At 41.2% G+C, this 121,896-nt stretch overlaps 10 protein-coding genes across 15 annotated transcripts; 6 read left to right on the forward strand and 4 right to left on the reverse strand.

Annotated features, from left to right (window-relative positions):
* Positions 1–12,705: 12,705 nt before the first annotated feature.
* Positions 12,706–20,404, reverse strand: LOC126377348 (juvenile hormone esterase-like). Its single transcript, XM_050025065.1, has 11 exons — positions 20,251–20,404; positions 18,162–18,298; positions 17,941–18,083; positions 17,396–17,532; positions 17,071–17,256; positions 16,404–16,594; positions 16,028–16,196; positions 14,939–15,185; positions 14,199–14,308; positions 13,509–13,641; positions 12,706–13,088 (listed from the first exon to the last, which is right to left on the reverse strand). Exons 1-11 carry the CDS (start codon positions 20,321–20,323, stop codon positions 12,920–12,922), a joined length of 1,695 nt encoding a protein of 564 aa, XP_049881022.1. The 5' UTR covers positions 20,324–20,404; the 3' UTR covers positions 12,706–12,919.
* Positions 20,405–23,733: 3,329 nt separating this feature from the next.
* LOC126377345 (juvenile hormone esterase-like) lies at positions 23,734–29,612 on the reverse strand. Its single transcript, XM_050025061.1, has 11 exons — positions 29,488–29,612; positions 27,195–27,331; positions 26,974–27,116; positions 26,702–26,838; positions 26,394–26,579; positions 25,909–26,102; positions 25,654–25,822; positions 25,165–25,411; positions 24,975–25,084; positions 24,472–24,604; positions 23,734–24,211 (listed from the first exon to the last, which is right to left on the reverse strand). Exons 1-11 carry the CDS (start codon positions 29,558–29,560, stop codon positions 24,034–24,036), a joined length of 1,707 nt encoding a protein of 568 aa, XP_049881018.1. The 5' UTR covers positions 29,561–29,612; the 3' UTR covers positions 23,734–24,033.
* A 4,312-nt stretch (positions 29,613–33,924) lies between these two features.
* Positions 33,925–50,123, reverse strand: LOC126377377 (beta-1,3-galactosyltransferase 5-like). Its single transcript, XM_050025103.1, has 6 exons — positions 49,897–50,123; positions 40,738–40,911; positions 40,056–40,258; positions 39,411–39,615; positions 38,249–38,484; positions 33,925–37,549 (listed from the first exon to the last, which is right to left on the reverse strand). The coding sequence occupies exons 2-6, from the start codon at positions 40,880–40,882 to the stop codon at positions 37,181–37,183; spliced, it is 1,158 nt and encodes a 385-aa protein (XP_049881060.1). The 5' UTR covers positions 40,883–40,911; positions 49,897–50,123; the 3' UTR covers positions 33,925–37,180.
* A 10,218-nt stretch (positions 50,124–60,341) lies between these two features.
* LOC126377448 (synaptic vesicular amine transporter-like) lies at positions 60,342–64,380 on the forward strand. Its single transcript, XM_050025183.1, has 10 exons — positions 60,342–60,432; positions 60,850–60,972; positions 61,411–61,569; positions 61,639–61,806; positions 61,915–62,024; positions 62,578–62,751; positions 62,830–62,937; positions 63,235–63,408; positions 63,726–63,875; positions 64,309–64,380. The coding sequence occupies exons 1-10, from the start codon at positions 60,342–60,344 to the stop codon at positions 64,378–64,380; spliced, it is 1,329 nt and encodes a 442-aa protein (XP_049881140.1).
* A 1,015-nt stretch (positions 64,381–65,395) lies between these two features.
* Positions 65,396–69,597, forward strand: LOC126377406 (outer dense fiber protein 3-like). Its single transcript, XM_050025141.1, has 6 exons — positions 65,396–65,414; positions 66,490–66,723; positions 67,051–67,148; positions 67,944–68,092; positions 68,525–68,627; positions 68,987–69,597. The coding sequence occupies exons 1-6, from the start codon at positions 65,396–65,398 to the stop codon at positions 69,071–69,073; spliced, it is 690 nt and encodes a 229-aa protein (XP_049881098.1). The 3' UTR covers positions 69,074–69,597.
* Positions 69,598–69,886: 289 nt separating this feature from the next.
* Positions 69,887–83,412, reverse strand: LOC126377420 (39S ribosomal protein L54, mitochondrial). Of its 2 annotated transcripts, none has more exons than XM_050025161.1 (3): positions 83,273–83,412; positions 70,780–70,925; positions 69,887–70,219 (listed from the first exon to the last, which is right to left on the reverse strand). In XM_050025161.1, the coding sequence occupies exons 2-3, from the start codon at positions 70,918–70,920 to the stop codon at positions 70,061–70,063; spliced, it is 300 nt and encodes a 99-aa protein (XP_049881118.1). In that variant the 5' UTR covers positions 70,921–70,925; positions 83,273–83,412; the 3' UTR covers positions 69,887–70,060. The 2 variants fall into 2 exon arrangements, with proteins under 2 accessions (XP_049881118.1, XP_049881117.1); XM_050025160.1 differs by lacking the exon at positions 83,273–83,412 and adding an exon at positions 71,246–71,467.
* On the forward strand, positions 71,816–76,264 carry LOC126377423 (uncharacterized). The gene is made up of 4 exons (XM_050025166.1): positions 71,816–72,145; positions 72,503–72,646; positions 73,645–73,827; positions 74,361–76,264. Exons 2-4 carry the CDS (start codon positions 72,526–72,528, stop codon positions 74,420–74,422), a joined length of 366 nt encoding a protein of 121 aa, XP_049881123.1. The 5' UTR covers positions 71,816–72,145; positions 72,503–72,525; the 3' UTR covers positions 74,423–76,264.
* On the forward strand, positions 83,302–92,249 carry LOC126377413 (nematocyst expressed protein 4-like). 2 transcript variants are annotated; one of them, XM_050025149.1, is made up of 5 exons: positions 83,302–83,436; positions 83,881–84,031; positions 85,908–85,994; positions 87,054–87,218; positions 91,013–92,249. In XM_050025149.1, exons 1-5 carry the CDS (start codon positions 83,383–83,385, stop codon positions 91,114–91,116), a joined length of 561 nt encoding a protein of 186 aa, XP_049881106.1. In that variant the 5' UTR covers positions 83,302–83,382; the 3' UTR covers positions 91,117–92,249. The 2 variants fall into 2 exon arrangements, with proteins under 2 accessions (XP_049881106.1, XP_049881107.1); XM_050025150.1 differs by lacking the exon at positions 83,302–83,436 and adding an exon at positions 83,511–83,712.
* Positions 92,250–96,707: 4,458 nt separating this feature from the next.
* LOC126377421 (uncharacterized) lies at positions 96,708–98,259 on the forward strand. 2 transcript variants are annotated; one of them, XM_050025163.1, is made up of 4 exons: positions 96,708–96,943; positions 97,024–97,176; positions 97,385–97,564; positions 98,145–98,259. In XM_050025163.1, exons 2-4 carry the CDS (start codon positions 97,041–97,043, stop codon positions 98,216–98,218), a joined length of 390 nt encoding a protein of 129 aa, XP_049881120.1. In that variant the 5' UTR covers positions 96,708–96,943; positions 97,024–97,040; the 3' UTR covers positions 98,219–98,259. The 2 variants fall into 2 exon arrangements, with proteins under 2 accessions (XP_049881120.1, XP_049881119.1); XM_050025162.1 differs by having other exon boundaries at positions 96,710–96,892.
* Positions 98,260–101,502: 3,243 nt separating this feature from the next.
* On the forward strand, positions 101,503–109,594 carry LOC126377412 (nematocyst expressed protein 4-like). Of its 3 annotated transcripts, XM_050025148.1 has the most exons (4): positions 101,503–101,660; positions 107,482–107,644; positions 108,457–108,516; positions 109,410–109,594. In XM_050025148.1, exons 2-4 carry the CDS (start codon positions 107,536–107,538, stop codon positions 109,484–109,486), a joined length of 246 nt encoding a protein of 81 aa, XP_049881105.1. In that variant the 5' UTR covers positions 101,503–101,660; positions 107,482–107,535; the 3' UTR covers positions 109,487–109,594. The 3 variants fall into 3 exon arrangements, 2 of the variants coding, with proteins under 2 accessions (XP_049881105.1, XP_049881103.1); XR_007567849.1 differs by lacking the exons at positions 107,482–107,644; positions 108,457–108,516; positions 109,410–109,594 and adding exons at positions 102,456–102,872; positions 104,166–104,508 and having other exon boundaries at positions 101,507–101,734; XM_050025146.1 differs by lacking the exons at positions 107,482–107,644; positions 108,457–108,516; positions 109,410–109,594 and adding exons at positions 102,456–102,872; positions 104,166–104,506 and having other exon boundaries at positions 101,510–101,660.
* Positions 109,595–121,896: the final 12,302 nt, after the last annotated feature.

The raw sequence follows: 121,896 nt of genomic DNA on the forward strand, positions 1-121,896 counted from the left end.
TCCTGCTGGCCGGCCCTCACAGAAACACGAAAGGACAAATGTTCAATGCTCCCCTGAGTCCCCGTACCGAGCACATCGCTCCTACCTGACTGACTTGAGCCACTCCCGCTCGTGCTGCAACTTGAACTTCTCGTCCAGCAACGTAATCTTCTCGCTGATGAAGTTCTCGTGACTCGATTGGAAGTATTTCTGGATTCTCAAAGCTTCCGCGTAATCGCACAGTGCGTCGTCCGGGGCGTATAGTTTAATGAACATTATATTTTGATTTTCTGGAAGCTGAAGAAATAAAGAAAATTAAGATGCGGGCAGCAGAGGATCGGTCATTGTGGTGAGCCTTGGGGGAGGCCTATGTCCAACAGTGCAGTATTTCTGGCTGATGATGACGATGATATTTCTTACATCTATAGATATCGCCCTGCGAATAACGCGACTCATATATCGTGTAAAGCTACCTTATCAAATGGTTAACAAGGCGTGGCTAAACAAGGTATGCACTATTAGAAGCCGTTTAAAAATAAATATTGTAACGTTGTCGTACCAGGCCAACTTCGGCCTCGAGCGTGATGCCCATCTCGACGAGCCCGCCCAGCAGCTGCAGCTTGGTGTTCTCCCTGGCGTCGCTGTCGGTGGCGGTCATCACCAGCACCAGGTCGACGCGACGCGCGCCGCCCTGCAGCAGCCCGGTGTACACGTCCTCGTCGCCGGCGCCCACCGGCAGCGGCTTCATCATTTTGTCTTTGAAAGCCTTGGAAGTATTTTTCTTTTTCTTCACTTTATGCAGAAAATTGTTTCCTTTTCCTTTAAACATGTTTTCTTGTAATTTTCTATTATACAGTTTTTTTTTAGTTTTTCGGGTAGTTGACGGATCTCTCAGATCATCATCCGGGGTATTTTTTTTTTCTTGTTCTAGTGTTCCTAGTTGTTGTTGATGCTCCTGTGTGTCCCGCTTTACTTCTATTGTGTCGATTAATTTTTGTGTTTCCGGTTCCGGAAAGTTCTGTGCGTTCCCTTTATCTACTGATTTTAGTTTTTTAAATTTCCACAACTTTCCTAAATACACCTGTGCCTCCGTTTTTCCTGGAACGTGGTGTATTTTCCGCTGCAGCTGAACATTATGTATACTCGCTGTCTGCTCCTGGTATACCAGAGTCTCCTTGTTTTTAGGTTCCGGAGTTTTAGAAGTTTGTGATCCTGCGACATCCTGCGCGTCTCGCTGTTCTTGAACTTCAAGTGTTTTAAGTTTTCCCTGTAATTCCTGTTTTTCTTGTATTTCTGATTGTACCAAAGGATTGTCTACATTTGCTCTCTGTGCCGTTGTTGTTGTGTGTGCTGGAGGTACCTCGCAAGTCACCTTTTTTTTAACCTTAGGAGCTTTTTGTTGATTCTCATCAACATCTGGAGTTTTTCCAATGTTTTCGATTTGCTCGTGTGGTGTCTCTTGCACCTGCTGTTGGGGCGAGTGTTGCTGCTCATCCTGCAGCGGTTGCTCCTGCTTGTCAGACGGGTGCTGCACGTTCTCTTTGAGCTCTTTATCATTGAATTGTTTTGAATCTTTCTCTTTTTCTTGTGATATCTGCTCTTCTCTCTGTTTTTCGCAAATTTCCCACTTTTCTTGTTCTGTCATTTGCTGCATTTGCTCGCGATATTCCTGTGGAACAGAGCTCTACATTTTCATAATTCGTATTTATAATACTAGAAATAGTTTGGGAGTAATATATGTCGTTTTGTGATTAAAATATATTATGATGGTAGGTAACAAAGAGGTGTATCTGGAATCATACAAATTAATATCCCTGAACCACGGCTTTAGACAGACAATCGACATGACAGGACAACAACAGAGATATTATTTTCATGTGGCAGTGGGACAATAAACATCCTGTACCTCATCCGAGGACGAGTCCGTGCGTGTCTCAGTCTGTGTTTCGGCCTCAGGGCCGCGCGTGGGCCCGGGGTCTCCGCGGGTGTGCAGCAGGAAATCACCCTGTAATGTTATAGTTTATTTTGATACAAAATTATTAATTTAACGTAACGACGTAACTCCGGCAAGGTTTGTCATATCATGCCCACAACACGTTACAACATTAACGTTTTATTGTATTGTGACGTACAACGAAAATTTATCTTGTAATGTAGTACTTAAATATATTAGTGGACAAAAAATCGACTAAGTATTGTTGTCGGACTTGTCGGACGTTTCGGAAAATAACTCAGTCTACAATATTATTATATTTTAGAAAGGAAGGTCAGGTAACTAGAGTAAGAAATCACAAATCATTATTTGTATAAACTACCAGTGAAGTATAATTGAAAAGTATCTTATAGGCTTCGCGCACGTCACCGTACAAGCAGTCCCTTCTCGCGCACTCACCACCGCATCCCACACATACACCCACGACGCCACATCACCACAGTGCCCCCACTAGCAACAGGGTGCAACCTTACGAATCTCTCATGCTCTACCATCGTTGATGTTAGCTTACAGGTTTGTCAGAGCGGGTTGCTCTATAAAAGTTGACTTCTCTCTGTTGATTTAATGAATCTTCATCGTGTATTCCCTTCGGTCGGTCGCCGGTCGTTTCTGTCTCATGCTGCACAGCATCTCTCTTTCTGTATTTCTTGTACACATGTTTTGTTTTTTTAATAATTTTCCCCAACATGTACGTTGGCATTGCTTCAAAAGTTTTAGGATTGTCAAAATGTTGACTGTCCTGAAACGACACAAAATAATGTAACAGTTATCGTAACGCAGTAAGCGGCTCCAGTGCTCCACCTGGGCGTCACCCAACCTGCCGCGTCCAGTGACCGCTGCCGGTGCGTGGGAGCGCTCCTTCAAATTTCAAGTTCTTCATAATATCTTCTTCCATTCCAACATCTGGTTCTTCATACATCCCAAATACTTCTCGTATTGTTTTTTCTTTATGTTTCTCTACAACAAACATAACCTTTTTGACGATTCAACATACTTTCTGATGACTTAGTTTACTTTTGTCTAATGACTGTTACATAACATAGTATCACGCCTGTATCCCGAAAGGGCAGGCAGAAGAACATATAAACCTTAAATCCCATGTAATAGGGGGCGAGTATATTTCCATGACTGTCAGCCCCCAACAAAGAGAAGTATAACTTTGCAAGTCCAAGCATCAGGCACCTTTGTGCGTGTCGTGTGATGACTGTTTGTGTGAGCTACACGCGCCACGCGCCGGCAACCGACATCTAGTGGTCACGTGATCGTATACTCACCAAGCTCGCTACTCGGGACCATTACACATTCTTCTTCGTCTTGTTCTTCATACCTCGTCTTCAAGTCGTACTTCCTGTATCTGTCCCAGTACAGTGACTCCACTGCCTCGTGACTCTGTGTCCAGATAATGTACCAGACATTACTACCTACTATAGACATGCGCAGACATGAATGGACATTTTATAACATCTTTATCTCATGTAGCCTATTTGATCCCACTGATGGGGAAAACTCATCCTTCCATTACTCTCCCTGATTCTACGAACGTGCATCGTATGTGAAAAGGACATCCAGATTTTAGTGTAGGTATCATTATTGTTCAGTGCAGTAGATACTTACTTGACGTCGCACTAAATAAAAAGTAATGATAATTGTTATAAAGTACATGTTCCAAGGAGACTCACGTACCAACTACGTAATTTTGTTCCTTACCGTAATAACTTGACCCTTATTCACCAAGCGGACATTCATATTTACTCGTTGTTCTTCAAACGTTTTTTGGCCTGTGACGTCATCACAGCCAGTGATCCAGTTCACTTGTTCCTTGTTTGTCTTCATGTGGCTCATCACATAGTTGGCGACGGTCACAGTGCGCGTACGCCGGGCGGACGCACTTTGCTTCTTTGCCGGAGCTTCCGGTGTCTGAATATTAAAAAAATCAAAAGTAAATTAAAAATATATCGTTAGTTTTTATTATACATCGCCCTAGCATTAAAACTGTAATGTCCTGGGTAACGCCAGCTAGTCCTTTGGGGGCAGACAGGGAACAGCAATGAAACGCGCCTAGTTCGTTCAACGATTTATTCCGAACTGCCACTATAAACTATTACCCTCTTTGTTCACAACTTATTATAATACATAATTCTACCTACATTACACTCCTCCACACTAAATCATTACTAACTATTAATACCTACTAAAATTATGATAACACACTTAATTAACCGCTTAAACTAAAGATAACAATTGACAACTTAATCTAACACTATTACAATTTAAAACTTATATCTAGGAGGTTTATTTAAACGACACTGTCTCTGAGGTCGTGTCCGAGGTGATACAGGGACAGGGGTGGTAGGCGAGGCAGGTTGTTCTACAGCAGTAAACTGCTTTTCTGGAGTATGAAAACGTTCATCATCTCCCGCCTCCGCTTCGGCCTCTGTGCCCACCGGTGTCACCGCCGCTGACGCCGTGGGCGCCGCCTCCGTTGACTGCTGCGACCCGTCCTCTCTGTCCACCGAGGAAATGTCATCCGAACCGTTATTAATTCGTCTGACGTCTCCTGTACCTGATGGATAAACTAATGAATTCCTAGACCTACGCCTTAGCTGGTCGACATGTCTATGTAACACATTTCCACTACAGTCGGTAACATTATAGTCAGTACCACCTAACCTGTGCGCAACTTTACCGGATTGCCATTTCTCCCTTTTTAAGTATTGTCGATACCATACGTCCTCTCCTACTTCAAAATGCCTATTGGATCCTCCCGCTGCGTCTACCTGACGACGTTGATTTTGTTGTACTTTAGATTCTCGATCAGGTTTTAATAAATCTAACCGTGTACGTAGACGCCTTCCCGTTAACATCACAGCTGGACTTTCCCCTGTCGAGCAATGTTCCGTGTTACGATAGTGCATTAAAAATGTATTTAATGACTCCTGTACTCCTACACCTTCTAAAACAGCTTTTTTTATAACTGTTTTTAGAGTTTTAACAGCGTTTTCAGCTGCCCCATTTGATGATGGATGATAAGGCGCCGTAAAAATATGCTCAATTCCATCCGCTTTTAAAAAGTCTTCGAATTCGCTACTCGAAAATGGTGGACCATTATCGCTGACTACCTGTTTAGGTATACCCCATCGGGCCCACAACTCCCTCAGCTTCCCAACCGTGGTACCAGCGGCCGTGCTAGGAACGTGAAAAACTTCCATCCACTTAGACATAGCATCAATAACTACTAAGTAAAGTTTACCATAGATGGGCCCCATGAAGTCCAAATGTAGCCTAGTCCATGGGCGGGCCGGCCACGGCCAGGGCCGCGGCGCGTGCTGCGGCGGCGCGGCCGCGTGCGCGGCGCACACGGCGCACGCGCGGCACACGCCCTCCACCGCCTCGTCTATGCCTGCCCACCACACGTAACTACGTGCTAATGCCTTGGACTTCACAATGCCCATATGAGGCTCATGTAATATATCTAAGACTTTACCTCGACAACCCTCGGGAATGACCACCCTATGGCCCCACATAAGACAACCCAATTCCTCGTACAACTCTGTTTTCCTGTTAAAATACGGTTTTAAACCATCAATGTCGCACTGCTCGGGCCAGCCATCTCGTACGTAATTAAGTACCCGACTTAATATGTTGTCCCTACGAGTCTGCTTTTTAATTTCATTATAGTCTAATAACATCGCCTGTTGCGCAAAATGTAAATAAGTCTGTTCCGGAACTTTCCCGTAACTATTTTCAACCGACTTTAAAGGTAATCTCGATAAACTATCTGCACAGTTGCTCTTAGTATTGACATATTCAATATCATAACGGTAAGCGGACATGATGATCGCCCAGCGCTGCATCCTACTGGCCGTCATAGTAGGTATGCCTGTATTCGGACCAAAAATCGACACGAGCGGTTTGTGATCCGTACGTAGTATGAAATGCCTCCCGTACAAGTACTGATGGAATTTCTTTATGCAATAAATAATAGCAAGCGCTTCTCGGTGTATTTGTGAATAATTCTGTTCGGCGCTAGTCAATGTTCGAGATGCGAAGGCGACCGGGCGCTCCCCGCGCGGCCCGTCCGGCTGCGTCAGCACGGCCCCCACCCCGCGCGCGCTCGCGTCACATGTTGCTATCAATGGCTTACTAGGGTCGTAATGAGCGAGAATTTTTACGCTAACAAGTAATTGTTTTACCTCCGAGTAGCTGCGCGCACAATCCGCATTCCAATTCCACTCCACACCTTTTCGTAACAATTGATATAAGGGACACAATGTTGAACTAAGATTCCTAACAAACCTTCCGAAGAAATTAACCATGCCGAGAAAAGATCTTAACTCGGATACGTTACTTGGTTGTTCCATTTTCACAATAGCTTCGATTTTTGACCTGTCCGGCTTTATGCCGTCTCTAGAAACCACATAACCGAGATAAGTTACCTCTTCGGCCAGAAATACACATTTACTTTTCTTTAATTTCATTCCATTATCCAATAAACGTTGAAAAACCGTTTGTAAGGCCTGTAAATGTTCCATTCGGGATTTACCGCCAATTATTACGTCATCTAAAAATACTTGCACATTAGGTATACCGCTCAGTACATTAGTCATGATACGTTGGAATATGCCTACACTTGAAGCTAATCCATACACTAATCTATTATATTGGAATAAACCTTTATGCGTGTTTATCACCGTGTACTTTTTAGATTCATCCAATTCTATCTGATTGTACGCTTGTGAGAGGTCAATCTTGCTGAAAAACATATTTCCGTTTAAATTTACCAATACATCTTCAATTTTTGGCAATGGATAACGGTCGACCAGCAAAGACGGGTTTAACGTGGCTTTATAATCCGCGCAAATCCTAAGGGATCCATCAGGCTTATTAATAGGTACCAGAGGCGAGGCCCAGTCGGAGCAGTCAACGGGCTCGATGACGCCGGCGCGCAGCATGGCGTCCAGCTCGGCGTCCACTCTCTCGTGCAGCGCGTACGGCAGCGGCCGCGCGCGGTGGAACACCGGCGTCGCCCCCTCCCGCACACGCAAGCTCGCCTTACCGCCCCTGTATCGCCCCAGACCTCCCTCAAATAACTCCTTAAACCTGTCAATCAAATAATGAATGTCTTCATCCCCTTGTTTACTATTTTTACCTAGCACAAAATTACATGAAAATTGTGGTATGTCAATTTTAAGTTCGGCCAACCACTGCCTACCCAACAGGGATGTTGTGCCGCCTTTTATAATAAATAACTCTAAATCTTTCTGTTGACCATTATAACTGACAGTTGGTTTTATAATTCCTAACGGCTTAACTTGTGAGCCATCATAAAACTTTAAGATAGTATTATCACTCTCAATAGTAATGTTTGAAAAATATTTGTCATAAGTTTGTTTACTAACGCAGGATATGGCCGTTCCTGTATCAACTTCCATTTTAATAACGGTATTATTTATACATACAGGTAAACTTACAGATTTATAATCATTCAGACTCAAGTGATGCAATTCCTCCTCAATGTCCCCGCCGACCTCCTCGCTTGTTTCGCGATCGGCGTCTGCGAAATGCAGTCCGCCTCGCGCAGCTCCGCGACGAGGCGGTCCCCGCAGCGAAGTCGGTGCGCCCCACTCCGGGCATACCCGCCGCAAATGTCCTGTGCGCTGGCACTTGCTGCACACATAATCTCTAAAGCGACACGTCTCAAAGTTGTGATTTTGAGCCCCACAAGCACCGCAACCGTTGCCATGTCGCTTGTCTCCGCCATAAAAGCGTCGCGCTGGCGTTTTTGTACCACCGCCAACCGCCACCGGGCATGCTGCGCCCGCAGCGGTCCCGCCCGCACGCCGAGCCGCCGGCGCCGTACCGCGTGTTGGCGATGACGCAATCGCATGAACTGCGCCCGCTTCACTACCTGTCGCTCGATTCTCCTCCACTACCGCTGAATCCCTTTCTGCTGCTTCCAATGACGTCGCTAGTTTGACCGCTTGGTTAAAAGTCACCGTGTCGTCCTCAGCAAAAAGCCGTTGACGTATGACGTCACTTCGTAAGCCGCACACGAACTGGTCCCTCAGATTTTCACCCAGATTTGCCTCGAACTTACAGTGTTTAGACAATCTTTTTAACTCCGCCACATAAACAGCTATGTTTTCTCCGGCATTCTGTCTCCTTTGTCTATACCGATACCGTTCCGCTAGTGCCGAGGGGGTAGGTTGCAGATGTTGTCTCATTAATTCATCTACCTTCTCAAATGTTAAATCGGCTGGTTTCGTCGGGCTTGACAAGTTTTCCAACAATTCGTATGCTTCGTCACCCATGGAAGCAATTAATATCGGCAGCTTCATATCGTCCTTCACTGTGTTCACTTTGTAGTACATTTTTAACCGCTCGACGTACGACGACCATGAGCCGACCTTGACATTGTACTCGCTCAATTTACCGATCGACATTTTATCCGCACAGATATACCGTAACCGCACAACACACACGTAGGTAAACACACTCGTCGCCAAATGTAATGTCCTGGGTAACGCCAGCTAGTCCTTTGGGGGCAGACAGGGAACAGCAATGAAACGCGCCTAGTTCGTTCAACGATTTATTCCGAACTGCCACTATAAACTATTACCCTCTTTGTTCACAACTTATTATAATACATAATTCTACCTACATTACACTTCATTACAGGTTAGGTCACCTTGCCTCCGAAATACATAAATGGTAAGTAAGTATTGACCGATCGACAGGACCCAATCCACAACATTCAGTCACGTTCGAGAATGACGGACTGGCTACAGAGATACATAACAAACGATCATTTGTAGGATACACCCATCAACCATGGTGTCAGAATTACTACTGAACCGCCAAAGGCTCCCAGATGGTTCAAATAACGACTACATACCTACTTAATTAAATAGCAGCTGGAACCAACAGTTTAACATGGCCCCCGCAGCACGGATTATCTTATTTTCGGACAATCAGGTGATCGACCTGCGAAGTCCTAACCCAACTACGAATTACAAAGTGATTTTTATGATATGTCTCCAGCGGGTTTTGATTCCGGAAACTCCAGATCGAGATACCAACACTCGAACCACTAGACCACGGAGGCCGTGGACTGCAGGCTGATAACAAGCACTCACAGTGACAGCCGGCGCCACTTCATCAGTTTGTGTATCGGCGTGAGGGCTGCGGCGGGAGGGGCCGCGTCCTGCGCGGGGCTGAAGCAGGAAGTCGCCCTGCAATATCAATACTTCAGTAATGTTTGACGTAACTTTTTGAAGATTTGCCTCAATACTATTCGTTCGTTCGACGAATGGTGCGGACCAGAGTCAAATAATCGTTTGAAAGCTAATAGTTTCTGTCATTACGCAATAATAGAGATAGATCTCGGACGACTTGGGTCAAAGTGAGGTTTTCGTTGCGAAGACACCACGGGGCTGCAGACCTGCAGCGTATCGCATGAAGGTGTACAATTTATTGATTAATTTTCTTTCGTAATTTATTTGTGTAATACATGTATATAGTGGGTATAATTGAATAGTCCGTCACATCGTCCCATTACCACGGTGCCGCTACGATCAGCAGGGAGCTACCTCCCGCTCTCACGAATATATCTCTCTCTAACGAAAATGAAATGTTTCATCAGCTTACGGGTTTGTCATAACAAGTTGCTTTATAAAAGCTCATATTTTTCCTTTTCGGTTTCAAAGAATCATTATCGTGTGTGTCCATCGGCCGGCCGCTGGTTGTGGCTCCCTCATGCTCTCTCTTTATACAACTCTTGTAGACATGTTTCGATTTTCTAATATTCTGTCTGACTTCATATGTTGGTATTGCTTCTGATTTTCTAAGTTTGTTAAAAAATTTATTTGGCTGAAACAAAACTTTATCTTTACAAAATGTCTGCGTGTACGCGTGTGTTACAATATTTAAATCTACGTGATTGCATTAAAGTTATTTTAGGCGCTATGTAAATTGTTTGTAAAACCTATAAAACTTAAAACTCATTTATAATATTATGGTGTACTTTTATGGCTATTATAATGTTCTAAAATAATATCAGCATAAGTGAGACAAACCATTACTTGCCACAATAATTATTTAAATAGGTATGTTTTGGAAAGACGAGTCGGTGACGTATCGAGAGGTGGGGTAGGGGTAGGCTAAAAAAAAAGGGCAGGCTTTGCTATGGAATCATTATTGCTCGAGACGCCGTGGGGTGACCAGCTCTGCTCTGCCTCCCGACTGCTATTATTAAAGATAAGTATCCCTGTCTGTTTGTACTTATAGAGAATCTAATTTCCGTACAAAACTATGTTCTAATTTCCAAGGTAACTTGTTATTTTAGTAAATATAATATGGTAAATGTAGAATTATTAATTATAATACTATTACATAAACAAATAAATAAATAAACAAATAATAGTTTTTCTAGTATTCTAGTGATTATTATTTGCTCAGCCATGCTGTTAAAATGCTTATGTTCAATAAAATGACTACTTCGACTGTGTACTTGTTTTCTTTGTTCAACTAATACCGATACGACAGTAAAATGAGATAAATTTAAAAAGTAGCTTAAATGCAAATCGTTTAAGTATAGTTCAAATTAGATTTATTGCTCTTATTTCTGCTTTTCATATTCATTAATTATCACGTGCCTGTCGTTCTGCTACTACGCTCGCGCTCCAGCAACCGCTGCTGCTAGGAACGTCTCCGTCAAATTCTAATTTCAATCTGCAGACTGCGCGGGCGCATCTGTTGCTTACCATTATTTTTTTACTCTGCTTCATCAATCCACTGTCTGTATTGACTTGCTGTTCTTTCAACGGTTCCCTGTCAATGTGTACACATCCAGTAGGGCAGCTCATTTGCTGTGTCTTCATTTGTCGCATCACGTACGTCGCAACAGTCACTGTACGTTTCGTCTCCGATTTCTTCTCTGACGAAGCTGGAGACTTCGTCTATATGTTGGAAATAAATTGTTCATCAGATCATTATTATGATTTTCCTGAGCTATTGTCAAAGATATAGTCATAATAATCATAATCATTTAATGCAAGTCACAGTTTTACATATTTTATATAGTCAATAATTATGTGATAATTAGCTATTACTTGTAAAGAGGACTCCTCTACCAAGTCTCATAACACATACATAAACATAACATACATAAACTCACGCCCGTAATCCCTAATGGGGTGGGCAAAGCCACAAGAATTCCATCTTTGGAATTCGTATCAACAGTGGCTGCAAGTTGTCTTTGATTACTTGTGGCTCTCATAACACAAATAATTTAATTAAGTTACTATTAAGAGGTGATGCTCAATAAACTTCAGATTCGTAACTAAACTGGTGACCTCCAGTCAGGCCGCGCGCGACGAGTGTGTTAACCACTGTTGTGGTTAATACACTTCTGTAAATCAGCTCGGCTAAATAAAACTTGCGGAAACCTTCGTCATGTGAGCAGATCCGTCATTGTCCTTGCGAGATGTGGAGGCCGTGGCTAGCCTCTGTATGGCTGTCATCAGCTTGTGGCCTCCTCTCTTGGCTGTAATCTCCGTCCTTTCTCCAAATACTTCTGCGAAATAATATTTTATTGTAGAAGTAGGTATCTATACAGGACGGACAAAACGTTGAGGTTTAGGACGAAAAACTAGACAAAGGTGTTCATTGGCTACCAGAAACTCCTTCGTATTTACAGTTAAGGATATGACTTTGTTTTACTTTCAATTCAAGGTTTTGGGTACTAAACTTTACTTTTAAAATTATTATGTTTCCGCTATTTACGTATAAGTAGTTAGTTGTTGAATTTTTCTTCATAATGACTAAAGAAAGTTGATTCTTATAGTCAATGGGTATAGTACTTCCTTGTGAACCTCAATCACTGGAACGCCTACTGCCTCGTCATCATCGCTTACCAATGTTATTCATTCCCGGATGTTTGTCTCCTGTGGTCGGCTGTATGTCTGCGGCGAGGCGCTCGCGGTGTCCTCTTGTTTGCGTCAGTGCTGCGCCGATGACGAATGTCGTACCATGTTTTTGTTGCTCGGCCTTGTTGCCTACTTCTGCTTCTTCTTTCACTAGTTGTTCTTGTTGACTGTTTCCAGGGCCACTCCCAGTATGTCTTGGTTTATTCCGCTCTGGTGCTACTTCAGCGCTATCAACGTGTATTTCAGCTTGAACTGTCTTAATTAAATGCACTGCCTTTGATTTCTTCATTTTCAATATCGGCGTGGTTTAACTTCTGTGAGCAATTGCTAAAGATTATAGTAAGTGGTAGAGGCGTAGGGGCAAAGCGTGCTGCGATCTAAGGTCGCGGGGGCCAGTGTCGCGGGGGGGAGGAGGGGTGTGTAACAGACGTATTAACAGCCAGCATTGCAGCCACTTTCGATACGAAGTCATAAGATAAATATTATGAACAGCATGGTGGCAAGGGAAATGAATCACAGACTTACCTTCTCTCCATCTATAGAATTGTAAAAATAATAATACTAAATCACAATGTAGTTACAGCTTGATAATAATACCTATAATAAATTGTATTCATTCAAATCTAAATCTAAAGTCTTTCGCAATAACGTAATGTTTCCAAATCAAACTGACATAAGTCACGGTTTTTTTTTAATAAATTCGTTTCAAAACAGCACTACACGACAGCCAGTCCAACTCCCACCCAGTATATACTACTGCCCTCTATTGATACAACTCAGTAACACCACACAAAATAAAACACAAAATAAATCAAATCCCAGACCCATAGATACTTTATTGCACTGAAATTGAAAACTTATAATTATTTACATTAAATAACAAAATAAGTAAAACGGGTGGCCTTATTGCTCTGTAGATACATCTTTCAAAGAAATAACTTATACCCGGTAGATTTGCCCCGTACTTGGCGGGTTACATACAATACAACTAAATACTCTTATACAAGTGTATGTGATACGGCTAGTCGTACTGTATGGGATAAAGGTCGTCCCACACTTGGTACCGCTCCCGGAACATGTGTTGGTGCAGCGAGCAGTCGCGCGCCACGCGCAGGTAGCGCGGCCGGCGCGGCGTCATGGCCGGCCACACCGCGCATGCGCCGTCGGCCGTGCTGCCGCTGACTGGATCCCTGGCACACGAACATACATCATTAGCAAATGTATAAATTAAATATAAATTAACAAAAAAATATGGACCTTAGAATAGAATAAAAGTTACTTAGTGACGTGTGAGCTCTGTTCACCGCATAAGGACAAATCAGGCTCATAAGTGGGTCCATTATGCGTGATTGCCAACTTAGCTCCTCCTCCTGAGGCGTTCACGGAGCGACCTTGTTTGCTGGAATCCTCCAGCAAACAAGGTCGCTTAAACATATAAAGCATATAAAGGTTGCATAGATCCTTATGCAACTGTAGCGTTGTTGAGCGCAAGCCACAGACAATATCAAAGAGAACAGAATATGATTGGTACTAATACGCGCGCCACTTATCGAACAGATACCGGCGAATGATGCCCCCCTATCATGTTCAGTAATGTATACAATAGTTACCCGTGTGTGATGAAGTTGTACCAGAAGGTGGTCATGCGCTGCACTATGACGTCATCCGGCGTGCCCAGCTCGATGCGCGGGAACACGGCGGGCAAAGTGAACAGGTAGATGAGGTCGTCGTGGTGCGCCGTGCCTGCGCAGTATTATACAATTAACAATAAATAAAATACTGTAAATATAAGGGACAATCTCCGCCCCGCACTCATCCGAGCTACCCCATCCCACCCCCGATATGTGTTACCACTTGCATAACCTAAACGTCATTGATACATGATGACACACGTAAGAATATGGTTTGAGTCCCCAGGGCATTGATGTAACAGTTTGAACGCAAGAGTGGGGTTTTTGAGGGGCGGGGACGACGAGGACAAACTATAGCATAGAGAATCGTCAAAATAAAAAAATACAATTAAAGCGTGTCTGGGTAGCGTAGGAATCAGAGTCAAAGATGATAATATTAATATTATTCTCTGTGGCTTCTTTCATCCATCAGTCATTCTCATAAACGTAGTTATTTATAATATAAAGAGAGCAGAAAGAAGGAAGAAGAAGAAAAGAAAGAAAGAGAAGACAGTGGAAGAAGTTTTATATTAATTTAGAATTTTAATTATGATTTGAATTAAGAGTTAGCCCTAAAACGTAATAATAAAAGAATAAAGGTTGTCAACCAAATAACCTGGGGGTACTTACCTGTAGGTTTCCCTGTGGTGGGGTCCTGGTAGTGGCTGTGGTTGCCGACGTACGCGAACTGGTAGTAGAACACGGGCTGGGGCGAGTGACGACACATCAGGTTGGCCATCCTGCACGACACAATGAGAACTAACATGGTATGCCATGCTAAAGAGCTATTACGTTGTAGACGAATGTTTAAATGCTAAGGTTTAATTTTCACAGTTCCTCTCTTCCCTTCAACGTTGCAGTGCCCTACAGGGTCCATGTTTTAGTTCCTATGCCTATGTAACACCTCATTGTACTACATGGAATGCAATAAATAATTAAGTACCTATTGAATATGTTCTTTTAACGGCCTCCGTGGTCCAGTGGCTGCTGAGCGTTAGGCTCACCATCCGGAGGTCCCAGGTCCGAATTCCGGTGGGGAAATATCACAAAAATTGCTTGTGAACCCTAGTTTGGTTAGGACATTACAGGCTGATCACCTGATTGTCCGAAAGTAGAATGATCCGTGCTTCGGAAGGCCGTTGGTCCCTGTTACTACTCACTGATGTAAGTAAGTAGTCGTTACATGAGTCAAATCAGGAGCCTTTGGCGGCTCAATAGTAACCCTGACACACTTCACAACCCACACGAGAGAAGAAGTAAGTTGATCACAACAATAACACAAAACATAAATCATCAGTCAAAAGCAGCTGGACAAATGTCCGACTAGTGTAGCATATATCCTTCTCTTTCTTTCATTCTAAAGGACGTGCCTGTGTACACCGAAGCCGATGATGCCGTCAGAGTATAGCTTGCCGAGCGCGTCCGCCGTGCTGGAGTCGTTGGCGAAGGGCGCGTCGAAGTATGCGTCGCGCAGGCGCTGCGCCGCAGTTGTCGCCGGCACGGGCCCCCCCGCCCCTTGCTCGTCCTGCCCCCCCTCCGGCAACATGAACGAAATCGGCGCCACCCGCTCCCACTCCGTGCTCATCTCCGAATACAGTGTCTCGTTGTTCAACACATCTGTAAACGACATACACTTGTGTTTGAGTTTACATACAGCTTTACTATATAACCTACTAAAAAAATATAAATCTAAAAACTAAAATCTCTAAACGCTCTAAAAAGTATGAAACAAAAACATAGGTACCTATCTGTCCTAAGAGTTTGCTTACCACGGCATACGACCACGGCTATCTTCTCAGCATCACACTGTTCGGAAGAATTTCAGAGAAATATTATAGGTACTTACCTACCTACTCTCTTCTTTCACACTTTTTAGAGCGTGATTTTTTCATTGTCGGGTTTCAGTGTTTAAATTTACTTATATTTTGATTATATTATTTTGGGGTCTTATTTATTAATGTAACGTGCTTTCGATACTGTTTTATGCAAGATTTGGCGATAAAACCTATCCGGAACAGGTCAGAACATTTATGTTAGCAATTCAACGTAATTAACGAGTCAATACGAGAGCAACTGCTAATCTCTCTATTTAAGAGCTGCGCTCTTGTCGGTCTTGTTGAACTGCTAATAATATGTACATATTTGAAATGTGCAAATTAAGCCCTTTCATGTGATACTCCTCTATTTATCTCCTCTAGATAAACATTGAATTTAGCGTGACGTCACATAGCCTATAACCACCGGACAATCAAGACGCTTCTAGTGACATAACGGTCAAATACATAACCCTCCTTTTTGCTTCGCCGCAGTCGGTTAAAAAGGTACCACCCTGGTGATATCCCTGCATAAAGACAAATAAGACGGGCTCCATCAACAAATATAATGGTAGTAGGGTGTGATGCAGAGAAGGCGTTAGCTAAGCGGACACCGCAAAAAACGGGAAAGGAAGTAGCACTAACTGAATGCCTTCCAGAAGAACTCATCAGTAGTCTGACTGACGACGTAGGGCACTGCGTACAGTCGGCCGGCCCGCAGCGCGTCCAGCGGCGGCTCCGTCAGGAACCGCTCCTGGCCGTAGTCAGGCTCCACCACCACGTTCCACATCAACACCGGGTCATACCCGAACTCCTGCAATCACCAAGTCATATGTAGTCATCTTGCTGCGAAGCAGTACAGTATCATCCAACCTAAAAAGCGAACCTCAACTCATTGCGTGTGACAGTTTTAGTTGCTTATCATTACGGACATGTGCTTTGTGGGGAAGGGATCTTGCTATCTCCATCGTGAGAACTGAATTCACACTTTGATGAGAGGAGCGGTCCATCATTTACTCACAAACATAGAGTCCAGGGAATCGCCGAACTCTTTCCAGGGTTTGGTCTTGAGGCAGGAGACCATATCGCGGGTGGTGTTGGTGGGGCAGCCCAGCAACCGCGCCTGTCTCTCCCCCAGGTAGCGCTGCTCGCTGCCCACCACCACCTGCGAGATGGGCGACGCGCTCATGGCGATGGCTCCGTGGAACAAACCTGCACAGATTCGTTGTAAGACAGACAACTTTCAGCCACGAGCACTTAATTAAAAGTGTGCACTGGAGGATATAATGGCATGCCTGTGTTGGAAAGCGTAAGGTAGTGGATCTACTTGAGCAGACTCAGAGGTCAGCATTGAGGTGACATAATGCCGATCTAGTGATCGCAGTTCTATCAAATAGACATCCCTCCTCTTTGATTTCTCTCGCATAGTTTTACGCAGGATTAGCAGATAGTTACTTATCCCCGAGAAACATGTTTTCGGAGGTTTGAAGCTCAAGTTAGGTATTTCTTAAGCAAAACACCGGACCTGTCAAATCTTTAAGTTAAAAGTAAGTAGACCTTGTGAAAAACCGAAATGACGATAGGATGCTGGTGGTTTCTTGCATGTTGAGAATACCAGTTTCAGGATTGCCTCGATTGAGATCCAAGTGAAGGCTGAATAAACTTTACCATCTTAGAATATGGGTTACCTTTCGCCATTGGCGAGAGCATGAGCAGTCCGATGCTGAGCGAGCCGGCGCTGTAGCCGGCGACGGTGACGCGGCCGGGGTCGCCCCCCAGCGCCGCGATATTGCGCCGCACCCAGCGCAGCGCCGCCACCTGGTCCTTGAACCCATTGTTGCCCGGAGAAAACTCGTCGCCTGTCGCTAAAAAGCCTGGGAGATGGAAGACGGTTTCTATTGAGTGATAAATTAATGTAAAATTTAAAATAAACTGCTTTCCTGGACAGCAGCAGTACTGAGCGTGGTGAGGCGGAATGGTTTTGAAGAAGTAGGTTGTGGTGTTGGCACCGACCGAGAGTGGCGAGCCGGTAGTTGATGGCGACGAGCACGAGGTCCCTCTCGAGCAGGTAGTGCGGGCCGGCGAGGTCGCTGCGACCCGACCCGGAGTAGAACCCGCCCGCGTGGAGATACACCACCACTGGCAACGACCTGGTATACAATCAAATATATTTCTTAATATTGCATGACGTCACCATTGCTATTTGTCACATAATTCTGAATAATGAAATTGAAAAATTTGATTGTTATTTGATCAGAATAGGCGATTTTCACACGACGCTGCGCACTGACACCGATGGTTTTCCATCAGTTCCTCCATACACAGTGATCCACGTGGCCATACTGTCTTCGTACCTATGCCAAGTACCTACCGTCGGAGGCGGCACGAACACTAGTCTTCCTTGCGAAAAGGCGGAGTTCGTATGTTAGACATCAACGGTTAACATATTACATACAAGTCCATGCGACCACGCAAGCGCTCCACGGCCACCCGCGTCGGTGCGCGCGCAGCATCGCGTATAAGAACCACCCATTGTCTCGTGTTCACAACTGACTGACCCATTCGTCCGCGGCGTGTAGACGTTGAGTCGCAAGCAGTCCTCGTCGACTACGAACCCCTCCGTGGCCACCGGCTGCGGGCAGGCGGGGCCCTCCTCGCTCGCGTCTACCGCCCCGTCGTACTGCAGGATAGGCTTGGGCGGCTGCAATGTGGTACAAACAATATTAATATAATGCTGGAGCCACGTTATAGTGACATAAAATGGTGCTCTATAACTGACCTGGAAGCGTAGTTCCCCGGTGGGCGGGTGAGCGTAGCGCACGCCGCGGTACGCCTGGAAGCGGCGCCCGCGCCGCGTGCTCATCCACGAGCCGCGGATGGTACCTGCCGGAGTCACTGTCACCGGGTCCGAACTATCTGTAATCACGAACATAAAATTCAATGGACCTGAAGTACTTACCAAAGTAAAGTAAATATCTATAGTTGGTATTCTTTAGGGTATAAATGACGAGTGGCTATGAGGAAAATTGATATACTTAAGTAAGTAAATGAATGTTAGTGATTTCCTTATTCACAATTCAAGTCCATACCTACTCGAATTGATGCCGAGACACTGTGCACACACACCTTTTGATAAAACGAGATATACTTACCTACCTATTTTAACACAATGGTACTAAGTTTTTGTTAAAAAGCCGAAAATTTCACAATGATTTCTGTGACAATTATTGTAATACTAATACAACTAAAACACCTGTTTTGAAGATCCATAACAGACTTGCCATATCGTCAATTTACATAATGATTAGATCATTATAAAGTATAATATGACGTCGTATACCATTACATAATTATGAAAATAACTAGAAAAAGCCATAATTTGAATATAAGCGAAGTGAACACAGAACACGGTGGCACCCCGCCATGGCGCCACTCTTGATGTAGGTTAGTACGGCATATTATGGCATCGCTTTGCTTTATATGGCCGACTGGGTTAGGTTGCTTGTGACTTGTGAAATTGTGACCATCGATCGAGGCCCGGGGGCCGAGAGGCCGCTCAGCAAACTTGCTTCTATGCAAATTAAAAATTAGATGAATTCTATTGTTAGTGATAATGAAATTGTTGCCACCAATCCGCACTGGGCGACGTGATGGTTTAAGGCCCGATCTCCCTATCCATCCATAGGGAAGGTCCGTGCTTCAGCAGTGGGGACGTTAATGGGCTGATGATGATGATGATGAATGAAATTGTTATTGTTATATTGTTAGTGTTGTAATAAATCATTAATGACAAATATAGGAGAACCATTTTAAAGGTGTATATTAATTTTATCTATTTATTATTTTAATCTTTCTGTGTATGTAAACTGTAAAGTCTAAATATTAAAGATAGGTATAATTTTTAGGGTTCCTTAGCCAAATGGCAAAAACGGAACCCTTATGGATTCGTCATGTCTGTGTGTCTGTCCGTCCGTATGTCACAGTCACTTTTTTGCGCGGCTATTAAGAGCTATAGTTGAAACTTGGTAAGTAAATTTATTCTATGAATATGAATATTTTCACACAAAAGTAGAAAAAAAAACAAATTTTGGGATTTGCTTATACTTAAAACTGAAAAAAAAATTTTTTCATCAAACCAAAACCCTTACGTGAGGCGTATTTATGGATAAGTCTTCAAAAATTATATTGAAGTTTCTAATATTTTTTTTTCTAAATTGAATTCTTCCAAAGTGGTAAAATGTGTGTCAACTTATCTGTCTACCTACAGGGTGTAAAAATAATGAGCGATAATACTGACGGACGTGGTTCAAGTAAAAACAGAACAACTTTTTCCAAGTAAGTAACATGGGTCGTATTACTATAAAAAAATTTTGGTCTCCCATACTAATTGCGCGATCAGTCAGCTGATACGGTTTGAATGGGAAGATGGTTTTTTTTATATATTATATCGGCTCGCATATAGTTAGACCTAAATTCCATCATTTAGGTACATAATTATCTTATTAATAAATTATTATTATTATTGGCCCACTCCACAATACCCGATCCAGCCTGAGATAAATCTAGTCAATAACTTAAAAACACAATATTAAAACATCGATCAATCGATCAGTTACAATGAACTACAAGAACTTTTATATTATGTTATTTGTTGCAACGGAACCCTTCAAAAGCGAGTCCGACTCGCACTTGGCCGCTCTCTATTCAATTTATATAATTTAATATTATATATTTCAATGCTTATGGATAATCAATTTCGGTATTTTCAATTGTGGATTGTAATAGAGACCCGACTTTCTTTCTAAATAGCCTTGAAAGTGGCTGAGGTCTAACCTAACCTAACCTAACCCCAGCACCTAACAACTCACCGTCTCCATTGTCACTTCCGTCATGCGCGAGAGTTGCCGCGAGCAGCGCGTACACGCACAGCGCGCGCAGCATACTGATAGTGTAATGTGATGTTGACAGCGGTGAAGACTCACGCGCACTGAGGCGAGCGCGCGACACCAAGCGTTAATATTGGATCTACTCGCCGAGATAATTATAAGGATACAGATGTGTCGGGAGTCGGGACCTGTCACCGCTGCTGCGTAGGTAGCGTCGCATGATAATACGAATTTTCATAAATAATTGACTACTTAGTCAACTACTTATACCGAAAAACATTTGAAAGACTTTTGTTGAGTCAGGTGTGAAAAAACCTTGTGGCGACTTCCTCAACCAGCTACTCGTAGCTGACAAACACCAGGTGACGTCAGAGGTGGCTGCCAATCGCGTCCGGGCGATTTGTGGGCGGTGTTCCCTCGCGTGGGTTAGGACGCGAGTTGCCGGGGAGATGTTAATTTCAGCAAATGATGACTAAGAGCATGTTTATGAAACCCGAGCGATGCCTATCACCGGCCTGCGCCGTATTGTAACCGCATACAGAACTGATAACAGTGTAGGTAAACAAGTTATCGACAATAACAAACAGGTTATTGTCGATAACATCTTATATGAAATGCCTGCAGAAAAATACGTAAACTGCATAACACGTCCCATTGCTGGGCATAGGCTCCTTTCAATCAACTGGACGGGAAAATGGAGCTTTCCATTCTTTTCCATCTCTTACGCGGTCCGCCGCGACTTCTGTACCGGCCTTGAGGCCCTCAGACACCCAGTGAGTAATGACTCGTGTCCATCATCGCTCAAAACGCAATATTGCTATTTGACATTTGTTTGCATTGCGCACTTGCGGCCTTTTCAACCCCCAGGATGCATCCGACCACGTGACCGGCTCAGTCCCATATCAATTAGGCATATTTTTCCCAACGTCAATAATACCTGGTTTGAAGCACCATTAACCGGGCACAAATTCTGGAAATTACACGGACTGGATGTCAAATATCTATGATCCAAACACGAAGCCATACGTTGTGTCGAATTCAGCGGTTTAGAACCCAGCCGGGGTTCGAACTCGGGATACTACGATGGCAGGGCTAATCGCGGGCCCTATTGTTGAATCATAAAACACAGTACCTAAGTACCTGCATGTCGGCTGAAGTAGGTCTGTATCATACCTACCTATTGTTCGTAATGGCTCCAGGTCTATTGTTTAAATTTTATTGGATGCTATTTAATTGCAATCGGCACCAATTATATGAATTAATGAGTGTTTTTATTATTACTGGACAAGTTTTCCTCTTAGAAAGATAATATAATAACATTGTCAATTTGTGAATCGGGTCGGTGGCAGAATGAGAGAAGATTTAGGCCAACATAGAGTGATCAAATTCAGAATGGTTCACAGAAAATTCGGAAATATTTACTGTAACTGGCGAATATTATGAAAAAGATTACGACAATGGCGGATGTGTCAGGGTTGTGGTTTGTTCAATTCCGTGGCGTGTGCCTACCTCAATGTGGAATGAAGGACTTTCCAATCGGCGTTTAAACTTTTAATTTCATGCACAAATGCATAACAGACATGTTTTATTATGTTTTGGGTATAAATGATGACCCTTTTTATTACCTACTTACACCAAGGCGCAATTACATCTTCCACCCATTATTATTCTGATCAAAATAAAGAGAAGCAATATAGGTAGCAACAACATAATGTGATCCAAATATCAAGCAACAATTAGTTTTATAAATATGCTTCCGTCATTGTAAAAAAACATATAGGTAGGATTTTTTGCAAAAAATAGCGATCGGCACATTTTTAATATCCGGAATAAAAATAAACTTGCTTTACAAGACAGTCGATTACATAAGATCACAAAATCTTTTAAGGGGCAATGCACGTTTTTTCAATAAGATTCCCATTGACATTCAGAATTTGTCTTTCAACTGTTTTAAGACAGTAGTTAAACAGAAACTTTACAAAAAAGGTTATTACTTATAAAGTTAGTGATTATTTAGAAGACATGAATGCATGGGATTAACTGTCTGAGAACTGATATTAGGCGGCTAAATTACTCAATTGTATAACAATATTGGTATATGTTTATTTATTTTTTAAAGAATGTCTATGGCCCTGTGCCGAGGTATTTCTAGCAGCTTCTTTTCCCCGGCTATACAGGTTGTGAGAAGCTGCAGTAGTTTTAGGCGGATGAGACGTTCGTTATGTAAAAATTGACGATTCAAAGTGTAACTATGTTACCTACTGAATAAAGATATTTTTGAATTTGAATTACATTTTTTACTAATTATGTACCCCAGCAATGAGATAATAGGTAATTATCACGTTAAAAGTGAACAACGCCACCTGTCGTGTGTTTGGGGAACGTCGATTGCAAAGTGCCTCATTAGTCCCACATTAAATATGTTTACTAAGTAATTATTATATTTTTTTCCTCCAACATGTCTGAGACGTGTTTACGCATTCTGTCCCTGCGACATTACTCATACAAGGAAAATGGAAAATAATGGTGTTGTGTGCCACCGCCACCAGAGGGGTAACATGTACTTGTACACAATAGGACACTGATGCAGATACGTATATCTACCAGAACATAGCCATAATTATTATACAGGATGTTTACAACACATAAACAGCCTATATACGTCCCACTGCTGGGCACAGGCCTCCCCTCAATCAACCGGAGAGGGTATGGAGCATACTCCACCACGCTGCTCCACTGCGGGTTGGTGGAGGTGTTTTTACGGCTAATAGCCGGGACCAACGGCTTAACGTGCCCTCCGAAGCACGGAATCATCTTACTTTTTCGTTTCGTTATCGTTTCGTTTTTTTCATCTTATGTTTACAAATAGGTACGATATTAAATTCAGCATGATTGTTATTATCATTACCATTGTTAAAATTATCTAAAACGAAGACGACAAATGACTACGCTTAACACCTAAATATCATCATCATCATCGCGTCCAAGCCGTGTCCGGCGACGGCGACTCCCAAATGTCTATCCCAGGTCGTTGTTATGATAGGCTCTAATGTGGCTAGCAAAACCGAACTTCGATTAACCTAAATATATACAGGTGTAGACAGATCTACAAGACGAATGTATCATCTGGCTCATACCTAAACAGCTCAAAAGATAATTAGCAAAATGAAAAAAACAAATAAGTACAAATAAAAACCTTCCAGTCAATTTGTATCTAAGTAGAGGGATAAAATAATATATTACTTATTTAAAAATTCTGTGACATTACACATCGTTTGTTGTGCTATTGATAAGATCAGTTTGTAATCTTAACGATAAAATTAAACTTATAAGTAGCTACTTTGTTGTCAATAAAATGATAATAATATAAATACAGATGGGATGATAATAGTTCGTCAAAAAACTAGAAATACCTCACAAGCATAGAAGGTTCAAATCACAAGCATAAATCATAGAAGAAAGGTCAAGTAAACTTTTTTATTATTATTGTTAAGTAACATTAAAAAACATTTTTGTTATTTTAATTATTTATAATGTCAAGACTATAAGTTTACACATAGATACATTTGAAATCACAAAATATAAACTTTCGATATTATGGACGATACAATTTTAATGAGAGCTCCCGATCATGTTGCACCACTCTTATTTTGTGTCCATGAGGTCCTCTACGCCGCTGCCATGCGGCCGCGCACCGTCTCCGGCGCACTTGGCGGGTTACATACAATACAACTAAATACTCTTATACAAGTGTATGTGATACGGCTAGTCGTACTGTATGGGATAAAGGTCATCCCACACTTGGTACCGCTCCCGGAACATGTGTTGGTGCAGCGAGCAGTCGCGCGCCACGCGCAGGTAGCGCGGCCGGCGCGGCGTCATGGCCGGCCACACCGCGCATGCGCCGTCGGGCGTGCTGCCGCTGGGCCCTGCAGCGGGGTCCCTGCAGGAGACAATAATACGAACAATTATTCAAACAAATACTTATCTGTTGACCGACACGACGCGGCAACGACTTCGTAGAGCTCACATGGTGGTGTAAGCGTGCTACTGGAAAGAAGAGTAGTCGTTACATGAGCCGTGTCAGAGGCCTTTGGCAGCTCAATAGTAACCCTAACACCAGGATTGATGGGGTTGGTAATCCACCTCACAACCCACACGATAGAATAAGAAGACTGGAAAGAACATCTGTGCAGTAGTTACCCATGTATGGCGAAGTTGTACCAGAAGGCGGTCATGCGCTGTATTATGGCGTCATCCGGCGAGCCCAGCTCGATGCGCGGGAACCGCGACGGCAGCGTGAACAGGTAGATCAGCTCGTCATGGTGAGCCACACCTATGAACCACATAATATGTATACTTATACAATGATCTTAACCTTTCTATTCCCCTTCCGCTCGTGAGGCGACCTCACGACCAAAACGATATAATACAGCCCGCTTATTCCAGGCTTTATACCTATATAAATGCATACTTATAAAAAAGCTGTGACTGATATACGGTGGTTGGAAAAATATATGATTAAAATAAGTTTACGTGTGTAATACAATAAGCGAATATAAATATGAAGTGACATGAGTGGAGCCAGGGGAGAGAACAACGAGATGGACTGACGCGGTGAGGAGGACACTTGGGGGAACATCAGAAACCATTCGTCGTCGCGATCCTCAGCAATGGGAGGGCCGAATCATACGTGACATAGTTACCAACGGGGTTTCCGGTAGCAGGATCCTTGTAGAAGCTGTGGTTACCCATGTACGAGAACTGGTAGTAGAACACCGATTGTGGCGAGTGACGACACATCAGGTTCGCCATCCTGCACGACACACAATGACACCTAAGTACCTACTACTCACTTTGTTAAGCATATATCATGCCGTGATAAAACACGAATACCTGTGGACAGCAAAGCCGATGATGCTGTCAGCGTATAACTTGCCGAGCGCGTCCGCCGTGCTGGAGTCGTTGGTGAAGGGCGCGCTGAAGTATGCGTCGCGCAGGCGCCGCGCCGCGACCGCCGCCGACACGGGCCCCCCCGCCCCGTGCTCTTCCTGCCCCCCCTCTGGCAACATGAACGACACCGGCGCCACCCGCTCCCACTCCGTACTCATCGCCGAATACAGTGTCTGATTGTTCAACACATCTGTAGACAACATACTCGATGCAGTAATTTTATCACGTCCGCAAGGAACACATTTGACTTAAACCCTGATAACTGGATAAGCCATTCTACAGAAGACTCAGATGTTATTCATAACGATTATGTAGAACTCCGTCCGTGCTCATTCTCTGCACACATACATAAGCGTGTTCCATCTCGCTACTATTATAGGTGCTATTTATGTAGCCAAGAGTAAATCTATTCTAATAAAATGATACACGAACTGAATGCCTTCCAGAAGAATTCGCCGGTGTTGCGCCCGACGAGGTAGGGCACGGCCTGCAGCCGGCCGGCCCGCAGCGCGGCCAGCGGCGGCTCCGTCAGGAACCGCTCCTGCCCGTAGTCTGGCTCCACCACCACGTTCCACAGTAATACTGGATCGTATCCGAACTCCTGAAAGACGCTTGTTAATAAATATCTCTTCCTCTTTCTAAATTGATGCCAGTTCTCAAATACGTTTCGTAAAACATGACACTTACATACATGGAGTTCAAAGAATCACCGAACTCTTTCCAAGGTTTGGTCTTGAGGCAGGAGACTATATCGCGGGTGGTGTTGGTGGGGCAGCCCAGCAGCCGCGCCTGTCTCTCCGCCAGGTGGCGCTGCCCGCTGCCCACCACCACAACCTGCGAGATGGGTGATGCGCTCATCGATATGGCGCGGTGGAACAAACCTGTAGCACAGATCAGAATCAGACAGCCCGCTCCTAACATAAAATTAAATGCGAACATACAACTAAATATTTACACATTTTAACCGACGTACTTACCTACTAACTATTTTACTCCACTGGCGAAGCTAGTAATTCGGATCACACCAGTGACATGTGACAGATTTTGTGACCGCAATTCTTAGGAACCAATATACATAATAATACTTATCCATCAGGATTTCTCGGATTGTTCGGAACAGCTTCCGTCCGTTCAGCTTTTGTGTGCCGATTCTGAGACCTAGTTAAGGTTACCTCTGGCCATCGGTGATAGCAGCATCAGGGCGACGCTGCGCGAGCCGGCGCTGTAGCCGGCGAGGGTGACGCGGCCGGGGTCGCCGCCCAGCGCCGCGATGTTGCGCCGCACCCAGCGCAGCGCCGCCACCTGGTCCTTGAACCCATTGTTGCCCGGAGACAACTCGTCGCCTGTCGCTAAAAATCCTGGGAAATGGTACTCCAATACAGTCAATAATGTCAATTTTATATCAGGGCAAACAGACCCGACCTTGCTTCTTATATTAAAATTCTTAAATTGTAAAGTAAGATAACTTCGATAGTGTTACCGAGTGTGCCGAGGCGGTACTCGACTGTGACGAGCACGAGGTCCCTCTCGAGCAGGTAGTGTGGCCCCACGACGTCGCTGCGGCCCGACCCGGAGTAGAACCCTCCCGGGTGGAGGAACACCACCACTGGCAACGACCTGACACAGAACATTTTACATAAACACGCACGGCCAGAGTACGTATATTGAGCTGAGCGATGTGCCCGAGCGTATCCAGTTGAAAATGGGGTTAGAGATAAGGCTGGAACATCAGGATTCTCATCAAAAACTAACCCGTTATTGCTTGGCGTGTAGACATTGAGTCGCAAGCAGTCCTCGTCGACTACGAACCCGGCTCTGTACACCGGCTGCGGGCAAGCGGGGCCCTCCTCGCTCGCGTCTACCGCCCCATCGTACTGCAGGATAGGCTTGGGCGGCTGCAATGTCGTGCAAACAATATTAATATAATGCTGGAGCCAGGTTATAGTGACATAAGATGGTGATCTATAACTGACCTGGAAGCGTAGTTCCCCGGTGGGCGGGTGAGCGTAGCGCACGCCGCGGTACGCCTGGAAGCGGCGCCCGCGCCGCGTGCTCATCCACGAGCCGCGGATGGTACCTGCCGGAGTCACTGCCACCGGGTTCGAACTATCTGTTAGGTAAGAATATATGTGAATAATAACCCGTATTTTGTGGTTATTTGTGCACCTGGCTGTTGACGAGCCAACTACTTAAATGTAGCGATAATAATTTTACCATAATACATAACCGAGGAATATCCGTCGGGGGCTGCCTTTTCTATATGAAATTTCAACAAAAATTTAATCATACTCATAAGTGTATTTTATGTCGTCGTTAAACATCTACAATTCTTCAATAATTGTATTCACGTCACTAGAAAAACTTTAGCTGGGTTAATGGCAGCCCCCGACGGATAAACCTCGGTTATGTATTATGGTAAAATTATTATCGCTACATTTAAGTATATCTTCGAGAAACAGACACGTAAGGAAAAAACTGTAAACATCCATATTCATTGTTTAGGTACTTAAGTATATCTATTACCGATGTCTCGAGATATCAACTCTTCTTTAGAAAGTATTTTTAAGTCTAATATAATATTTCGTTACATAATAATTGGGTTAAGTCGGGGGTTTTGAGTTACTTATTTTATTCTTTTTCGATGAGATTTTTACCGTCGTGGGTTTTTTTCAAAATTTTTTAAGGGATTTAGGTAGCAATGAAACAGCACCGTGTTCGACGTAATTACGTGTAATCAATGGAACCGAAAAAAAAAACGCCTGTCAAAAACAATTAACTAATAAAAACTATTGCAAATAAATCGCTATTATAAATTGAAGAGGCGTTTCGAATAATATTTATTCTAAACACTAATATTGTGGCGCCCCCTAGTGAGTTACAGACATGACACTTGTCTAATAACATGAACTCATCAAACACAAACCCGTTATTGAAAACCGCATCAAAATCGGATTATTAGTTTAAAAGATAATTAGTAACATTTCTTTGCACAAACGCACACACAAACATCTCTCACCCTAAACGCATATACCTGCTCCGTTCCGTCGTGGGTAAAAAAAGAATTATCGAAATTGATCCACAATTTGACGGAGAAGTACCTAGTAGTGACGGTGAACATTGATAGGTACGGTCAATGCCCGTACATTTAAGTAACTCAACAGTGCCCTAAAATACAATGTTAGTGCATAGCATAATTATGTATTTACATACATACAATTTAAAACATACCCGCAGTCGAAAGCAAAATAATATATCCTCCTTTTTGAAGCCGGTTAAAAATATATTAGGTATATTTTCTTTTGTTAGGTAACTTAATTAAGGTGGAGAGTTATGTCTGTATGTTATGTAGGACATACAATAAGAGCCTACCTATTCTGCTAGGCATAATCTTTATGCACGCGGGATTTTCCACTTATGAATAGGGATTAAAATGTGAAGTAGGTAAGTGGCTATAAGGAAAATTATTGTAAAGTAGTTCGCCTTTCGCGTTTGACCATCTCACGTCTGCTGCGATACGGTGTAACGTGAGTGGGATACTTACATAAAATTATGCTCGCTGTATCGCTTATCTTGTAAAAGCCTAATCATTGTACCTACCTACCTAGCGTCCAAATCAAACCTCTAGATGACGGGATGTTGGGCTCGAATAGCAGATTTCCATTCCTCCTGATCTATTGCAGCCTCTGCAGCTTGCTCCCATGACATGCCGAGGTTTTAATTCCGATTTTTAACCCTCTAGAATACCCGAGTTATTTTCAATACCAACGCACTTTATACATACAGTAAACTATTTTAAGGGATCGATACGTGTTTAAATTTTTAATAAAATTCATAAGGTATAATTTTAAATAATTAGGTGAGTACTTAAGTACCTGCCTTATTAATTTTGTTTTTCCGACGTGAAATGTCTAAATGAGTGTTTTGTTGGCCCATTTTTGGAGTTTCAAAGTTTTGGTACGTACCTACCTCAGTAGGTAGGTACTTCATATTAAAAAAAAAAATCAAATGTATTTATTGCATTGCTGCAGGTCAAAAAGGTCTTAAACAATATTACATACATCCACTGCAGCATACCAGTCTAGGAGTACAATTTTTATTAATTCTAATATATTTAAATAACAAAAACAAAATATTATTTTGTTTAATAGGTACATAATGTACACACAGAATCTCAAAAACTGGAAGTTAATAAAGAACCCGGTCAGCACCTTACCGAGCATGTCATATGTATTGTAGTATATCTTAAAGTCGATGATCTCACTGTACCTTCTCCATCCCCGCGTGCAGCCTGCGCGAGCGCACCCGCGAGCAGCGCGCACGCGCACAGCGTGCGGAACATGTCGCCAGCTTACAGCTCGCCACCGCACTGCGGTGAACACACGGTAAACGCTACTTGTTATACCTGCTGTTTGTTCCTTGCCCATGATGCGACATCATAATTATTGGATTTTTGGACTCGCGCGATCTCATTTTATTTTATTTGCTCACTGTGAGGTTGTCGTGAACCATACATAATCATGTAAGGTCACGAATTATCTGAATTCTGAATCACATTCCAAAACTGAAATGTGTCATAGTTATATGAAATACCTATGGGGCAAAATACCCACAAATGGGCAACGTGCCCATAGCTGTCTAAATATAGGGTAAAAAACCAATGATGTTAGAATATGTGATTAGAATGTTTCATAGTTATATGAATACCTATGGGGCAAAATACCCACAAATGGACAACGTGCCCATAGCCGTCTGAATATAGGGCAAAAAGCCCACGATGTTTGAATATGGGGTGAAACCCCGCGAATGGCCTCCAACCGCCCCTTACAGCCATCCCTGTCCACCTGATTGCCTTGATAAATTCATCTGATTACCTGATAAATCACTACAACGATATTACCTACTGCAATGTTTTACTGTTTGTTTTACTATCCGTTTTACTGTTTACTGTCTGTTGTTCTCTTTATCGATTTGTATCGGATAATACAAATATAGCATAACTGATATCTAAGTAATTAAGAAAATATATAAGTATTATAAGACTTAACTGAATATTCTTCCTGCACATCGACAGGAAGTCTGATAAAACTGTTGTTGATTGTTATACCTGAAAACACACTGTTTCTTCTCTAATCTGTTTCTGAATAATCTCTCTTAATGCAATTTCATTTGTTCCCTTTGTCGATTTATACCAAATAATACAAATACCTATAGCATAACTGATATCTAAGTAATTAGGAAAATATATAAGTATTATTAGACTTAACTTGGGGGAGGCCTATGCCCAGCAGTGGGCGTCGTACGGCTGATGATGATGATAAGACTTAACTGAATATTCTTCCTGCGCATCGACAGGAAGTCTGATAAAACTGTTGTTGATTGTTATATCTGAAAATACACTGTTATTTCTGCTCTGATCTGTTTCTGAATAATCTGAATGTTCACTGATTTCTGTTCTCTGTTCTAATTCACCTTCTTTTGTTCTCTGAAAATTATTTTGTTTTTTCGTAATGACAGCCCGCCAAAAGCATGAACTTTTTTCTGGCCAGTGTTATTATGACATATATAACCTACAAATCGATTACTCACTCGAGTAAAAATAAAATCGATATGATGCATTTTAATATTATTATGAATTTGATTATTTAAATTCGAGAACTGATTACAGTTCGAGACACTGCCCCGACGCAAGAATTATGAAATACACATGTGTTATGATTAAGTTCAGCATTCTAAACCCTGCTGTAGATTTTGAGTAGACTGTTCAATTTGCTGCACTATGTTCTGAACAGCTTGATAAGCAGTTTGTTGACTTAGACTCAAACTCTGTTTCATTGCTATGTCCTGTTAATTTAGCTGAAGCTGTTGTTGATTATGAGACAGCGCACTGAATCAAAATTTTGCTGATGTTTTCAATAAACATAAGCAGATACGTCTATTCTGGATAACTGAAAAGTATCAGTAATATAACAACTTAATATATCTAATATCACAACTTTCTCCAGATGATGTTAGCATGTTTGGTTTGTGCTGACAACTCAGTCGTTACTGAAAAAGGACTAAAAATTTGAGCTATTCCAATTTGTTGCTACTGGAGGTACAGCTTAATAGAGGGCAATTAGGCTCTCACCTGAATATCCTGATCTGCGACTGAAGAGGTCGAGGCTGCTGATATCATCGACAGCTCCCTCATATGCGTCAGCGTATAGTTTACCTCTTTGAACTCTTGATTAATGTTCTCCAACTCCCGAAGCTCGTCAACAAGGAAGAACTCTTAATTGTACTGAATAATAACCTGGAAGGCATCCGCTAGCTGTGGATAATGATGCCCAGATTGCTTCTGCGCCACTGATAGCACGATTGTTGATTCATGTTCTATAACTGTTGCATATGAATCGGTTAATATACGATATTTAATTGAAAACTTGGTCTTAACTTTTAGCAAATGGTTGGTATTCATTCTAATAACAATACTTACTATTTCGAATATGTTTACACTGAATTTAAGCAATATAAATTGAAGTGAAACATAGTAAAATTTGTACCCCAAAAACATAAAATCTATGAATTAGTACTTTTCGAAACTCGTAAATGAACTGACTGACAACAAACTTAACAACTCAATTCAACTGATCTGATTTATGATTTGTTGATATCTGGTATAGTCAATCTGATTTTATGTTGATAACTGGTATAGTCAATCTGATTTAATGTTGATAACTGGTATAGTCTATCTGATTTGATGTTGATAACTAACATGGTCAATCCGATTTGATGTTGATAACTGTTATGGTCAACAGTTACATGGTCTATCCGATTTGATGTCGATAACATTAACAACTGGCTTCGTCCTTCTGATTTATCAACTGATTTGGTTGATCTGATTCGCAAATAATCTGGTCAATCTGCTTTGACAACTGATTTGGTCCATCTCATTTAACTACTATTATTGGCCCATCTGATTTGAGTCAACTGATTTAACAACTATTATTGGCCCATCTGATTTGAGTCACCTGTTTTAACAACTGTTATTGGTCCATCTGATTTGAGCTAACTGATTTAACAACTGTTATTGGCCTATCTGATTTGAGCCAACTGATTTAACAACTGAATTGGTCCATCTAATTAGGTCCATCTGATTTAACAACTGAATTGGTCCATCTAATTAGGTCCATCTGATTTGATGTCAACTGTTCTGTATCTACTGATTTTGTACTGGGTATCATAACACTAAATTACATGTTCAAGATATCCCAGCATCTCCACCATGTCGTGAACCATACATAATCATGTAAGGTCACGAATTATCTGAATTCTGAATCACATTCCAAAACTGAAATGTGTCATAGTTATATGAAATACCTATGGGGCAAAATACCCACAAATGGGCAACGTGCCCATAGCTGTCTAAATATAGGGTAAAAAACCAATGATGTTAGAATATGTGATTAGAATGTTTCATAGTTATATGAATACCTATGGGGCAAAATACCCACAAATGGACAACGTGCCCATAGCCGTCTGAATATAGGGCAAAAAGCCCACGATGTTTGAATATGGGGTGAAACCCCGCGAATGGCCTCCAACCGCCCCTTACAGCCATCCCTGTCCACCTGATTGCCTTGATAAATTCATCTGATTACCTGATAAATCACTACAACGATATTACCTACTGCAATGTTTTACTGTTTGTTTTACTATCCGTTTTACTGTTTACTGTCTGTTGTTCTCTTTATCGATTTGTATCGGATAATACAAATATAGCATAACTGATATCTAAGTAATTAAGAAAATATATAAGTATTATAAGACTTAACTGAATATTCTTCCTGCACATCGACAGGAAGTCTGATAAAACTGTTGTTGATTGTTATACCTGAAAACACACTGTTTCTTCTCTAATCTGTTTCTGAATAATCTCTCTTAATGCAATTTCATTTGTTCCCTTTGTCGATTTATACCAAATAATACAAATACCTATAGCATAACTGATATCTAAGTAATTAGGAAAATATATAAGTATTATTAGACTTAACTTGGGGGAGGCCTATGCCCAGCAGTGGGCGTCGTACGGCTGATGATGATGATAAGACTTAACTGAATATTCTTCCTGCGCATCGACAGGAAGTCTGATAAAACTGTTGTTGATTGTTATATCTGAAAATACACTGTTATTTCTGCTCTGATCTGTTTCTGAATAATCTGAATGTTCACTGATTTCTGTTCTCTGTTCTAATTCACCTTCTTTTGTTCTCTGAAAATTATTTTGTTTTTTCGTAATGACAGCCCGCCAAAAGCATGAACTTTTTTCTGGCCAGTGTTATTATGACATATATAACCTACAAATCGATTACTCACTCGAGTAAAAATAAAATCGATATGATGCATTTTAATATTATTATGAATTTGATTATTTAAATTCGAGAACTGATTACAGTTCGAGACAGAGGTAGGTGTATGTGAAATGTGCTTTCCAACAGTAAAGTTTCACCTCTAGACCTCTTGAAGTCACACCGGCTTGTTAAAAAGTCGCTTCCATGCAACAAACATCTCCGTGTACTTAATTGTACGTTATTCCGGGTGGCGACAAAATCCTTCCAAAATGATGAACTTTATTTATGTTTAGCTGGTTGATGAAAGAAAGTGTTCATCGCCAAACGATCCAGCGGTTGAGAGGTGTAGGGAGGATCAAATAATACAAACCGCTGAGATATAACGTATATTAATATTTACATCTGGCACGACAATTCCGACAGTATAATCACTATACGACCACCGCTGGACTACCACACGACCACTTACCACTATAAGACCAATACATCTATCTTGTGCCTATACGAATGTCTTGCAATATTTTTGATTCATTCTTGTTACAAATGAATGTACTTAATAATAAATAAATTATGACAACCATGAAAACTATCAACAATTCCTTAAAAAACGTGCACAATTTATAATAAAATTGTATTTCATTGATAAATATACAATTAAGGAACAAGATTTTAAAAAAATACAAAAGCTCAAAATATATCCATAAAACAGTAAGTAAATAATAAATAAACCATAAAAAAATAAAATATATAATTATATTTTACGTATGTATAATTATTTAAATAGAACACCTATGTATGTCGATCGTACAGGTATCAGTCCGGTGATCACTCGTGATCGCTCGTGGTCACTAGTGGTCGCTCGTGGTCGGTCCGCGATCCCGCGACGACGCGACGTTATATAGCGACGCTAGATACGGAGATATTGACAACATATATACCAATATTAAACAATTCTACACGTCATAAATAACTAACGGGTTTCCTCAACGTTTAGTCAGTACGCCCATCACATACATAATATATTTTTTAATCTCAATATATTTAATAATTCCGCTTACTCCCAGCGTATTTTAAAATATTACACTAAATTCACAATGAATTCATACAATCAACATAAATCAGTTTTTTTTTAACTAAATTCGTACAACATCGCCTCCACCCCGTCGTTGTTCATGTACTGAGTATATTAAGAAGTAAATCACAATTAATCATTCAAAATACAAAACTATACGTCATACCGCGGCGTTGCTCGCCACAGCCTTGTACTTATTCTACATACAATTTACATTATTTGCTAGTACGAAGGTACACTGGGTCCTTGCTGTTACAGCCGTGCTGTTACTCGTATACACGGCGCCCTACTGGTGCCTTGTGCGCACAAGGCACCAGCTGTAAGAATTCTTAATAGTGTCTCCTCATGCCTGCAGTATACCACCACAGTCACAGTGATCGATAGTTATCACGTGATGTATCAACAATAATTTATCCAACTACGTAAAAACGGCCTCGGGAAGACGCGTGAACATTACGTGTGTACCTCGCAATAAAGTAAAACAGTTCCATTAGAAGGAAACTCGCAAGTAATATTTACAAAATATTAATATTTATCATATTCGGCCTGAGTACTCTTAGGGACCGCCCAAAGTTTGGGCACCTTACCCTAATATCAGCTTGACAGATTTTGACAAAACGCAAAAGGCAAAGGCACACACATCCTTCAGTCTACTTTAGGAGATGTTTTGAATGAACGACTTTTCATTTAAAAATATAAAACATACCATCAAAAATACTTATCATGCCGAGTTCCAGGGTATCACGATATTTTGCCCTAAAAGTGTCCTAATAAATCTGTATACTTGCATTAGTGCATTCACTCAAATTATTTTTTTTGTGATAAACAAAGATACGTAAGATACAAGTTCATGCGACTTCTGGAGACAGCTAAAGAAACACGCCAATAACGTTACAGGGTGCGCAGCGCAACATCGCACGTATCAGCAGCACATCACACCACAATGCCAATACAAAAATACTGCTCCAAAAACAATACACAAAAAAATACGACACAATAAAAAAAATATAATTTAAATTCTATGAAAATACTGAGAATTGTAAAAATAAATCCTAATTTGAAATAATGTATAAATAAACGTAATTCATTAATTATAATAATAATAATTCATAAAAAACTGGGTTGTTCAAAATGTCGCTTTTGAGAACCGGAACCGGATGTCGCGTCTTATTTTTCTTTCTTTATTCAGTTTGGTTTTAGAAACCCCACCGCCACCTGCCAGCCAGGCGGTGAAATACGACTCGCAAAGTTTATAAACGTATTTAAAAACATTAAGCTATTTGTACTTACTTAACTGATTTCAATATAACCGTCAAAGGCCTCATTCATTCAAGATCGTAGAGGCAAGCTGGCGACTGAGTGTTCAACATTGTTCTCAAAAGGCGAGTTTTTAAACGATCGTGCATTATAATGTCATTACATCATGTAACGTCTGAAGTCCGCTTTTTAATAAATTCTTCACGTTTAAAATGACTTAATATTAAAATAAAATGTTATAAAAAATACGTCATAAAAATATACGACAAAAGATTCGCGTGCGGTCAAAAAACGGACTTTAGTCGTCGACCTTATATTATGCTGGAGTTACAATTACAATTTAACAAGTTGTGATGTCTTCCGGTCTCTGGGGAGCACGGTACAGTGTCATTACTACTATTGGCTTGTTATAGCCAGGGATGTCTTGTCAATTTATATTTACAAACTGGCGAAAATAATTTGTCTCTTTGACTGACATATCCGTAATTACAATTTTGTTATATAACCAGGGTGTATTAAAGGCCACATTGATGGAATTCATCTAAAAAGCAATATTGCTATTCAACATTTGTTGACCATGCGCACTTACTTTTATACGCGCAAATGTTAAATTGCAATATTGCTTTAAGATGAACGTGGCCATTTCAACCCCCCAGGAGTTACCTTTGCCAAAATTCATTATAACGACATGTTATTAATAATAGCATATCATAGTACATTGAGATATATCTACGATTCGAGCCATTTTTAAAGTTATAATGAAACTCGAGACAATACAATCTAAGTCACCAAATGCAATTTGATAATATATTACAATACAGAGCCAGTAACACATCACGTCATTACACTGCACAGATTTACGTTACAAATACGTAGATTCATCGCAAATTACATTTTGTAATAAAAGAGAAAATAGAATTTCATTCGAACACAATCTCGGAAGCGCTTACAAGTATTTAATGATCCGTCGTGTTACTGCTCTGCGGGTGGGTGTAGAGACTGCGAGTCTCGAATCTTAAAGTAGCAGGTAGGACACAAAGCTACGCAAGTCTTCGATACCCGACGACTTTAAGAAGGACACCGTTTTAAGTACTTACAGGACAAAATGTTACTAAAGTCTGGACGGTATCGAACACACGCGCAGTTCCGTGTACGAAGCGGTAAAGATTAAGATTCCAAGAACCGCAACGGCCACCGGTTTCGAGCCACCGGTCTCGTAGCCACCGACATCGAGCCGAGCCACTCGCGTCGAAGCCTCCCGGCTCGAAGCCGCTCATCCGCAAGGCGGGGCGCCGGGCCGCTAGCTGCACTTGGTCTGGCCGTCGAGCAGCTTGCGCCACAGGTCGAACTGCTCGTGGTAGCGCACCATGTGGATGGCCACGCCGCGCTGCACGGCGCAGGGGTGCGGCGCCACCTTCTTGTTGTAGAACTCGGGCGCGTGCTGGCGCCGCAGCCCCAAGGCGCCCGCCAGCACGCCCGTGACGAACACGTCCTCCAGCCGCAGGTAGGCGCGCGCCGGCGCCGCGCGCAGCAGCGGGCGCACGCAGTCGGCGCTCAGCACGTAGGCGGGGCCCGTGGCGAACGTGGGCAGCGCCGCGCCCGGCCACTGCACGCGCGACAGGTAGTACTTGGACGCCGGGATGCGCTTCGGGTACGCCTTCTTCAGCACCTGCGGCGGCACGCTCCCCGTATACTTTGCCCCAGACCCGATACAATGCCAGCACGGGCTAAACTAATCATTCTCAAATTTGTTTCCAAATTCACGTTCGGATCATGGATGATTATCATGTGCTCGACGGTGAAGAAAAACATGGTGAGGAAACCCCTAATCCGAGAAATGCGTTTCGAGAGTGACCTAACCTGTATTGAGCCGGTTTTCCCTTCGCAGATTCGATATCAGAGAAAAAATGGTAAAAAAAACTGTCAAATTTTCAGAGTAGGCGAGCAGACCTTGTGAAAAACGGGATAACTGGATTCCGACGGCTCTTAGTTTGTAACAGATGATCTACTGAATTTAATAATATTAAATATTACCTTCCCCGACAGCCTCCGTGGTCTAGTGGTTAGAGCGTTAGGCTCACGATCTGGAGGTCCGGGTTCGATTCCCGATGGGGACATTGTCGAAATCACTTTGTGAGACTGTCCTTTGTTTGGTAAGGACTTTTCAGGCTTGAATCACCTAATTGTCCGAAAAAGTAAGATGATTCCGTGCTTCGGAGGGCACGTTAAGCCGTTGATCCCGGCTATTAGCCGTAAAAACACCTCCACCAACCCGCAGTGGAGCAGCGTGGTGGAGTATGCTCCATACCCCCTCCGGTTGATTGAGGGGACGCCTGTGCCCAGCAATGCGTATATAAGCAGTTTATACCTTCCCCCATATGGTTTTAGTGGCGTTGGCCCGCTGCGGGTCGGCGAGGAACTTGAGCAGGCGCGGGATGTTGATGAACATGTCGTCGTCCGTCTTGAGCACCCGCGGCGCCCGCGGGCAGTACGTATCGGCCCACTCCAGCATCGAGAGCGTCTTCAGCGTCAGGTTGGAGTACGAGTCCACCCAGTTGCCCTGGATCACGTCGCCGTACAGCGCGTCCTCGCGGGCCAGCGCCTCTGCAACGCACACCCCGCCGGTACAACGACACGTATAATACAAACAATATAAGACGTTACACTTCATATTTCGCAAGAGCAAGTGTGATTTTGATGTTTTTAAAGTGCACTTTATATTATTTGAAACCAGAAACATTCTGAGTGGCCACATATAACACACTTTACAGCTTCACTGACTCGACTAGTACTAATAAAATGCAATATAACTTATTTTTTCTACTCCTCTACTTTAATCTGGCATTTAAATAACCAAAAAGTCTAATATAAGTACATACATAATTAAACTCTTTGAAAAAGTGTACGCTCTATGGCCTATAAAAGCATTGTTTACAAAGTGTAACTGTACTATAATGTCGCCAAAAAAGCATTGTTGTTGTTTTTTTTTTTTTGACCTGGAAACTGGCACCTTTACTTTGTTTGGTGCCATAGATATACTATAAAAAAAAAGTATACATTTGCCGCCATTTTCCCGCGCGTTGGAAAATAAATTGGAAAATTTTTGTTTCATTTAAAATTACGTCGTCGTAGAAAAAGTATTGTATGCAACGTTGTATAACTAGGTCAAAAAATGCTCGTGGCGTCTCTTATTGCGATGTTCGCCAAGGCTCACATCGCAACTCACGCCACTCGCATTTTTTGACCCTTCTTATACAACTGTTGCATAAAATACTATTATTGCATTCGACAGTTATCGAGGTTCAGTAGGTTATATAGAACAGACTCTGTTCAAAACATATAAAAAATTATTACAATTAAAAGATGAAACAAATAACTCTTACGAATGAATTAGACACTTCCCTGTCGCGCGCGACGTGAATTATATCGGGAGTTTCGACCAATAGACACAACGAATGTTATCTACGGGCGTACGTGTCGCACGGCTACTGGTCGAAGCTGTCGATACAACGCAGGGCGTGCGGCCTTACCGCGGTACTGCGGCGGCGCCTCCCCGATGACGAACCCGATGGCGACGTCGCTGCGCGCCGCGAAGCTGCCCCACGTGAGGCGCACGGCGTCCCGCGCAGCCGCGTGCGCCGGCGCCGACGTCACCAGCACCAGCAGCGCCAGCCCCGCGCCCAGCCGCGGGCACAGCTCCGGGTGCGCCACGCGGTGCCCCGACACGTACAGCTCCTGCACCACGGGCGTCACTGTTACGTACACTACCGACGACCTATCGCCCCCGGCGACGGTCCGCCATCCACCGCCACCCTCTCCCGGCCGATGCCGAAGACGACCGACTGGAATGTCCTGCCAGTCTTTGCATGTCTTCGTTATAAAAGGTAGACAAACGCTGAATGCATCCCGACCTTAATTTGTACTTATATCGCTGGGTGTGAGAGGCAGCGTTGTCAACGCTCTATGGCTCATTTGCGGATCGCATCTTTAACTGAAATCACGCTTTGTTGGTAAAGTTTAGACCAAATATAGATTTCAACTGTCAACAGAAAATAGCGACCCGAAGAAGTACCTACTGGAAACTGGACGCGGAATGCGGAGATTTGATCGTCCTAGTGCCAGACCAAGACCATCCCGTCCTGTGTCACAGCAGTCATACCAGCATCTCAGCTTACCTTAGTAAGTATGACATGCGGCTTGCCGGGGGGCGGAGTCTTCTTGCCGGCGGCAGGATTCTTCTTGCCGGCGGGCGGTTTATTTTTACCAGCGGGCGGAGCCTTCTTGCCGGCCGGCGGAGTCTTCTTGCTAGCGGGCACGGGCTGGGGCGGCGCGGCGGAGGGCGGCAGGGAGCTGGGCTCCGCCACCAGCAGCTCCACGGCTGGAAACATCAGGCATCTCTTTGAAAAAAATGGCGTAACTTATTTTACTCAACGTGAGTTACTTCCAGATGGATGACAGGCCCTCGGTAAGAACGCGGGTTCGATTCGGGCTCTAAATCAGTAAATTGAATTAATTGAAATTTTAATTAATTGAATTAATTATTTATAACAGTATCATGGTGAAGGAAAGTATCCTTAGGCACCCTCATGTCCAGCCAGATTTCGGGAGTGAACGTATAATCTAACCTGCATTAGACCGATTTCATTTTCGGATTGGTAGGTCAGATCGGCCGTCGCTTTTGTCTTCTTCTTCTTCTGAATCTGTCACATCTTCAGGTAAGGTAAGTGGGCCGTGTGAATACGGGTTAACTCTTAATGGATTATTGAGCACAGTTGTAGTATATTGTCCAGCTCAGCCGCAGAGGCAGGCTGCTGGTGTGGCGAGCTGTGCGCTACGCGGGCCGCGGGCGGTACTCACTTTCCAGCTCGTCGGTGGAGTACAGCTGGTGCAGATGCAAGGGCCGCGGCGGCGGCGGCGGCAGGCGCGCCAGCAGCAGCAGCAGCAGCAGCGCCGCGCCGCCCGCCGCCAACGCCAGCTGCATGCGACCGCGTCCGCCGCCCATGCCGCAGTGGACGGTCAAGCCGGCGACGCCTGCGCAGCACACATACACACACGTTTTTAAAAGACCCATAAATATAAACAAACTGCAGTGTAGATACGTATTGGGGTAGTTTCCACCAAAGCGGAAGAGACGAGCGGAGTCGTACGGGGTCAACCGGTCATAGTGTACGCGAGAGCGAGAGGGAAAAACTTTCTCTCTCTCTCGCAGTGAATGGTAGATTATTGCGCATCTCCTCCTCTCCGCTCCGAAACATACTTATAGGATGCAGTGTCCATCAAAGTGGATTTTGAGCACTAGCCATTATGTAAATTAGACCAGAATTCGGCCTGAACCTTCTAAAAATTTGTAAAGTACACGTTAAACAAATATGATATTAAAGCAATTTAAGTTTTGATAACCTGATAAATGTCCGACCTTCGGCTGTATATTGGACTGGAGTAAATCAAATATAATAATATATTTGCGAAGACGTACACGCTCAGCTAACAATCAAACAATGCTGACGAAAGACAGTCCTCTCCCTCCGCGCCACCAGATATTGGTCAATGATGTGCCACACGCTGGCTGTGCCGATTGTGGCATTCACAAACTTAATTCATATTTTTACGTAAGGTACCTCGTCACTTAAAATCAATCCCTATTGAAATGCGCCGAGTTATCAGAGTCCCCTGCCACTCCCGATGTCCGTCCCAAGATGGCTATGATAAACCTGTCAAGGCTATGACATGTGTGCCTCGTCACCATTGTGTACCCACACCACTCACTATTCGCACGCGGCTACGCTCACGACACGACGTTACCTGGGTAGAGAACCCTAATAATAAAAAAATAAATTAAAAGTTTTGAAAAACCCACAACGGTTAAAACGTAATTGAAAAAGGGATAGAATAATTTATAAACCCCCGACTTCAATAATTTATACAACGACAAAAGAGAAAACAAGAATATTCGCCGCGGCTGCTATAACTATTTTCAATTTCAACATAACTGTAAATAAGTGTAGCAATAAAATATCTCCCATTATTGACGTTTCTATAAAACTGCAAGACTAGTTCATTTAATGGCTGCCCCCGGCGGGTTCTCTTGTTTTACTTTTTGTCCGGTACATAAATTAGGTATTTAAATCGAGGCTTTATAAATTATTCTATTCTTTTTCAATTAAGTACGTTTTTAACGTATGTACACTGTACTACGTACTTGTATATTGATATAGTTTATTTAATAAAACAACATACTGAATTTATTGAAAATTGCATCAAAATCGGTAGTAGCTTTGGATTTGCTTGTGCGCCCCTTGGTGAGTTATCATCGTAACACCTTAGAACTTGTACCAGTAAAGCCCAAACCCATCTCTCGAAACCTCATCAAAATCGCACTAGAAGTTTTGGAGATAAATGGCAACATAGATTTGCAACACGTAAGAAAGAGGTTGAAACTCCCAACCCCTTAAATTAAATAAAAAAATAATTTAAAAAATACCCTTAATTTCTTGAAAATAATTTAGTTTTCCTGTGATAAGGGGGGATCTCCGTGCATCATAGTCGATATTTTATTTATTGCCCTGCAGGTTATAATGTACGAAACGACCTTTTAATATACCATCGCGGAGCTCCGTGCGTCGTAAAGTTTGTATTTGATTTGCTCATACTTGTATGGCGCGTGTTTCGCACTCACTTGGCCGTTCCAACGTCTCTCTTCCGTTCTTCTATTTCCTAATTTTGCAACATCCTCTCACCCCAAACGCGTATTATACCGTCTTGGTACCGTCGCGGGTAACTAACTGCACGAATAAGAAACCGCCGTGCGACCGCGGACGACCTTCGGAATGCGAAGCGCGTGTTCTTGATAGCTTTTTTCTTAACACACAATTAATTACTAACCGACACTTCAAATGCTCAGCTAGGTTCTTTCTACAGATTGCTATATCCGCATAGCAAGCGATAGTAATCGGTATTGATAATTCTTATCTATTCCCAAAATGCGTTCCGCAAACTGGGACAACAGTTAATTATCTATAGCCGTTCCCTCCTCCTATTCGTATCGCCGCCGCCGCTTAAGTCGTAATTTACATTTAAACTCCAACCCCCATTGTTTTACCACTGTGTCTGGAAATCTCTGCAGATTAGATAGGTTCGGTTTTTAACAGAAACGACTGTCTGACATACAGGTTAGGTTTCAGGTCACATCACAATAACTCCGAAAAGCATTTCTCGGTTAGGTATATGGTTTTCTTCGCGATATTTTCTTTCACCTCTGAACACGTGATAAACATTTATGATCCAAACATGAATTCAAAAATCATTGCTTTAGGCCCGTGCTGGGCTTCGAACCTGTGACCTCGCAGCGTTCTTCCAACTGAGCTACCACGGCCCTATTGAAGATAATATCCGCGACGAGATAATATTATAATACGCGACGAATGCGACACTCAAACCGCAATTCGTGTGGTTTCATCACCACTCATCACGTTTTACAATATGTTGGGCCATCACCACCACAGTTACGTCACGGTTATATCACCATCACAAAGGTCACCGGTGATGTAGACAGCCTTCCTTCTTCAACTCACGCGCCACCAATTAATATCATTACACTAATAGGTATGCCATGAAATTTATCAAATTTTCAACCCATTACATTGATCACCGCATTAATTATCCTTTGTTGAACGGCTTTAAATCGCAACGTTTTTCATACAAACGGTTTATGCACGTTTTTAGGAAAACCAATAAATAGTTATACATTAATAGCCGCAGGTGATTTGGTGTTTGTTTGTTTGCTTTAAAATACAAAGGAAATTTACATATGTTTTAACGTTACATAAAGCATAAGTGAGCTTAACCCTAATTGGGATTTCTTCCAGCTAACCTTGATTTTAACCTTGTAATATTAGGTTAAAGGAAAATAAATAAGTTTTTGATTAGGTACCTCATTTCATATACGTTCATAGCATACGTTTTAAATTACATAGTTCATTTTGCAAAGGTAATTTCTGTGGTCGCATTGGTTTTGCAATAATCCTAATACGAATATGATAAATCATAGGTAACGGTGATAAAAATGTAAAGAGCCACACTAAGTAACTTATGTGGAAATCTTGTAAAAACATAATAATGCCCGCAAATTAACTATACTACCTACCCCGGAAGGCATATGGTAGGAAGATACCCACCGATATGTACCCTACAATGATACTCGTGACGTGGACTACGGACGTACAATAGTATTAATCCATCAAATAAATTGCGGAAATTGATAGAAGGCAGCGTCGGTAAACACCTTGCCGGTGCGCGGCCGGGTCTACATGAACCACTCGCGCGTAACGGATATACAATCGCGCTACCAATGCCATGGAGGTAGGCAGGGACACCTTATAAAACTTTCGCTATAACTTAATAGCGTATCGCTCATTAATCAATATTCCAGCAACGCGGAGAGGACGCAAGTCCCCTAGTCGACTTGATAAAATCTTTATTATGTTTAAGACGTTACATTAACTCCTTAATATTCAAATTTATGCATATTTGAAATAAAAAGGGTACGAGCTCGGCGGATGTCGTATCGACCCACATGGGATGCCTCCCATTTTCAGCCAGACCTTTAAAAAATGTCATGACATGTCCGCAATAATCATAATTTAGTGAAAAAACATGTCATGAATTAATAAGACTAAATGAAAAAATAACTCGCCAATAAGTACTGGGTGAATTTACTCTCATCCAATGCGTGAGATTATGTTTGGGTGAGCAGCCGGAGAGGGCCGGCTGAGGGCCAGACGTCTCTCTCTCTATAAGTATATCATAAGTATGAAAAAGACGAAAGTGGAAAAAGCGAGAGTGATGTCAGGATCTTAATGGATAAGTGGAAATCAGTATCTGGCTACCCTAACGCGAAATAGGCGTGATATCATGCATATGTAGAGTAGTAGGAAATAAAATAATAAGAAAACATCCGCAAACCGTATGAAGTTTAAGTTATCCGATGGCAGTTTGTTTGACAAGCTCGCATGTCCGTGTTCGTAATTAGACGCCGGCGGCGCAGACGCATATGAAACAGCCGCTTATTGTAAATATTTTGACGCATGAGATGTTCTACCACAGGCTCTAGGGGATACTTGTAACTGGAGTGAGCACACGAAACACAAAACGCGTATAGCTGATTATCTTCCCGAAAATCTGTATTTAGGCTTAGTTCTATGGTTTAAATAAAATATCCCGAGAAGCTGAGCGCGTTCCATGTTTAAATTAGTTCGCTCCTAGTCGAGCATACAAGAAATTACTGCTGAGAGGCCTCCCTATAAGCAGTAGACGTATGAACACGGGACCTTGCACCCGCAGCAGACAAGTTGATGACTAGTAACCTACTAGTGTGGTAAGTAGCAATTATTTACTCATTTTAATAATGGTTAGAATTCTAGGACATAAGCAGAAGGAATTATCGTCCCAGATTACACGTATACCTATACTTGTACCTGGCGCCTGCATGAAAGTTCAAAGATGGGTATGATTCATCTTCTATCTGCGGGTTGTGAGGTGAATTCCCAACCTCATCAACCCTGGTGTCATTGAGCCGCCAAACATGACATGGCTCTTGTAACGACTACTCACAAACATCAGTAAGTGGTAACCGGGACCAACGGCTTAACGTGCCTTCCGAAGGACGAATCATCTTAATTTCGGACAATCAGGTGATCAACCTGTAAGTCCTAACCAAACTAGGGAGCAGAAAGTGATTTTTGTGATATATCCCCACTAGGATTCGAATCCGGGACCTCCGGATCGTGAGCCCATCGCTCAATCACTGGACCACAGAGGCCGTTATGATTTAAACCTCACGATGACCGGCTACTAGCTGACAGAAGTATCTTTATGTCTTGTTATAATTCTCAACCAAATCAAGTGTGGGTAAACCATTGAGATCCGAAGAATCGAAAGTGGTGTGTCAGTATATCGTAATAAGTAATCGTGGTCTCTGCGTACCCTAATCGGAAAGTGGCGTGATTTTATGTAAGTATGTATGTTTATTTCTCTTATTATATTGTATTGTTCGGAATGATCGGTACAATATTTATTGTATGTACCTAATTCGGCACGGCTTCCGCAGTGTTTTTATAAACGAAGCTATTGTACTGTCTTTATTATTAAATAATTGTGTTTAATGCTTGTATACTTCCTTATTTATGTACCTACTTCTGTTGGAGTGAGAAAAAAAAACATAGCGACAGCGAGTGAGCGCTAACCGCTGCGGACCTGCGCCGACGCAACGGGTCCTAACTGGTCCACCGGAAGTCCGTGTTGGTGTATGGTCCTACCCCAACTAGCTGCTGCGCTCCTGCGGCCCCGACGCCATCCACTGCGGTGCACTCCGTCACCCGAGTGCAGGACGTGACGTCATGAAGACCAACCACCTCTTGAAGAGGCAGCCGTTGGAGTCGCGACACAACAAACTCCATTTTGAATCTATTTCGGGGTTTGCGGGCTATTGTCTGATGCGAGTGCTTAAAGGTACTGAACGTAAAGCAATTCGCTTCGGTGTTTGCCTGGTCTATCCTAGAAGTGACTAAACTGAGGTAGTCAGAGAGTTCAAGGACCGAGTTGTGCCAACAGAGACGTACAGATAATACTAATTGCTGGATGAGCTAGAGTAGATTTATGACTCCTAATAACATTAACCACGATTTACCTTAATAATTAAAGGACACACACACGTGTAAGCAGTTAACATTACGATGAATATCACGTGTTACACCGGATGGAATATGGCGTGAAGAGGAGATAAAATTGTGATCGACGCGATTTCCTAAAAACCCTGGATAGGTATGTGCGATTCATGATGCGTGGGCGCCTGTCGACGTTATCATTACATGTGACGACTGCGTCTGCGACGACACCGCATACATTTGGTTTCATGAATCACTACTACATACACACATACGTATAAGATCACGCCTATTTCCCATTGGGGTAGACAGAGAGCACATTAATTTCTCTTACTACAATTCTGACGGTTCTTCCACTCTCATGAAAAAGTTTCAAAAGTAATCCCGACTACGAAACAACCCCGCTCTAAGAAGTGTGAAACAAGATAATGTTTCTCAGAAATTCTTCGGAAATGTTTAGCGGATAGCCGTGGTCGTGGCAAACTCTTAGGTACAACAGGTGGGCATACTACCTTTAATATTTTACAATTACAGAAAATACAAATAAAGAAACAGAAACTTAACATCCACGTGGACGAAGAAGCGAGCTAGTAGGTAGGCATACTAGGTATGTACGTTACTGTATATTTATTTGACATTACAATGGCCTGCACACATTGTGACCTCCAACCAAAGGATGTTGTTTCATGAGACTGTTTGATAAAATTAAATAAAAAAATTATCTATATGACACATAATAGCGCGTGTGATCAAAATAATCTTTAATAAATTACCTTACAACACTTGTTAGTTGTAAAATAAGATAAACATCAAATATAATATTTAGATAGTCATATCTAAATTCAATAGAAAAAACGGTTTTTCTGTATATCTACTCAATTTGTTCATATATGTTGTAGTGTAAAATAAATTTATATAAACTTGATAAGATTAAGCACGGAAATAAGGACTTATAGTGTAATAAAATGGTACAGCCGGTTGTCATACCGGGCGTGTCGTAATGACCGACAGAGGGCGTGTGTCTTGTTGGTTGTCTTAGTGATAATTTGCAGTTCTGCCCGTCTCCCAGAAGAATAACATACATACATAAACTCACGCCTATTCCCCACCGGGGTAAGCAGAGACTATAGAATTCCATTTGCTTCGATCCTGACACACTTCTCTTGCTTCCTTCACATTCATCAATCGTATCACACACGCACGCCGGTTCAGAGTAGATCGTACTAAACCAAAATCAGAACCAGAAGAATAACATAAAGTATGATTGCCAAAAATAAATTGATTTAAAAATTAACAATAGGCTAACCCCCTATTACATGAGGCTTAAACATACCTGGTGCAATACTATACACCTCTGCCTACCCCGAAGGGGTACAGGCGTGATGCTATCTTTGGAAAAACTTGACTTAAGCAATGTCTAATACTACACTGCTCTGTGCTAATATACCATTAATTATTTTTCATTTTGAATATGAAATTTTACCAAGACAATGTTCTGACTACCCAAATAAGGATATGGGCGTGAGTATATTTTATACAGTGTATGGTGAAGACAAGCAATGGCTGCAAATGATAAATTCAAGAAGTCGAAACTAATGTACTTTGTGATTGTAAGGGATTATGCGCTTAGTAGGTATTTAAAATGAATATGAGCAGCATTTGCCTGTTCAAGCATTCACCATACAGGTTGTCTCTAAAAGAATGGATCACCTTCTTTTATTACCTACTAGGTATTCCCCTTGACAATATCTTGTGATGTAAAGATAATTTACTAAATTATCTTCATTTACTTACTAAATAAACGACGAATTCATACCTACTGGTGTGTTGGCTGAGGTGTACTAACATTACATCATGTATTAATAAACTTTTCTAAGTAGACTCTGGACGTTTCTCCATCAACCTGCAGTGGAGCATCTAGGTGGTGAAATATGAGGTCTGTGCCCAGCAGTGGACCATATTATGCCTCATTGCCAGTTTGATAAATACTGATAGTAAAGCAGTTGTATGATTACCACATAATACCTAATATATCTTCTTCTTCTAATCCCATTATCTCATATTATGGGTTGGGATGTAGAGCTCAATTAACAGATTTCCACTCCTCGGGATCTTTTGCAGTCTATGTAGCTTGCTCCCATGACATGCCTATAATGTGGCATGCATAATAATAAATAATACCCTGTAGATTTCACCTACTTTACACAAATCCCAACAATACAAATACTAATTAAAATGTTATCACCAAGCATCCACTAAATGCATGAACTGTTGCATTCAACATGATAAAACCTATTAATTTGTTTGAACAATCAGGAAACCATAAAAAGTGTAACATTGTCGATAAATCAACAAATTATTATTGATATGGCTCTACTATTGTATTATGTGTTCATGTGGTAATATAACACCCATTTGTGGTGGCCAGAGAGGTCACACTAACTAACATACATTACATAAAATGGCCGTACATACCTGTATGTTGTTGACTCTACAGCCCTCTCTAACATGACAAAACAACCTACAAGGGTATTTTTTTTATTTATTTTTAACTTATACAAACTTATGTATATATTATGATCTACCCAATAACAAGTTGGATGGAAAAAGTCTTCTAGAAATTAGAGTGATAGAGTTGTAGTATAAATTGATGTAGAAATAAATTAGAGTGAGAGATTCATGTAGAATTATAGTTAAAGCTAGCTTTTTGCTATAGAAACTTTTAAATTATATTATGTGTATTTAAATATAATTAAAAAAAATACAACTGATGCTAATAAGATTTTCAAATAAGACCTAAATAAGTGTTTCTAAGTATTTATGCTACTTTTTCATCAATGGAGTACCTAACACTAAACACTCTCCTGACAGCTTTAACATCATAAATGTAAATTAAGTAAAAGCTCCCTGAGTTTGGATAAAATAAATCCATATTGTATCAACAAGTACCTATGTGTTGATTCAAACAACACCTTCAACCTTCTGTTTACATCAAGTTTCGACACTCGCGACTTTCAACACTAGCGAAAATATGCCGTTACATTCACTGAACACTTATTGACGTGAATTTATTACATGCAAATCATATTTCTTATAAGGAAACCTGATTTAATTAAGGAATTAATATGTTAATTGTATCGTGCTGCGATGACACGAGCGAAGCGCGCTCCGGTTGCAACACCGCGGAAGCTCCGGGGAGTCGAAACTGGGTGAAACTTGAGGGCAGCTCATCGGAAAATTATAACTGGAAGAGCAACACATCTCCCACACTATCAACGTATATGCCTCTTAAGTTGTGCTAACTTTAAAGAGAACATTGTGTATTGCGAGATAAAATTCCAGGGAGGACACTCACCATTCCGGAGGATAATTTGATGAGCGTAGTTGTATCACAGCGCTATTTTGCTACACTTGCCTACTTCATAACAAGTAGGTAGCACGTGTACAAGCTAGAAGCGAATTGGTTTGCACCTGGCGGAACCCAGATAGACACACAAACACATCCCGCGGTCGCTTAGACCATTGCCCCGCGACCAACCAGACCCCGACGAAACTACACACTCACTATCACCACTCCAGCCACGGAACGGAACACAGCAGACAGATCGACAAACGTCAGACGACAGCTAAGTTCAGGGTTACCATTTAATACACATATTTTTCTCATTGTTTGTTTGGTAAAGAAATGAGGGATTCAGGCTACATTCCCCAAAAAAAATAGAGAAGGTGCTATACAGATTGGCCTTCGTTTATTCTTCTAATTTCCTGGATAACAAACACAAGCGAGGTACTTTTATCTTTGTTTCTGGATATAAATGATGACCACCAGGCACAACACATCTTCCATACATTATTTTTCTGATCAAAATAAAGAGATGCAATATAGGTAGCAACATAATTCTATATGTGTTGGCAATTTCAAAAAAGGAACGTCACGTCACTTTTTAAGAGAAAAACGTTTTGGCGGGTGTTCCGTCTGCGACTTCGAGGAAAGAAAAAACAAGTGAAGACGATTATTGTCGAGAGAAGCGAAAACTGAAAGACTATTTGTTGTATTCTTTTGTATTAATATTTTTTATTATAATTTGTAGTAATAATATTTGGTTTCCGTATTAAGGAGTTTGCTAACATCAGAAGTGTTTCGGATCCATTGCCGTAATGGACGAGCGAAAGTCCAGATCGAAGCGGAGGCCTTCCCGTTCACGCTCTAAGTAGGGGGCTGAGCAGGTGAGGGACGCCGCTACCTTTGCCGCGAAGAATATCACCGGTAGCGGGGAGCACCAGGTATGGTGATGTGTTTACCATCGATTGCAGATCACGATCGAAACGAAAACGCGTTCATCTGCTAGGTATGAACTCATTAAGAAGAGGAAGTCGAAGAGCAGCCGAAAATAGAAACGTGAACCAGTGAGTACGTCTACGAGTACGGTTACTTTACATAATTGGTGATTTGGTACTTGTAATAATTTTAAATCAATCAAATGACGGCCGGAGTAAAACTTGTTGCCTACATATAAGGGCCCTTATAAGGGTATACAAGTCCTGGGCCATGACACATACTTGTGAACGTCCTGACAAACGCTACACAGGAACAGTTGTCGTGGAAAACATGACGCCCTGGTTTCGGTTAGACAACTGGAGTCAATTGTAAGCTCATGTTGGCAATTATAGGTGATTGTTTACTAATAATATTTATTTATTTTATTATTCATCTATATATTTATATGTACCTTGACGCACGCACACGCACCTCTCTCTCTCTCTCTCTCTCTCGCTATCTCACACACACAAACACACACGCGCGCACACACACACACACACACACACACACACACACACACACACATACACATGTTTGCAATCCACACTCATGTTTACCAAACTCGAGATTGGTACAGGTTTACCTAAGCCTAAAGGTAAATTGCCTAAACCAATCAATCAGTATGTTGCCTAAGTCTAAAGGAACAAGACTGATTTGGTATTGCATGAGTGGAGAATTGTAAATATCACACTCACACTTACACAAACACCAACACACTCTCATGTTTACCAAACTGGAGATTGGTACAGGGTTACCTAAGTCTAAAGGTAAATTGCCTAAACCAATCAATCGGGATGTTGCCTAAGTCTAAAGGAACAAAACTGATTTGGTAGTGCATGAGTTAACACTCACACACACACACACACACACACACACACACACACTCATGTTTACCAAACTGGAGATTGGTACAGGGTTACCTAAGTCTAAAGGTAAATTGCCTAAACCAATCAATCGGGATGTTGCCTAAGTCTAAAGGAACAAGACTGATTTGGTAGTGCATGAGTTAACATTCACACGTACACCAACATTCCACTCATGTTTACCAAACTGGAGAATGGTACAGGGTTACCTAAGTCTAAAGGTAAATTGCCTAAACCAATCAATCGGGCGGGATGTTGCCTAAGTCTAAAGGATCAAGCCTGATTTGGTAGTACATGAGTAGAGAATTGTAAATATAACACTCTCACGTATACCAACCTTCTACTCATGATTACTAAACTGAAAATTGGTACGGATATATTATACTATATATGTATAATAGATATAGATAATATAAGACACGAGAGAGTCGCCTAAGACTAAAGGGACGCAGTTACGGTTTAAGAAATTTATTTCTCCAAAAGAATACAATTCACTTAACTAGAGAAATACAATATTCCTTAAATTAAAATTATGTTAGTGAGTAACGGATGGACGCGTAAATGCCATTAGTGGTAAATAATTATTAAGTTTACAATACCTTAGAAAATCACTATGAGACCAACAAAATGTGCCAAAATAAACCCAACATTCTAGTATTTTATAATAAAGTTAACAATTTCTAATGTCGGTAGTTCCCAAACTAGCCGGTTACCATAAATTATCTACTGGCTGGGCTGCACAGCAACAGGTTGAATTAAGTATTGACTTTGACGATAGCAATCGCTATCGCCATATAAATTGTTCTATGTAAATTCAGTTAAATCACTCAAAATGTGGTGTTTTAGAAGTCTTTTAAATAAATACAAGGATTTTGTTTCTTTTATTTCATTAGGAAGTTTGTTATAAAGCTGAGATCCCTCGTACGTTAGATTTTTCAAGCCGTAATTTGTTCGTGGCAGTCCTAAAAGGATATCGTTAGCCCGCCTTGTTAGGCGTTTCTGCATTATTAATTTTTTTGTAAAAGTTATTTGCGTATGTATTCTTTTATCGAGGATTTTTCTAATAAGTAAACATGTGTTATATTTATAAAGTTGCATTGTAGTCATAAGTCGCGTTTCTTTATAAATTGTTATTGTTGGAGTTAAGTAATTGTAGTGAAAAAGTAGTTTTATTATTTTATTTTGGGCAGTTTTTATACGTTTTAAATTACTTTTTGCAGCAGTTCCCCACACTTCAATCAGATAGTCAAGATGGGATTTTACTAAAGAGTTGTATATTGTAAAACGGACTGACTTAGGGAAGCAACGAACAGTGCCACGAATAACGCCCATGAGAGATGACAATTTTGACTGAACCTTCTCAATGTGTGGCCTCCAAGTCAAATAGCTATCCAAAGTCAGACCGAGGTATTTTTCGGAATTTACTCTGGCTATAGGTTCGCCGTTGATAGTCAGAGGTTGGTAGTCCTGTACCTTTTTGTTTTTGGCTCTGAAAACTATATAATTTGTCTTAGCTACATTTATAGTCAATAGGTTATATTGAAGCCATTCCGAGAGACTGTCAAGATCGCTCTGAGCGTCCCTAACTATAGATGCGATGTCACGACCAAAGTAAAACAAACAAGTATCGTCAGCGTAGAGCGAAATGTCACCCCGTAAGCCTAGCTCATTTATATTGTTAATATAAATCAGAAATAGCAACGGCCCCAGTATAGAACCTTGCGGAACTCCACACTTAATTTTTTCCGGGGTGCTTTGGACGTCACCGATTTTTACTATCTGGTATCGGTTTGTTAAATAAGATTGGAATATTTTGTGAGCATTTCCCTTTATACCGATAGTAGTTAGTTTTTGTAAAAGTAGGCTGTGACTAATAGTGTCAAAAGCTTTCTTTAAATCGATAAAGACACCTATGGCTATTAGTTTTTCATCTATTTTTATTTTTAATTTTGTTACAAGATCTATGGCTGCAGAGAGGGTATTTGATTTGCGGCGGAATCCATATTGTGCATCAGAGAGAAAATTGATAGAATTTAAGTATTCTTGTAAACGATTATATATTATTTTTTCCATTATCTTAGATATAATTGGAAGAACTGAAATTGGGCGATAATTATTAGCATCTGATGTATTACCAGACTTGAAAATTGGACTAACCTTGGCTAGCTTTAATGAATCGGGGAAGTGACCGCTGCCAAGACATTTATTAATACATCTGGTTAGTTCGTCTAGTATTAGATCCTTTACACATTTGATTGCCTTGCAACTGATGCCGTCCAGACCAGTACTTGTGTTCGGATTGAGACTATTTATTATTTTATTGACTTCTGTAGTGGTAGTCGGGTTTAGGTTACATAATTCCATTGTTTGTGATTGATATTTTAAATTGCCATGTAATTGATTATATCTTGTGTTGTTGTGGTACATAATAGGTATTTTATTTGCAAGAATAGAACCTATATGTGCAAAGAAATTGTTAAAATATTCACATATCTCCTTTGTATCAGTGATAGTGCCCGTACTTGTTTCAAGTGTAGATGGAGCCGAACTAGATTTTATTTTATTGTTAGTTAAGTCATTAATGAGTTTCCACATTTTAAGCGGTTTTCTGGCACAATTAGTAAAGAGTTTCTTATAGTAATTGCTTTTAGTAGTCTGAATTGTTTTTCGAACTTCCTTTCTTGCAGCTAGGTATTCTTTCTCTGCTGTTTTATCGTGGGGTGATCTTATATGGTTATATCCCAACTGATTTCTGTTATCTATAGCTTTTATAATGTCCTTATTTATCCAGTCCGTTTTCGGAGGATTTAGTAATTTTGTCTTTGTTGTTTTACTCTGCTTAATAGCTTCCACCAGTAACTTTTCAAAATTTTCGTATTTGCTGTTACAGTCGTTAAGTTTGGTTTCTTCTAATGAACTATATAGTTTACCGTAGTCAATAACTTGATATTCCACTCTTTTCTTTTTCTCTGGTTTAAATTTATTAACTTCAAAGTAGATCTGCTTGTGATCAGAGGTTGTCGACTCAATTATGGCTAGATGGAACCTATTATTTTTCCTAATATTGGTGCAAACGTGATCAAGGATGCTTTTTTTGGTAGGAGTTTCGCGCGTGCAATATTGTGGGTTTATCTTGTTTAGTATCAGAAATCCATTTTCTAAAACAGTTCTTTTGTAAGATAAAATATGTTCACCTCTCTCTAGTAAATTGTAATTGAAGTCGCCAAATACAATAGCTCTCTTCCTTCTTAACAACTGCTCCGAGTATACTTCTAAGAAATTCTCATCATTTGTCCTTCCAGGCTTGTATACCGCGCCAATGTCCAAGGCAAAATTTGTCTAGGTGTATCCATAGGAAGTGGTTGTCGTCATCAGATAACTTTTCAATAAAATTATGTTTTAGGTCATTGTGTACAAGAATTGACACGCCGCCACCTCTGCCGCTTCGATAGTTATAGTGATGTGTATAGTTTGGTATGTTGAGACGTTTCGCTTCAGTTTCAGATTTAATCCAGGTTTCAGATAGGATTATAAGGTGCACTTTACACTGCATAGATTGTATTATACACCTCAGCTCGTCCAATTTTCCAGGTTTAACGACACTTCGCATATTAGCATAGAAAAACTTTAATGCTTTATTATTCTGAATAAGGTTTGAGTAAGAACTAACACGTTGGTAAGTTAGATTACTTTGAATAGTTTCTTCTATGGGTTGATCTATTCTGGGCAGTTTTTTGAGTTAGCTTCAATTATTTTAGGAACACCTCTTACAAATTTTATAGTAAGATTGCGTTCGCCAGCCTCAGTTCGGCGTTTAAGATCATCTCTTAGTTTTTGCATTATTTTCTTTTGTTGGGGTGTTTCATCAGAGTAAATATTAACACCGGCCAGTTTCTTGTTTAGCTTAGACCGATTACGCAGTACTGATTTAGCGTTCTCCGGTCTCTCAAAACAAACCTTTAGAGATCTGGACTTGTCTTCTATATACTTGCCTATACGTATAACTTTCACAGGTTCAGTACAATCGGGAACAGCCAGTTTTAATACTTTTTTAACTTCATTCATGTCATGGTTACGCCTTTCTTCGGGGTTTTTGGACTTGATTTCCGTTAGCCCACTTACAATTATGTTTTTACTCCTTTCTAGGCGCTCATTCATTTCAGTAATTATTTCTTCAGAGGCATTCACCGTAGAAATTTGGTTAGAAGAACTGATACTTTTTAGAGTCTGAACTTCCTTTTCTATCTCTGTTATCTTTTTCTCCATATTAGTGTTAGAGTTTGCAATATCAACTATTTCTTGCTTGAGTTTAGTCTGTTCTACAGCCAGTTGGTCAGTTGTACATTTTATCTGACTAATTTGATCTTTTATAAGCGACACATCATCTGATATAGCGTTGAGCTTTTTATTTTGCGTTTCAGACATATCAGTAAGTAAAGCCAAGACTTTATTTTGAAAGTCATCAAATTTCTTGTTTAAGTCATCTTCTGGATATTTTCTCTTGCTTCTCAGTGTTACTTGTTGCATGTCAGATGCAAAAAGTTGAGATTCTCTTAAGTCTGGCTGTGATCCTCCGACGATGTTACTAGTTGCCATCATTCGGTCGCTATTGACATACGTATTTGATGCTTGTGGTGGCGATCGTTGTACACTCATCATGTAGGTAACCTATCGGTTCGTAATTGTTGTTAGGTACTCACGCAGTTGCAGTTGTAATAATGGTGTATGTCACTTTTGATGTGCACGTAAAAATATTCTTTAAAAGCTTTGTTCTTAGGCCTAGTTCACTTTTAGCAACAAAAATTAAACTTTAAAATTGAAATTCACTTTAACTTGACACACGTCCGCTCCGTTCACTCGCCGGTAGTTAGATTAAAATATCATTCGAAAATGATGTCAAGATTGGCCGAACGGAATGATAATTAATTAATCTTTGAATGATTTTATGTTACAGTTATTTGAGCAGCGCCTGAGGGCATGCGCTTTGCAGAATGGCCGTGTTGGCAATTTCAAAAAAGGAACGTCACGTCACTTTTTAAGAGAAAAACGTTTTGGCGGGTGTTCCGTCTGCGACTTCGAGGAAAGAAAAAACAAGTGAAGACGATTATTGTCGAGAGAAGCGAAAACTGAAAGACTATTTGTTGTATTCTTTTGTATTAATATTTTTTATTATAATTTGTAGTAATAATATTTGGTTTCCGTATTAAGGAGTTTGCTAACATATGTAACTAAAGACAATATGAACCAATTCACATGTGCATGATTAGACCTGATTAGACTTACTGTGAAAAGATTTATAATATTCCCGGTCGGGATTTATGTAGTACGTTCCATATAATGTACACGGAAATGGAAATAATAATACATTCTAAAGTATAGTATATTCTATTTTTTGATATATCGCTATAATAAAAATATCAGCGTTCAGCGTACAACTATTTAAAAGAAAATCCCTAAAAGTAGGATAACTGTAAAAACTAGTAACATTATCGTAGAATGTCAGATGACGATTACGTTTCATTACACGCACGCAAAACTTGCGGATCAATATTTAGATAAAATTAGATACCTAATATCGTAATGTTTAATTGAATTAAAAGCAGTACTATTGTTTATAATTCGAATAATAATTAATTGTTAAGTAATAATGAATGATAAAATTGTAATTTTATTAATTCGTTTCTAAATAACGAGGAGCGGAACGTTAGACGGGGCAAAAACCTGCTCGTCCCACAAAAAATATCATGATTCATGGAAAAAAACATGGAATTTTCTAAGCCTGATTCACATATTCAATTACCAAGAGCCTTTTTTATGGGGAGTTTATTTGCATTCGGTTTATAAATAACGGTAAAATTAACAAGTACCTACCTACGTAGGTAGTAACTCTACTGAAAAAAAAGACATACTAAAAATGCATTTAACTTATTGTTATACCGGACAGAAATTGTCTATCTAAATAACTACCTAGTTACCTACCTTGACAGGGGTAGCTGGCACCCGAAGTCTATAGGATTCCCAGACCTCCGGTTCAGATAACAATGTAACCACTTGGTAACAAGATAGGGCCTCATTTCACAACCCAATTCACAGGGTCCGATGCGTCGGTATAAATTGTATGGCAGTGAAACCGTGACCCTGCCCACCGTTGAAATTGTACTATGTGGCTTGCGAAGTGGATGTCCAACCTCAACAACCATGGTGCTAGGGTTATAATTACTTATCATTGAGCCGCCGAAGGCCCCTGACATGGCTCATATAACGACTACCCCCGCCCACCCGATGTAGGCACTGAAGAAGATACCTACAGCCTGGGTACCCACATACTTATTATAACTAATGTGATTGATTTCTTCGGGATAATAAGTGAGTAGCTGGACGCATTCTGCTTTTATCTTGCGTCCCAGTTCAGCAGACATGTAAGGTAAGTTATAGTATAAGCAGCAGCGCCACATAATAAACATCTCGGTCTTACCGTGTACTATGTAACGGCCTCAGGGCGCAGGGGTTCAGTGGTTGAGCGGTCCGAAGGTCCCGGGTTCGAATCCCGGAGACGTAGTACAAAAATCACTTTGGTAAAGTAGATAGCGTCAGTGCAATTTTTACTACTTTTCACAACAGAAAGCTCGGTGAAGCGTGGGTAATAAAGTTTATTTTGCGATGGATGTATCACTGACTAGCCCAATTGGGAATATAGCCGTGAGCTTATGTTATGTAAGAGTACCTACTTACCTAGTAGTACTGCGCAAAATAAATAATAAGTATGTAGGGATAATAAAATAGCTTGTTATTTACGGCTGAGTGAGGGCCCCCACAACAGGTATATCCTGGGGGCCCACAGGCCCCAAAATGCGGCACTGAAAAGTAGGTAGGTACTTGTATCGAATACTGTAATTCGTTTCGTTTAACAAATGAGATGCATGACGCTCCGCCAGCCGCAGCTGCCTCCAGCCGCCCGCGTAATGTAATCTCCGTGCGACCGAGGGCCGTCGCTAGGCTCCTCTTTAACTACCACAAACGGTAAAATACCCGTGCTTTGGAAGGCACGTTAAGCCGTTGGTCCCGGTTACTACTTACTGATGAAGTTAATAGTCGTTACATGAGCCATGTCATCTCAGGGGTCTATGGCGGCTCAATAGTAACCCTGACACCAGGGTTGATGAGGTTGGTCATCCACCTCTCAATCCACACGATAGAATTAAAATACCTCAACAAAAACAGATAATAAACTCACGGCCGTTGTCAACAACAGGGTGGGTAGAGTGACCAAGACATCATAAGAAGCCACACCAGGTACCTAAGTACAACTTACTCTATGATATTATGATGAGCCATTAACAAATGATCTATAAACTCTACAACAGAAACCGACAACAAATGAGATTCATTTAATAGTTAGGTATTATTATGTTCTTATTTGCACCGCGGGATTCGATCTGTTGATTTTGAACACTGGATGATCGCGGCTTTTCCATCGAGGTTCGGTTCTGTTAATATAGAATAGAATAGTAAGATGTGGATACTTGATCATCTTGCGATGGATGTACCTCTGACTACCCCATTGGGATATAGTCGTGAGTTATATCGCCGTTACATATGTCAAATTGAAATTCAAAAATATTTTTATTCAGTAGGTCCGTAACATAGTCACTTACACTTTCAAGCATCAATCATGATAGCCATAAGGAATCATCATATGTCCATGATGTGATTTGTGATATAAGTAGAGTCCTTAGTAGAGTCCTAGATTTTTTTTTGACGTGACTTATTGTAGATTTGCCGCAGATGGCATTAACTACTTGGCCGGACAAATGGGGAGCGCTGAAGGCTCTTACCCAGAAGCGTCCTTAAAAATAATAAATAACCTCTTTTTCTAAACAAGCCGGCTATAAACCTCCGAGGGGGTGAACATAGTTAATGGTGTTTATCAGGGCGGGCGGAGCGGCACGAGCGCGCCGGATGATTGGTTCACGCGCAGCCGCGCACTGATTGAAAACCAATTGCCTCTCTTATCACACCACGCAGCACTCACTGTGGTCGCGGCTCTCGGGGGAGACTTACCTCCTTGTTCTCTCCTCACGAGACTTGGTCTTTCCTCCGGCCAAGTGTTAACAGCTATTCGAGGCTAATTTACAACAAGTCATAACAAAAATCTCTTCATCTGTCGAGTTGAGTGAATATCCCTGTGATTGTGACGTGAACTCTACACCTCATATTTCCCGTTGTGGTGGTCAGAGACGGATAGAAACTAAATTCTTCAGAAATATTTCGATGACGTGGAAAGGATTATATATTATGCAACATGATAACTGCTGTGGATAAGAAGACACAACGTCGTCTTGATTTCATCCACCTATTATAAAGAAAGGCTCGAATTTACCTTATATTTTAGTTACTTAAAACTTATTAATAGACTCCACTCAATCTAAACTGAATAGCAAAAAGTATGAATTAATTTCCATTACAAATTTAGGTACCAACTAGAGGTATATATGCCTGTCCAGCCATTTGACCATCCATTTTAGGTACGCGACTTCGCCCCCGTGTTTCGTCTGCTCCACTCACACTTTAGACTTCACTTTTTGTGAGTAACCCTTCACGGCGTGCCACACAGCGATGGAGGACGCGGACCCCACTGGTGGGCTGGCTGCTTTCGCCCTCATCTACTTCACCTTCTTTCTGGACAACGTTCTGCTGACTGTGTTGGGTATGTGGCGTTTTATTCGCGTTTATAAAGTTTCTAAAGGCATTTTTTGCGTAACATCGCGTATTTACAGCAAATGCACTGATATAAAACATGAAATACTCCAAAAAGAAGTATACAAGAATTTCTCGTTTATAGCTAATTATAATAATATGGCAATGAGTGCGCCCCTATCACATGGGGGCTAAACATAGCTGGCGAGGAGTGGGTGTACCTATACCGATAACCCTTTCTAGGAGACATGCGTGCATATGATATAGCTAGGTACAAATAGTGAAGCTGTTAAACACATAACCCTCGCCCATAATCCCCGTGGTTGACTGAAACACTTACTTGCTGACCGTCTCGCAAGGGTTATGTAGATATTAGTAAGGTAGGTTAGCACGTAGGTATGGTACACGTGCGTATGTTGTCCGCCAGTGCCGATCATCCCGGACTGGGTGCGCGGCGCGGACGCGCTGGCGCTGTGGAGCGAGCAAGACGCGCCGCTCGCCGCGCTGCTCAACTCCACCGTGCACCAGATCACGCACCAGACACACACAGGTACACACAGATAATCTTCTTCTTCCATCGTGTGGGTTGTGATGTGGTTAGAGTTATTATTGAGTCGCCATAGGCCCCGACATGGCTCATGTAACGACTACGTACTTACACCAGTTAGTAGTAACCGGGACCAACGGCTTAACGTGCCTTCCAAAGCACGGATCATTTTACTTTCGGACAATCGCGTGCTCAACCTGTAAATTCCTAACTCAACCAGGGGATCACAGGGTGATTTTTGTGATGTCCCCACCGGAATTCGAACACTGGACCAAGGAGGTCGTTCGCCTCATAATAGAAACTCACGCTCGCAACCGTCGACGTAGACCACCAGTAAACCGAAACATAACAGAATTTTGAATGTTGAATTTTTGTTTCCTCTGACTACCAATTGAGGTTTATAGTGGTGATCTTACGCGCCGTGTCGCGCCGTGTGTGCAGGCGGCGTGGGCCGCGCGCAGGCCACGGTGGGCGCAGTGCTGGGCGCCAAGGCGGCGGCGCAGCTGGTGGCTGCCGCGCCCGCCGCCGGCGCCGTGTGCCGCGCGGGGCCCGCGCGGGTGCTGCGCGGCGCCAACCTGCTGCTGGCCGCCGCCGCCCTCGGTAACGCCGGCCCCGTTGCGTGCCGCAGCCCGGCAGCGGCGGCCTCGTAACGTGTGGTGTTGCCCGCAGCGTTCTGGCTGTGCTCGCGGAGCGGCGGCGGCGTGGCGGCGCTGGCGGTGGGCGGCGCCCGGGCGCTGCAGGGCTGCGGGGCGGCGCTGGCCGCTGTGGCCGGCCTCACGCTGGCCGCTGGCCTGCACCACCGCGCGCTGCCCGCGCTGCTGGGGGCCGTCGCGCTCGGTACCTACCTCCCTCATGCACACATACAGCGGCTGCCACCCTCATACATACATACCTCTCATAATCCCTCCCAAATCACAACCTCATACAGTCTTGTTTCCATTGCAGGCGTGCTGGTGGGCTATCCATTCGGCGGCCTGGCCAGCGCCATGTGGCGACCCGGGACCCCCTTCCTGGTGCTGGCGGTCGCTTTTGTCACTAACTTCAGTATGTACCCTGTATGTGCCTGCCTATATAAAGCCGCTGTTGAAACAGCAGGTTTAACGCGGACTTGGATCAATAGACCTACTTACTTAGATAACCAATTATATCAAGAATACAGAATTTAGTAACCAATGATTTTAGAATTTGTATTCGAATTCGCTCGCTTCTGTAAAAAAATCGGACCCATCAAATCTTCAGGTTACGTAAGCGGACCCCGTGAAAAACGGGATGACGATAGGGAGATGATGACCTTACTTAGTTTGTTTATGTTTCAGGCTTACAATGTATGTTTCTGAATAGAAAGGAATATAATCAGGTAAGATTAAACTACTTCTAACTTAACTTTATATAAAACTAAAAACATATTTACTTATGAGTTAAATACATTTTTAATTGTAGGTGTCTATAACGATCGTAGGTGGGTACCTACGATACGGGCACGGTTTCGCGCGGTCGGGCGAGAAGGTTGCATTGTATTCGTAGTGTTGCAGATGTTACCTATCATGAAGGAGGTCTGCGCTCAGCGACGGCGACCAGGCAGTTGTTTTATGTTGTTTGTTGTGTCAGCCGGCAGAGAGCGGCGCGGCGCGCGTGGGCGTGATGGCGCTGGTCCGCGAGGCGCGGCGCGGCCCCGCGGGCGCGGCCGCCGGCTGCGTGCTGCTCACCACCAGCGTCATGGCGGCGCTCGAGCCCTGCCTGCCGCTGTGGCTCAGCGAGACCGTACACGCGCCGCGCTGGCAGGTACCACCGCCACCCCCGCCACTTGCCACGCGGGCTGTGTTCTGAACTGTACCACTCTGTATGACTGTATGTGTACAGGTGGGGCTGGCGTTCCTGCCAGACAGCGCTGGCTACCTGCTGGCGGCCAGCTTCCTCGGGAGCTGCGCGCGCACACACGGACACGAGCCCGTCGCCATCATCGGACAGGTGGGGACACACAGAACCTCTAGATCAGAGATTGCTCGAGGCATATAAACGTCCAATCAGCGGCCTTACAGTAAACAATTTAGAGGGACAGCCATGGACAGCACACCAATGACTCCACGATGCATTCTCTCCGAATTTAACCTAAGTTAGCGAGCGTTTAGTTGGCTTGAACCCTCAATACCACTCCGAGGCCAGCTCCGAGTCGCTCTCCAACATGACCTTCTCGATGATAGAACATGACGTATATTATCTATTGTGCAACAATGTCACCATGTCATAGTATGACGGTGAGTGCAGGTGGTGGTAGGGCTGTCGGCGATGAGCCTGGGCGTGGCGCGGTCGGCGTGGGCGCTGGTGCCGCCGCAGTTCCTACTGGGCGCGGGGCTGGGCGCGGCCGACGCGGCCCTCGTGCCCGCGCTGCTGGCGCATGCGCCGCATCGCCGGGCCGCCGCGCGGTCCGCGCTGCTGCAGGTGGGTAGCTGCAGTACATAGCTACTCAAGAATACACAGTTCAGTTTAGGACTCTTACTCTGAAACCCCCGGTATGTACCCCGGCACTGGACTTGCATCAATGAGTTTTGTAATTTATCAGTAACAGTTAGCTTGACCATTATAGATGGCGATATGGCTCACCACCTACTTCGGTGAGGTGTGCGTGCTTACTACTTAGCACATCTTGCGATGGGTTTACCTCTGACTACCCCAATTGGGATATAGTCGTGAGCTTATGTTATACCTATTATATAAAGGTTCGCTTTGTATATTCACGTTCATTGCTGTGGATGCAGGCGGCCAGCAGCGCCGCGTACGCGCTGGGCCCGGCGGCGGGCGGCGCGCTGGCGTGGGCGTGGGGCGTGCCGGCCGCCATGGCGGCCCTCGGGGGCGCCAACCTGCTGTACGCCGGCTGGCTGTACCGCCGGCACCCGCTGCAGAGACAGGTCAGCACCCTCCACCACTCAGAAACACACGTTTAATATATTAGAGTGGAAGAAGCGAAAGTGGTGTGACAGGATAGGCAAGCAGGAATTCCGTGGTCTCTGTCTCCAACAGGAAGTAGGCGTGATCTAATGTACCGAATCCTGGCGACACGATGACGACCCCTCCAGCCATCGAGGCGGCCAATTAGCTTACGACAGCTAGCAGTTCTGTGGCGACTCGCAGACGACGCTTTGCCCTGACCCGAAGTTCGCGGTCAACTGGACACCCTCAGGCCTGTAGTCAAGTACCGGATTAGAGATCCCCATTATTTCCGGCCCAGTAGGTAGTTATTCCCTCTTGATGCCATCCGAGGTTTACCGACAGCCATGTTTACGAATACATACCTACTTATCACGTACCTCAGCGTGCGTTCATCCATGTGTTGTGTTACAGTTGGATGATGATGACGAGGACAGCGACGACGCGGCGGAGCTCGCGCCGATGCAGTACACGCCTCTACGCTGAGCTCACCACCAGACTACCAACTACCAACGTGCGCTCAGCTGGCCGCTACACCACTACCATCGACCATCGACAACATAGTCCACCCCTGAAGAGTTTAGTATATAAGAGGTGGTACTATAATACGAATACATAATTAAATGACGCTCAAATTGTTTTATTTATTCCTGTACCTAAGAACTATACAAGATGTGTAAATAATGGAATGGAATATCTTTTTTACGAGACTATATCAAAAATGTGGTCTTCGTTGGACTGGGAGCGGATAAAAAACAGAACGCGTTCAGCCGCTTATCTACCCAGGGTCGATACCCTGGGTATTTGGGTAGAAACCGAGGGATGTGTCCCTTCTAAATCAATGGATGAATATTTATTTCATTACGCGATGTTGTATCTCTGACGACCCTAATTGGGAATATAACTATTATTATTGGCAAATTGTCTTCCGATTACTTGTGGCGCTGCCCACCTCATTACGGGCGTGGGTTTTATCTAAAATAAGAAGGAGGAAGTATTCTTCTTCTTATAACGTGTGGGTTGTGAGGTGATTTACCAACCTCATCAACCAGAGTGTCAGGGTTATTATTAAGGCCCTGACATGGCTCATGTAACGATTACTCCCTTACATCAGTAAGTATTAACAGGGACTAACGGCTTAACGTGCCTTCCGAAGCACGGATCTAAATGCCGAAACCAAATTAGGGATCACAAAGTGATTTCTGTGATATGTCCCCACCGGGATTCGAACCCGGGACCTCCGGGTCGTGAACCCAACGCTCCACCACTGGTTCACAGAGGTCGTTATAAAGTATTGTAATAATGTAATAGCACCTGCTCCGGTCGGACCTCCCTGCAGTCGCTTCGACGTTTGAAATTATTTTCATTTGTTTCGTTCACATCCACGCAGGTGACCCGAGGGCACGCGTCAAAATTACAAAATTACAACAGTGAAATACCCCGTCCGGCTTCCCAATAAATGTGATTAAATTTCAGTTTTACCGTCCGTTAGGCTCACACTATGTCTAAAAGACCACTCGGTAAGAAACTTTATTATAATAGTCACTTTAAACACCCCGTGATGACACACGACACGTATCTATCTAAGTATAGTGTTAACTTGTTAAGTATACTCTCTTACAATATATATATCCGCTGATACTTCCTCGGTAGTTTTGCAGAGTCAATTTTGTTAGAAATTGTACTACAAAACGAACCTTGTGATGACATATAAATTGAAATTGAATAACATGTCACAAAATGACAATTGGGTAAGTACCTACCGTAATTTACTACTTGTTAGATTAGGTAGGCTAGGGAAGTACCTGTATTATCAGCTATGTAACGTACAGTGACCTTAAGTGGTATCTGTTAACAGTATCAGCTGTATAATAAGCCCCACCCTATACCTAATTTGTAACAATATTTCCATGGTATTGTTCATAGCTTCTTCTTCTATCGTGTGGGTTGTGAGGTGGCTTACTAACCCCATCAACCCTGGTGTCAGGGTTTTTATTGAGCCGCCAAAGACCCCTGACATGGTTCATGTAACTACTTACTTACATCAGTAAGTAGTAACCGGGACCAAAGGCTTAACGTGCCTTCCGTAGCACGGATCATCTTACTTTTTGGACAATCAGGTGATCAGCCTGTAATGTGTAACGTCCTTTGACAAACTTTAATTATTTGCAAAATACAGTTCAGTATTAGGTAAATTTTGAAGCTGTTTTATAAACATCAATTTTTAGCTACTCGTTTTGTTAGTTCTCGAAATTTCATTCCACGGACAGAGCATATAGGTACACAATACTTAGTTCTAACGACACGCCAGGGACCAGCGCCTGTTGCCGACCATCCAGCTGCGAGGATTCTTCCAGTTCACTTATCGCGCGCATGTTATCAGAATCTCAACAGAATCAAAAGAGATTGCATATTTATTTTAAAAGGCGCTAATTTGACAATGTCGCCTGCATTAGACGTCGATTATATACAAATTTTTATGTCCAATACTACCCGAAGTCGTAATGCCATCAAAATCACCTGCACCGACACGCCTTGGGACCAGTTACTGCTACATTGTTTGAATGGTGTGCATGACGACGATTGTGCTCGCAGGCCCGGGCCCGGGCGCCTACCGGCTGCCGACGACGGTGGGCTTCCCCGGGCACGACCCGTCGCGGTACCGCAACCCGATGTACTCGTTCGGCTCCATGGGCGGCTACCGGCTCAAGTCGCTGGGCCCCGGCCCCGCGTACAAGATCGACCGCATCACGCGCGAGGGCCAGATGTTCGCGCCTGCGTGGTCCTTCGGCGCGCGGTTCGCTTACAGAAGTGCCACTAAAACGCCAGGTAACAAAGTTCCGCTACAACACTACTGATTGGATCACACGTCAGGGATCCCCAACGGGGGGACGAGACCTCCATTGATGAAGACTTAAGATGTGTATCCTATAGACGTGGACAAAAAATATCGGCTTGCTCTCAGTCAAGCAAGACACAGATACTCGTACCTATCTGTACGACTTGCCGCTGACGCCTGCAATCTCTTCGGGTTGGGCAGAACAGTCATCAGGAAGTAAACTTGCAGCCATGTATTGAAATTCCATATACATCCATATTCCATAACATTTTTCGTAAGTAGCGAGACAGTAATTAACGCATGTTGCGTGCCCGCAGGTCCGGGCGCGCATGCGCCGGAGCGCTGCCCGCCCATGAAGGAGCCGCGGGCGCCGCAGTACTCCATGGGCGCGCGGCTGGGCCGCGACCAGCGCAAGGTAGCCCACACACTACTGACACTGTAATAGGCGCACGACTGTATTCCCACACAACATAACTGGCGAGGAGGGGGTTTAGATACTATACACTTCTGCCTACCCCTTCGGGGGTGCAGGCGTTATGCTATGTATATGTTATGCTATATTTCCAAATGGGGTAGGGGAACTAGGTGGTCGTGTCTTACCGAGTTTTTATTTAGTTAGTAGGTCTGTATAGCCCACGTTTGATCACATTTGAGGTCACTTTAGGGCGTTTGACAACAATTTAATGGCAAGTGCCAAAAAAATGATGTAGAATACGGTTATCTAACAATAACGCCTATTCACTCTGGCTGAGAACTCCGAAATTACAACCCTGTGCCGAGGTTTTTCTTGCAGTTTCTTTTTCGCAGCTATACAGGTTGTGAAAAGCTGCAGTAGTTTTAGGCGGATGAGACGTTCGTTATTGAAAAAAAATGACGGTTCGAACTATGTTACCTACTGAATAAAGATATTTTTGAATTAAAATTTACTTAACTGTGTTATGGGAATTGCTCTCTCTCTCTCTCCCATACATTATTCCCACATGACGATGGGGTCTGCTTTTCTCGTCTAGAAATGGCGCGCGTGGTGCGTCTGGCTTAGTCGCGTTTGAGGTCTACGGGAAATTGCAAAATTTGTAACTCAATAGCGTAAGTCCCCGCCACTACTGACTGACTGAGAACCGAATCGGCAATCCCCAGAAGACAAGCCCATAAACCACAGGATCAAAGTGACTACCTATATTTCTAATAAATATGAATTGTGATCCGCCAGGTGGGCCCGGCGCCGAATGCGTACGCGCTGCGCATGGGCCCGGGCACGCCGGCGTGGACCATGGCCGCGAGGCTCGGGTACAACCTCAAGGCCAAGTCGCCCGGGCCCGCCGTCTACTTCCAGAAGGACCAGAACATCTACAGGACCAAGTTTGTTGCTTTTCTTTGTTGACTTTAGCCATACCTTCAGGTTAAGGCTTCTTGTAATTCACGAAGGGATTAATGAAAAGTGAAAAGGCGACCTTGAAGAGACAGGTCCATTGGCGGCGGTGACCACTTACCATCAGGTGGCCCGCCTGCCTTTTTGTCCTCCATATCACATAAAAAAAGAAGGTAGGCAGCCTTTGGTTGTGGTGAGACGTGTTCATGCACGGTGTGACTGTGTGAGTGGTTGGCAGACACCCCTCTATTCTATCGTGTGGGTTGTGAGGTGGATGCGTGAAGTCTTTTATTGAGCCGCCAAAGGTTTGTATGTACCTATGTATGGTAGTATTCTGTTTATTCCCATAGTAAAGCAGACAAGTATTCCTCTTCCCTTATGTTCCTCTTCTGCTATTTGAAATGTTCCCGTACGTGTCGCAGGATGCCGATATACTCGCTGGGCGCGCGACTAGAAGGAGCTGGTAAGGCCACCAAGTCGCCCGGGCCGGCCGCCTACCCACCCAACCTCTACAATGTTAAGAAGGTACGTTCAGTGGCTTGACGAGGCCCATATGCGTCACACTGCGGCTGGACACACACCTCCCTTTGGAGGGGGGAGGGTACTCCACTACGCTGCAGTAGAGACACAAGTCAATTTATAAAAGTTTGTCTTAATGTAACACTAGTTCGATAGGTAAGGTGTCGTTTGGCGGCTAAAATAGGAATTATGTCTTTTCTTATAAATAACACATTATTCTTATTTAGCCCGCAATATGGCGAAAGATGTTATACATTTATTGCATAATAAAACATAAAATTATGTACACTATACCTATACATATATATACCTAGTGCCTTAACTTCTCTCTCGTCAGGATCTAAATATAAAATTGCTTATTTCAGAATCCATACTCATACTCGTTCGGCGTGAAGCACGCGGAATGGGCGCCGCCGATGATAATCAAGGAGGATACCATGGACTGCTTATAGACCAGGCGCGTCGTGACGTCACTCCCTCCGAGCCCAGTCGCGACCCACGAAACGTCCAACAATAACACTTCGGTAGGAAATTGGAAGAGACGATGTCACACGCCTACAACGAATGTTGTAACTCAATCTTTTGAAGTTAGGCTTATTTTTTAGGTATATTTTTGTAATTGAAGTTTTAAGCTCGTGAATCAATACACCCGTAGATATCGGGGTTGGGGGGGGGGAGGATATTTATGCCTCATGAGCACCTAAGCCCACCCTATTATTTGTTAATGAAAATGAGTTATTTTTGTTAATCTGTAGCGAAGACTAGCATACACTTTGGGTGTACTTGTTCGACATCCCTCGTGTCTACGGGCGTGCTGAGAAGCCAGTGACGTCATAAGGTTGAAACCAGACCTAAGTTCAAATGTTGGCCACTTTGTATAGGTGCTTGTAGTGGCGTGTGTACCGCCGCGGTGTGCGGCACAACATATGTCTCTGTAACTGTACTTAACGTCAAAAACGACGAAAAATATCGCATAACAAATAAAGCGGCGTAAAAAAATGTGTGCCTTACACCGTAAGCGTTGATGGCGTGATGGTTTGGAATGTAAATTGTACTGTCCTCGGTACGTTTTGGAATGCTAAATTCGTGTACTGTGATGTAGGGTTGAAATCGTGTTCGTATATTATACACTTGCATCCTTGTTGTTGTTTGTCTTGTAGCTGAGTGTGGACCGTTGAGGTCCCATGGTGTGACTAAGGATGGGTCCATAATGTCCCTTCTGATCAAATTGGCTGATGCTCTCTATGACAATTAATATACAAAAGTTACTATTAAAATTTTACTAAATAATTAACATTATCATTAAACCTACTTAACAACTAACAATTATTGACTTTGGCGTCTTTATATCGTATGTGGTATAGCGGCGTAATGTCGCAGATCAATGCGATAGCGGACCGCGCCGGGAAAGTCGCTTATAGTGGCTCTTATAGATGGTTCTAGAACTTGCGCATGGACCGCAGCTTGTTGTTCCTCCTCATGCCGGCGGCGCGCACGCGCAGCCAGTACTGCTTGGTGTCGGGGGACAGCTGCTCCAGGGGCGGCGCCACCGTGCGCAGCTCCCACAGCCACGACGGGTACTCACTGTCCGGCCCCAACTACAAACATTACATACTTACTAATGTTTTCAAGTGAAAATAATACATCACACAGCTATGGGTAGAGTTAAGATTACACATGAATTATTACTTGATGCTGGTTCATAACATTACACCTGCCATTATGATACACTTACAGTTACTGCTGGGGTGTAAAAGCATCTAAAACACAATACCTATTGCACACATATAAAAGAAAGTGCACAATGTCAACAAATGTCAAATAGCAATATTGCCTTTCTAGGTGAATTGTTTAAATGTGGCTTTTTTCGCCTCCTGGTATTCATTCCAAGAGGGATGAGAGCAACAATTTTTTTCTCATTTTTGTGCCAAACATGTGATTGGTGGACAGACCATGTTGTAGCGAGTAGTACAGGTTCCCACATCAGTGGGATGCCTTCATTGAGGTGTTACTAGTTGTTATAAAAATATTAATTTGATTGCTTGAAATATACAAAAAAAGGAATTATTTATTATAAAAGGATTCACCAACATGTATGGGGTTGTATTAAATATCATCACTTTTTCTTATCACTACTTGACAAAGATGGAAAAAATACCTTAACATCCTCCCCGGTGACGTAGATGTTGGAGCCGCACACATAGTTAACCAGCTTGTTGGGATCTGTCTCCACCGGCAGCTCCTTCTTCTCCATGGCTCCCAGCTTACCCATCTTTTTCTTGCCCTTACCGAGGCCCATCACACCTGAACATCACCATTGTTTTATGTTATTAACGAAAAAATTGGATACACGGATGGATGGATTGTCAGAAAGGGAAAGAAAACTTTGGTGTTCCATGCTGATTGTCATCATCATCATCATATATTATAAGAAAAAATGAGCAAAGATGAGCCCGTACAATAACAGGCGCCGGGCTGTGTCAGCTACTGGCTAGTTCATGATTTATTTTTGCCATAATTGAAAGTGGCTGCAAATCTTCTGATGGTAGCTATACTAATAGGTATCACATGCGTAAGTTTTTGCACTTTTTCGTAACAAAATGTTTGTTGTATTAAGTACTAACCACCAGCTGCAGAAGTAGTTTTCTTGACCGCTGCATAGCTCGGTGCGGCTGTGTGCAGCTGTTGCAGCGGAACGTTAAAAGCGCCCTGTATCCTTAATAGTGTCCTTACTAAATTTATTTGTAACATTATTTCAGAAATCTATATTATTTGCCAGTTTTCTTTCTAGTTTTATAGGTTACACCAACGTTTAGATGTTACTTGTCACGACTTAGAAAAAAACAAGAAAAGTTTTACAAAATGCAATTTTGTTCAACATTTAATAGCCACAACAAAACGTCGTATAGGGATGCACCACGTATCGATCAATGAAGTTAATTGAATGATTTTTTTAATCGTGTCTTACATATTGAAATTAATTTATGTTATATTTATATTATTATTATTATTATATGACAGTAATTTAATAAATCACAAATTTACCTAAAGTATTCGATTTGCTATTGATTCTTCCGAAAGAAAGCGAAAGATTTGTGTTAATTTTAATTTTGAAATATTTCAATTAATTTTACTTGACATTGACAGTTCTACAAGCTTACCACATGTTATTTATTTATTGTCAGTTACTCAATACTCCAGACGTCAGAAGAATGTTTTTGTAAAAAACTACAAATTCTAATGCAGTGTAATGCAATTCGAAAACAATATTAAATTTGTTAATGTACGACGTACCGTTGAAACTTTCTAGTAGTCTAGTATTTATTATTTTGCGTATTAATCCATTATATGCAAAAAACTGAAGTTCTTTTTTATTTGTTTTCTTTTCTAAATACTTCCCAGAATTTCCGATGACGAAAGAATAGTTTTGATAGCGTCAAATATATTGTGAGACTGTGAATACGTGTATTGCACTCACCGCACCGGCCACGTTATAATTTTCCATTACTTTCTTTATAAAACAGGTGAGTTTAATTTATATTAATACTAGGTATTGTACCATAACATTTGTGCTTATTGGCATTATGGCATTCACTCTTGGCCGATATTTGGTCACTGCCAAAAGTGGATGCGACTTGATATGAATTATTATGTTGGACATGACACTCAACATACCTGTTTAAACTTCATATTCACCAACCTAATTAATAAAGGGATTCCTAATTGTAATTCAATCAACTTTTACATATTGTATGGATCCAAAAATAACATAGCATCACGCCTGTATCCCCGAACGGGTAGGCAGAGTTGTATAGAAGTGTATAGTATCTCATCCGTTTAGCTTTGATGGACTGTATCCATCTTTACTGTTGTAATTGCAGAGTGCAGCGTGGCGGGCCCCGAGATGGGCGTAGTGAGCTCGCTGATGTACGCGGCAGCATCAGTGGCGCTGCTGGCGCTCGTGCTCGAGTGCTGCTGCCGGAACCGGCTGAAGCGCCTACGAGAGTCCCCGCAAATACTCGCTTGTGAGTTGTTAATATTTCTGTTTACTTTTTTGTTGTATCTTAATCTATATAAATACTTAAAAGGGAGGGGGTCTATGCACAGCAGTGGATATATCTCTACAGCCTGTTCTGTATAGATAGATCAATCTTAGTTTATGTGCTTATTTTCAGTAAAATGTAGCTCCCTTTGGCGAGTGCTACGTTGGAAATACATTACGCTACATGTACAATATGAAACCCATTATCAAAGTAAGACTCGCTTGGATTTTTTTCCTTCCTTGTGACGCCACGCTGCCAACTTCTGGGAAAAATCCGCACACACCTGCTATATTATATTCAAAGTTCATTATACTTTCCCTATACAATTGTAATGCACATGAAGAAGGTATACAAACTCAAATAATACAATAAAAACCCGGCCTGTGATCAGCGTGAATGTTAGAAATTCTGTATAACCTCCAGGAAGTTCCGTACCTACGAAAAGCAAAACCAGAGATGAGTAAGCTATTTAGGTACCTAGAGTACCTACCTATCACTATCTAGTGCGTCATGTGGACTCATATGTGATAGAAGGGATACAAATCAATCCCTTAGCGTATAGTTAGTACCTGCTCCACTTAGTTCAGGTTCAATCAGTGCCATATCATAAGCAACTACTTTCTCTAATAGTACTCTAATATGTCTGTATAATAGTAAATATTAATGAGTTTGTAAACTCATTCTCTGCAATTAACACGGAATAGAAAAAAGATGTTGGAAAGGCCAAGTGAGCGCGAAAGGCGCGCCATACAAGTATGAGCAAATTGAATTGGCTACTACGGTTCTCATACAAAATGCGCGTTAGGGCCTTTCTATCCTATTTCTTTTAACCCAATGTGGCAATTAATTAAAGTATTAGAGTATCTACCTACCTACTAATATAACGTACTCCACGGTTGTGCTCTGTAATGTATACATTTTTGAATTTTTGGTGTATTCTTATGTACTTTCGGCCGACCTCATATTTATAAATGTTGCAGTGAACGTGGTGAACTCTAGCCAGTACCCGGTGGTGACGCCGTACCCCACGGGGCCGGTGGTAACCCCCTATCCCCCCGGGCCGCTGCGGCCTCCGCCGCCCGTAGCGTTCCCCGCGCAGGTGACGGTTGCCGTGCCCTGTCCCGCGTACTACCCTCCCGCTCCTAACATACAAAATGCTGAAAGTAAGTACATCCTAGAGGTTGTGAACATTCATTTAAAAAAGTATTCGATTATGTAGATATGCACATAACAGGAGGTAGATGCGTCATGTCAAACAATTGGCACGTAGCAATATTGTTTCTTTTTTAGATGAAATGCACAATGATAGTGGCGTTTTTATTTACTTCGGTTATTTTTAAAGATTTGTCACTATCGCTGCCTCTTTATCATTTCACATAATATTTTGAATAGCAGCTATCGTAACAGTTCAACGTAATATATAAAGTAATAATTTGATATCTAAAACACTAATTGTTGATTTATATTGCATCGTCCTGCATTTACGTCTATGATGACAGTTTCCTGTTATAAGTCGAATCACCCTTGGAAGAAAATGCTTTAGCGCAAGAAGGCTACCCTTTTGTAACCTTGTTAGTTCTGTTTTATGCAATACAGTATATTTGATTCGTAGTGGTGCTGTAATAATGATAAAACACAAGGAACATAAAGTAGATACAACACAAACAACAATAACAATAATAACTTTGGTCCGCAGCGCCGCCGCCTTCATACGAGCAGGTGATGGCAGGCCAGCACTCCGTCCCTGCGCCGCGGTAATTCACACACACATACATCATACTTCTTTTGGTGCCATGGGGGACTATGGGAGTTCTGTTTCTTCCCTTAATATTGCTCGCCGTTGAATGTTGTTGTCAATATAAATACAAACCAAAAATAAGTAAATGTATGAAATAATAAGTCGGCACCGAGAACATTGTTGAACGAAATAGAGTTTGTAATGATGCTGGCTCTGACATGGCATAAATAGATACTCCCAGTTTTCGAATGATAATAATGGTCTGTGTTAGTTTTAGTCAAAACGATGTGAAGAAGATATTAAATACTGTCTTTCGCATTTAATATATTTACTTTATTTTATTTTGGGCAACGAAACTTGTCCATCAAGTCTTGCTCTGATATGATTTAAATCTCATGAAATGATTTGCTTATCCGCGTTTATTGTTGTATTTATTTAGTGGCTCAAAACATTATCTATAATAATATAGAAGGTTAATAAAAAATATCCCCTTAAACTAAGTCCGCATTTTCAGCAACTATTGTCATATTGTTGTTTAAAAAATAATGATACAGCTTATTTACTTCACACTGTAGGTACAAGTCATCATAATATGGATTTACTGATTGTGTGTATTTCAGAGAACTTACAATTAAAGCTTTTTGTAGGATTGTATTTCATTAGTGAGGTTATCATGATACCATTCCACAATAGCTAGAATATAATAATGTTTTGCGATTTTCCATTTCTGTAATTCTGAATTTAACAACTCACATTATTGTCTCGTGATTAAGAGTACTATCAATGAAATTGATACTTGGTTTTCCGCTTACGTGTCTGTATAAAATACTAATGTGGTTGAGTCATTAAGGGCTTATACGTGGGATAGGAAAACCTATACGTTGATATGTGCCATAATTAGTGAATGTGGGGTGCTCATAAAGTAATGATTTATACGTATACCTGATACGAAGTACCACAAGGCTCGCAAATACACAGAAAACGGGTAAAATAATATTATTATACTGTGCTAAATTTAAGAAGTCGTAAGTCAATTTTATATTAATGTAGACTTACTGCAATAAAGGAGCTATTGTAAACAACATTCTGAAGAAATTCTTAAGGTTATAAAGACGTGTGTCCCTTATTTATCCCTTAAGGGGTAGAGACTAAAATTAAATATTATTTGGATATTTAAGAGTTATTTTTTTTATTGTGTTAAGCAAATATTAACTATATAAAAGAAAATGTATACTTATTTATAATAATTAAAATCTCAATGCATTATTGAAGTTCATAAAAAAATAAGTGATGTGTCAAAATGGACTTAGACTGATTTTATAATGTAGATGTGGAGATTGAACTTTTTAAATATACCGGTTATAATCAGTTTTTTGATCGATTTTTTACGAATACTTACATTAAGTGCTGCCTTGTCCATGGTGTAGTTAGCCCGTGAATTAATGGTGCGGCTACATAAAATACCCGTTATTGCAAATTTTATACTAAGTATTGTCTCCACTAAAAATGTACTGAGCAAAATTTTTGTATGGTGTCTATAATCTTTTTCGACTGCTATACAATGTTTTTCAACTTAAGGGTAGGATAGTACAGGCCTAACAATTTTGCTATTTTTAAGTTTTCATAGAGAAAAGACAAACATGATGTTATTATGTGTTGGTGAGGTGTTATATATAACTAGATAGTTATTTACATAAACTCAAACCCCGTGATCCCCAATGAGATGGGCAGATATCTCTATATTAGATCATATCAAGTAGTTATTCGTGTCTGAAAAATGATAGCTAAGCGGCTTAAGTATCAAACGTAGTAATTTACCATTAACCAAAGCTAATAAAAGAAATAAATAGCATTGTATTTTATATGATTTTTTCATTTTATTTGATCCTAGTACTCTTGATATCAAGTGTCGAAATAATGAGATATTATTATAAAAAATGAAATGCCTAAAATTGTAAGCTGTGTGTACAGCAAATATAATATTTTGGCTTTGATAACTGGCACAATCAAAAGTGCTATGCTATAATGCTATAATCCTGGCTGCAATTGTAAATAAGCGTGACAGTCCTCTCATACTGGACCTATATACAGGGTGTAACGGAACGGGGGTATCAACCCGAAGTGTGCCTACTCTGTCACTATCTACAAATCACATGCGAGAGTATTGGCCGCCTAAATTCATATTTGCATTAGTTATGAGCAATTGAATTCCAGGTCTTCATGTAATAAATTCAAATTTGCACAACACTACGTAGCAATCAGCTGTTCAAGGTATTTAACTTTTGAGTGAACAGCTACCACCTCTTTTATTTATGCCTGCCCTAGTAAAGGGTAAACGTGCCAGTGATGGCCATATTAATCAATATTTTTTAAATTGTTTTGTTTCATCCTTGTGAGGCCAAGATTTCCAGACACAATAGTTAAAAAAACAATGGGCATTGGTCCCGGTTACTGCTTACTGATGTAATAAGTAGTCGTTACATGAGCCATGTCAGGGGCATTTGGCGGCTCAATAATAACCCTCGCACCAGGATTGACGAGGTTGGTTATCCACCTCACAACCAATAGGATAGAACAAGATGTGAACATACATAAATCACGGCTTTATCCCTAATGGACCAGACAGAGCTACAAGTAATTACACATATCTAATATCACACTTACTGCGCTACTGAGATGGGCAGAGTCACTTTGTTGTACAAGTTTTGTCCAAAAATGTAGTCGATTACCTACATTAATAGTTGATAAAGAAATGTACTTTACAATGCATCTCGTCTCCTTGTGTAGTATGCTTTATTTTATGATTACGTAATATCAGGCTCCCTTAACACCGTCATCCAGGTCAAATGGGCATCACACTAGCGGCGAATGCGTTCATGGCTAGCTAGGTACGGGACAGTTTCATTAGAATACTTTCAGAGTTTTGCAGGCCCTAAACAACTACTACTACTCATACACAGTTACCACCAATCACTGACTAAGGTGTGCAAATACTAACACCTCACTTTACAATGGATCAAAGGACACAGTGATTCAAGAGGTAACGACGCGGCGGACGAGTTGGCCAGAAGGGGAACGGGAGGTAACAGCCATCGGTCCGGAACCGATATTGCCGATCTCATTCGGACAGGTCCGCTCGCTGCTACGAACGAGAGCAGCCAACAAACACACCTTTTTTTGACGTGACTTATCGAAGTTTTGCCGCAAATGACATTAACTACTTGGCCGGACAAATGGGGAGCGCTGAAGGCTCTCACCCGGTACAACGTTTAAGACAACAGGCCTGAGGGTGCCCAGTTGGGCGCGAACCTCGGCTCAGGGCGTCGTCTGAGAGGAAAAATATTTGAAAGAATTAAACGACCCTAGTAAGTCGATAGCGATAAGCGCTGATTGAGGGAAGTCGTCGACCACGCCGGCGGTGTCGGTATCGGGGTCCTGAAATGTTTGTTGTCGCGAGCTGATTGGCTGATTCTATGGCTAGAGTAATCGGGTCGTCGGGATCGTATTACATACTTCGGACGCCGATGCTATTCAGTACCGTTCCTAAGCGGGATGTATTCGGAAGCCGCAACTACCAGGGGATTTGGTTGGTGCGGAGCAGAATCAAAAAAACTAATTTGAGCCATTGGGCAATGGTTGGCAGACTTAGGTCAATGTGCAGATTTTCATTGCGATGGAACCACGAACGATTTTGTATTTCCTGTAGACGGTGGATTTGAGAGAGACTCGCGTGAGCGAAAACTACCCCTGCATAGGTCATGATCGGACGGATGCAAGTCGTGTAGATTCCAAAGGGATAATTTACTACGCTTGTTAAGGAGACAATGAACACGGCCCATTACAAACGTGGCGCGATCGCGCACACGTTTGATATGGGCCTTGAAAGTAAGACGTCTATCTAAGACTACGCCGAGATATTTGACTTGCTCCTCCCAAGGGATCGGCTTGCCAGACATCTTGATGACTTAAGTTGACAGCGTGACCGTGACGTATTATAATAGCCCTTTGAAAAGTACACCGCTGCACTTTTCTCCGGGTTTACCTTGATTCTCCATTTGCGAAACTACTTGCCCAAGGCATTGGCGCGTTGGAGAATTCCGGTCATCATAACTCGACCACGGCACGAAGAATAGATGGCTGTATCATCCGCAAATAAAGCTAGTTCGGTATTAGGGTATTTGGGAATGAACAAACACACCAGACTATGAACCACCGTAAATAAATGCAGGCAGGCTAAGTTGGCACTACCCAACATCAATAGTTGTCTCTCCAAAAGAATTCTAAATGTGAAGAGGTCTCCACTAATACAGGTAACAGCTGCAGGTAACAGGTGTAGCTGTGTGGTCACGGTGATATCAACAAACATCTGTTTACACTAGGTGTCACCGACAAGCCCCTGTGCAGAACCTGCATGGACGAGACAGCGGCCCATGTGCTACTGGAGTGTGAAGGAGCCGCCAACTACCGGGTCCGGCACCTTGGCCAGACGGGGTGCCTCCCTGAGGCGACCGGCAACGTCAGAGGCTTCTTAGAATTCCTTGGGGATTTACAACATAGTAAAAGCAAAATAAATTTCTCAAGTACCGTTGTGACTGCCTACCCCTTAGTGATACGGGCGTGATATTATGTTAGTATGTTCTGATTACTTATGGCTCTGCCCACCCCATTAGGGATACGAGCAGCTGCAAGTGATTGTGTATCTTATTAACGAGACATTAATGTTACGTTTACAACATAGTAAAGACAAAATCAATTTCTCAAGTAAAGTACCTACCTAACATAACTTTACTTTTACTATGACATGGTAAAAGTAATCTTAAAATAAGTACTTTCGTACAATACAATAATACTTTATTGCGTACAAGGAATTAAAAACACATAACAGTATTTTTTTAAATCTTTCTATCGTGTGGGTTGTGAGGTGGATTACCAACCTCATCAACCCTGGTGTCAGGGTAACTATTGAGCCGCCAGAGGCTCCTGACATGACTCATGTAATAACTACTTTCTTACATGAGTAAGTAGTCACCGGGACCAACCGTGCCTTCCGAAGCACGGAATTGTAAATTGCATTGGGACAGTTAATGGGATTTATACCCTGTACCAGGATGCCAGGGCTCGCGAATAGAAAAAGGCACGCTAGTGTTTCAAACTATCGATAGTTCAGTATCGATTATCGATCATAATCATTTTCAACTACGATTTTGATTGGTAGAAATAAAAAAATAGCTTTTCAAAAAATCTAAATCCATGGACTTTTGAGTTATTGAAATTCAGTTTAGACAATCAGCCCACTCAAAATAACCATACTATCGGAGTGTAGCAATACTACTGACTGAGGGCAAAATTATCGATAGTTTGTTATTAATCCGCAACGATACTATCGATTGTATTGCACTTAGGTAATAAAATCGAAAATGTTCCCACTTTCCGAGTTATCAATAGTCTTGCTATCGATCGACTCTCGGTCGGGATAGATTATCGATAGACATTTTTTGATCGGCAAGCCCTAGTGCACCCGAAATTCAAAATGGCGGTGCTGTTAAGGGGAAGTTATCATTAACCATGATAAAAAATATTTTTTTTTTTTGTATTTTTTTTCCTTCCTAAATTGTAGTCGTGTATTATCCAACAGTGAACAATAACATCACGCCTTTTTCCCATTGGAGTAGGCAGAGACTGCGGAATTTCACTTACCACTACACGCTCGTATCGCTACATGCCCGTACCAAACATACATACATAATATCACGCCTTTATCTCTTATGGGGCAGACAGAGCCACAAGTAATCATAACATAGGTACATAAATAATTATCATGCTCGTACCGCTAATGGGATGTTCTTGTGACTCTGCCCACCCCATTAGGGATACGGGCAGAGTGATAGTATGTCTTATTATTGACAGATTAATTTCGCCTTCTGCTATTGCGCGGGATATTTGCGAAGAAACGTGGCAATTCTGTGTTAGTGCCAGAGTGTGAGCGCGGGTGATCCTTATTAGATAAACGACTTTTTTACTTTTCTAGGTTCAAAGTAAAATACGTACCTACTTTCATAAAATACAATACATTCATTCATTCATTCAAACAATACCATAAAAATATTTTATTGCGCACAAAGAAATAACACACCCTTAAGTACCAGGATACTAGCATTCCAAAAGAGATAGAAACATGCACACGAAAGTAAACTGTCAAATTATTTGTCAGTGCTTGTTTACTATCTGTGGAGTGAAGTTCGAAATTTGGATTTGTTGTGATAACTGTGATCAGTGATAGTTCGAGGTGTCTTTGAGTAATGTAGGTTATTATGAAATGATGATGTGTGTGGGTGCCGGCGATGGCAACTTAAGTGAAGCACGGAACTTGTATCAGCGATTCATAGAAGGTAGACCAGCTGATGAAGCCAGGCAACTGCCTTCACTGCATTGCTTCAGGAAAATGGTCAATCGCCTACTGCATTTAACGGGCTCTTTCCACGCGTCATCCGAGACTGGCCGCTCGGCGACCCGTGATCCGGAGTTTGAAGAAGCCGTACTAGCCGTGCAGCCAACCCAAGGACTACCACGCGAACCTTACCACATGCAACGTACGCCCGAGCTAATTCCTGCTGATTATTTACCTCGTGTGGCATTCTGAGAATGGTACCGAGTTCAAGTGGAAAGCTCACCAGACTTTGCTTCGAAAGTGTTGTGGACAGATGAAGCGGCAGGTCTGTGCATCGAACGGGGATGACGACATTTCGAACCTTTCTTGTAAAACGTAAGTCTAATTATTAATTACCTACCTACTTACCCACACTTTCACACTTTTTTTCCTATTTACTATTAAATTAAATACCTTACCTAAACAAGTAGGTAATTTTAACTTATTTTACACGTCATAAAATAATGTGAGAATAGTTGTCAAAGCAAAATGACTCCAATTATTAGATGCTTTAGTGTCATTCTTGTTTGTTACAGTCGCCGACGTGCCGCCGACTCGGATTGTTCCAATCGGCCGCCGACTCCTTTTGACGTTGCCGCCAAAGCCGCCGCCCGCTCGAATTTCGTACCTATCGCGGCCGTGCGAGCGCCGCGAGTACCAGGCGACCAGGACGCGCTAGGAGATTTGTGTAGTGCCAATATTTGAGTGGATTAAGAACAGTGACCTCAATAGTGCTGTGCCGTGTTTTTTACATGCTGGAAATATTAAAATATTTTTTTAACTGAAATTGAAAAAAATATCAAAAGTGTTTTTTTTTAATTGAAATTTTGCAGATAAGATCTACATAAGGTATAGTTTTGTCCCCTTTCGGCTTGATACCCCCCTTCCGTTACACCCTGTATATACTGGACCATATATAAATATAAAGCGTGTCAAATCCCCTCTAGTTACAAGGTACTAACATAAGTGACTGGGCACCCTCAGGCCTGTTGTCTTAAATTTTGTACCGGGTGAGAGCTCTCAGCGCTCCCCATTTGTCCGGTTAAGTAGTTAATGCCATCTGTGGCAAATCTACAATAAGTCACGTCAAAAAACAGAAAAAAGAAATATATGTATATATATTAAGTAAATTGTACTAACAAATAAATTAATCTGCGTTGTCTTTAATAAATAAAATTATTATGATTATTATGTCACTTAGAAATAAATTTAAAGAAATTAGTATTTTAACTTTGGCATCACAATATATCTTTGAAAACTTAATATAAATATTTAAAAAATAAAAATAAATTAAAAAATTTGCAAAAATAGCGATCGCCACATTGTTAATATCCGGAATAAAAATAAACTTGCTTTACAAGTCAGTCGATTACATAAGATCACTAAATCTTTTAAGGGGTAATATACGTTTTTACAATAAGATTCCCATTGACATTCAGAATTTGCCTTTCAACTTTTTAAAAGACAGTAGTTAAACAAAAACTTTACAAAAAAGGTTATTATAAAGTTAGTGATTATTTAGAAGATATTAATGCATACGATTAACTGTCTGAGAACTGATATTAGGCAGCTAAATTACTCAATTGTATAAAAATATTTTATGTTTATTTTTTTAAAGAACATCTAGGGCCCTGTGCCGAGGTTTTTCTTGCAGCGTCTTTTTCCCCCGGCTATACAGGTTGTGAGAAGCTGCAGTAATTTTAGGCGGATGAGACGTTCGTTATGTAAAAATTGACGATTCAAAGTGTAACTACGTTACCTACTGAATAAAGATATTTTTGAATTTGAATTATAATTTTTGAATGTTGACAATCCTGCATGCGTGTAGATAGGAGGATTATTTTTAAGCGCGAAAAAAATTTAAGCCTATATTTAAACAGTAAACTGCAACTAGAATTTATTTGTACAAAATCGATTTAATTGATCGATCAATTATGTTCAAATAATTGTTGGTAACACTAGAATTTGCAATGTCAAATGGGAGCCGTTCTAAATTTTTAATAATACCAAAAAGATTTTTAGAAATAAAAATAATTTTAATAATATACATCTAGTTAAATCACGAAATGATTTTTAAAGTTACGTAAAAGTTAAATAACAATGAGTTGATAATTATATTTTAAGTTTTATTCTGGCTGTTTGTTATTAGGTAGGTTTGGGGTTAGTCATTTATTATGGTGTTTACGGACATGGATATTAGTTTATGAACGTTGTTGCCGTGCCTTGTTGAATCGATGTTTTTTTTTATGATTTTCCTTGCCCTGTGGGTTTTTCTGATTCTGAATCTTCCCTGCAGGTGATTAATTAAACATAATCAAAAGAAGTGTTTCTATAGTTGAAGAGTTTGCGGAGGATGTGTATATGATTGCGTCATTGCGCGTCACTGCATCTTTCGTAGTCTGTGTTTTGTGAACCGGTTTGCGCTGAGTGTGGGGCGTTTTACCTTATCGTCGGTAAAACCCCTGTGAGTCACGGCGACCGCTGCGATGCCAGCGGCGGCACTCGGGCGCGCCGCGGCTGACTGGCCGCGCGACTCGCTCCACTGACGGCGCTATGTTCAACCACCGGGACCACGACGATTTCGATTTTGACGATCCTTGGTTCAAGGCAAGTGATACTCGGTGACAATACGACAATACACTCGCGATTGGCTTACAATTGGGCGCTAGCGACCTCGCTCCATTGTGCCGATCTCGCGACTGATATTGCACATTAATTGCGCTGAAAACCATTTTGGGATGTTATTGATAAACAGTGTATAATATGATCGGTTATTGTGTCGTGAGTGATTCATAAGTGACGTGTGTGCAGTAGTCCTGATATAAGTGGCTCATTTTGTTATCTGTATTATTTTAATTTGTTGGGAGAGTTTCTTTGGGTGAGGTAATAATTTAGACAAGTGACAAAATAAGCCAAAAGTCTACTTTTTCATTTATATCTGATGAGTGAAATGAGAAAGCAATTATGGAATATAACTGTAGTATTCAACATGGTGTATAATCTGCCTTGTTGTCTGCATATTATGCTGATGAGGTTGTTTCATTCTTTTAGGACGCCAAGCGTGCCCAGGACGAGTGGGCTGCAAACACATTCAAGATGGGACTCTCCATAGTGGCGTATGTGATTGCCGGAGTGGTCGTGTTGGCCATCCTAATAGCTTGTTGTTGCCGAAAGAGACGTGCTGGTGGACAGATTATATCACGTGAGTCATTTTGAAACTTTAATTATCAGTAATTTTCTTTTATTAAAAATATTATGTTCATTGCTGAGATTGTGTAGGGTACCGATCGAACCAGCAGTATGGTTTTAAGGAAAATAGTTTGGATTCAACAATGAGGAAACAATTCATAGATTTATGATTAAAACACTATATCTATGATAAACCCATATAGGTCATATACATACACACATATACCTAAAATATATAGTGTTCCCCAGGGTTGTGTACTGGGATCCTATTTGGTGCTACTACTATTTCAAAATATAATAATTTATATAAATTACATATAAAACAAATGTTAACTAAGCTAATGCTAGCTATTATGCACTCTAGCACAGTGAATATGACAGCAGGACAGAAAGATGCAGTACAGCTTAGTGTGAAAGAGACAGAGCAAGATAATGTATTATTCTTACACCACTTTTAATTAGTTAGAATTAGGCATCATAATTATATCTATGATGAGTTTTCAAGCACTTGCAAACAAAGCTTTAGTAAGTTGTAATAAGGTTTATTATAATGTTTTTGTTTGAACTTAAAGAGTCAACTAGGGTGTTGTAATGATTTCCGTTGAATGAGAAAGATAACAGTTTGCAATAATAGATAAAGTCCACATATCATGTTATGTACGGAGTGTATAATGTATACTGTTTGTAGAGTGGCTACGAGTAGATGGTATGTGTCACGGATAATTATAAACAGGTATCTAGGTACTCCTGTAATGGAGTTCACCTCTACTTGACTGGGAATAAAGAATAAACAAAATGCATCTAGCTGCTATGTTAACATCATGGCGTAAGTCCACTGATGAACTACCTACATTAATATTATACACAACTGCTAGACCTTTTACTATAAAAATACATAACACACAAACCCACAAAGACACTGTGCTTTGACTATAAACGTGTGTACAGTGAGGCAATTCAATTAAATAAGATGTAGAGGTAGGTAGGTAGTGATGAAATAAACACATTTGTAACAATTTAAATAACCTTTATGTTTATAAATAAATAAGTATGTATGTATTTTATGAGTTTTCCTTCCTGGTAGTTTTAACTGGTTTCATTATGTAACGCGGAAAATATAATTATGATTATAATAGTTTGATAGTCACAGTGACTTTATTATTCCATGCTGCCCAAGTCACGGACAATAAAATAATCACACATAGTGACATGCGCGGAAGATAAATCTACTGGATTCATCCTATGTTACTCAATTCTAAAATTACTAATAGTATGTAATAATAAGTTCACTTCTGTCTACCCCTTCGGGGTTACAGGCGTGATGCTATGTGTAACTGACTGTATTCCCAACTGGGGTAGTCAAAAGAGTAAATTGGGGTGCCTATACATCAACCACATGCCAGCGAATCCCCGTCCGTAATGGGTGCCTACGCGGGGCCCGCGGCCGGTCCTCCCCGCTTGCGAAGCGGGCGGGGAGACCATAGATATTTTTTTTGTTTTGGTTTTCCCCGAAGGGTAAGGCAAAGGGAACTATGCCCATACAGCCATATCTTACGTATTTTTTTTCTTGATGATTAACGAAATGATGAAAGGTGATGATGATGAAACCTAAGCCCCCACCCTCGGAGTAGACTCCTACTCCGAACCCCAAACGAATTAACTCAAAAGTCCGCATAAACATCGAGTTATGAAGCAGCTTCTTGGCACGAAGCGAAAATAGGCAGATACACTTTGTTCATTGAATACTCCACAAAACACCACTTCGTATTAATTATTTAGATTATTCAATGAAGAAAGCAACTGTCCCGTTCCCGTTTCCCGCCAAAAAGCCGGAGACCATAGATAAGCTAGTAGCCAATGCAACACTAACATAACCCCCGCCCGCGCAGCGCCGCCCCCCGCGCCCCCCGCGCCCGGCCAGCCGGCGCCGTACCCGCAGCAGCAGTACGCGCCCTACCCCACACAACCACCGCCTGGTATGTACCGCACTATAGCTTATTATTATTTATTTTATAAAAAATATGTTGTTAAGACTTGTCCCTTTTCCTAAATGATGGACTAGCAGTTTGGTTATTGGGCTGATGACGTACAGTCATGAGCAATATCATGTACCTACTTTAGGACTCTGTCGCACTAACATATTTGACATTTAGTGATATTTACAGTTCAATTTGTCAAAAAAGTTAATGTGACATGGTACCAAAGTGTATACATATTATAATGCTCGTGACCGTATCACCGCACAGTTCATCATGGATATCTTGGAACGAATATAAAATGGAGTAGTAAGTTTTAGGCTGCAGCGCACCCCATTGAGGATTGCGGTTGTGAGTTTATGTAACATAGGTATAATTATAAACTACTTTCGTATAACAGACTTCATACTAGATATGTATAATATGTTGATTGTTCTTGTGCGTAACACTATCAGTGTTAATATTTATTTAACGGCTCCGAGATTATTTCATTGCCTTTTAATGACTACCACGAGATAATGATTATACTGATTAAACATACGTCAATACGTGCTGGTGATTCGTATAAAGTCAAGAGGTCTTTTTTCAAATAGGTACTGTGATTTAGAATATAATGAAAATAGTTTATAATAATGTCGATTTTGATTTTGATTGTAATTTCTTTTATTGTTTTTCATGTTATTTATAATCTTATTTTTCTTTTTGTTTCTTTATTTCCATTCAATGTTTATTTTTGTTGTATTAGTTTGTATATTGTTTTCTCGTCATACAGCGCATTGGGCCTTAATGTAATGTTGTATGTACCTTAATAAATAAATAAATAATAGTAATAGTTTAGTGTCGATTCCTGTTGCTTCAGCATATTTTTACCATGATTAACCGGCCCTAATATCTGGTCACCCTAGGATCGAGCCTAATCGGCTTTATTGGAAATTCGCTTGCTGCTTAGGTGTTTTAAAATATTGCTGTCTATTCATTTTTGAGTAATGATACTCGATTTCGTACTAAAACGTATCGAGAGTGCGACCTGCCTGACTGATTGTTTAATTCTCGTTCCAGTGACGGTGTACCCGGTGACGTCCGCGTACCCCGCGCCGGCCGCGCCCTACGCCGACCCCGGCCACCCCGGGTACCCGCACCCCGGCCCTGGTAATCCCGGATATCCCGCTCACCCCGGCTACCCCACTGTCACACCGTATCCGCCTGCGGCGCCGGCGCAACATGGTATGTTACCAATAAATATTTATGCTTAATCTTAATCCCAAAATTTTTATGATTGTACATAATAGCTTATTAATATTAGTGTTGGGCATTAATAGAATGAATAAATTCAATATAATAATATTGAATATAATTTTAAGTTATATCTGTATGTTTTTTACTCGTCCAAAAGGAAAGGGATGGAATGAAAGTTATTTATTTTTGAAAATGAACGAGTGAATAAAACCATAACCCGGACGTATGCAAGCCGTTTGACGTGTGCTATCAATTTAATTCAGTCGCTTTATACGCCATCGTAAAATTTTTTAAAGGGTTGTTTTAGATTTCTACCTAAATCTTTAAGAGTTAAAAAAGTTTTGGACTGTCGATTATTGGCCGTCCCTTTCTCTTTCGTCGGGTAAGAAAATGACGGGTATAACTATAAATATAATTAGGATATGTCTGAATCAGCACCAATGCATAGCACTAACGGTTACATAATAATGCTAACAGGCGCGGTTGCTGCGAAGGGCGTCAATAGGTATTATGACCACGACATAATATTGTTATTTTCGCATTTATTCTATTTGAGAAAGGCAAGGGACTGGAGTTCATACAGCCTAGTATTTAGTACAGCCTAGTTAAGTCTGACAGCTCTAAAATAGTGCCGGCCTTCACTTACACTTAGTGCGAGAAAGAATAGCACTATATCCGTCAAAAACTAAATTCGTAACGTACTAATTTAATATAATATGTATTAGTATGTGATGGTCCTAATATCTTAGTTAATTTGTTTAATATTTTTTTTTATACTTGTCTTATTTTGTATTCATAAAATTACTTATTAAACTTCACTTTGAATGTACGTAACTACCATTTATAAGTTCATTCAAAGATTTTCAACCATTGGAAATGAGATGATGATGATTATTGATGACGACATTAGGGCGCCATGTTTTTTGTTAAAGTGAGACAAGTGTAAAAAAATGTTTTGTAAATAAAAATAGCTTTTTCAGAATAACTAACACATTATAGACGGCGATACGGCTCACCACCTACCACGTTAGTTTAACAGAAAGCTCGGTGTCATGTGGGTACTTAGTTCATCTTGCGTTGGATGTAACGCTGACTATCCCAATTGGGATATAGTGGTGAACTTATGTGTTGTTATCCCTAATGGGGTGGGCAGAGCCACAAATAATCAGAAGACCAGTTTGTCACCAGTCATTCTAACGAAGCTATGTCCATTGAGGTGTATGTGTTGGTGTAATGTGTACTAACCACTAACGGGGTTGGCAGTGTTCTACGGCGTGATGCCGCCCCAGCTGCCTGCGGGCTGGGCAGTGCCAGGTGCGTGCTCACCACGTGTTATATCACCGTCTTTGTCATTTTCAACCCGAAGTAGATCTAACTTGAATTTAATGCTCATTAGATTTGAATATAAGGGTCATATAAGAGAGAGCGGTCTTGCGTTCGCTGTGTTGTGCTCCGCTGTGTCGGTGTCTATGAAACGTAATCAAATCTATAATGGACGCTATCCAAACATTGAATAAGAATAAGAATAAAATATATTTATTGCCAGTAACAATTTACATTTGCTATAAGAACTAGGTAACATTGATGTTTTTTTTTTGTATTCTTTTGTTATTATTTTGTTTCTTTTGTGCCCGGTTAATGGCAAATGGGCTTGCTTACTATTGTGGGACTTAGACACAGCTAACTAAGAGTGTGTGTAGTATACACCTCTGTCTACCCTCCCCCCGAACCCCGTTGTTTCCCAATAAAGAAAAAACATGTATCCCATACACGATGGGCGATGCTGTTTTGTTCTTTATCTGTTTCGTCAAGTCTGTATTGTGGGGTCTAACGCATAAATAAATCTTCTTTTTCTTTTTTCAAATCACTGATAAAAAATAGCTAGTGACGTAATACAACACAGCGAACACAAAACTGCTCGGCCGCGTGAGGTCCCTGTCTGATACGATGATAAAGTCCAGGGGATCGAAAAGGCCACATTGAATCAATTCATCTAAAAAGCAATGTTTTGCTAATTGAGGTCTGTTGACGTTGACTTCCACAGCCTCCGTGGTCTAGTGGTTAGAGAGTTAGGCTCACGATGTGGATGTCCAGGTCCAGGTGTGATTCTCAATGGGCACATTGTCGAAATCACTTTGTGAGACTGTCTGTGCTTTGGAGGGCACGTGAAGCTGTTGGTCCCGGCTATTAGCCGTGAAACAGCTCCACCAACCCGCAGTGGAGCAACGTGGTGGAGTATAATACAAAACGTGTATAATCTAAGTTGTGGTTATCGGTGTTGCTGTCACAATTACTTAATATTAATGTATATTAGCGTAAGTTACAATTATCTATTGTGATTTGTAATACTGTTTGATAACCCAAATAAAGAGAAAAAAAATTGCTCCATACTCCCTCCGGTTGATTGGGGGAGGCCTGTGCCCAGCAGTGGGACAGGCTGTTTATGTTATGTATGACGTTTGTTGACAATGCGCACTTAATTTATATGCGCAAATGTCAAATTGTAATATTGATTTTTAAATGAATTGCTTGTATGTGGCGTGTGTAGGCCCCAGTGGGCGCGTGAGTGTAGCGATGTGTACGGTCCGGCCCTGTGACGTCACCAGACGCTTACGTCATCGTTAACGCACAGCACGCTCGTTAGCTATATAACTGTCGCCTACTTCTCTTATATTCCTTGTAGTGTATAAGGAAACCAGGTATGCTCAAAAGTGACAGCTAGCATTTCAAGGTTTGCCTAGCTGACGTCATCCCACCCTGCGTTGCCATTTCGTAAAAAATAAATTACCCACGTCCAATGCTTTTAATTTACTTTGCAAGGAAATTTCGGACTTTTAGTAAAAGATTTACGTACAGTTTTAATGCTGTTTTGTATATGTGATAAATAATAGTAATTAAATATATTAGTCAATAATTCACTTAATTTCGAATAATAAAATTTATGTCCTTGGAACGTTGGAGATACCAATTTAATGGTAACACTTGGGCTATCAATGGCGGCTTGTCATAGGATTGATCATATCTGGTCTTCTTATACGATGCTGGTGAAGTACAAACATTTATTTGTAGTACGTACCTTTTTCGCTTTGTCTTGCGTGTAGTTATTATGTGTGTATGATTGGGTAGCATCCTACGGCAGTTACTAACTACCTAAAGACAGATCTAAAACAGAGACAATCATTTTCTATTTAACTTATTTATGAATTTTAATCAAGAAAAGCATTCGATATTTTATAACGTTTTCTATGACGTCACATTGTGATTTTTTCATATAAATTAAATAATAATTTCGTGTTTTTCTGTTGCAATAGATTAAATAACAACCTAATGTCAAAACGACACATTCCATGGAGGCCGTATGAAAGAAAATACAAAATTTGACGTCATCAATAAACGTGGTCAAACAACGAACCATTACTTCATCTCGTATTATTTGAAAATAAATCAAATAGAAACATGGGATTGCTTTTTTACCACTTTAAACCTCTATTTCTAGATTTTAAATATCTTAATCTTCGACCGAGTCATCTATTTGGCCTGTTTTTTTTATGCATGGGTGTTTCCTACTTGTCCCAATGACGTACTGTTATAATGACATTATAATAATACTTTAATTTGTTATGTCTCTAGTAGATTGTGTTTAGAAACCGTGTCATGTGTCTGTCAATATCAAAATTATATTGGTTAACGAGGAAATAATCTGTAAAATATCTACCGGTTTATTCACCCGTATTGGTGTGTGAGACGTGTGTCATGGTGGCTGACGTGTCCTATGGTTGCAGCGCTGCCGCCGTCGTACGAGCAGGTGATGGGCGCGGCGGTGCTTGCCGCGCCGCCCGAGCACGGCAAGCAGCCGCCCTACAACCCCAGCGCGCCGCCGCACTAGCCGCATTACATACATCCTTTTATAACATCTGTAAAAAATATGTATATTCATATGTTCTCCCTTTATAACAACTGTCAAAAATAACGAGTTCAAATTATGGCCGCGTGTCAAAGAATCCTTGTCGCTCTACTATGTAGTACGTATGTGGCCAAAATGCGCCAGCGCGGCCGCCCGTGCTGCCGCCACACCGCGCCATCTGGCGGACAATAAGAACGACTAACTCTGGCGATACAGATCTGGCGGTGATACCGAAAGTTGTTCAAACTGAAGCGAATATTATAATTAATTATAAATGCGCATTTACTTGACCAATGATCTAAATCGTGCTATATTCAAAGAACTACTTACTCAATTTTGCGTAGATACTACTCATGTTCTCAATTGTGATATAGTTATGTTTCTTTTTATCGAATAGTTTTTGATTTCGTGTCATGAATTACGATGTACCTAAACCAAATAGGGGTACTAAATCCCCCCGTTACATACTGCCCGCATATCGCGCGCGAGGCGATATATCAGCCAGCCCTATTAGATACGCGATAAATGGTTTATTTTATCACATTTATCGCGTTGTGCTGGCGCCGTGTTTCGGCTGCCGATTTAAATTCTACGAATTATTTACAAAATCAGAATTTCTCTTTGTGTGTTTATCTATAAGTTATTAATTATTATATTTAAGTCACAACGTCATGTGCTTTATTTAAGTAAGAGATTAGGTACTCGTTGTTCATAGTAGGTAGGTACATTTTATTGTCGCCTCGCACTGTCATTATTCTTTATAAGATCTTTTGTTGTCTTAAAATATAAGAAAAAAAGTGCTTCCAAAGTTATAAATAACATGTAATACGTAATTTTTTACCTATACGAATTATTATCCTCCGATAGAATGGAGAGTTTTCCAGTTAGTTCCGTCATTATACATCGCTTTAGGAAAACTTTGTATGGGATGATAATTATTTAACGTTCCCGCATTGAAGGAAATTAATCCGGTAATGTCGTCGTAAGACGGAATGTTCTTTCGAAATCCAAACCCCATTGCTTAACTTTTGTGTCTGGATATGTTGGTACAGTTTTAAAATAAGGTGTAAAGTATCTACCAAATTACACATGTTGTAGCGAACGATGCAAATAAATGAACTGTTTCGTTTTGTTTTCATTTATAGGCTTGAATAAATTGCGCGCTATATCTTCTTATTGAAAGAACTAAAATTACTGTACCTACTGGAAAGCTCCTCATTATTAAATGTTTATTTCCAAATATAAACGGTTTCATGTTTCTTTTCGGAGTCCACCACCACCGCGTTATCTTTAAATGAATTTGCTATAATTTACATTACAGGTACGTTTTTGATACGTTCATTGTTAAGTGATCCGGCCAAGTAGTTAATGCCATTTGCGGCAAATTTACAATAAGTCACCTCAAAAAAAAATGTTAAGTGTGTTTATATAAAATGTATAATTTAAGTAGATAGGACAAATGGAACGAATAATAAACTTTATTTCCGTGTAACAAAGTTCATCTCACTTTATTAATCATTGTTACCAACAATACTTTTGTTACTGTATACCTCTGCCTACCCCTTTGAGGATACTGGCGTGATGCTATGTATGATTTAACAGGAAATAAAAAGAACGTATAACTATCGGAGTGCAGAAATATTGTCATGTAGTTTGAGGAACTAAAATTTTCCAAAACAAATATTTTTTATGTACAGGATTTTTTTATATAATATATGTAGATTGATTAATGTAGCAAGAATAAATTAATAGACAATGAGGAAATGATTTGTTACGAGTTAACTCTATTTTTGATAGTGGTGTCGATTATCGCTGATGCAAACTTAATTTAATTTTAGTTTGATAGCTCTAAAACTAGTATCTCTTTCTTGTATTTACCAGTGAAGGACTACACCAGGTATTACAGAGCTTTCAACTAAAATAAAAATTAGTTTTTTCCTCCGATATTAGCGCCAATGTCACTTGTATAAGTAATAGGAAACTTCTATGCGCACAGAGCTCTATGCGGACCCGGAGATGGAAATTGGCTAATTGAATACCTGTTCATCCTACGAAACGTCAAAGTATTCATTCCCACAGAAGTTAGGGTGCGACGCGGTCTCATATAAACTTCACTACCCGCTTCTATGTGCTCGGGTGAGAACCCTCAGCGCTCCACATTTGTCCGGCCAAGTAGTTAATGTCGCTTACGGCAGATCAGTCACGTTAAAATAGAAAAGCTTGTGTGTGCATCGAACTTAATGCGTTGAGTTTGAGAAGCGACGGGTTCTGTATAATATGTGATATAAAATTTGTATAATAAATTGTTAATGCCATATTGAATATACCAATAGTAGAATTTTTGATTGTGTCGCCATGATGATCGTCACTATAGTGGCTGCAGGTTGCCTTCCGATCACTTGTGGCTCTGCCCACCCTGTTGCGGGTTGCGGGCGTGATGTTATGTATGTATGTACGAAATGTCATATTGCAAGTACCTTTTAATATACCTACTAAGGCTCAAAAGTACTATTTATAATAAAGTTGTACAAACTACATTGAAATTATTGTTACCTGGTCATGTTATGAAAGTTATAATAAACGACAATGTATATACTTAGTTATAATTAATTAGTTTTTTATAAAAATAAAAAAAAATATTCAAATAATAAGTTCACTTGTTTTATTATAAAATTGTGTGACCTTTAAAAAATCTTTTTCTTTTGGCAATGGGTTGTCGTTACGTGAGCCACGTCAGGCCTTTGGCGGCTCAATAGTAACCCTGACACCAGGGTTGATGGGGTTGGTAATCCACCTCACAACCCACACGATAGAAGAAGAAGAATAAAGAATAGGTAAATACTACATAGAAGGGTATCTCTTTGGCCCGCACCATTTAGTATCGGGCGTCCGTCTCACCCCTTCTGGCGTGTTACTTTAGTCTTAAATCGCCGTAATCCACTACGGAGTGACGGGGAGAGCGCGCGGACTGCGTCTCTCTCGCACATGCGCGGCGGCACACGGTAAGAATGGGTTTTTGTATGGTGTGTCAGGTGTGCAACCTATAGCCCTTCTTTGCCCGTGGTCCTACTGCGTTGTGCTACTAGTAGTACCATGGGGATTGTTTTTGCCCGTGGTTCTATCAGTAGGACTGTAATAGAAATATTATTATTTTAGCAAGAGAAGTGTGTCAGGATCGAAGCAAATGGAATTCTATAGTCTCTGCTTACCCCGGTGGGAAATAGGCGTGAGTTTATGTATGTATGTATGTATTATTTTATATTTCAAATTGGAAGTGGATTCCAAATCAAATTTGTTTAAGGTGGTCTTATTATTCCTAGTCGAACTGCGGGCAATATTACTTGTCCGTAGTCCTACTGATAGAAACACGGGCAAAAAAATACCCATGGTACTACTAGTAGGACTACGCAGTAGGCCTACGGGCAAAGGACCGCTATACCAGCGCTTTTGCCTACTCCTTCGGGAATACCAGGCGTGATATAGTCAAGTTATAACATATTTTATAATAAAAACTGCGCAGCATAATTACCTTCTACGGCTAAATACCCAGTGCGGCTGTAAGTTGATTTTCTGCCGATTTGTGGCTCTGCCCACCGCCATGGTAAACACGGGCGTGAACGCTGATTATATTATTACGCCGGTGCATCTCTCGAGTCCACCGACAAGAGCGCAGCTCTTAAATAGAGAGAGAGATCTCAAGTTGTAACGGAACCGACCCCAATAACCAACATAATTATATTATTATTATTATATTCAAAGGCTCGGTGAAGCAAGAGTGGCTGGTACTTATGTCATGCGATGGATGTGTTTCTGAAGACCTCGACAGTCAGAGGTCGTGAACATACGTTTTATTGTTCTATGATATAATGAATGTGTTACTTTTTATACGAATTTCAAGGAACTTTACACCACGGGTATCCCATATTGTACGGTAGGTACTTAGAAGGGTCTTTACAAAAAAAACAAAGAAAAAAATGTCATAAACAGCACGTCCATAACGATAACATGTGCAAGTGTTTGCTATAAATTGAAGGGTTTTTTGTGTAAAAGGATACGAGAACAGAAAAGTAATTTTTGTCTAAGTGGCTAGCACGACGGGCATTCCGACCCAATACAAGGCCCCTATTCTAGGCTTGAGGACGTGGTGTGGGAAGGAGGTTAGCTGGACACGAGGATCAGGGACTTGTGATTCGGACGTCGGAGGAGCAGGCTGTGGTCGGAGTGAGTGTAGGGGCTGACCAGGTGACTGAAGAGGACGAGCCGAGTACCACAGCAGAGAGGGTCTTCGTGGATAAAGCTATCTGAAACATCAATTTCAGGACCTGAAGTAAGAGCGTGTAGGGATAGGGTTGGTTACGAGATTAATATCATTGGGGGCGCGATAGGTTAGTTAGAACAGGTTAGTATACAAAAAATATTTATAAACTAACCTTCTGGAGTATGCTCCATATCCCCTCCGCTTGATTGAGGGGAGGCCTGTGCCCAGCAGTGGGACGTATGTAGGCTGTGTATGTTATGTTATGTATGTAAACTAACCTTCTATTTTAGGTGGACAATATTATGCTTTATTATAAGTAATCTGATCCGTGCTTCGTAAGGCACGTTAAGCCTCTGGTCCCGGTTACTACTTTGTAAGTATGTAGTCGTTACACGAGTCATGTCAGGGGTCTATGGCGGCTCAATAGTAACCCTGACACCAAGGTTGATGAGGTTGGTATTCCACCACTCAACCCACACGATACAAGAAGAGTAATCGATTGTTACGCCTATTTTATTTATAAATGTTTTCTGTGTTGCGTTGATTTCTCTTACAGGTATTTATAGGTATTTATAAGTCGAAGTAGGTGATGATAAGTAGAGATGTATAGGGGTAGGCTGGTGTCTAAGGGGTGTTACAAAGTTAACGTAAAAATACATGGTTTTCACGCTAATGTTATATTTAGCGCATTTATTTTAATTAATAAGGTAAGGAAAATGTGGCTACTATTGTGTCGCAATGAGCTCCTTGTAAACACAAGCCAAGTTCTTTAAATTTATATTCTAACATTATTCTTAATGCAATAAAAAAAAATGCGATACGTATTATAATTTTAGAGAAATATGTGGACTGTCATACATATATACACCTGTGCGATTAAGCACACGTGTTTAGAAGCCCACTCACCTAAAGTTCCAAATCAAATTGATCACACATCACCAATTTAAGAGCCACGCTCTTGTCGGTGTAGCATTCTCCATTCTTGTATATTCAAGACCAATTCCTTAACCCCCTTTAAGACACGACGTTCGCCTTCTCTTTAATCTGTTCCATGTAAGCTCTTCTTGGTCTTCCCAAAAAACAAAAAAAGAAATTGATGAACCTTCCTTTTTGAAATCGGTTAAGTATAAAAAGGCCCGTGTAGCTTTATAGTTCTGTGAATTTACCAGTATTTATACGATTCAAGTTCCCTCCTTACTGCCGCGTCTGCATAAGACACTGCTCTGTAACACAATATACTCAGTCGACCTGTGCAATGGTACAGACTCATACGCGTCCAAACGTACACCCATCCGACATATACAAGACAGGCTTACTGTGGTTTTTCAATAGAACTTGGCCCCTAAACTACATGTATTGTAAAGGAAAACGAACGTAAATTCAAGTTTTATCTCATCTGTTAATAATATTGCAGTATTGGAGTAGGTATTTGCATGTTTTGTAAGCTGTACAGTTCTACAGTTGTGCACATAGACGACGATACAGTGCAGTTGTACGAGGGTACGCTGCAATAATAGCTTCAACTAAGCTTCGGTCTTCTCAAGCTGCGAGGTGAGTAGATGTTTACGACACACTTACCTACTTCGCTTCGGCTCACCAGTCGCTGTTGACATGTTGTCGATTTCCATCAGCGCGGTGAGCGGCGACAATGAGCGGGTCGGACGTGGGTCACACGTGGGTGTTGCGGCGCGGGATCAAGCTGCTCCTCATGGTGGTGATCATAGTCATCGCGATGGTCATCTACGCCATCTTCTGGTGCTGCAAGAAGTGCGGCTGCATAGAGGGTACTGTCTATACATACTTATAATAATAAAAATACTTTATTGAGCACACAGGACACATATACCTACATACAGAAACAGAAAAAAAATAAAGAGTGTCCCTTACATTATTATTGTTTATTTTAAGCCAGATGTCTCTTGTCTAGTTTCAGCGATAATACGAATGGTGTTCAATTCCGGTGCTCTTAAGTACCTATAATTTACTTTTCAGAGAAAGAACAGCCACCTGAAGCGCCGCCAGCTGACCTGGCAACAGCTGACTATCCGTGTGACACCGCCAGCGTCCCGCTGTGCCAACCAGGGGCACCTTACAACCCGACTGCATATCCCATAAACCCGGGAGCAACACCTTATAATTCGACCACAGCGCCAAACTACCATCCTAGTGTCGGTGAGTTTAATTAAACATGCTGTACTTGCTTCCTGTTTTAGCTTTCGATAGTATCAGTTGGGCTAGCTTAGTTCTCTGCAAAGTTTATCGAGCATTCAAAGTGTATCACTCACCCTGACTTGGAGCTGGCGTAAGCCACGCGGGACCTTCGATATTATTCGCCGATAACTTTACCAACACTGCATAGATCTGTCTATCCTTGATAGGGCTCAAGGCAATACTTAAAACTTCTCAATCGGCACAAGTATAGTCCGAAATTCACTAGTTCAATCGCCGATTATGATAATTAGTTCGCAAGACGAACGCTAGGCATCATGGCGCCGACTGACAGTGTGGAATCACTCCGAAGGTAGCGGCAGATATTGCGATTTACCCACTTATTGAATTAATATGAAAAATTCTCGAACACCTACTAATTATAAGATGCGACAATGTGTATGTCTGTTTGTTTTCTCTCTCACGAACCACGTCTAAACAATTTACTTATCTACTAACAGGGCACGGGAGTGCGCTCTGCCAAGTCGAGTTATCTTTTTAATTACCAAGTTAAGTTTTAAATAATTGCATGTTTTATTGGCAGTGCCGCCATCGTACGAGGGCGCCTCAGCGGGGCAGCCACAGCCACAACCACAACCCGTGATTGTGAGCTACTAGCCACCAGCGGCACCGACCGGATCCACGTATTTATCGTCCACACAATTATGAAATGATGGTGATATGATATAAATGATGATGATGATGTCAGACAACGCACCTGTCGTATGTGAAGGAAGGCACTATCTTTGACACTAATTTAAGTGAATTGCCACCATTGGTTTTTATTTTTGTTTCTTTATATAATTTAAATAAGTACAAAAATATTTTTTCAATATAAATAATAAAAAATATATTTGAAATGAATATTCTACGACTGAATATGATAGAGCGTTCGAATATAGAGTGTGTGCGTGTGGTGTGTGTGTACGTTACGTGTGTTATGTGTTTCATTTTATAGGTACTTATTTTAAGTATTTTAAGTTTTTAAGTCAGTTTTAGCATGGTGTAACTGATAAGTAGTTTTAGTGACTGGACTTATAAATAATATCAAACGAAGTAGTAACGTGTTATACATCAATTAAAAAATATAATACTTATCTAAAAAACGCGTTTTTATAGATATTTGACACATGTAATGTTTGTGTGTGCTTTCGGAAATAAGTGAGCTTAGTGTGATGGTACAGTAAGTAGCAACAGTGTTATATAGTTGAAGTACTTAATTGATTTTTATTGTAACATTAATGTTAAGTACATATTGTTTGTGACAATAAATATTTTTTGTAAATACCTAACTTTTTGTATTAATACACCTCCCCACATTTCCTAGTGACCTGTCACTAGGAAATAGCTGGTTAATATAGGTATGTATTTTCTTCAATCCTTTCCTCAGCAAAGAAAAATACGGTAGTAGCGTCTCCCTATCGTTGTTGTCACGGGGTCCGCTTACCTAACCTGAAAATTTGACAGGTCCGGTTTTTTACACAAGCGCCTGCCTGTCTAACCTTCTAACTGCATACCACGAAGGGAAAACCAGCCACAAACCTCTGAAGCGCATTTCTCGGGTGTTTCCTCACGATGTTTTCCTTCACCGCTGTACACGTGACAATCATCTATGATCCAAACATGACTTCGAAACAAGTTCGAAGATCATTGGTTAGACCGGTGCTGGGGCTATGATAACAAGTACGTACCTACGTTAATATGTGGGTATAAGATGTTATATTCATTAATGATGGCTACAAACACCATCTTCGTCTATTAGTTAGAGCTCTTGGTTCTCGATTTAGACGTCCCGAGTTCGATTATTGGTGGAGGGCATATAACAAATATTAATGTGTGATCTCTAGTTTGGTTACGACAATTGCAGGATAAATATCACGCGACCTACTATTTACTCAAGTAAGTCTATGTAGTTGTTACATGAAACATAGCAGGGGCTTTTGGCGGCTCAATAATAAACCTGACTCAGAAAAAAATTTGGTTGGCTTGACTTGATACGGCTCACCATCTATCACGTTGGTCTAACAGTAAGCTCGGTGAAGCGTGGGTACTCAGTTCATCTTGTGATGGATGTACCTCTGACTACCCCAATGGGGATACAGATCGTTATGTTATATTGATAAACGCCGTGCGTCTATTGGTCGAAATCCGCGTAGATACTGAAGCCATGCACGCCACAGTCACCGGAAGTGAATACACGTGATCTCACGCCCGCAATCCCTAATGGAGCGGGCAGAGCCACGAGTAAACAGAAGACGACTGGAGCCAGTCTTGATACGAAGCATATTCACCTACTAAGATGTTGTGAAAACAGAATATTAATCCATCGCCTATACATAGATAATTATGATGGTCCATCATGGTCCTCTGTCGGGTTTTACGACATGACGGGCGTGGAAAATCCTCAGTGGTCATTAATTTTACCACAATGGCTGTATAAATAATACAATATGTATAATATTGGGTGGGATTTGATATTGTTTTACATTTGTTTTTTATACAATATCAAAAGTATTTTTCCTTGTGTGTCTGTGTTTTATCGGAATTTGTATTTTAAGCTTTAATTAAGTATGTTTTAATATCAGGAAAACGGAATATCCATTGTTCACAACACGATTGCATCGTTGCATCGGCTATTGTTAGCAAGTTTGGTTTAAAATTAATAATTAGAATACCTAATAATTATATATATGTACTTATGAGTAATTCATTTACACTGGTAAAGACGTTTGGTTACTCTGTTTAAAGGTCATCTTATTAACAGTGATATTTTATAGCAGTCAACAGGCGAAGTGTAGGTGTATCAACACAACTACTATCGTCTGTGCGTCGGACATTATATTCCCTGGGCTTCTGACTCACTACATGGTCAGTTATCAACAGGTGTAATTGTGAGTAGCAGGAATATTATTCATAGCTTTGTAATAGCTCTAGATAAGGTACTATACACACGTAAGTACATAAATATTGTTACGCCTCTTCGCAGAGACCATGAAATTCTTTTTACTACGATCCTGACATAACACTTTCGCTCCTTCCACTCATCATACATACATTCATACACAGCCTGTATCCACCCACTGCCGGGTATAGGCCACCACTCCCAAAGACACCACCACACACCAAAGACTAAATATTAAATTATCCTTTTTATAACCTCGTTAGGTTAGGTCAAGTACTTATACTTAACAGATACTTTATCGCACACTCAGGAAATACAAACACTTAAATAAACACTCTGGTATTTGTAACGTGAAGCTGCACAAGAAACAACAGAAAGTATTCGGGGGAATTCCCTACAAGTTTCAAATTTCAACTGAGTTGTCATGATTCTGAAGGTTGCAGTTAAGAACGGTAGGTAGGTATCTACTTACTGTAAACCAGCAGGTTATGTCCCCGCGGCACGGCAACCGAGGCCTATGATCGATATCAAAAGGGTTTTGACCAATTGCTGTTCGACGTCTATCTACGTAGATAGTATTCGCTGCGTCTGTTGGTCGAAGTCCTCGATATAAGTCGTGCGGGACGGTTGCCATGCCGCGAAGGCAGAAAGCACATTCTTTCACACACCTACTTATGTAGGTGTGTAGATTTTGATAAGAATGAAGGAGCTGGTGAAAGTGTCGCGTCACGAATTCGGGATCGTAATCGAAAACCGTGGCCTCTTATATCCATTACTACCTGGTCGATCTACAAGATGTCCCGTTAGTTACCTAAGATAACTCTTTGCCAGCTGATTAATATTATACAGGGTGATAGTGACCACGTACAAATATCAAGTGGATTTTTCCATCGCAAAAGTATAATTGGAAATAATTTAAAAATACAAAAACTCATGAATTTTGCAACGGAAAACTCCACTTGAAATTAACTCAGGATGATGTCCCGAATCATCCGTCAGTATTCGTAACGGTGTCACTGACACCCTGTATATTATCCCTCCATTCCAGCTCAGCCACCATGGAGGGAGATGCGCGGACGATGCTCCTGTGGGTGTTGCTGGCCACTGCGGTGGCGTGCGCCGCCGCCTGGGGCTGCAAGCAGTGCCTCTACAGGGATGGTATATATAACACAAGCTCATCACTACATCCCACTTGGGGTAGTCAGAAGTACATACATCGCAAGATGAACCAGGTACCGAGTTGCGATGAACCTCATCGAGGTTTTTGTTAGACCAACGTGGTGGTGAGCCGTGTTGCCGTCTATAATGGTCGCGCCAAATTATGTACGGTCACGAGTACTAATATACCTATATACACTTTGAAACCATGTCACATTAACTTTTTTGACAAATTAAACCGTAAGTCTCATTACATTTGTCAAATATGTTAGTGCGACAGGGTTCTAAAGTGGGTACATGATATTGCGCATGACTGTACTTACGATAAATTAATAACTAATTCAAGCCCGGTACTCGGCCCGGAGCTCGAACCGGTGCTCCCCGTTTGAAAAGTAAGCCACCTGTGGACCACACGACCACAAGGAATGTTCAATTGCCTTTAATGTCATTTGTATTTTTAAAATTTTGTATTTAGGGGGAGTCCTGTGCAACAGTGCGGCGTATAAGTATAGGCTGTTTACGTTGTGTTTGTCTTAAATTGTATTCTTTTTAAAGTATTCGGTATTTAAAATCAGAAAGATAAAAATAATGAGGAATAATATTATTACTACTTATAGAACGGCAACTCTCCGCTCCCCACCAGCGGCTGAGCTAGGTTTACCTCACCCCCCTCGAACATAGTTTAGACTTAAATCGATACGATAACGTCAATGTGTAGTATCTGTGTAAAACGAGGTGTTTTGTGTGAAGTGTCCGGGGTGCGCCTGCGTTATTTATTCCAGTGATGTATTGTAGATATAAAGCGGAGGCGAGGAAGAGTGATATCAAGGCCAGGTGACACCGCGTCCCCGGGCCAGGGACCACAACCTGAACACTCCACCATCAATGCTAGCAACCAGGGGTTACCAACCAGCAACCCGAATGTATACTCTGCACATCCAAGCGTACCAACCTACACGCCGCATTCCCACCCGACGCACCCAACACATCAGACGGTGATACCCTACACGACCTCATATCCCGCGAACCCGGTAGCAATCAACAATCTGTCCGCATGTCCTAACAACCTGTATCCTAACCCAGTACCGATAGTAAACCCAACGGGATATCACATTACCCCGGGAGCACCTTATAACCCACCCTTTAATCCCGGGAATCCGGGAGAGACTCCTTACAATCCGACCGCCCCGGCCGGACCATACCCGCACGTCGGTAAGTGACATTAGAAATCATTATTCGCTTAGGATGGGTAGTTACAATGGTATAAGTCAGTGTTAGAGATACCCTATCCTGCTATTCTTCTTCTATCCTGTGGGTTGCGAGGTGAATTACCAACCTCATCAACCCTGGTATCAGGGTTATTATTGAGCTGTCAAAGGCCCCTGACATGGCTCATGAAACGACTACTTACATCAGTAAGTAGTAACCGGGACCAACGACTTAACGTGCCTTCCGAAGTAGGTACGGATCATCTTACTTTTGGACAATCAGGTAGCCTGTAATGTCCTAACTAAACTAAGGATCACAAAGTGATTTTTGTGATATGTCCCCACCGGGATTCGAACTCGGGACCTCCGGATCGTAAGCCCAACGCTCAACCACTGGACCACGGATGCCGTCTATTTATTATTACCCTGCAAATACCTGTCAAAAAATAATAAATTACTCAATGATTAAAGGCGATTTATTGAAAAAAAAACGCAAGTAAGTACATAAACTTCGCCTAGTGTGGTGTAAAAGAAGATAACTGGCAGCCAATGAAGTTCTAGATGGATATGCAATACAATACAATACAAATACACTTTATTGCACCAAAATAAAAAGAAATAATTACAAAAAGTCCCCGATAGTCGGGATGTCCGAGTCCCGATATGATGCCGCTTTGAAACATTCACGCACGTAACTTAACGTAACGGGCTTGGCGTGCTGTGACTGCAATAAGGATACGTTGTACTTTTTTTTGACGTGACTTGTTGTAGATTTGGCATATGGTATTAACTATTTGGCCGGACAAATGGGGACAACGTTTAAGATAACAGGCCTGAGGGCGCCCAGTTGGGAGCGAACCTTGGCTCAGGGCGTTGTCTGAGAGGAAAAATATTTGAAAGAATTAATCGACTCTTGCGGGGCGATAGCGATAAGCATTGATTGAGGGAAATCGTCGACCACGCTGGGGTCGGTATCGGGGTCCTGAAGTGTTTGGTGTCGCGAGCTGATTGACTGCCTCTACGGCTAAACAGATACGTTGTACCCTGTTGTACCTATTTATTATATCATGCAAAGACCCGTCAAGGTGAACGCGCGCCTACACACGCCACAGGAGCCGCACGCGCCGAAGTCTTCGCATTTTGTGGCAAGGTGCGGGTCGTGCGGCGCGGATAGATGCGCGACATGGCATACGATGCGCGTGTCGCTCCAACGGCGTGTTAAGGTGCGCGTCCTCCTTTAAAAATAGAGTACAATCGAGTCTTAAATATGTACTTACAAGTTGTGTTGTTGTTGCAGTGCCGCCGCCGCTGTCGTGCGAGTGTGCCCCCAACACGGGTCGGCACCCCGCCGCCACATACTGACTCCACATCCATCATCTACCAAGCGATATCCCGGTCTTCACGGATTCCGTTTATCTAGCCTGACTATTTGACAGATCCGGTTTGTGTGTCGACTACCAACGTGTCCATCCATAAAATCTATAATTATAATTGGGCGGAAGGCAAGAGGGAAACCACTGCCCTATTTTTCCCTAAAAAAGTAGCATGGAAAATGCTGCACCGATAAGAGCGTGGCTCTTAAATTAATGATGATGATGAATTATAATATAATATTTATTTTATAAGTATTTCTCTTCCTTTGTATTTTTTTAAATGTACTTAAAAGACTATTTTTTCACTGCATTTAATGGATGGTGATAAAGAAACATTAGAAATTTCGTTCTTATAAGTAGATATATAATTAATTAAGAAAAAAATAGTAAAAAATCTTAGTAATAAGTTTTGGTTGATCGAGGGGAGGCCTGTGCCCAGCAGTGGGACGTATATAGGCTGGTTATGTTTATATCCTGAAGAGGTAGGCAGAGGGTGATAGTAATCATTCATAAATAAATAAATAAAAATAAATAAATATTAACTCCGCCTAGTGTGACCCCATCACATGCTAATCCTGCACTTGGTGTCCTAACCAAATAAAGCACAGCCGCAACAAAGTGATTTTGGCAATTTTATCTTCGGGAATCAAACCTGGACCTTTAGATCATGCGCCGAACGTCTAGGTCACGAACCGCTAGGCCCATTATTATCCTCGAAATCATTCCTGGTGGTAACCGAGTAAGTATAATATAAATATCTATTTAGAAGACAATGAGTGTGCCCGCGGGAGGGGCGCGCAGGCGCCGGTTGCGGCGCCGCGGAGTCTGGCTGCCGACCCGTGACGTCATTGACATCAGCATCTCGCCAGAGCCGCCTCTGGGAGCACCCCGGACCCTTCATACAATAAACCTCTTATTATTTATTATTATAAGTACATAAATAAACATAAGTAAACCTAACTCAGCTGTTTTGTATGGACATTTTTTTTTTGACGTGACTCATTGTATATTTGCCGCACATGGCAATAACTACTTGGCCGGAGCTTGTCGGACCAATTACTTAATGTCATTTGAGGCAAATATACAATGAGTCACGTCAAAAAAAACCTCAACCGCTGGTGGGGAGCGGAGAGTTGCCGTTCTATATATAGGTAACATTATTCTTTACGCTATGTTCTTGGCCAGACAACATCCGTGGTATTCATGCATATATTATACAATGGTGGGCAGAACCACAAGTAATAAAAGACAACTTGCAGCCACTTCTGATACGAAGTCACTTGGACATGATGAACCTTCAATACTACTATCCCTTTGTCGGATTTGACGTCATGCTCGGGAAGACAAGCAGCTGCTTGTCTTCCAGCTGACGTGCTATATGTTTGCTTATCTTGCAGTAAATTTTGATAAATACGAAAACCTACGATGACTGTCCGTCCGTTTGGCGTTTACGACCTATCACTGTTAGGTATATTGGGGGCATTTGAAAGAAAAGAAACAAAGAAAAAATATTTATTCGGCAAAACATTCAGGGTGTTAGTGACATCGTAATAAATAAATACTAAGGGGGATGGTTCAGACCACGATTCTGAGTTAATATCAAGTGGAATTTCCTATCGGAAATTCATGTTTTTTGTGTTTTTTTTTTTATTATTTTCTGTTCCATACTTTTGCGAAGGAAAATTCCCCAAGGGGAATTACAAGATAAGATTGATGATATCAAGATATCATCTCAGAATCATGGTCTATATCAACCCAAAAAAGTTTTCGTTACGATGTCACTAACACCCTTTGTCATTAATACTTAGAAGTATTAATTAAATTACCTAATAAATATTATATATACTTAATGTTGAAACGGCTTCAGCCCTGCAAATCTCACACCCTAGCTGTAGCAACTTGGCTAGGCCCTCTGGTTACGTCCCTGCGTCGCTGCTCCGTCGCAGTTTGGTATTCGTGCGGTACTAAGTACATATAGCTACTTCTTTACGTCCCTGTTGAGTTTATTTCAATATACAATCGTTCTCCAACTTCCCTTAGAATTACTTAAGTGCTTGAAGTTTTAATAACAAAAATAAATGAGCAATAAAACGAAATACAAAATGTAGTGTGTGAAAGTGGAATGTGTAAGCATCAACATACAGTTAACCGCGACACTACAAATGATATTGGGTACTTATGACAATCTATCCTTATTATGAAGACTTAGGTACATATCTATTTGATTTTTGTTTAAGTATATATACTTACACCCCTCATACCTCGTCGTTGTACCTCGTTGACATATATAAACAGCCTCCCAATGGGTCAGTGGAGGTGTTTTTACGACCAATAGTCAGGACCAAAACCAGGGCCAGTATCCGGCAGTCCAGCTTTGATTCCTGACAGGGATATTGTCGATATATTTGTGAGACTGTAAGGACAAGAACATTACAGGCTCGAATCACGTGCTTATCTGAAAAAGTGAGATGATTAATCATCATCATCAATTTAAGAGCCACGCTCTTGTCGGTGTAGCATTTTCCATTCCAGTCTATCAAAGGCTAATTCCTTGACTTCCCTATAAGACACGACGTTAACTTTTTCTTTAATCAGTTCCATGTAAGCTCTTCTTGGTCTTCCCCTTCCTCTCTTTCCTTCTAGTTTTCCTTCTATGATTAATAACCTGGTTGAATAGCTGAATAGTCTTTATGATACAGTGGTTTGGAAGGCACGTAAAGACCTTGTCTACATACTTAAATACCAGCTCTGTGGTTTTCGAGATTAGACGGAATATACAGACCACATTATATTCTGCTTGTCATTCTTTTTTTAAGTACTTTAATAAACATACATAAATGCTCAAGATCAGGGGTAGGAAGAGACCAAGGCATTCCACTTACTACGATCCTGACCCTGATACACCAACTTCGTTTCTTCCACTCTCATCAAAGACATCATACATACATGCCGGTGTAGAGTACTGTTGACCTGGGGCATGTTTAATAAAACTTACAATTGTATATTACAATGACAATTTGATGTACATTGCGGAGTTTGTGATCACAAATATTTTGCAGTTTCATATTAGCTACGTAATGAACACCAAATTATCGTTGTAATTTACAATTGTAAGTTTTATTAAACAGGCCCCTGGCCTTTCTTTAAAACATCCTGCATCTGAACGGTTCTTCTAAGTCTTCCTCTTTTTCTTTGATTTTCCTCTTTTCTTCGATTGATTTCTTTGATAAATGTCCTCAGGCAGCTGGTGTGACTGCTGATCACTCCGAGCTGGTAGAGTGACGCTGGTGGGGTATGGAGTTGGCGGTGGTGGTGGTGGCGGCGAGCCTGGCCGCGCTGGTGGGGGTGGGGCTGTGCGCGGTGCTGTGTGTGCGGCTGTGGGCGCTCTGTTTCCCTAATGACGGTAACCATAGCAACGTACATGCTTTAACATATAAACATAACATAGGCGTCATCAATATCTCATCTCATCGTATATAATATTATGAAATATCAGTCCACCTATTTGCACACTACTCTGCAGCGTATTTATGTATACCTATGTCCTCTCTCTCTGCTAAAGGTTTCCTGGAAGAGATCGGTTTTAGCGAAAAAGCCTCCTGTGCCCTCCTTTGTATAAGTTGTCCTGTAAATGTGTTGATGATTATGATGAAATGTCTTGTAAATGTGTGGACAATAAAGTGTTATATTAATATTATGTAAGTAAGTATGTCGTTTCCATATCTCGCCCCTCTGGAGTCCCAGAGTCTTGGATGCGTGCGTGGGGCCGAAGCCAACACGTAGAGGCCCCTTAAGACAATTTAATCTAAATGTTGTGTGACACCAACCGGCGATTATCCCTGTATGCACTATGGGAGTGCACCCAAAGACAATCCCTGGTTCGTATAGGACTATTGCAGATTATGGGGACAAAGGGATCTGGGTTATTGGGTGGGTTAGTGGACCGAGATACTGGGGCTATGGGGGACTATGGCGCCTGCTCGAATAATGTTAATAACAAAGATACAATGAGCAATTATTGTTATTATTAAGTTCACGTCTATATCTCAATTGGGGTAGTCTGAAGTACATTGATTGCAAGACGAACTGCGTACCCAGACCTCGCCAAGCTATCTTTTAGACGACATACACACGGTCATGCTTCAACACACGACCGTAATCTGTATCAGGGTGGGCGGAGATACAAGAGAACTATGCAACTGATTGTTGTTCCAGAGCCGGAGGCGCGCACCGTGCTCTCCAACCCGACCTCGTGGATGATCGCCTCCTACCCCAGTAAGTATAACATAACACTTAAAGGTTGCCTGGATGAGATTGCTACTTAGGAATAACGCCGCCTATTGCACTCATTCTATTTCTCTTTTGTTTTGTATTTTCCTATTTGTGCAATAAAGTATTTGTTATGTTATGTTACAATATAGCATCACGCCTGCATCCCCGTAGGGGTAGGCAGAGGTGTACAGTATTACACCCACTCGTCACCAGCTATGTTTTAAATCCCATTTAATGGTGGCGAGCCTATTGTCATTAACCTGGCATGAATATTGGAAACCACGTGATATAAATTATCTACGATCCAAATATGAATTCAAACTTAAAGTCGCATTCAGTGGTTTAAAGCCCGAGATGGGATTCAAACCCGTGTCCCCACGATGAAAGTCACATGTTCTCGGAACAGAGCTGTCACAGTTTGATACCTTATTTATTGTGTTTGGATGCACCATTAGCGAGTGGCAAATTAGATAGTTAGCAATTTGGCTAGGCCGTCAGTGTGGTGTGTTGGTTACAGCGCGGTTGAGGAGCTCGGTGGCGCAGCGGTAAACGCCCTCGGCTTGCGATTGTTGAAGTTAAGCAACTTTCGCAAAGGCCGGTAATAGGATGGGTGACCAGAAAAAAAAAGTTTTCATCTCGAGCTCCTCCGTGCTTCGGAAGGCACGCTAAGCCGTTGGTCCTGGCTGCATTAGCAGTCGTTAATAACCATCAATCCGCACTGGGCCCGCGTGGTGGTTTAAGGCCCGATCTCCCTATCCATCCATAGGGAAGGCCCGTGCCCCATCAGTGGGGACGTTAATAAGCTGATGGTGATGATGATGGATGCGCCATTAGCGAGTGGCAAATTATATAGTTAGCAATTTGGCTAGGCCGTCAGTGTGGTGTGTTGGTTACAGCGCAGGTGGTGGCGGCGTATCCGGACCCCTGGGACGAGCGCTCGCCCGACGTGGTCGTCTACCGCACCTGGACCTGACTGTCGTGGACCTGGCCGCACACCCTCGACAGCCACGTGTTCACACGATGTACACAAAATTATATTTTGTATTCAATAAGTTGCGTATTTATTTCCCTTTTGATGGTGTAGAATAGATGCAATGTGATATATAAATGCGTAATATTTAATTACCTCTATAATAATTAGGTATACAATCAATTAAAACGATACTTATCAATATAAATTAATAAAAGGTAAACTATTGTTTTATTTTAAATTGAAGCGTAAAAAAAATATAACATAACCAGCCTATATACGTCCCACTGCTGGGCACAGGCCTCCGCTCAATCAAACGGAGGGGGTATGGAGCATAATCCACCACGCTGCTCCAATGCGGGTTGGTGGAGGTATTTTTAGGGCTGCCGGGACCAACGACTTAACGTGCCCTCCGAAGCACGGAATCATCTTACTTTAATTAGTTTTTAATTGAAGTGTACAATTTAATATTTCTAGTAGGTAGGAGAGATGCTGTAAAGAGTAGAGAGAGATCGCTCCGGACAAAGAGGGATGGAAAAGCACCCATGCTTTTGCCTGGCCTTTGCCCAGCAGTGGATAGTAATTCCACTGATACACAACAAGGTTCGTTTTATTAGTAATGTGGGTTGTATGAAAGTGTCATTGATATACCTACAACTAGTAATTGACAAAAAATACATTCTGGTGTGGTTATTTTCTTCATAACCTCTATTTCTTTCAATTAATTTCATTTCGGAGAAAAAATAACTTTTTTTAACACAATTTTTTACCTGGAATGAACCTAGGTGTTTTTGCGAGATTTTGTTAACAAAAAGCACATCGAAATGTAATTTTTCATAATTCATAATAGAAGAGCTCTGTCACCCACTAAAGACTTAATAATAATAATAGTGTTGATGAGGTTGGTCATTGACTTTACAACCCACAAGAGAAAAGAAGACTCGATATAAGTATTACTGTGTGACTCGCACTTGGTCGGGTTTTTCCACAAATCCGAGGGGAAATGGTGAGTAAGACTAGAAAAAAATATACTGATCATATGTGTTGGGAACAAGAGATCCTGTTGGAGAGTGTGTGTAGGGCGCATGCGCGGGAAGGACGTACCGCCGGCGCCGGCCGCCGTCGCGACGCCGCCCGTAGGGCTGCCACACACGCAAAATAAAAAATAAAGCATTCAAGGAAGGAATATTTTATTTTATTTTTGAACAATAAGGTCTCTGTTTTGCATTTCTTACATATTTCCTATTTTATGTACCTTGTGTTCTTTGTGCACAATAAACTATAGTTATCTTATATTATTTGTAAAATACCTACTCATCCGACATAGTCGTTACGTTTTGAGAAATTCCATTATAACTAAGTATCTTCTAGTGGTACTCATAATAAACTCATGCGCGTATAAAGACCGCGCGGGTAAAGCTAGAAATACTAATGAGACATCTTGCAGCTAGTTTTGGTACGAAGCCATCATCATCTATGTCGTAAATTTATATAAGTATGTTTGTTTCCTTCGGGGACACAAGCGCGATACTATGTTGTTGCATTAACTTTGTTTAGAAAAAGTGTCTGTAAGATGCCTTGATACCTTTTGGCTCTGCTAAAATCTGCCAAGACTTCCCAAAGCAATAAATCATCCCGCGCCAGACATCATTATGGTCCCGTGTCGTGTGATTAGCGGCAGCCCTGTAGTGGCGCCGGCGCGGCGCGGCGGGCTCACTTGTTGCCCCTACGTCTGACCTCACGTCCTGCAGGACATCTCCCTTCCACTGCTTCACGCACTCGTCGGCGTGATCCACTTAGTTTACTTCTCAATAGTATATTCAAGAAATCACTATCATTTTCTCACATTTCCTCACCTAATAAGGGAATATTTTGTGGATTGTGAAAGTGTAAAGTTGTTAACTGTACAAAAGTTTAGTATTTTTTAATAGTCTTCAAAAGTAATTGTGTGATATGTGGAACCGAGTGATATCATTCATCATAATATTATATTGTGTAACTCAATAGATTCAGGCGTGACTTCGGAAGTCCGTTATAACTAAAGGTAAATTTAGTACCAGCAATAATATTTAAAACTACTTACTTAAAAATTGTTATGTTGTTATTGTTAACTAAAAGTAACTTTTGGTGTTGGCCTTGCTTTTACTGTCTGCATGTAATGGTAGAGGGCGGGATGATTATGCTATATTTTAGAAATACGTAATACCATATTAAACAATATGATGATTTTTTGTGGTGCGGATCCCCGCTCAGAATCGTACCTGGTGCAACGCACATCTTGGCTATCCAACGCGGAAACGCAGCTAGCATTATGGGTACATTTGCACTAGGTAGGTACGATTGAAGGCGGGCTTTTTAAGTGAGATTTAGTTTAAAAAAAAAATACTTTATTGCACACAAATTTACAAGACATTTACCGGATAAACTTATTTTAAAGTGGGCAAAGGCGGTCTTATCGCTAATGAAAAAAAAACCAAAGCATTTTATAAAAAAATAGTTGCAAGACGATGATTTGGCCAAGAAATAATAGTGAAGTTTAGTTTTGAAGATAGCCAATTACTAAGTTTAACTGTTAATTTTATATAATTTGTTTTATTTTTAGTTTTTTTTTTTAATTATTTTAGTTTTATTTAATGTTATATGATGGACTGATATAGTAGGTCATTGTACTAATGTTGTGGTAACAAAGTACCATATCTAGTAGTTTAGTTACACTACACGATACCCTAAGGGATCTTAAATTATTTGACGATGTTCATACTTAAGTCGAACATCGAGACAAAATATAAAAATACGTCAAAAAACAAATATTGCCAGCAATTAATCTTTTTCAGATTTGTAAATGTATAAATTTATCCATAATTCGTATCATTTCAGAATAATTATGTAAGGCTAAGTTGGTACGGTTAGGGACCGCTTGACTTTTAACATTCCTAATGTGCCTACTTACCTTTTCATTTGAGTATCTATATTTATCTTTGGATCAAGATAATCAAGTATAAACTGATGGCACGATGCAGAGAGTTGAAACTTGATTGTCTGCGAGGCGTCCCGCTTGTTACACGTGATGCAGTAATGTTCTAGAATGTTCCACTGACTGTAAAGAAGACTTTGTCAGGTGTGAGTACCTACCCCTTTAATCGCTATTAAGTAATATCAATTAAGCCTTTAAAATGAGATGGATATTATGAAGCGTAGGTGGCAGGTGACCTGTCCATTGGTCATTATTATACCTAATGGTCCATTAAGTTAGAAAGGTATTCAAAATTCAAAAATTCAAAAAACTTGTATTCTTTTTATTTAGATTTGCAATTTATACTAAGTTTTTTTACGTTTTATTGATATTGTAGGCATAAAATAAGGAATATTAGTATATGCCGTATAGAACGGCAACTCTCCGCTCCCCACCACCGGCTGAGCTAGATTTACCTCACCCCCCCGGTATTACTTTAGTGTTCAATCGTATGGCGTCAGACGTCACACACACAGTATAGATGCGTCAATGAAGTGTCCGGGGTGTGCTATGGATTCTATGAAGATTAATAATTTGAAATTGGACTTTATATATTTCGTGTTACAGTATGGGGTCGGTGCGCGGCGGGCCGCGGCGGCCCAACACGACGGCGTACTTCGTGGCGCTGGCGGGCATCCTGCTGCTGCTGCTGCTGCTCTGCTGCTACTTCCTCTACTTCTGCGTGCGCAAAGTCAAGGGTCTGTACCCTCACTGTCGCAACTTATACTCTCTAAATATATAATAATCGACGACAGCTCTGAGGAGTCTGTGTTCCGTGACAACCATGTTTGAAAACGCGTGATTTGCATCGCAGTGTCACGGGTACAAATCCCGGCTTTTTGTTAGGCCAAGTAGTTAATGCCATCTGCGGCAAATGTACAATAAGTCACGTCAAAAAAAAAGAAAATCCCGGCTCGGGCTGTAAACCACTGAATTAAACTTTAAGTATTAATTATTGCATCATAGATAATTGTCATTACGTGGTTTCCGCGATTTGTGTCCAATTAATGATAATAAGCTTACCTCCTATTATATGGGACTTAAAAAAAAGTAGGCGAGGAGCGGATGTAATACTATACAACTCTGCCTACCCGTTTGGGGATACATGCGTGATGCTAATATGTTATATTATTATATAATAGTGGTGTGTTCCCTTCTTCAGAGCTAACCAGCGAGGACTCTCCCCTGAACAGCGACCCGCGCGAGCCCCGCGCCGCCCGCGACGCCCGCACTGCCTACCCCGTACAGCCTGGTGAGTACATATTAACTCATGATATGTATTCCTCTTGAGGCACCCAAAGAGTAACGGATACGCCACCCGTTTCTTGTTTCAGCTAGTTGGTTGCAAACTTTACAGGATGTTAATGACATTGTAAAAAAATCACTTAGAATCAGGAGCTAAATCATCCCCCTTTCTGTATATTAACTTAAGGTATCATCCTCTTTCTACCCGACTGCAGCGAAGTAAAAAGGAGGATTACGTATTATATCTATATAAATATGTATTTTTATGTCTCGCAGTGGTCCGCGAGGGAGCGACGGCGATGGCGGCGCTGTGCAAACAGCTGCCGGCGGGGGGGAAGGGGGACACGGTGTTCCCCACCACCACCCCCACAGCTCCCGCCGCCCCGGTTCCTTTAGTTCCTTCAGTTCCTTTAGTTCCTCCAATTCCCGATGGCAAGCCGCCGGCGCCTGCCGCGTGCGCGCGATTCGATGCTGTAGCCGGTAGTTAAGACTATTCTAGTTTTATATTTCGAACCTTTTTTAAATGCTCATAACACATATTTTGAATAAGCTCCATATGATATTAGTTAAAGATATTATTTATATTGTAACAGGGAAACATATACGTGTGTAGCATGCTACGCTTGTTTCGTAGCTGCTACGGCGTAGTTGATATCTACGACTGTAACTGAACGTTACGTATTAGTTCAAAATTTTGATAGGTAATTGTTATTGTAACTTTATTGATTGTTAAAATTAATAGCTATTTGTTTAACAAGAGAAGAAAGTTAATCACGAACTAGCGAAGTGACTTAAAAACACGAGACATAAAACTTTACTCTCGTGTGAAGCATACACCTTTTCACCTCTGTCAGCGAGAAAAATTGAATAGGCTATAGCTAAATTAAGCATTACAAACTTGGAGGGTTAAAATACCTCATAGAAGCAATAATTATTGCAATTTGACAATTGCGCATATATACATACAACTATGTGCGCAATGTCGCGAAATGTCAAATGTATATTGCTAGATGAATTGTTTCGATGTGGCCTTTCTAACCCCCTGTTCTATTAATTATTTTGGAGTAATGCAACATAAGATAATAAAATGTGATTTCCCTCCCCGCGTTGACACCCTTATCACACTGGAGAGGTGAAAATAATTTTGTTAAAATCTTAACCGCGTAAAATAGATCTGTAAACTTTTTACTAAATTATCAAGAGAATGTATGGAAACGTTTGTTAGTTAATTAGAAGAAGGTCAAATAACGTCATAGCTATCTTCGGAGAGCCGCGCTCCCCATTTGTCCGGCCAAGTACTGTACGCCGTCCAAGGCAAACTGCTAAATATAGTGTATACCTACCTAATTGTCGTCTATACGTATATCAAAGCCATATAATCGTCTTTTCTATGAAATAATACTTTATACAGATATTTTAGGAGAAGCAAAATTGACGTGTCAGGTCTCTGCCCACCCCGACGGGGAATGGGCGTGATCTTATGTATGTAAGTGTATATCTTGTTATAAAGAAAAGTATAAGTAATTATAATATGTAAGTGTTGTTGTATAATGTCGTAAACAATGGTGTGCTGTTCCTGTAGTAAATTGCGCAAAATTTATGTAAAAACAGCTTTATTACTTAGCCTTTAGGCAGGTAAGAACAAAGTACAAGAAAGAACAATTTGAAAAAAAAAATGGGGTGGAATACCAACCTCATCAACCCTGGTGTCAGGTTTATTACTGAGCCGCCAAAGGCCCCTGACATGGCTCATGTCACGACTACATACTTACATCAGTAAGTGGTAACCGGGACCGACGGCTTAACGTGCCTTCTAAAGCACGGACCATCTTACTTTCGGACCATCAGGTGATCAGCCTGTAATGTCCTAATCAAACTAGGGATCACGAAGTGATTTTTGTGATATGTCCTCATCGGGATTCAAACCCGGGGCCTCCGGATCGTGAGCCCAACGCTCAACCACTGGACCACGGCACTATTAAAAAGAGTTTTTACAAAAGAAACATTCCCGGAACGGCACAGCACTGGTCGTAAAGCTTGTAACTGCCGTTTGTTACCAATGTTATATACCTATTTACATGTTTCCACGTTTGTATCGCATTTATATAAACATATATAGTAACTATAACTTGTTGTGTAAGTATATATATTTCCCTAACAACTATATTTAACCTCTTGTCTAGTATTTAAATGAATCTTTAATATTATTTTGTGTGTATTTTAAAATGCTATTGTAATATTGTCAAAAAGAAATTGATCCCGACCAAATAAATGTGTATAATCAATATTGCCGCCCTACCTCGTGTTGTTAAGTAATAAAACAATCCAATCACAACAAGGACTAATTATTTATTTATAAAAAAGTACACCAACAGCTTATATAACAAAACATTAAATAAAGTAAAAATTACATCAGGAATTAGACTGTTACATAAGCCAATTATAGGCTAATTACTAATAAGCTTATGGCTTTAGACTAATTAGTTTTATTTCACAAAAACATTTTTTTACAGCATATCACATACGGATTACATTTTGAACTGCAATTCATTTGCATAATCGTATTGTGAAGCTTCTAAAAATATATTTATACTTAGTAAAAATATTTTTATTTTTGGTTAAAACCAAATTACAAAAAATATTTTTGTTACCTACTACAGTAATAACATCAACAAAATGTCGAAAAACAGACATTATCCTTTTTCTACAGGATACCAAATGTAATTTAATTTATTTATTTTTGATCAGGTAAAAAAGACCTTAACCTAAAATAAATATTTAACTAAAATAAACATAATAATAAAATGTATTTTTTTTAATAAGTAGTTCTGTATTGGACAGCTTTAATTGACAACAACTAATCAACACACCTCTACTTTACCAACAAAGCTATAAATAAAAATATTATTAATTCGTAATTTGACATTTAAGTACCTAACTATTTAAATTGATTTATATTTCACAATGCAAAGCAAAGATAATCTTAGCACTTGTATTTTAAATCGAAAATAATTTTACATAAATATTGGTGCTAATTCCTGAAAACACCATCTAAAGTTATATCTGTCATTTTCTTATCCGCCGAAAAGGAAAGGGACGGGTAATCGACAAGCATAAAAATTATGGACACACGTAAATTTTAAGCACAAATCTAAAACAACCCTATAATAACTTTACAATGGCTAATCACCCGACAGAATTAAGATGACAGCACACGTCAAACGGTTTACATACCAGCGACATACCTTTTTGATTCGCCCGGGTTATTCATTCATTTACTCATTCTTCCTAAAATTAAGAGCTGTCAATCATCCATCCCTTTCCTTTTCGGCGGATAAGAAAATGACAGATATAACTTAAAGTAAAATTAGGAGGTGTCTGCAGGATATAGAAAGTGTCGGGGCCATTGTTTTGTACTTCATTAAGCAACGTGCCGGCCTGAAATATTGGCTCAAGGAACTGTTAAAGCTACCTATCTACTATAACTATACTTCTCACTTTATGTCATAATAATTAACTAATTAAGTAAGTACTATGTTTGGAGCCCTTATAAAAATATCTGAAAGCTATCATAAAAAAATGTATCTGAGTAGGTAAGTTTACACATTGGCAAGTACTTACCATAATATAACTTTATATGTATAAGGTATATTTAACAAGAGGTAGGTAATATGTTAATAGGTACTTATGTAGATTTATATGTTTTATTAACTCCTGCTGTATCACTTGCTGGTAACCGTGTAGCCTATACAGAACTTATAGGCTACGAATCGAAGGTGCGAATCTCACGCCTCGCAGTGTGAAATGAGTCTTTATTTGGAGGCAAATACGGTAAAAAACAAGATATCATAAAAAATGTACCAAGAGCCATTATCCATTAACGTAAACCACGTTAAAAAACGGGCAAGAGCGAGTCAGTCGCGCACGAAGGGTTCCGTACTATTATAAATGTATGGGAACCCCCTTAAATATTAATTGATTTTTTTTATTTTTAAAGTGAATATCACCATTCAGGTGAAATTGTGAAAAAAGGCGAGCCTATATTGTTATAAATATATATATTTATATATATATTAACTAAATATTCTGTTAATATTTCACGCATCTGCCTGATGCCGTTATTAATATAGCAAAAAAATCACGTTTATTTTATTCTGTATTTTTTTAGTTTGTTTTGTTATAACGGCAACAGAAATACATCATCAGTGAAAATTTCATCTTTCTGACTCACGGTTTATGAGATACAGGCTGGTGACAGACGGACGATAAGACAGCGGAGTTTTAGGCTCAGGGTCCCGTTTTTTACCTTTTAGGTACGGAAAGAAAAGAAAAAATGTCTATATGGCGGTCTCGCGGCGCAGGGTGTCGTAGGGCGGAGGCGCCTCCAGCTCCAACTCAGCTTCCAGGTCGCTCTCTGCAACATACATACATTGATGGTGACGATCCTGCCAGACACACACTTAATTTTAATAATATAAACGGTTCTAAACATAGCTCTATCCTTTTTTAGGGCTGCCTAACTAAAATAAAATTTGGTTCGCCAGAATTGGCACCAGTATGTCGTAATGCAACTGATTCACTGGCTGTCTGACTGGAGGTTCACTTCCGATGTTCTGAATATTACTGTCAAACATAAAAAGTGAATCAACTGAAACACATGATATACCCGTATGCCTCGTGCCCCAAATGGAATGGGCAGTCAATGTAATTACAACCCCACTTGCAGCCACTCAACCGACATAAACAGTATAATTTGGAACATTTGAAACTCTTGAAGGCTTATTGAGTAGGTAGTACTTATCGGAAATAATCGGAAGTGTGATTGGTATCGACTCACAAGTAAGCGCAGGAACGATTAGTCAGACAGACGTTATACAACACGAACCTACGCAGGCAGGGATAAAAATAAAAGACGGGTCATAAATAGTCCACAACAACAATGCAAGCGCAGTGAAGCAACTCACCGGAGAAGGCCCCGGACTCAGGCCTGATGGTGTGCGCAAGTATATCACCGTCACTGGCATGTCTCGCGCGACCCGTAGGCCCCACTGGTCCCATCGGCCCCGGAGGCCCCACGTGACCGGGCGCCAGGCCCCGCAGCGCGCGCCACGCTGGCCCCGTCAGGTAGCACGCGCCACCTTCGTACCCCACCGATTCTGTCAGCGAGCACAGTCATTGGGTTTGGACTCTCCAAAAATGTCGACATTAAGCCGAGTCTATACTAAAGGTGTTCGTTTAACCGTTTCTATCTTGACATACTAATACTCAAGATAACATTTATAAACTCTATCATGCGATTGGCTCAAATTTTAATAAATTGTCAGTGTCTTTGTCGTGCAATCACAATGAATCGAAATGGAGTCAATTCAAATAAGGCTCTGGACTTTATTTCAGAGAATTATGTCAGAGAGAGGTCGGTCGAAGCAGAGAGGTAGGAAAGAAAATGGTGGCGGAAATTGAGGTTAATATCGGGAAGCTGAAGTGTTTGCTGTCGCAAGTTAACTTGGCGCATAATCAGAGGGGTTGAAAAAGACCACATTGAAGCAATTCATCTAAAAATCAATATTGAAATTTGACATTTGCGCATAAAAGTATCAACAAAAAGTTTTTTTTCTCATTCGGACGGGACTTGAACCCACAGCTCTTATCAAGACGGGACAAGCTTTTTTGTGCGAGTTTCCCTAAAAACAAGGTAAGTGCTATAAAAACAAAATCATTTCAATGTAGCCTTTTTAACCCCCCAGGTCGTATCAGTTTCTCGCAACAGAATCAGTTCGTAATCAGCGGACTACGAAGCAGTTCGTCACAGAGGATTCTAAAGAAAATTACAAGTTACACGAGCATTCATGCTGCAAAGGATGCTGGTTCAAATGAATGAATGTTTGTTACCGACGGAGGGTGGGGGTGCAGGCCGCGAGTGGCATGTCCTGTGTGGAGACTGCGCGCTGTGGTGGTAGGCGCCTGACCTGTCTACCGCGTCCACTTCGTCTGCTCCCTCCGCTCCATCAGCTGCATCAGCTCCGTCTACTCCCTGTCCTCCCTCCACGAGTGCCAAATACTCCACTTCAATCACAGGCCGCTTCTTCGTCTTGATAGACTCATTAAACGTCTGTTTCGCGTCCTTCGCCTTGTAAACAGATCTGACTTTTTCATCGTCAATATCCACCACATTACTCGTTAGCAAACTTTCCGTTCTCTCTTCTCCGATGTAGAAGTTGGTCATGGATATGTTTTCTGTGGCGTCTGTGTCTTTATACTCGTCCTACATACAAAAAAAAAACAATTTATTTTCAATAAATGATCAGGTTTAAGGGAAAGCTAACATCGTGCCTTATAAAGAAGTCAAAGAATTGGCCTTTGATAGATAAGAATGAAGAAAGCTGCACCGAAAAGATGGTGGCTCTTAAATTAGTGATGATGAAGGATCATCCTCTGCAGAACTTAGAGAAATGTCAAAATATATAATTGTGTCTACGCGGTTCTTTCGTTCATTTCAGGATTCCGTATCAAAAGTGTCGCAAAGTTTGTGGCTCTACCCGTGAGTATTATCAGAAAATACTCCAAAACCCAGTGGAAAGCGAGATGTGTGACATAAATCTTAAGGACACTTCTTCTATCGTGTGGTCTGTGAAGTGCATGACCAACTTCAGGCACCCCTGGTCTCAGGGTTAAACCGCTGAATTCGAATTTGTTTTATAAATAATTAATAGTAAGAAAATCCATTCTCGAGACTTTATTATTATTATTCCACTTAATTACTGACCTGTATAGCTTCCTTATCAGTTTTACTCCGAGATGATGATTTGATGTTAGTGTGGTGTTTCTTGCATGGGGGTGCAGGGGTGAAGTGGTGCGGTGAGCGGGGCGGGGACGGGGAGCGGGAGGAGGACGAGTGGGAGGTGGGGGAGACGGGGTGCTCGCCGTGCAGCGGGATGTAGAGCTCCTTGCTGGAGCGCTCCCAGTCCCGCCGGTGGAGCACCTGGAGATACAAATAAACAAATGAGCACTTCAGCACAAATATTTTTACATAGATAGGCACTACCCCAACAGTTAGCAATCTTCTTTTATGAGGGTTATGACGTATATTAGCAACATCATCAACCCTGGTGTCAGGGTTATTATTGAGCCGCCATAGGCAGACATGGCTCATGTAACGACTATGTACTTAAGTACATCAGTAAGTAGTAACCACGACCAACGACTGAGCCTGTAATGTTCCAACCAAGCCAGGGCTTACAAAATGATTTTTGTGATGTGTCCCCACCGAATTAGAACCCGGGACCACCGGATTTAACCCTCAACAACTAGCTCACAGAGGCCTTTACCGTTAAGTGTGTATTTTATACATACTGCATTATTTAAAAAAAGTAACAATACAGTAAATATGAATTATGCGTGACAATTGTATTAAATTCAAAAATATCTTTATGCAGTTGGTAACATAGTTACACTTTGAATCGTCAATTTTTACGTAAAGACGTTCGTTATACTTTGACATCCTCATGAGAGTCCAGTAGCTTCTCACAACCCCGGCTATACAAGCCATGGGGGGAATACAAGCTGCAAGAAAAACTCCAGAACAGAGGACCCTAAAAAAATGTATATGTAACCTGGTGTATGACGCTGGGCGCGGAGTGGTAGTGGTGCTGGTCGGGCTGCGAGCGGCGCCGTGGGAGCTCCTCGTGGCTGCGGTGCGCCGGCAGGCTGTACTCACCTGCGCAACACATTAGCAGGTGGGCCGTGAAGATAGGGAACAGATTGCGATAACAGTGATGGTGGTGAAAGTGAACTCGATCCTCAAGTACTTCATTTTTGTTCCGGGTGAGATCCCTCAACGCGCCCCATTTGTCCGACCAAGTAGTTAATGTCAGTTCCGGTAAATCTACAATAAGTCACGTCATAAAAAAGATAATATACAGACCCGAGGGCCCGGCGCGCGGCAACTCGCTAGCACTGCCTGCTGCGCGTGCGCTACTCCTCACACTCGACAACCGGGAACTCCACCCTGTACACAATTATACACGCATATGATATTTAACAACTACCACGACCAAAGAGTACCATACATAAGAACACATATCGCTATCGACCCACTAGGGTCGATTAATTCTTTCAAATATTCTTCCTCTCAGACAACACCCTGAGCCGAGGTTCG

The sequence above is a fragment of the Pectinophora gossypiella genome, chromosome 23 (genome assembly GCF_024362695.1).
Source record: "Pectinophora gossypiella chromosome 23, ilPecGoss1.1, whole genome shotgun sequence".
Lineage (NCBI taxonomy): Eukaryota > Metazoa > Arthropoda > Insecta > Lepidoptera > Gelechiidae > Pectinophora > Pectinophora gossypiella.

What these genes read in the sequence shown, in the direction of transcription:
- LOC126377421 (XM_050025163.1), top strand. Translation starts at nt 97,041, where the DNA reads ATGAGCGGGTCGGACGTGGGTCACACGTGGGTGTTGCGGCGCGGGATC. An exon ending in GAAGTGCGGCTGCATAGAGG is followed by an intron (nt 97,177 to 97,384) that starts GTACTGTCTATA and finishes TTTACTTTTCAG; the next exon opens with AGAAAGAACAGCCACCTGAA. An exon ending in AAACTACCATCCTAGTGTCG is followed by an intron (nt 97,565 to 98,144) that starts GTGAGTTTAATT and finishes TTTTATTGGCAG; the next exon opens with TGCCGCCATCGTACGAGGGC.
- LOC126377423 (XM_050025166.1), top strand. Translation starts at nt 72,526, where the DNA reads ATGGGCGTAGTGAGCTCGCTGATGTACGCGGCAGCATCAGTGGCGCTG. An exon ending in GTCCCCGCAAATACTCGCTT is followed by an intron (nt 72,647 to 73,644) that starts GTGAGTTGTTAA and finishes TAAATGTTGCAG; the next exon opens with TGAACGTGGTGAACTCTAGC. An exon ending in TAACATACAAAATGCTGAAA is followed by an intron (nt 73,828 to 74,360) that starts GTAAGTACATCC and finishes TTTGGTCCGCAG; the next exon opens with CGCCGCCGCCTTCATACGAG.
- LOC126377345 (XM_050025061.1), bottom strand. Translation starts at nt 29,560, where the DNA reads ATGTTCCGCACGCTGTGCGCGTGCGCGCTGCTCGCGGGTGCGCTCGCG. An exon ending in CCGGGGAACTACGCTTCCAG is followed by an intron (nt 27,117 to 27,194) that starts GTCAGTTATAGA and finishes ACGACATTGCAG; the next exon opens with CCGCCCAAGCCTATCCTGCA. An exon ending in TACACGCCAAGCAATAACGG is followed by an intron (nt 26,839 to 26,973) that starts GTTAGTTTTTGA and finishes GTTCTGTGTCAG; the next exon opens with GTCGTTGCCAGTGGTGGTGT.
- LOC126377348 (XM_050025065.1), bottom strand. Translation starts at nt 20,323, where the DNA reads ATGCTGCGCGCGCTGTGCGTGTACGCGCTGCTCGCGGCAACTCTCGCG. An exon ending in CGGAAGTGACAATGGAGACG is followed by an intron (nt 18,299 to 20,250) that starts GTGAGTTGTTAG and finishes TCGTGATTACAG; the next exon opens with ATAGTTCGGACCCGGTGACA. An exon ending in GCTCTCGCCAATGGCGAAAG is followed by an intron (nt 16,595 to 17,070) that starts GTAACCCATATT and finishes GAATCTGTGCAG; the next exon opens with GTTTGTTCCACGGAGCCATC.
- LOC126377412 (XM_050025146.1), top strand. Translation starts at nt 101,561, where the DNA reads ATGGAGGGAGATGCGCGGACGATGCTCCTGTGGGTGTTGCTGGCCACT. An exon ending in GCAGTGCCTCTACAGGGATG is followed by an intron (nt 101,661 to 102,455) that starts GTATATATAACA and finishes GATGTATTGTAG; the next exon opens with ATATAAAGCGGAGGCGAGGA. An exon ending in CGGACCATACCCGCACGTCG is followed by an intron (nt 102,873 to 104,165) that starts GTAAGTGACATT and finishes TTGTTGTTGCAG; the next exon opens with TGCCGCCGCCGCTGTCGTGC.
- LOC126377420 (XM_050025160.1), bottom strand. Translation starts at nt 71,372, where the DNA reads ATGTTACAAATAAATTTAGTAAGGACACTATTAAGGATACAGGGCGCT. An exon ending in AACTACTTCTGCAGCTGGTG is followed by an intron (nt 70,926 to 71,245) that starts GTTAGTACTTAA and finishes GGTGATGTTCAG; the next exon opens with GTGTGATGGGCCTCGGTAAG. An exon ending in TCACCGGGGAGGATGTTAAG is followed by an intron (nt 70,220 to 70,779) that starts GTATTTTTTCCA and finishes TAATGTTTGTAG; the next exon opens with TTGGGGCCGGACAGTGAGTA.
- LOC126377406 (XM_050025141.1), top strand. An exon ending in AAGTGCCACTAAAACGCCAG is followed by an intron (nt 66,724 to 67,050) that starts GTAACAAAGTTC and finishes GCGTGCCCGCAG; the next exon opens with GTCCGGGCGCGCATGCGCCG. An exon ending in CAGAACATCTACAGGACCAA is followed by an intron (nt 68,093 to 68,524) that starts GTTTGTTGCTTT and finishes TACGTGTCGCAG; the next exon opens with GATGCCGATATACTCGCTGG.
- LOC126377413 (XM_050025149.1), top strand. Translation starts at nt 83,383, where the DNA reads ATGTTCAACCACCGGGACCACGACGATTTCGATTTTGACGATCCTTGG. An exon ending in TTGACGATCCTTGGTTCAAG is followed by an intron (nt 83,437 to 83,880) that starts GCAAGTGATACT and finishes TCATTCTTTTAG; the next exon opens with GACGCCAAGCGTGCCCAGGA. An exon ending in TGGTGGACAGATTATATCAC is followed by an intron (nt 84,032 to 85,907) that starts GTGAGTCATTTT and finishes CCGCCCGCGCAG; the next exon opens with CGCCGCCCCCCGCGCCCCCC.
- LOC126377448 (XM_050025183.1), top strand. Translation starts at nt 60,342, where the DNA reads ATGGAGGACGCGGACCCCACTGGTGGGCTGGCTGCTTTCGCCCTCATC. An exon ending in CGTTCTGCTGACTGTGTTGG is followed by an intron (nt 60,433 to 60,849) that starts GTATGTGGCGTT and finishes GTTGTCCGCCAG; the next exon opens with TGCCGATCATCCCGGACTGG. An exon ending in CCGTCGCCATCATCGGACAG is followed by an intron (nt 62,938 to 63,234) that starts GTGGGGACACAC and finishes CGGTGAGTGCAG; the next exon opens with GTGGTGGTAGGGCTGTCGGC.
- LOC126377377 (XM_050025103.1), bottom strand. Translation starts at nt 40,882, where the DNA reads ATGGGCGGCGGACGCGGTCGCATGCAGCTGGCGTTGGCGGCGGGCGGC. An exon ending in CGCATGTCATACTTACTAAG is followed by an intron (nt 39,616 to 40,055) that starts GTAAGCTGAGAT and finishes CCCGTGGTGCAG; the next exon opens with GAGCTGTACGTGTCGGGGCA. An exon ending in GGCGCCGCCGCAGTACCGCG is followed by an intron (nt 38,485 to 39,410) that starts GTAAGGCCGCAC and finishes TGTGCGTTGCAG; the next exon opens with AGGCGCTGGCCCGCGAGGAC.